We start from the raw sequence: 144,179 nt of genomic DNA on the forward strand, positions 1-144,179 counted from the left end.
TAAGTTATTGACAAACAAGTAGATGAAACAAGAATATCAACAGTTTCGTTTAAAGTCATCATTTCCTAAGTTCTTTGGTCGATACAATGACCTTGTCAACAAATACAATCTATCATTAAGTCATACACTGATTGACGTTTTTCATACTAGGGGAAGCTCACTCCTCCATGGCACCTGATCCCACCTCTGATGTTTTTGGAGGTCCTTGTTTGCTCTGCTCCCGATTTGTATTGTTTTAATGGACTTTAAATACTGTTCTTTATCTCCATAATTTATTATTGATATTTTCACTATATGTGCTTGGTATTTTGTGTTAAATTATAATAAAATTAAAAATTAATCGCCAAAATTCGCAATTTAAAAACAAATCATATTACAATGTATATAAAGCATTTTTGGATGTACATTGAAATACGATTTAAAAAAAAAAAACAAAACTTTTTTCAAGTTTATTATAAGCAGTATATTAAGACAAAGAAAAACATACAATACACAAAATACACCACCCTGAAACCGAGCCCCTACATGATTTTCACACAATTTTTTTTAACAGATTCATTTATTTTGCAATCAACTATAAAGTGTTTGGTCTTAATAGTATAGGTCTAAGTTCTTTGTAGAACAGGTCTCTGACTTCTTTCTGACCCGGGGAAGGGGGAGGGAGGACTTAAATATATGCTTAAATAGAATTCCTCCTGATATTCCAAGGCCTCCTGAAAAATTAATTTTTATCTTCTCAAAGTACATGCATGGGTATATAATTATGCACAAATCTAGCGCGGGGGACGCCAGACCCCCTCGGATTTTCTCAGTTTTCAAATTTGTATAGCAAAGTAAGGAAAATATTACCATGGACCTCCCCTAGAAAAGACGGACCCCCCCCCCCTCCCCACCCGGAAAGGAGATCTCGAGTCATTTATGAGTATATGTGAAGGAAAGTTATTCAGGAGCAGGGAGAGAAAAATTACAGGCAAACACTTACAAAATGGGTGTTCTGTCTTATAACAGCATCTATATAGACTCATACATAAATGATATATGTACATTTATATCTACATGTATGTAACAAAATGGTCAAGAATTCATGCAGTATATAATTGATGAGTTAATTATGGTATCTAGTATTCAGAGAAAGAGAATATATAAGATGGTACTAGTGTGTTCATACAACGTGCAATAACATAGATGAATTTCGTTCAGTATTTGGATGCAATACATACATAAAGTGTATTATTATTATCTTTATGCCCCCGTAATCGAAGATTCGGTGGTATATATAGTTTTGCCCTGTCCGTCCGTCTGTCTGTTTGGTTGTCCGTTTGTCCGTAAAATCTTTAACATTTACCATAACTTTTGATTGGTTGGAGCTATCGCTTTCATATTTCACATGTATATTCCTTGTTACCTTCTTTTGGGTACCAACAAATTTGACCTCTTGACCTTGGAGTTTGCAAAAATTTACCCAACTTTTACCCATATATGTATATTCATGACCATCATGACCTTTCCATGGATGTAAATATTTTTGACCTTTTGACCTTGACCTTAGAGTTTGACCCAATTTAAAAAAAAACTTTAACCTTGGCCATAACTTTTAAACAGTGAGCACTAGGACTTTCAAATTTCACAGATATATTCCTAGTGACAAAACCTTCTTTTGATACCAACAATTTTGGCCTTGACCTTAAAGTTTGACCCACTTTTAGAAAACATTAACCTCGATGATAGCTTTTGAATGGTTGGTGCTTGGGCCTTCATATTTTCCAGGTATATCCATTGACACAAGTCCTTTCTTTGGGTAACAACATTTCTGATCTGTTGACCTTGACCTTGGAGTTTGACTTGCATTTGAGAAACTTTAATCTTCGCCTAAAGCTGCCATAGGGGGCATCAGTGTTTCGCAAACACGTCTTGTTTTTTGCTTTTTGTTACAAAAGTGTTATGTTTAATACATCCAAATGTTAATAAATTCTTTGAGTTTACACCAAGAATTCCATCGTCGCAAACCACAGGATTCATGTGCAGTCTATTTCCATAAGCCTCGCTTGCAACAGTCCAATGATTTATGAAACATACATACAGCATCTCTCAAATAAGCCTCGGAGTGTCACAAAACCCGGATTTGGTGTGATTCTTCAGCGGGATGTGGGAACTGTTCATGGCGGTCATTACCCAACAAACCCTGATATATATTCCGTAATTATAACGGAATGACAAATGTAAGTGATGTCAAATTCCTCCGAGACTTTAGAGGTGGATGTTATAATATTAACTGTACATGTAAACTAACAGCCGGAAAAGGGGGCGGGGCACAAAGACTCATCGGCAAGTTTATCAATGAAGACAATCCTACGTTGTTTATAAGAGCGTATCACAGAACATGTTTTGTTTTTTATTCCAGTTTCTCAGTGCATTTTTCCCTTCAGTTCTTCATCATTAAACAATAACTTACTATACTCGTATCTATCTTGAAGCATATTGTTTAAAAAATGCAGTTAAATGCGTATAATTACCAGTATAGCATCTTTTACATTAGTCTACTGTTTTTATGACCTATGATCAAAATTTCGGGGACATATAGTTTTAGGTCTGTTCGTTCGTTTGTCTGTTAATCTGTCTGTTTGTCCTCAAAACCTTTAACTTTGCCCATAACTTTTGAATGGTTGGTGCTAGGGATATCACATTTCATATGTATATTCCTTGTGACAAGACCTTTCTTTGCGTACAGCATATTTGACATCATATATATATATATATATATATATATATATATATATATATATATATATATATATATATATATATATATATATATATATATATATATATATCATATGTGTATTCTTGTAGCTTAAGACCTTTCTTTGGGTACCAACATTTCTGACCTCATGTCCTTGACCTTTGACCTTAATTAAAAAAAAACAAACTTTAATCTCGCCTTTATCTTTTAAGTGGTAAATTGTTGCTAGGGCTTTCATATTTCGTTATGCATTCCGTGTGACAAGACCTTTCCTTTGGTGCCATTATATTTTGACTCCATGACATCGACCTTGGTGTATGACCTTTCTGAAAAACTTTACCCTTGTCCATATTTTCTGAATGCTTGGGAATAGAGCTATTATATTTCCTACTTGTATTCCTTACGACAATAACTTTCTTCGGGTATCAACATTTTTGAACTCTTGACCTTGGAGTTTAGCTTACATTTAAAAAACTTTCAATTTGGCATTGAGCTGCCATATGGGAGCATCAGTGTTTCACAAACACATCTTTTGTTTGTTGTTTCTTTTTTTTTGGGGGGGGGGGGAGAGTAAATACAGGGTATGAATTAGAATTGTATCAACATTAATATAATACCCCCCCCCCCCCCCATATTTCTCCACTTCGGCTTTATTTCTAGAGCCCATATATAAGCCTTTCCATTGATCACACTCAATTGTAGTACGCTTTTCAGATTTCATCTTTGGGAGGTATTGTACATTGTCTTTGCGAAATACTTGGGAGTGAAAAAAAAATTACCACTCATCTTCTGTCAATTAAGTCAGAGGGAGAGCTTACCAAAGAAATACATCATCAACTGGTCAACTTAGACAAGACAGTGCAATACAAACAAACACAAATACAAAAACTGCAATAAAATGTTAACAAAGGCAATGTAAGAAAACCAACACATACATGTCGTCACTCACTGTAGAAACAGCCAGATAACAATCACCCTGAACACGTGCTTGGGTATACCCCACTGTTCATAATTTTTAGAGATAGGAAAACTACTGCTGAGTATTATAGAGTATTTATGAGTCGTGTTCAGTTTTAATGTAACATCTTTTTTATGGATTATTAATGATGCCGGATATCTTGTATATCTACAATTCATATTTTAAAGGAACTTTTCACCTTTATGTTTGTCACACTATAGCTTTTGCTCGTCATGTTCACCCACCTTCTTTATAATTGAATAACTAATTTTTTTTTTATTTTTTAGAAGTCCAGCTGTATGCCAAAGAAGAAAACTCTTAAAACCAAAATCAAGAGAATATTAGGATTTAGATAAAGAGGAACACAAACATTGTTTAGAACCCAGAAGAATGTATTTTTAGCCATGTGGAATTTTGTATTCATTTACCATGAAAGAAGATATTTCCTAATGATATTTACATCAATATTTTTAATATAATGATTGCCTTGACAACTAGTTATTATGCTTACCATTAATTTAAATAAACAAGTGAAAGACAAAACATTTCTTTTTAATCTTGTACTGTTTATGGATTCTATATGTAATATCCTTATCAGTAGAATTTTGGGTGAGACACAACTTCAGCCATAAGCATATAAAAGTAAGCAGTAATTTAGCAGCTTTTAACTGCTATAAAAGATAACTTTTACCCTTAATTAATGTAGAATAAATTATTAGTTTTAAATTCTAGCAATCTCAAACCTTCTCTTAAAATGCTAAAATCAGATCCTTGCTACAAATTCTGCTTATACAGTAACATATTCACCACCAGTTTCAGCTTTTCTGGTCCTGTGGTTCTTGAGATTTTTTGATGACCCTACCATCTTTTCTTGTCTATCTCCCCTTGGAAGAGGGCTTGGTCCTTAAATTCATTTTAACAATTTAGAATCCCCTTTACCCATGAATGCTTTATACGAACTTTGGTTAAAATTGGCCCAGTGGCTCTTGAGAAGAAGTTGAAAATGTGAAAAGTTTACAGACGGACAGACAGCTAGACAGACTGATGACGGACAACAGGTGATCAGAAAAGCTCACTTGAGCATTCAGCTCAGGTGAGCTACAAAAAAAAATACAAACAAATGTTGAAGTATTGTAATCAACCTTTAATCACGATCCTTAACATGTACACACAAATATTAAACATGTAACATACAAAACAGTACATGTACACACAAATATTAAACATGTGTAACATACACAATGTACATGTATACACAAATATTAAATGTGTAACATACAAAACAGTACATGTACACACAAATATTAAACATGTGTAACATACACAATGTACATGTATGCAGAAATATGAAACATACACATTTATTTCATCCACAATTCAATCACAGAAAATCAACAGTTTTAATCATTGTGGAACAGAGAAAAAAACATACAAAAATAAGCACTTGTAGAGGAGACCATTTAAAATGGCACATTAATGAAATAAAAATGATGTCATAAAACCCTGAATTAAAAAAAAATGAAATAGCAAAATATCAGTTTGGTGAGAGAGAGAGAGAGAGAGAGAGAGAGAGAGAGAGAGGTTAATAAGATAGCCATAATGGATATAATGATGCACAAAACTGGCAGAAATAACTAGCATTCCTAAAATAGATTCCCAATATTACAAGTACACACAGGAATACTTATTAGTAAGCTTAGTACATCATAATTAATGCAAACAAACTTCTCTTCAATATATATTCCTTATTTCATGGCATTCATGCATTGAAAAAATATTATTTCTTTCCACATTTCCATTGTGTTGATACAACTAACTTGCTTATTAAAACTACATGTGTTGTTTACAATTATCAGTTTTCATTATCTGCAACAAACATACAGTAATTGACAAGTACAATAATAGTTTTCCATTTTCATCAATAACATAAATATGTTATTATTATTTTTTTCATAGTACATGTACTTTGGAAGTTCATTGTATGGAATTCGGGGAACTCATACACTGGTACATATAAACAAACTGGATTAAAACATGATTGTAAAAATATGGATTGCATGAAAAATACCCTGAAGTTACATGTGTGTAAAAAAAATAATAGAAACAAATGTTATGAATATTTCAGTGAACAGGAGAAATATACTGTACACAGTGATTAAACGTTAGTACTGTAAAAGAATTACTCGATGAATACCAGTATCCAAATGAAATATTAATGGGAGTACAAAAAAAACAAAAAACATTTCAACTGTGCTCCCAGAAAGTTTGGTTTTTCTGATTTTTCTTTTCTTTAAGAAACCAGTACAAAAATACAACAAAATGGGGGGGGGGGGGGGGGGGGGGGGGGGGGTTGTGAAGATGCTTGATCTCTTTCCAGTTTACACATAATGACACACATAATGATTATAAAACATGACATATTATTAAAGTAACTTTGTATACAGAAAATATATATGTATTGCTTGCATAAGAAATAGTTTTATGAATTGAGATTTTTGAACCAGGTCTTGTCAATATTAAAAATGAACACATGAATGGTTTAAAACTACAAACTACTGGACTAAAATTAAGCACTACATGCAAGCTCTACAGTTATCTGCCCATAGCACTCGTTAAATCACAATATTATCAGTAAAAAATAGCTTTCAAAAATATTACACAAATCATAATAAAAATAAAAGATTACGCTCTCAAAATATTAGCATTTTTTTTCATTTAAAAATAAAAAAATCTATCCAGCGACTCAAAATTCCCTTATTATCTACAGACAAAAATATTCATATCTACATTCTGTATATAGTTTTTTCAGTCATTGAATTATCATTTTCTAATGTGCATACAAGGTATATTTTTCGCAGATAGTGCTTACTAGTATAAATCTTTAACAAATTGTGTCTTTTTTTTTTTTAAATATTTGCAACAATTTTTTCTAGTACACAAAATTTAGTTTCTGCTTCTTGAAAAAAGGGAAAGAATTATGCAGCACAGAATGCCATACAAGAAAAAAAGAACTAATTAAAGCAGCTACTTTCATTATGTCACAAAAGAACTGATGTTTCATTCCAAATGAACATTTGGTTCATCCTAAGCAATACATTAAATTGTAATACAAGAATTTAAAAACATTAAAGCTAAAATACTCTTTGGTGACAATTGCATAATGGTGTAATTAGAACAATGTGATTACAAAATATTCTATAGTCAAAAACTAAACTCAAACATTACTACAAGGCAACACATATAAGACTATATTCAAAGGTTTGTTTAAGGGTCAGCCATTACTACATTAAAAGTGGGAAATGAAGGGGGGGGGGGGGGTAGTGGACTTGGCTACCCTCTGAATGTACTCTAACTAAAATCAAATAAAAAATAATCAGAGGGTGACCATCAGAATCCACACTGTGACCTAGTCACCTGTGACCTTGTCAACTCACAATGACCTTGTAAAGATTAATCATCATTAAGAGATGCAATGTGGGACATGTAATATAGATTAAACGTTCAGGATTTAGTTGATCCAAGTAAAACTACACCACTGTGTTGACTGGCCCCTTATATACAAGTATATTTTCATTTTCTTTTGAAATCTTAAACAGTTAATATAAAGATGAGACCTTTTCCATGTACACCTGGATTAATTAAATTAGGTAGAATATACTTTTATTATATTTAGGATACTACTCCTATTGGATTTCTAGGTATGAGACAGAACTAACCACCCTGACCAGAATTAATTCTATAAATAGTTATCCATTTAGGATGTACTGGAGTTGATCAAAAAATGGACATAAACTTAAATCAAAGTACACTCCAAAAAGCAATTCAGGTATAAAATACTTGTCAAAAAAGGAAGCTTTTACACATACATATTACTGGGTTACCAGAAAACATTAAAGAAACAGTGATAAGTTTTTATAAACAAAAGTCACTTTATACACATTGAAGACATATCTGAATTTTTAACAAATATTAGCCCCCCCCCCCCTTCCAATAAATGAAAAAAAAATTAGCGAAATCATATATCTGCAAAATTAAACTGCTATGCAGTAGTTCATATCAGATCTACATTCACACATTAGACACAATTACACTGTCTATGGTTCAGATCTTTTTGTATGCAGATGAGAGACTTCCTTTGTCACTATGGCAAGAGAAAAATCTTCACTGGTCCCCTAAATCTCCAAGTTCCCAATAGTTACTATGTCTACAGTAGATATTATGATGCTCCTCTTGTTTGGCTGAAGTTTTTCAAGGGCTACCTGAAAAAATAACACAACATGTAAATGTAATGAGAAAGAAAAGGGAGAATTTTTTCAGTCTCTATAGTTATTCAAGCTCAGGCAACATTTACTGAAGCAGATAAAACAATTAACCAAAGCACAATACAACTAACAAAGATACAATGTGCCTGTTTTCTAATCTACGTAATTCACTAAGGACCACAACCCTGTTTTAAGGGATTCACATTTCAACACCAAATTCATTAGTATTTCATAAATACTTCAATGTTTCTTTTCAATGTGCCAAATATCACAAGAATGAATGATATTCCAGACCTTCCTCATTAATTCCTAAACAGTGTCATATTTACCAGTGTTCATGGAATATCATCATCCTCTTCCCATGGTGGAGCTGTAGGAAGCATGTGTTGACTAGGGTTTGTACCAAGCTCAAAGAATGGGAACGGAATCACATCATCTTTGACAATGGACGGGAGGGGGTGGTAAGACGTTTTCTCTTTTTTGGCCTCTAGAAGGGGAACTGATCCAATAATGATGTCCACTGGTATTTTTACTTTCTTACCGAAGCCAGAGGGTTTGATGGCCAACTGTAAACAAAAAGTAAATATTCTTGTATTATATTTCCAATAAAATCATGGAATAATATACTGTATCTTGTACTCTCACAGTACATATTTCACTCAATAAACCAAAAAAAAAAACATTCAGATTACCAGTAGTAATTACTCTAGATAAAAATTTTTTTCCTGACTTTTCATTTTTATGTGAGAAAAAAATTCAAAAATTTTGGTTATTGATATGTATAATTTTTAATAATAATAATGTACACAAGGATGAAATTTCGCAATTAAGCAGTCCTAACAAAGTTATGCGAAAATAAAGTTCTTGCACATGAAGTGATTACTTTTACATTATGTCTCAGAAAGAAATTCTCAGAGTGTTATCTCCCTTTAACTATAGAATTTGTCAATTTTTACCAGAATAACAACAATGACCTATAAAACATACCTCTATACAGTATTGAATGTCTATGATTTTACAGCCATGGAGATGAGAGGGAGGGGTGGTGGGGATACTCAGTAATTCTTTCTGCCATGTCTGTTTACCCCGGGGCCCCACCCCTCCTTTGTGGATTGTCACCAGTTTTGTAGTTTCTGAAAATCGTCCTCTGTATGAATAGTAAGTCACATTCTACAAAACAAATATTTCTGAAATGAGTGCATCTGATTTTTATAGACAAAGTTCTAATCTACAAAATAATCACACTGATTATTATCCTCTGACAAAGAAGTTGGAAAGGATAGACTTGTGAGTGTGTGACTGGGTTAGCAAATCAATATGTAGCAGAATATCAGACTGGATGTCATATAGGCTGGTTTAAAAGTACATAAATTTAGAGAAATTTGCTCTTGTGAGGGGATGCTCCACTTTGCAGTGCCCTTGTTAATAACAGTTTTAATACATGTATCTATATATATGCTTTCATAAATAACCTATTCACACCATTTAGGAATTGTGTACTTGTACATAAATGTAATTTCTGGCACTTTTGAGTACAAAATAAAAAGAAATCACACAATTAGCTGGTTAATTTTAAGCTAACTAAAACACCATTTTATTCCTCTAAATCGAGTCTGATAAAAAAAAATCTGTATGTTAAAAGTAAAGAATAAGCTCTTTTTCCACAGAATACTTTTATGAAGAGTAAATTCAAATACATGTACACAATGTATATTGTAACAATGAATTTTCAACCAGGTTTCGAAAACATTCCATATGAGATACTAACCAAGTTTTAGCCAATTTGAAAGTGTTACAAAATGTATAACCATTGCTTTCAACATACAGAAATGTTTTCAATCTCGATTAATTAGTTTCCCTGTATTTACTAGGTGTTTATACAAATAAATCTCACTTTATGAAGCTCTGCCAAAAATTTCACAAACATCAAAAGTCAAGCACCTCTTCCAAACAATACCAAGGCACATAAAAAAATTCCCCTATTTTTACACAAAAGCCTTTGTGTCTACTATTCCTTTCATTTCTACGTGTTTACGTATTTTATATTACAGTAATTGTTACAGAATTTAGGTCTGTATAGGAGGTACATATATCAGTCAAGTGGTCTCTCTTTTTCTCCTTACATAACTTTAAAGCTCTACCATTCTTACATATGTATATCTTATTACTCAATTTCTCAGTCATATGAATGGTAACAATAGACAGTGTTGTCCTACATGATAAACACTATTTACTTCACATTTAATACATATTAATACCTGACTGTTTATCAAGAGATTGTGTATGTATTTATTATTCTTTTTTTTTGGGGGGGGGGGGACTTTAAGGTTTGGTAATATAGTATAAATATCAATATTTTTAGTACATGTAAAATATTATGTCATAGACATACATGTACATAAATGTTTTGGTGTGTAAGTGTTCTGTGAAAACTTAGTCATGCAAATAAAATTTCCCTTTAAACAAAACCAAACACTTAAACAAAGTGAAGACCTAATTCAGAAAATAACTTTATCTATATAAAAGTTTACTCAACCATTCTTATTTTATTATTTTTTTTTTTTACCTGTATTAATGACACAGAAGTAGAGTTTATTCTCCGACTGCTGAGATTTTTGATTTCTGCATACACAGGTACGGATTCTTTGACGGTGTAACCCTTCTTCTCCAGGTGAAGTTTGGCTGTTACTGTACCAGATATACAACACAAGGACCCCAGGGGCTCAAACGTGTCATTCTCCACCGGAAGCTGAAACAGAGAGGAATGTTCCAAAAATCGATCTCATTGCATGAACTTGATTTTTTAACTAAAGTTTAGTTTGGACCCTTTGGCAATGTGTTAATTCTATCAACCACCAAATCTTCAATGTGTAGCATGCACATATATGTAATAAGAATAAACTCTGATAGTGCATACTGACTAAATTCTGAATACACTAAAAAGTATTGCTACACTTTGTTAACCAGCAATGTTATATCTTTCAAAGAGAGAAAACGATGCTTAAATTTTGATGACTATACAAAAAATGTATCCAAAATTACCATAGGAGCACACACTTAAAATTTACACTTTTTTCATATTTATATTGAGAAGAACTTATAAAAAGTATAGCCCAATTTCCATACATAGCAATCATCTGACAAAAGGGGGGTTACAATATCTCCCTACAGATACCTTGACCTGCATATATCATAGGAGCTCAAACAATGCAGTGAGGGAAAATAAAATAAACTACTTACTGCAGCATTGGGTTCTGCATTAAGGTCAAGTGCCCCCTGAACTCCGAATTTACTGGTGCGTGATGGGTGGGGTCCTCCTGATGTACAGATGGTCATTCTCACAAAGTATCGCAGACGGCCATGTTTACCTTTGAAAGATGATGGAAGATCTACAGGTAGAGTAAACTCGAAAGGGAAGTAATGTGACCCCTCGTGTAACGTAGCACCCTGACTGTTTTTATCTTCTCCTGAAAAAAATACGTAAAATGCAGTGAAATTACTACTTAGAATATTTATCTGGATATTTTGACTGTTGTTTGTAAGTAGACTTTTGACATCTTACTTTTGATAAGCACTTTTACAGCTTACCTTTGATAAGCAGTTTAACAGCTTTGTAGGTTGACCTTTGACACCTTACCTTTTATGGGTAGAACTGTTGTATAGTTGACCTTTGACACCTTAACTTTCATGGGGAGGACTGTTGTGTACTTGACCTTTGACACCTTAACTTTAATGGGAAGGACCGTTGTATAGTTGACCTTTGACACCTTACCTTTTATGGGTAGGACTATTGTATAGTTGACCTTTGACACCTTAACTTTTATGGGAAGGACTATTGTGTACTTAACTTTTGACACCTTACCTTTTATGGGTAGAACTGTTGTATAGTTGACCTTTGACACCTTACCTTTTACGTGTAGAACTGTTTTATAGTTGACCTTTGACACCTTACCTTTTATGGGTAGGACTGTTGTGTAGTTGACCTTTGACCTTACCTTTTATGGGTAGGACTGTTGTGTAGTTGAAAACTTCTTCGTCTGATGCTTGTATGTCACTGGAGGTCATCCACTCCACTTTTGCCTCTCCAATAGCCTCCATACACACAGCTGAAAAAAAAAGGAATCTTCAGAAAATTTCTACCAGAAATATAATCCTGACAATATTGGCTATCCAGACCTTTCACCATCTGGATGAAATCTGTGAAATCTATGAAATCTAATTACTCTAATTATAATTAATCTGGACACTTCATTAATCCAGAGAGATTTTTTTTCAGGAACTCAAGTGTCTGGATTTACAAAGCTCAACTGTAAACTTTAAGCATGTTCAAATCATTATTGTCACACTAATTCCATCTCATTAAAGTTAGTTGATGCACCATACGCTCAATCTGCTTCTTGTAAAACCACTTTAACAGTTGCTTTCAAGCCTAAATATTTTTTTTTTTTCAAATTGAACTGGAGAATTCCACCTGACCCTCTCTCTCTAACACTTACTCTGTACATGTATAGGTTCTTTGAAGACTGCCCAGCCATACCCATAAACAGTGTCCCCAGCATTGTATATGGCAGAAGGGTTGTTAAAGATGATCTGAAACTTATCCAGTTGTTCCATGGCTACAGTTCAGACTGGAAAAAAAGAAAAGCAGAATGTTCATTAAAAGCTGGAATCTAGATTAACTAATTACTGGCAACAGAAGAAAAAAAGTCATGTTATAATAAAAAGAATTTAGAAAGTTAACCTTTTGCTGTGATTTTTTTTAAAATGTCTTTAACCAAAACACAGTCAAGAAATTTCATTCATGCTCCCTTGAGCACTTAATTGGTAGCAGCCTCTTTCCTGTCTTTCTCCAATGCACTTAACTTTCATGTAGAACAATAAAGCAATTTCAGATCACAATAATAACTTCAAATGCCCCAATTTCTTCATCCTAGCCAGAATTTTGAATGGGTGATGCATTCCAAGTTAACGAGACCCCCTTTCTCAATTATTTTTAGTTCCTATGCACTGAAAAAAAAATGCCTGGTTCCTTTCATTGTCAATACAAAGTAAACAGTATAGGAATTACAAGAACAGTTGCTTGCAGCAAGGTATAAACGAACAAGACGTACAGGAAAACAATTGTCTTTATCAGCACACAACAGATATCTAGGAGCGATGAGTTCTTTTTCTGTGTTAAATGTTAATATGAAACAGTTATTAACACTTCCTGTTTTGCTGAACCTAGCATCCCTTTTTATCCTCTTGCCCTACCGAGTTCAAAAATAAAAGTCTTATGGCATATCAGCACCATACTGCTCGACAGATTTGTGCAATAAATCTCGGAGCTTAAAAAACATTATTTTGAAATATTTGAAAATATTATTTCACAAGGTTCCTTGGTGCCAAATGATAAAGTGATATTACATGCATTTACAGCTTTAATACTGATGTTAGACCTCTTGATGTTTTGGATTTAATTCTCTTCAATTCATTTCAAGGTGTCAATACTTCAAATTTAAAATGGCTTTAAAGACGTTAAATGGATCAACATTTTATGTTTTACGTTGTCCAAATGGGCAATGAACTTTAAACATGTTAAAGTAGAGATATGTCAAAATCTTTATTAGTTATCATTTAAAAAAAAAATTAACAACATTTTTCAGTGAACATGGGGTTATGAACATTTGCTCTGCAGACATATTCTATGACACTTGCTATTGATATGTAAAAATATTTCTTCGGCAACATAAAATCATGCATGTACGCCTGCAATTTGATAGAGAGAGAGGGAGAATTATCATTATAACTATGTCAAAATTCATTCTATTTTAAAATGACTCATTATATATATTTTGCCATTGCCTCATCCCCTCTCTCAGTTTGCTCTTTCTTTCAATCTTCCAATACTTATTCTTATAAGAAAGTAAAAAATTCTTATACATGAGGACAACAAACATGACTTTAACACAGGTAATAGTTAAGCTGCTAATTTTTCTTCAAACAAAATTCCCAAGAAAAATATTAACATTTAAAAAAAATATTTTGATAAGATGTATTTTTGACATTAAAATGACATTTATGAATAAACTCTTCAAAAAAATTGACTGTTTTTACTCCAATTAATTATTAAAATCATATAGTCAAGATATTTTCAAATTTTACTGAACAAGCAATCATATTGTGGAGTCCATTATACAGTCAAACCCTGTTATCTCAGACTTGCTGGGACAAATAAAATACTTTGAGATATCCAAGGATTCAAGACATTGAGTTTAAAATACATAAATAAAAAATCAAAGCAGTTGCAATTTCAAACTTACTTTGACAAAACTATAGTATTGTAGATCTCAATGTCCAGACATAAAGGTTCAACTATAAATATTGTTCCTGTTCAGAAACAAAGTTACATTGAAAAAGAGTTATTTTCCTTGTTTCTGTGGACTTACTGTACTGTTTTTTTTTTTAAACAGAAGAGTTCTGGCAAGGGATGTAATTAGAAAATTATGGCACCTGTCCCAGAAAATATTGTCGCTTTGGATATATTGTAGCCAGAAATAATACATGCCTCTAAGCGGTTTCTCAGCACCAATCATTGCCAGTAACAATACATACTGAAATTAATGCTACATGAAATTGACAGAATCAGCAACAAATGCTATGAGCAATATGGCATACATATATTGTCCCTGACAAAAATGATTTGCAACTACTAGTATTTTGTGTAGAGGGAGAGACAATTTTCACATGTGGTCTTTTTGACAATCATTTTTTGTTGTTGTATATGCTTCATTTCTAGATTTCTAATAATCCAAAATCTCTAGATCTACTGTTTATCTCTCCAAGTTCAAACACTAATTCAAACGGTCAAGTAACCACATCTTTCTGAGTTGTCTTAAAATCTCTAATCTAAACATTAATACCAATCAATGAACAAAGCATTTTTTTTTCAAGCAGATTCAATTTAATGCTTTAAGTTCTTCCGTATGATTAACTGACTTTGACTATTAAGAAATATTCAGATATTATCAGGCCTAGTGTTGCATGTTTGTTACGGACTATCGGGAGCAGGAAATCCAATGCTGCAATGATCAATAAAATGATTGATATTTCTTCCCAAACCTCTAGATTCTGTTTTAGGAAACTAAATTCATTACAAAGAGGTCTCCCTGGGATGAATTGGTATGGATTTCAAACAAACCACAAGGTACATTCCATTTTAGGAAACTTAATTCGCTGTAAATTAGGTCTTCCTGGGACCCACGGGTTTCAAAGCAGCCAGAGTACAAAAGGCAACGGTGCAACGATTCCCCACAGGGGGTGAAATTTATATTTTCTCCTGTTCTATATGGCCACTTATTCTGTTTTTGCATTTGAGTACTTTGAAAATTACAAAGTAAGAACATATTACAGGAAACTTTACTTGAAAATTGGAGAAAAAAAGCTCCAAAGATTTTAAAAGTCAAGTCTCTCAATCTGTCAGTGGTAATTGACTTGTCTATACATTAGGAGAAAGTACTGAGGCCAAATAAAAATGAAAAATGCACATAAATACAGTTGAACCTTGGTATCTTGAACACTGATATCTAGAGAACCATTGATATAAGGAGGTGCCTGCAGTCACAGAAAGCCACTAAATTTTCTCTATTTTTTTTAACCTTAATATCTCAAACATCTTAAAGTTTATTTCTGCCCATGTGGATTCAAAATAAAATTGGCTTTACTGCTTAATTCATTAATACACATAGAAATTTTTGTCGTATATGTCATATTATGTGACATATACGACAAAAAGCACCAAGTGGTACCATTATGTAAAAAAAAAAAAAAAATTAGGCACGTGTCGGGACGTGGGAATTTACAAGGATGAATACGGTAGCTAACATCTTTGGCAAACCGTCAGTTTTTAACAACAAAGGCAACTACCAGATAAAGCTGTTAAATGAAACAGATCAGAACAGCTGACCTATGTTAACACGAGTTAAAAAGACACGATCATAGTTTAAGTATATAAATCTTTGTCATGAAACTGTTCTTCATTGATAGCTCAAAAACACTTGATTGATGTGTCTATCTAAGACCTTTTGTTTGTAGGTAATTTAACTTTGTAACTTTTTTTGTCTGTGTTCAGGTTATTCAAAAAACTTTGTCAGACTATTATATAACCCACGTAAAACTTAACACTACACAGATGATGAATTTAAATAGGTTATAAAGCATATATTTGGATCAGAATTTGGCCTTCTTCACCCATGCTTTTTAAAAGCCCTGAATTGCGTGCATGCAAAATTGACGTCATAGGGACATATGAATTTCGGTTTAATTGCGACACTCCTAAAGGAGGCTACTTTGTGTGCACGTTTTGTGGTGGGGTTGAAATATAATATTGCAAGGAAGTTAAGAAATATAAAGACCTATCTGATCTTGTGGTATTTTTATCAAATATTTCTTTTTTAGTTCTATTTTGACAACTGACACATTGCAAATCTGGAACACTCCAGAAACATAATTAGATCATAGAGATGGGGCATGCTTAAAGTACCCCACTGGCCAAGGGTACTGCACTTTGAATTTAGAAGACAAAAACCTCGTCAAGAGCAAAGAATTCCCTATAAAATAAACACATATTTTTTTATACACTTTTATACACATACTGCAATGTATTTTAGAGATGATTGGTTAATGCGAAGAATGGGTTGAATGGCTCATTTTCAGCCCAAAATTTTAACAAAATTCTTCATAATTTGGAGAAAAGTTTGTACATGATTTTACATGTTTGTATAAATTCATAATGGACTCCTAAGTTTCTTGTTGGAAGAGGTGGAATATCCTTATACATGTATATTTGATGCTTGTACATATTGAAATAGGTTCAATAAACTAAACTTAGCAGATCCTTTGATAACAGTTACCCTACACTCAATTGTAGCTGATGAATTATGATCTCTTTCTAAAAATTCAGAAATGGTTTTAGTTAGATCAATTCTACGCAGAAATCATTATGTTCCAAAAAATCCTTCCATTATCATTATTGTTGTACATTCAGCAGCTGTCAGAATTATAGTGTTATATGCCCTGGTAATGATTTCACAATCATTTATCCAAGTACACCAAGAGTTTACTTGGTTAACTCAAAACCTTAACTTTCTACATGTGAAAATTCTATGACAAAAATAGTTGATGCATCTTGGTTCTTTCCTCTAACAATGAATCTTAATTTTTTTTTTATTTTTTTGAAAATATTGATTTCCAATTAATTAAACTTTTAATTAAATTTTCTTTTTGTTACCTTAATTATCTGAAACAGAAATCCACACAAAATTCCCTTCCTGTCAAATATATTCTACCATGGAAATTCTACGCAAGGCTCCAAAAATGTCATTAATTGACACAATTACTCTTCTCTGTATTCGAAATATTCAAAACTTGTTCACAAAGGGCAAAGTCAAATAGACACTGCAGCGGCTCTATTCTTTCGTTAAATAACATCAGAGAGACTGCGAGAGAAAAAAATAACTCTTCCATGTACAGAAGAAAAAAAGAATTGTGTATTGGCACAGAGAGGAAGCCAGACTGGGGTTCTTTGAACACCAGAAGCAGTCAAGGGTGTAAACTCTACAGTTAGACATATTAAACTCTCAGAGACTAAATGATTTTAAATCCTCTTACAACAAAGGCCAGCTGTGTACAGATAATTCATTCATAATTCCCAATAATCAAAGGTCTCTCTCTCTGCAATTACAGCTCTCTCTCTCTCTCTCTCTCATGCAGATTTATCTCTCTCTCTTTCTCTCACAATCACTCATCTCTATTTCTTTCTCTCAATCACTGTTCTCTCTCTCTCTCTGCTCTACCTAATACACATATTAATACACAATTTCTTTTTCAGCCAGATTCAGCAAGCACATATTTTGGGATCTTCCAGTTTTTAGAACAATGAATTCTGGAAACCATTTGTCTTCATTAGTGGGTATAATTAGCAGCAATTCTGTCTAATAGATGGGGTGTTTATTTTCACCTCGTTGCTAACACAGAATAATCACAAAACAATAACACAATTATATTGTTTCTGGCATTCCTTATGCACCTGGTAAAGAGGCTAATTTTTGCATGCTTTCTTCCATTTTTTTTAAATTTAGAAAATATTAGAAACCCCATGTGCCAGCTATGCCCATAGCTGCCTGATTCTTAGTGGAACAGTACTTTAAAGACAAATTCTTTCAGCCAAGTTTCAGGCAAAGAATGAAATGGGGTAAAAAAAAAAATCATCAAATTAAAATTTCACACACTTTTTCAATTCCCAACATATGAATTCTTTTAAAAGTGTCATATACATAATAAATTTTTCAATACATATATAATTTGAATTCAAAACTTTTTTTTAGTAATGTATGAATTTCAAACCACATCATAATGTGCAATAATATTTGCCATTAATATATTACCAACATTATCTATCTCTAGTTCAAAATTGAACTCATAATTTTTTTTTTATAATTATCTAATGTCAATGTTATCTTGCTTGATGAATCATTAGACCATGTCGAGATACCAGATAGTCTTTATATAGTCTCTTAATGGTCAGATTCCTCCTAAAAAGTTTTTCTTACAAGTTTTATTTTAAATGCCCAGAGTGGTTGACCCCCTAGTAACACACATGATTATTGACATAACAGTAGTTCTTGTTTTCATTTACACAACAAAAGGATTTTTACTTAGGGACAATTAATACCCAATACACAAATAGATATCAACCAATCAGAGCTATTGTGTAATCTGATTATCTGTTCAAACATGTTGCTTACTGTCCATTGTACACCATTCAATAAACTTGTTGTGGAAACTCCTAACAAATTTTCAAATGATATTGTTTTTACCAATAGCTGCATTGAAAGAATATAATCAAAGTCTGAAAATCAATTTCTTTGAGGATTTTTTTTTTACCGGTGTTTCTAGCTGACGTTGATATTACATTACAAATTCCATTTACATTGTCCTAATAAATCTGATCCCCAGAATCAATGTTGTCTGCCGCAGACACAATAATGGTGTACATTATGTATCTTTATTGTGACGGACACATTGTATATGTAATTATTACAACATACAGCGAAGGGGAAAAGTCTGTAAGTTAAAGTACAAATGTCTGAAGCTCAGGGTTTTCTTTTGCTCTATTCATTGACAACGTGAAAAATTTATCAATTTATCAGTGTAATTCTACATTACATCAAAAGCACATATTATAGCTTTCCAGTCCTAAGTCTTTGTGTGATCTTAAACTGAAAAAGGAATAATGACTGCACAAAGAATGGGAGACCATGATTAGGGGTCCATGTGCATTTTTAACTGCACATTAAAAGTTTGTAAGAGAATTTTCTCAGATTTCTCAATACATAAATACCTACCTATTTAATTTATGCCATTCTCTTTTAGAAGTTTTCATTATCAATGAAAAGAAAATAATTTTAATAAACATTTGCAGAATATATACATACTATGGTACAGTGTTACCTCCAAACCCCTTCCACTTACTACCTTACCATTACCACCACAATCCCAAAAACATGAATCCAAATTCAAATATTACACATAAAGGCCAAGGTGAAATATCAAGCCTATTTGTAGTTAACTGATCTATAATTAAAAATAAACAACAATAAATTATGCCAACAGATTGTATCAGTTTTGTTTATTAAATGTTATACATGCATGTATCTTGAGGTCTGGAACAAGATACAGATCGGATCTACAAATTGTTGAAAGATCTTTCAGACCGACAGGAGGTCAACATTACCGCTACATTGCGAAAAATTTCAACTCCTTTCCGCTACATTTTCACAAATTTTCGGGCAATCATTACCGCTACATTTTATCAAAGGAGCTAATGCCGACAACAACTCATTACCGCTACATACCGAATCAGCCAGCAATGGCACAATATTCGAGTTCCATTCAATATAATTCACTCACCATGTAGTGAAGTACAATTTGGATCTGAGTTCTAATCAAAATGAGTAAAGGCATATATGAGTCTGTAGTTGATTTAGCGTCACATGAATGTCATGGCTACTATTGAGAAGTTTGTGACAAATCGCGGTAATATTAATGCAGGATTAGTTATCAATTCATGGATATAAATTTCGTATAAATAAGACTTTTAAACACTCCAAAGTGTGGAGATGCAGGGAAACAGGTCTTATGCATGTATATATATGTTGTACTGTACATGCATAAGATGCTGGCTAACAAAAGAGGCAATGTAGCAGTAATGTATACTTTTAAATGTAGCGGTAATGTATCCTTTTTTTGTAGCGGTAATGTGCAAGTAGTGGTAATGAAAATTTTGAAAATGTAGCGGTAATGATACACACCCAGACCAACAACAACATAGCCCAATTCTGATCAAATTATTTTCATAATGATCGATTTTTTTATAACCTTGACCCTCCATTGAATAACAGTTTACTGTGAAATATTAATGTGTCTCCGATTTTTCTGAAAACCCTTAATGAAAACCTTTCAGATGAAGAAAGACATTGTTAATCTGTACATGTATCTTCAGCATCATGAGGACAATATCTTTTACAAATATGATCCTGACAAAGCCTTGCACATTTCACTCAAAGAGTTACATGTACCCCTGATGTTTCTGAAATTCCATGAGTTTTGGCATCTATCTAAGGAATGTTTAGCTAGCTGCATTCAAAATGTATAGGAAAGTATTAATCTTTAATACCCTTGCCATCTTGATACCTTCCCCCTTCCCAGGGAAACATACATGTATTCTAGATTCCCACAGCATATTTGTCAAGTCAGATTTGATTCAACATCAGTCACAAGCATTTAAGGCAGAAGCACATAAATGTAGAAGTGCATCAACCCATACCCCTTCACTGTTACAAGGAGGAGATGAAATTTACTTATTGTCCCCATTATAATAACAAACACCATTTGTCCCTCACTAAATGACAGTCACCGAACATGAACAGACACAGTCAACATCCTAACGGTTGTCCAAGTCAGTGACATTATAATTACTGGCTTAATCTATAAATTTACAATTAAGAATTCCCCTGAAATTATGAATACAGTATACAGTAAAACATGAACACTAATAGCAAAGTTAGGCAGGGGGGGTGGGGGGGGTGGATTCATTATAAACATTATTCGTTATATTCAGTACCGGTAAGTTCAATCATAATACGTTTTAAAACTTCTGGGAATTAAAATCGGTTTGCTGTAAGGCAAGCATTAATTTGTTATAAGTGCATTTGCTGTAACCATCATGTTTTACTGCAGATTTCATTCTTTTCATTATTTTGCAAATATAATAATTCTAAAGTGATCATTAGTTAAAAGTTTTAATTAAATCAATAGTGATCATATTTCTATATGGACATAATTGCATGTAAAATGTGTAAAAAAAAAATTGAATGCAATAGTGTTGTGATACATGTATCAATGTGAGGCTCTAAATTTAGTAATATTTTAATATCGTTATTTCTTATTTTTAATCTATCTTCAAGTAAGATATTTTCAGAAACATTTTGTGACCTATATCGATATGCAATACTCGAACATTCAAGAGCATGCGTATCAGATAATCAAAGCGCCCACATTAACTTTAAAACTGTGGGAGTTAGTGAATTCCTTACAATTAAGACATCATTAATATTTATATAGTTCAATCTACTTTACCTTGTTTCATGTACATGAATGTCATGTTGTACTTTTTTACATATGACTAAGTATACTAATGATACTATATTCCATAGAAGTACTTTTTCCTGCATGGTATTAATTAATTCAATTATTTTTCTAATATATCTCTCAGCAATTAATCTTCAATCTCCACATAAATATAATTTTCATCCTTTATTTTCCCTTCTCAATAACTGTAAAGGACCCATATCCCTGCATGTTTACCCATTTTCCTGCAGTCCTAACCTAGCGATTTAACAACTTCATGTCCAATTATCATTGTAAATATGACAAATATAAATTAACTTTTAGAATTAGTTACTTTTATACATGGATATGATCCATATACTGACCCTGCTAAAGAACCTTTACAAATTTTAGATCTTATATAAATACTATATACATTTTACTTACATACAGTGAAGACTCTTTAGTATATAGGGAATGGATCAATATTGTACTAGTGTCGGTCTGTGGTGACCCAAGAAACAGAAGCAACAAGCTGTTGGCAGATTGCAATTAATTATAGATAATCCTTTTATGAGTTAATCATGGTTCATTTGTTTCGTTATTTATGGCTCCTTGATTACCAGAGAACTGACGCAGTATGCCGAAAATACATCCTTTCTTTTATTCCTGACCAGTAGCCATTTCAGACTGATGTAATATTTTAGCTAATTTGGACTTAGGTAGTTTATCTGTTTTTTTAGCTAAAGACAATAGGTTATTTTTACTCCAAGTCAGGACTTTAATATGATTTTATAACAACCAGGTCATTCCTCTTCTAATATCGGGATACTGGATGTGTTGGGAAATATCCACTAATGGTACTTTTACATCTTTCTATTTACATGCTACTGTAAATCCATGGCAGGTACATGTACAGTCTGTGTACAGATTATCCAATTCAGATTAAAAATGATTACATCCATTTTCTTTTAAATATTCAAGTCATTTAACACACATGTTTATCGGAGTTATCCCCCATTGGTAGTGCAAGATGAACAAACTTGACCAATTTAACAACTACAGAAGAAAAACTTTATTCAGAGACCTTAATTTTTTTTTCTTCAATCAAGAAAGAGAGAGGGGTGGTTTCATCAATTACACATAAATGATATTTTTTTCTAATTAAGTTTCGCAATTATGTTTAAGAATGGGCTATATGGACCATGCACAACAGCATGGGTAGCTCAGTATAGTTTTAGCATCTGCATGACCAGTGATACATGGTTTCTTGGTTAATTCTTGGTCCAGCTCTATTTCTCTATTCATTCCCTCTTTCCTACTACACATGTATACATAATTGAAATTAATTTAATTGAATACTGTCTAATTTATTTTAAAACAGGAAATTTGTTTTCAGAATCTCATTTTTAACCAGTTTTGTAAGCCTCAAAAACTCCATGTGGAAAAAAGAAAAAAAGTTAAAAGGCATACATGTTATTGTATGAGTATGTCAAATATTTATATCATTATATTTGGGGTGCATCACTCAGAAAAAAAAGTATATAATCATCTTCGCTAGCCAAGGGAGATGAGAGTAAACGAATTGGACACTTGGCTAGCGTAGATGATACATAATAAAAACTTGAAATAAAAAACTTGTGTGAAAGTCAACACTGTATATGATAACTATTAATGCATAGATCTGAAGTGTCCTTTTAGTTTATAAACTGTTTCCAATCTTTCAATGAGATATGGAAGGACTAACTATACAATGAAGGAAAGAATTTACATGCAAACATATATATAAGAGACAGATCAATGGTTGTGAATATGAAACATGGGTAGCAATTACTCAAACAAGCGACAAACTTTTCATCCAGAGCATTTTCACATCTCATATTCTTTAAATTGAGATTTTAATGCATTAATAGCAATTTTTACATAATTTGTAGAAACTTATGGGTCCCAATACAAGATTTCATGAATAACTCTTTTTTGAAAAAAAAAAAAAACAACTTGTAGACAAGATCTAATATTGATATGAATACAATTAATATGTTGTGTTTATCTAAAATGCAAGTAGATAAAACGTTCTATCATTAAAATTATATTGTCCTACAGACCGTAATCTAACTGTGGGGAGGGCTTGTCCCGAGACACAGTTAGATTATTCTAACTAGAATACAAGGTGTCCCTTGTACATGTAGTCCCACAGTTCAATATATGAAGAGCAGAAGGTTAACCTTATTAAAATTATTCAAGGATATTTGAACAGTTTAGACAATTCACACTGGCGGATTAACAGGGGACAGGGGGCCCAGGCCCCCCTTTTGCCAAAATATACATAAGATTTTATAAATCAATTCTTTTTGGTGTGGCTATGAGCCCCTACCCCAAACTGGTCGCCCCCCCCCCTTTTTTCAAGATTCCTGGATCCGCCACTGATTCATACACGTGCTTCAGATATTACAAAGACCAATGCTTATGTCATAAACTAATGACAAAACCGTGAAAACGATGCTAACGAAGACAAGTTACTGATGAAAACCATGAATCAGTGTCAACATCAAGAAGATTCATGTCTCTGATTTAACAGTGTTTAAAACAGAGAATGGAAGAAAGATTTTTCCAAATAGATAAATTTGAAATAATGAGCTTTCGACAAATAAACAGGTAAAGGGTATGTTTTCTTTGTTCACAAAACAAAGCATGTGGTAGATCTATCAAAGAAACAATAACACAAACCAGAAGACGATTCCTCAGCCTCTATCAGAAGTTGCACACTCCATCACAGATATTTCACCACCTCTTTCTTTAGTATCTTGGAATTCCTCTCGAAGTTTGCGCCAAAGATTGTGATTGCTCCATTCTTTGTTTACTCTGTCCTGATTTGATAACACAGCGCGGAAACTTTTAATGTTTTCCGTTTTGTTATCTCGCAACTCGACAGGTGTAGGCGTATCCAGATTACCTCGGGTGTTATCATGGGAGGAATAGAAAGTCACGAGAAACACCGATTTACGGAATGATGATAAGTCGTACGTAAAATGGTAGACCGAGTAACGAATAAAATTATCTCAGCATCCAGAAATTTCAGAACTGGATTATATTTCACTTATTCGATATGAACTGATGAAATATATTGACTAATATTTTTTTTGGCCAAAAATTTATATTCATACTGTCAGTTAGCATACCTATCAATTTTACAGAAATCTTTAGTAAATAGAAAGACATGCACCGTATGACTCAGGTGACCAAAGAGTAGTTTTTTGTATTATCACATTGTTATTAGTATTGATAAATAAACAGAAACGTGAATTTTGATATTTGTGACTTTGTTGTAAAAATCAAAAGCTTTTTTATCCTTTGGCAGTTTAACCCCCCCCCCCCCAATTCTTATATCTTTACGCCCTCAATTCCTATCAAGAAATTTATTTATAATTAAGATCAAGGTAATATACCTTTTCTGAAAAGAAATTAAATTAGTAAATAGAGAAATAAACAAATAAATTTAAACAAGAGATCCATGAGCCACAACGCTCATCTGAATAACTGTGACCCCTCTTGTTCGACCACCAGCAGATTCTTTTCATGTATAAACAATATTTCATGTTAAATAGCCTATTCCCAGAGGACATGAACAAAGTTGAATATACACCATCTGAGGATTTTTTTTTTCAAATATAAATATGACTGATCATGGCTTTGCCCTTCTTGAGAAGATTTTTTGTATGCATTACTGTATGTAAAACTTTGATCGCCCATTGTGACCACACCCTACCCACAGGGGTCATGATTTGAACAAACATAAATTAAACACTCATATATATTTATATATATATTTCTATAAAAATCTAAATGATCATAACTTTGCTGTACATCCTCAAAAGATTTTTTAAATTAAGACCTTTTCCTGTATATTCTCTGGAATCCTTTTATTCCCATTGTTGCCAATTCAAACCCCCAGTGATCATGATTTGAACAAACTTGAACCTATACTATCTATGGATGCTTCTATATAAATATGATTAATTAATCGTGACTTTTCCTTCTCTTAAAAAGAATATTTTCTATTTATACCCATGTAAAACTTTGAATGCCAATAGTGGCCACACCCTACCCCTGGTGGTCATAATTTGAACGAATTTAAATCTACTCAATTTTTCTTCTTTTCTGGCCCAGTGGTTTTTGAGAAGAAGATTTTTAAATGACCCCATCCAAGTTTTACTTTTTCTTAATTACCCCCCCCCCCCCCTTCATTTGAACAGACTTGTATCCCCTTTACCCAAGAATACATTGTGCCAAGTTTGGTTGAAATTGGCCCAGTGGATCTGGAAAAGAAGATGAAATAGTAAAAAAAAAGTTAATGACAACGGAAATGAAGTCGACAACGACAGACAACGGACAAATTTTTATTAGAAAAGCTCATTTGAGCCTTTAGCTAAGGTGAGCTAAAACATGCTTTCCTAAAGTCACAAAATTAAAGTATATTATTTGAAGGAGTCTAAAAGAGTTTTCTATTTTCGGCGAGTTTTTGACACATTTCATGTTTTTGCTCCAACACTTTGCCCCAACACTTCGTACTATGAAGCGTAAAGCATAAAAACGACGACAGACCTTCTATAATTAACGGCCTACAACGCTGCTAGCTTCAAATTTTATCTAATTTGCTTATAATTACTTGGTCGAGCAAATTGCGCTATAAATTGAAATGTCGCTAAACAAAAAAAAAAAAAAAACAAAAAAAAAAAACAAAACAAAACAAAAAAAAAAAAAAAAAAAAAAAAAAAAAAAACAAAACTAACAATCTGAGTAGTTATTTGTAGTCTGTTGATAAGACAAGATAGAATTCTCCATTTACCCCTCTCAAAAATGTTTTCATGGCTTTTTAAAAATTCTTTTCAAAAGTATTTAAAGGCAGAGATTTTAAGCATCGCCTTCTAAAATACTTGGTCTCTGTACACCTGTCAATCAAGTGCATTAAGGTACATCATTGGAGACTAGAACTTGATTGACATTTACTTACTAGTCCCTGTGTATACCCTGTACATCTTGTTTGACACTCGTGGTGACCTTCAAATTAACTTTTGATCCTTTGATATTTACCACACATGGTATAAACAATGGAGAAGCTGTATTGCTAAGGAATTTTTAGCTTGATAATCTATCTATCTATCTATCTATCTATCTATCTATCTATCTATCTATATATATATATATATATATATATATATATATATATATATATATATATATATATATATATATATATATATATATATATATATATATATATATATATATATATATATATATACCTTTAGTATTTGAAATAATTATGATATTCTTTATGATAATATATATCAAAATTTGGTATGACTTTTTTCAAAGCTCAACAAATACTTTAAATAATAATATTTTTTAATGGGTGGTGATGCTTTGACACACATTCAATTACAAATTTATAAATTTTAAAAACTATTGAGATTAAACTTTATTTACAACTTTTTATTTCTAAATTAAAATCATCTCAAAATCCCAACATAGGTAAAGTTTGACTTCTTGGGTACTCTACTGTGTAATAAATCACTTCCTGTGTATAGGGATTTGGAGACAAACGACCACAGGTAGACTGCTAGCCCTCAAGGCATTCACACCTGTACAAAATAAGCCCCTCCCTCATCTTGAAGTTACCACCCGGTAAAAAATCTCTGCTTCATACTTCATAAAATTAAGGTAAAAGTTTGGGAGGTATCCCCCATTTGTATGAAAAACCGAGTAAGGAATAAAAAATAAATCGACGAGGAATGCAGTGTAAATGCCGTAAAAATACAGATAATATACTTGTATAGAGAATTAATGCAGTGATGTTTAACTAGATTTAGATACATCTACTATCACAGAGGGAATTGAACAAAGTAAAAGTATTGCGTCGAAGAAATGAAGATCCAAAATTACAACATCTCGGAGCTAACGGCACTTGTATGTTATTTCGCCTGATTAAAAATGATCGCGGGCAGACTTATAAGGAATTCGCACTAAAAAAAAAAAAGAATATTAGTTCGGTATGAATCGGAGGATGGGAGTGTTCCCATAATTTTTTCAATGTATATAAATTACTTTAGAAAATCAAGCTAATTTACAGTTGTTGCCCACCTCAATAATTTTGCCAGTACATGAAAATATGAATTATAGAAAATAGAACTAACTGCTTCGGGGGAGGGGGGGGGGGGCAGGTTCCCCACTTTTTGTTCCTGTAAGGTCGAACACTGGTACATACAGGATTTGGACAGCTAATTAGGTTTGTTTGTTGGGGGGGGGGGGGTTGAGCTAGGTTCCCCCCCCCAAAATGAAACCGTTGCTACGGGCCTAAGCTAGTTTATATCTGATGGGTTGCCCCCCCCCCCAAACTATAAATTGTATCCTTTGTTCCCGTGTATCTTAATATCTTAAAAAAAAATCGCTCATCAAAGACTAAATTCTTTAGAATAGTATAACACCATGTTTTGCAAATACTTTGACAACGGTGTTGAGAATGAAAAGTTGGACGTTCAAAAAATGTACAAAGTTCGATGAAAAATTGTGATCTTTTTAGACAAAACACGGGTGGTTCTTGGCATCTTTTTTTAATTTACCAACAAAATGGGATTAATTTGGAAAAAAGCTGACGACATGTGATGATACGGCAGCTAAAGGAGCAGTCGTATGCTGCGTGTGTACACGTAAAAGCATTGCAAATGTGAAAATTCGATCCGTGTACAAAGAAGGGTTTTGTATATCTTTTTTAAGAATAAGAAATATAATCCATCCATATTTTAAATACAAAAAATCCACCCATATAGGAACTAGCTCCCGGTGTGTAAAAACAAAAACAAACTCTTTTTTAGGTCACCTGAGTCACTCAGGTGACCTATTGCTATCCGTTCTCGTCCGTCGGCGTGCGTCGTGCGTCGTGTGTTAACATTTGAACATTTTTAGCTTCTTCTCTGAAACCGCTTAACCAATTTCAACCAAATTTGGCATATAGCATCTATGGGTGAAGGGGAACAAAAATTGTGAATTTCATGGTCCCTGCCCCCCCCCCACCCCGGGGCCTGAGGGGTGGGGCTAAAACCACCAAAAATAATGCAATCTTTAAAAATCTTCTTCTTTACTCCAGGACATCAAGCAGTCAAACTGTTTGCATCATTGTAACAAGCATTGAGCCCTCTACCAAAATTGTGAAATTCATGGCCCCAGGGTCAGGGGTTCTGGCCCCAGGGTGGGGCTATAAAGATCATATAGTGAAACTGCATTATTTCTTTGAAAATCTTCTTCTCTGCTCCTGGGTATTAAATAAAGTAACTTAGTACATAGTTATGAAGAGCAAGAGTGCCTCTTCCAAAATTGTGAAATTCATGGCCCCAGGGTCAGGGGTTCTGGTGTTAGGGCGGGGCTCTATAGATTATATAGTGAAAAAAGCATAAATTCTTTGAAAATCTTCTGTGCTCCTGGGTATTAGATAAAGTAACTAAGTACATAGTTATAATGAGCAAGAAATCCTCTTCAGAAATTGTGAAATTCATGTCCCCTGGGTCAGGGGTTCTGGCCCCAGGGTGGGGCTATATAGATCATATAGTGAAAGTGCATTATTTCTTTGAAAATCTTCTTCTCTGCTCCTGGGTATTAAATAAAGTAACTAAGTACATAGTTATGAAGAGCAAGAGTGCCTCTTCCAAAATTGTGAAATTCATGGCCCCAGGGTCAGGGGTTCTGGTGTTAGGGCGGGGCTCTATTGATTATATAGTGAAAAAAGCATAAATTCTTTGAAAATCTTCTTCTGTGCTCCTGGGTATTACATTGTAAATAAAGTAACTAAGTACATAGTTATGATGAGCAAGAGAGCCTCTTCCAAAATTGTGGATTTCATGGCCCCAGGGTCAGGGGTTCTGGCCCCAGGGTGGGCTATATACATCATATAGTGAAAGTGCATTATTTCTTTGAAAATCTTCTTCTCTGCTCCTGGGTATTTAATAAAGTAACTAAGTACATAGTTATGAAGAGCAAGAGTGCCTCTTCCAAAAATGTGAAATTCATGGCCCCAGGGTCAGAGGTTCTGGTGTTAGGGCAGGGCTCTATTGATTATATAGTGAAAAAAGCATAAATTCTTTGAAAATCTTCTTCTCTGCTCCTGGGTATTGAATAAAGTAACTAAGTACATAGTTATGATGACCAAGAGAGCCTCTTCGAAAATTGTAAAATTCATGGCCCCAGGGTCAGGGGTTCTGGTGTTAGGGCGGGGCTCTATAGATTATATAGTGAAAAAGCATAAATTCTTTGAAAATCTTCTTCTGTGCTCCTGGGTATTAAATAAAGTAACTAAGTACATAGTTATGATGAGCAAGAGTATCTCTTCCAAAATTATGAATTTCATGGCCCCAGGGTCAGGGCTTCTGGTGTTAGGGCGGGGCTCTATTGACTATATAGTGAAAATGCATTTATTCTTTGAAAATCTTCTCCTCTGCTCCTGGGCATTAAGGTGATAAACTAAGTACATAGTTATGATGAGGAGGTGGGCCTCTTCCAGAACTGTGAAAGCCATCGCCCCTGGGTCAGGGGTTCTGATGTTAGGGCGGGGCTCTATTGATTATATAGTGAAAATGCATTAATTCTTTGAACATCTTCTTCTCTGCTCCTGGGTATTATTTAAACAAACAAAGTACATGGTTATGATGCATAAGGATGCCTTTTAAAAAATTGTGAATTTCATGGCCCCAGGGTCAGGGGTTCTGGTGTTAGGGCGGGGCTCTATTGATTATATAGTGAAAATGCATTGATTCTTTGAAAATCTTCTTCTCTGCTACTGGAGATTATTTAAACAAACTAAGTGCATGATTATGATAGGCAAGGATGCTTCTTCCAAAATTTTTAAATATATGGCCTCAGTTTTTGGGGTTCTTGAGGAAGGGGGAGGGGGCTCTATTGATTATATAGTGAAAAAGCATTAATTCTATTAATTAATCATTAATTAATCCTGTCTGCTCCTTAGCGTTGAGCTGATAAATAAATTGCTTAGCTATAATGAAAATGGGAGCTTCAAACAGAATTTTTAAATCTTGTGGTCCTAGGGTCAGGGGTTCTGGCATAACGAGGGGGGGGGGGGGCTTTTGATAATATAGTGGAAAAGTGTTAATTCTTCAAAGTCCATAGTTATGGTGATGAGGGTAACTCTTCCAAATTTGTAAATTTGTTGACCCTTGGTCTTGGGTTCTGGTGTTGGGTAAGGCTTTGTTGAATCTGTAGTGAAAATGCATTGTACCTGTGAAATTCTTCTCTACTTCTGGGCATATTGGAAGAAAACTGAGTAAAAGTTTAAATGATATAAGTAAGCGTATTTCTACCAGATTTTTGAACATCTGGACCATTTGTCTAAGCATTCTAGTCCTGGGCAGGGCTCTATTAATTTGTATTCTACTGAGAGAAGTTATTCCCCTTTTCCGTTCACCTTTGATAATTAATCACTGTAAATAATGTATTTGAAAGGTAAATAGAATAAGATAATTATGCAAGAATGTTTATCATATAATTCAAAAAGTATTTTCTTAGTTTTAATAATCAGGTAGACTTGTAAGTAATAGATAAATAAAAATGAGACAAAAATAACTTACCTTATTAAAAGTTCTTCAAAGACCATAATAGAGGTCAATGCTAGAAGTCTTAATATGGGTTTAAAAATAGTACAAAAGCACTAATAGTTTGTTAACAGGCTGCCTGGTGATAGTGTTAAGTGGGGCACAGATTAGAACTTAATTTATGAGTTGATAGTGAATACTAGACTAATTATTTTGTTGATCCTGATCTTCCTACTTCTCTTGCTCTCGGGCAAAAAAGCTTCATCTATCAGTGTATTTAACTTCTAAATTGTTGTATTATACTCAGGTGACCGTTAAGGCCCTTGGGCCTCTTGTTCTAATTAAATTCTCTAATTAATATTTCCTCCCCCATTCTTGTAAGAAAAAAGACTGAATTACGCTAGAAGTACTGCACCTGCAATCCCCACCCAAGTCTTCTCTCTCTCTCTCTCTCTCTTAGTTACAGCTTAGAAACAATTTAAACCCGTAAGTGTTTTAGACAAGATACATTGTTACCTAACTCATACATCTGTGCTTGTTTACATTAAATGTATGTAGACATAAATTTCTCTCTTATTTTTTATTATATAATTTTGTTTTTCTGCATTTTATACCCGATTGTATTCACGACGTCAAGCGTGACGTCGCGATAGTTTATAGCGTCATTCTTAAAAGAATTTTAAAAAATGTTACATTTTGCAATGTAAAGGCAACAATTCGCATTTAAATTACGAAAAAACTAACTCGAAGACATATTAATTTTTTTTTACATAGATATGTCTGAAATCATCTCTGTGTGAAATGACCAAAAGGGGAACAATTTCGTCTGCACCATTTAAAAATTACTGAGATTTTTTGAGACGAAATCTTGCCTGAAAACGAGTCAAAAATGACGTTTTTCCTGTAGAATTCAATAGTATAGCGTCGAAAATGTTACGACAACGATGGCATGTTTAGGATTTATTAACACAAAAACGATGCAGACGAATTTCATAAAATTTTCAGAGAATGTACAAAAAAGTACGAGATTCAAATAACTAATTTTCATAATATGTTTTGAGCAATTTTAAAAGGTCACCAACCCCGCAACCCACGTTAAAATAAGGGAGTTATGTATTTAAAAAAAAAAGCATATACTCTTTACAAAATATCATTTTTTTTTTTTTTACTTGAATTGGAGATCTCTATCCCCCTCCTTTTTTTTGGATGAGTTTTAAGTGCATTTCATGTTTTTTGCTCCAAAACACCTCAGCGCTTTTATGTCACCCTGATTTAATAAAGGAGTACCCACGATAAAAAAGAAAAAAAAAATCAGCTGGTTTCAAAATTTCATAATTACATGTAATTGTATATATTTATAGGTATCAAAGAGTATTCTATTATCCGCGACGATTTTATGCAGATTTCATGTCACTTTTTTGACCAAAAACTGTTAAATTCTCTCATGTTTTCTGACAAACAATCTGATTTAAAATTAAAGGGTTCTGTACTTATGTTTGCAAAAGTTCTATACCCCATCTAGTCCAAAGTCTAATAAATCATGGCTTTACCTATAAGTTACAACATGTAAAAAGTAATGCAATTTCCAATGCTAATAAAGAAATTCAGCCAAACCAACAATAGTATATCTTTTATTTTTTTTTTCATGTAAAGTACACATACATGTGCGCCTTCTCAAACATGCGATCACGTGGTGAATCGAGAATGAATTGTAAATACTATACTTAATATTTGTAATATACAATTGTATGCGATTAATGTCAAATAATTTATGTAGTTCTAGCAAAAACACTTGGTTCCCTGGTATTAATTTTTGTTCCGCCCGGACTCTTCTAGCATTCTCCTTAAATTGGTATTAAGCTCATGAATCAATTTCATTTAAACGATTTTGAAAAAAAAATATATTCAAATTAATCGTATAAGCAACTTTAAAGAAAAGAAAAGACGCCACTTTTAGAAAACTTAATATTAATTTCATTCAATTCTTATAAGCGTAAGATATGCGAAAGAAGACAGAGTTTTTATTCCAGCTCTCTGTTATTAAACATGTGTCTTATAATAATTTTCCTTTCCTCGTCTTATCCTACAATATCAATTGGTTCTCCTGCTCTGTAAAAGATAAGAAAAATCCCAAAATTGTAATTACCTGGATGACAACACTGATTTCAGGGTTGGGTTTTGAGCCTGTTAAGTTAAATAGAAAATATTAAAAATCGATTGGCATGATCTAAAGAAAGTGTATTCAACTTACTCCATTTCGCAGATGAATCCAGCCTTGACTGTACAGAAATGGTCGTTCCAATGGAAATTATCCGGCGCAAAGAACATGGCGCAGTCCTGGTGACTCTGGTAGTTGTCCGGCTGGTTCGGTGACCAGTCCCTAAATGATGCCGTATTCTGGGTAGATGTCCATACCCACTCTCCCTCAAAGACAATATCTGATACTCCTATCCAGTACCCTTCTGCAATAGAACAGATAATGTAATTTGTATATGATTTGTGGTGTAAGACAAGGAATGCCCTTCTCCCTCCTCCTTTTTTTATTTAACTATCTCCTTATCCCCTCCATCTCTCACCCCATTTCCTTATGCCTTTTTTCTTTGTTCTCAGTCCACATGCATCTTTACATAGCCCCTTTCCGCATACCATACACAAAACCCTGGACCCTCCACTCCCCTTCTTTCGAAGATATGTTTCAAGGTCAAAGGACAGAATAAAATTATCTTGAAATAGGAAAAACCCAATTTATATTTCTTGAGAAGGATGCTTTTGAGCTACTTTTTCACCATCACATCATTGCTATCAATATAAAAAATTAAATCATTTATATCCTCCTCACTCTTTCCGTTCCCATTCTGATAACTTAATCAAAAAACTCGCCTTGTGGATTTGTTCCAACGATATGTGAGCGGAAAGTTGTTTTCGTCAACCGTCTCGATTTCCATCAGCCTCGACCCACGCCTTTGGCAAAATGACTGAAATTTCATGCTTATATAAGTATATAAAATAAAATAAATAAATGTAAAAATAAATACATTTAAGATTTGTTCCACAAAATCTAACTAGTTAAAATAAATTGAGGAAAAGCAATTAAAAAAAAAAAACGCGGATAAGTAGTATGATATGACACAGAAAATCAGAATTTTTACGCGGAAAAGCAGTATATCGCGATCGAATCACGGAAAAATGGAACTGCGTGTGAAATAAAATACTTCCTCCTGTACATCGAAGTGCATCGAATCTCATTCTATACTCTCTTTTGGATAAACTTTAAAAAATGTGATTATGTTTTGTGTCGTATTACATCAAAAAGTATATCAGAGTAAAATTAAGTATTTTGTTGTATTTTTTTTAATACCTCAAAGGTAAGTTAAAAAATAAAATGCATTACTGTATGGCATGTATACGACCTTTTTTTTCTTATTAAACAATCGAGCTGATTGATTGATACAAGTCTATACCCCGGCTTCGATGAAGTCTTCAGGAACATCTTTTATGAATAGGTAACAAGAAAATCCGTGCTTTATCCAGTGAGGAGGGCAGTCTTCCGACCATGCAACTGAAAAATCCAACCATTCTTATAAATCAGTAGATAAGTCTAAAATATCTTTAATTGCAGAATGTAAAATACAAGTTTCTTTTCATGAATAGCCTTTTGAGTACTACTAAAGACTGCGTTTTGGTGTTGTATTTTAATAATTGAATCAAGTGAACTGTAACATCATATAAATATACAAGTATACCATACAAGCGCGGGTCCAGATTTATTTCCGCGGGGGAGGAGGCACCCCAGTCAAAAAGAAAAAAACAAAAACAAAACAAAAAAAAAACCCAAACAAACAAACAAAAAAAAAAAAAAAACAAAAAAAAACAAAAAACAAAACAAAAAAAAAAACAAAAAAAAAAAAAAACACATAAATTTAATTTGTTGGCAAGCAATAAATAAATAAATAGATATAATGAATTCAAAAAAAAAAAAAAAAACAGAATAAAAAAAATAAACTCCTTTCTCAAACGTAAAAATACTTATTCCGGGGTAAGAGGGAGGAGGGGGAGGGGGTAGAGCCGGTTTCCTTCATTTTTGGAAGGATCATATAGTATGACTCTTTCTACCACCTTAAGAGTCTAAATGTTGTGTGCATGTTTTCCAGGCGGTCAAGGTCATTTTTTGGTTAATTTATGCACATTTAATCAATCCGCAAATTCAAAGAGAGGGGATTTAGAGGACTTGTTCACCTCCCCCTGATCCCCTATAGATCCGCACATACATGAAATAATTTTTGATAAGAACCATACAAAATATATACCTTTTTCCTGCAATACAAACAGTTAGATCATATGTTGCCTATACATTATTTAATACAGTTAGATAAAGGTATATAAGATATTTGAAACTTACCATTTGCAAAACAAACAAAGATGAATGCAAGTAACCAGTTTTCTACCATTTTTTTTCGGTTTTCAGGTTAAGTCCTAAGTTCTTATCAGAGCAAGGTTATATACTCTTGACATTACAGGGCATAACAAATTATTTTATCTATGATTGTATAAAAGAAAGTTTGCAATGAGAGATTATAGTTTATTTATAGCTGTCATATTTGTACAGTGTCTCACAGTACAACGTTTATGAATGGATTACAATAAATTTAATTTTTGAGAATTCATGAGGACATGAACTACAACGCTTCACGCCGGTGCTAACGCGCTTCATGATAAATATGTAGGCGTGAAGAACTGTAGTTCATGTACCTCCTGAGTTCTCAAGAATTAAATTCATCTCTTATATTTACATTATTTTTCTGATGACTTGCCACATATTTTTGTCATTCAATGATCATTTTTGAAAAAAAAGTTTGCACTATTTTTGACTTCAATTACATCACAATGGAAATTTTATATTCTTATTCATCCCACGGTAGTACCGTTCATGAGAACGTAAACTTTTTTGATCATTTTACATTTACCTAATCATCACTAGTATATCTAATATGCTACCTTTTCCAATACAGTGGTATTGTCAAATATCTTGGTGTCATGACAAGACTCTTCAATGACCTTCTTGCCCGAAAACCAATTTCCCAACGTGCTATGCGCACCCTTTTTGCCCAGATATGAAGTAGGTGATTTCCTATTGTGGTCAGCGTGTTTGCACACATAGAAGCGACCTCCAGTAAAAAATCAAATAACTATCAAATGGTCTAGAAATCACTCTGTACCTTGGTGTCCTTAATCGGTGCACTCAACTAATGTCAACCAATTCTTGAAATGGTCGTTTTCTGAGTATTCAATGTCATGGCTATTTATAGAAATTATTCCTACATTTGCCAATCTATTTGGAAACAATATTCACTAGGAAAAAGTATTATTTTGTTTATAATATAAATTTTCTCCAAGGGAACACACCGCAGATATCATAGTGACGGCTTTGTATGTGTCTCGAAGGTCAAACTATAAATAACTCAATTGGGAAAGTACGTGACTAGTGACTCAGGGAGTCTGGGGTTCGAATCATATTCTTGCTTTTGGCATTTTCCTCATTTCCTGTTACACTTGGTGCCGTGACCATGCGCTGACAGTGATAGTTGTTGACCTCATCCTCTTCTCCTTCCTCTGTATATTCTTCACAATCATCATCATGCTGATAACAAAATTCATGCAATACACAACAATTAATCACTACTTTAACAATTTACAATGTCCTGAATGTCTGCAAATTTCAGGCTGCGAAATACATAGTCCTTTTAGTACTTTCAGTGACCATTCTAGTACTGTTTTGGATATAATTATAGGGATACTGGCTTTGTGTAAGGTTCCACGAATCCTGAAGGGAGTCAACATCCACATTTCAAGACCAAAAGTTGTGCATTGTTGGGAAACATCCCCACTGGATCTTTCTGAATTCTCTGGTACAACTCTGAGTTTTTAAAAACTCGGGAGTCATGCACAGATCCTAGCAAATCACAGTTATCATTTGATAAACGATTTTTTGAATCACACACTGCCTTAAGAATAACGGAAGGAAATGACTGTCGATTAATATAATGTTTTCTGGACATGATTTGTAATTTTTAGCTCACCTGAGCCAAAGGTTCTGATCAACATTTGTCCGTTCTCTATTGCCGTCATTGGCGTCGATGTAAACTTTTCACATTATCATATTTTTTTCCAGAACTCTGGGCTAATTTCAACTAAACTTTCCACAAAAGGAATACAATTTTGTTGAAATGAAGGGCTGCATTTTCTTTTAAGGGGATAAAATTAAGAATTAGTGAAAATTAAATGGGTGAATAAAAAAAATGACCAAACATACATTTATCAACCTGCACTAAAAATACAGGCAACGGGAGTTAATGTCTATGTCTCAGTATATGTCTTTAGATAGTGTTTAAATACCTGCCGAATATTTCATAGATATCTCAATTCACAAAAATGTTATGCTCATAATGGTGCTAAAAATGTCAGGAGTGCAACACCTTTTTGTGACATTTAAAAATTCAATATTTTTTGAAGATCTGTGAAATATATAATAATGGTTTCTGTTGGAAATAAAGACTTTCCTGATAGTACTGCGGCATAGGTAACCTATTGTGCACTTTGTGATAAAAGCACCATTTTTGGCACAAATAAAGACATTCACAATATAAAGAATTCTGGATATTGGACCATCGCAGAGTCAGGCCCTGACGGCCATGGCAGCCATTTCACAAAATGGCCTCCAGAAATTACGTTTATGGTTGACATTTCCTGAACACTTTCACAGATATAACCTACTATAATGGTTTAAAATAATAAGAACACTATATGAGTTAAACGTACAAAAAATGTTTAATGGTTTTAATAAAAAAATATGCATATGACATCACTTTCTAACAAACTCTTTCATAATTTGAAAAAAAGATAAAGTCAAAATCACATTTGCCTCTATCTAAATTACTAGTAATATTGATTTAATAAATGATCCCTCTTAGATACAAAAAAAATAAATAAATAAAAAGAGATTATAAAAAACATATCCCGTTATCAACATCATTGATTTCAATGCAACAGTCTAATCTCTCTTGCTATACGCCCCAAGTGGTAACAATTACAATATCCACAATGCTGTGATATTATAGAGTCCATATTGACTTCAAGCAAGATACATTGACACATGCTAGAGCTCTTGAGTTTGGATTTTTTTTTTTACATGCGCTCTTAGTTTTATGCCTTCATCAAATGACAAGAGAAGTATCTGCACAATTTCGTTTAATTGCTATCTATAACATGAACGTCTTAGCAGCAGTCTGCTTTGCTTTGCACTTTTTTCAAGGAAATATAAAATAAAAATATAAATGTATGCCTTTTTAACTAGAATATCTAGATCTAATGTGAAACTCTTTGAACTTGCTAGAAATTTTATCGAAGGAAAATTTTATGATCATTTGGACAATGATATAAACCATCCAAAGTATATAGTTTGTCACTTGATCCTCGGGCTACATATCCTTACTGAAAATCTTACATGCACAAAAGAAAATCACTTCTGATTCTAAGATGTAGATTACGGTCTCAAAAAAATAGACACGAGCTTGATGCTTTTGCTGAAAGAAATCTTTGAGATTTCCTTGTTTCATTTGAGAGACAATTTAGAGAGGAGATTCACATCACATCTAAATGGAATCAAACCCGTCTATCCTGTTACTCATTGCTGGACTTTGTGTATTAGGGTTTTTTGCTATGAAAAGAAACGACCGAACCAAATAAAGACTTCCTTTAACCAAATTCTTCAAAATTATCATTTCCAATTCTCTTCACACTTTTTCCAGAATGTAATGCAGAATGGTCTGCAAGTTCCATAATATCCAGAACTAAGAGGTCATAGCTAAATTTTACTAGGAATTGCTAGTCATTTATCAAACAAGACATCAACTCATGTAACAAGCACGGTATGTGCCTTTCATCAGAGAAAAACTGATTGTTCATTGATAAAGAAAACAAATTCTTTGTCATCCTTGATATCTGCATTCATAGGTGCTTGTATCTGATCAATGCGAAACAGAGAATACTCTCTTGGTATTTCTTTCTTCATGGTTTACTTTAGGGTATTTTGATATGTCGCTAAGATGAACAGGTATCCAACAACAAATTGCAAGCTCTGTAAGAGCTTGCAATGATCGAAGCTGTGGACTTAGAATGACGATCAATTGAAATAAGAGTCGAACAGTACTAAAAATGGGAATAGGGTTGATCCCTTTCTTTGCAAGGCATTTTGACCTCAAGAATTTTATTTTCAGTTTCTGTGCAAATCATTCAATAACAGTCATTAGCGCGTTGCTGAAGTATGAAAGATGAAGATTTTAAATAGTAATCAAGCTCAAATGTTACAAATTCGGAGCACTTAGCAAACAAGGACCTCTAAAAACATAAGAGTTGAGATAAAATGCCATGGAAAAGTAAGCATTCCAGACAATCTGTCATATTTGCTACGTGCTCCTTGTCTTGACGGGTAAACGAAAATATCCATAGACAATTCAGTGTGAAATAATGCCTTTACAACTTGATATGCACAAAACAGAGATAGTAAATGTAACCTCATGAGCTCATCTTGTAATGTTTGTTTGTTTGTATGTTGTTTAACGTCCCTCTCGAGAATTTTTCACTCATATGGAGACGCCACCACTTGCCGGCGGAGAGCTGCAAATTTTGTCCTACGCTCGACACTTACGGCCATTGAGCAGTGAGGGATCTTTATCGTGCCAGCACCTACTGCGACACGGGACCTCGGTTTATACGGTCTCATCCGAAGGACCGGTCTCCACGTCCTACAGTGGGATTCGAACCCGCGACGTAAGGATCAACTCCTTACTTCGCGACTCTAGAGCAGACGCTCTAACCACTGCGCCACGCGGGCGACCGTTGTAATGAACAAGAATCATACGACACATGTCTCAGCAGTCGTAATATCTGTTTTTGGTGACTTGGTGAACTTGCTGCATGTTCTAGAGAAGTGCTCTTGAAAGATTTATTTCTGTGTAATATTACATACATATGAAATTTGATTTTTAAGGTGTCAACAATTTGTTGTTCTACATAGTTTGTGGACAATTCTGCAATTTGTTACTTAAAAACTTGAACTTACACAAGTTGGAAATGTTTGCATTTAAGCATAAAATAGCTATTGTAGAAATTTTTCTATTGATTTGTAATGTATTCCTATGTAAAACTTTGATCCTTTCTTGTGGTCCAAACCTGGGGCCATGATTTTCATTAAGTTGAATCTGCACTATCAAAGGATGCTACAGTGTAGCCTATCTTTTCTTTTTTTATGTTTTTCCCTTGATATTCATACTGCAAAACTTCCCCAGTTGTTGTCCACGAAAGCACCAGGGGCCAAGATTAGAACAAACTCAAACCAATCACTGCTTTTTAAGAATCTTTTCATTGCTCAATTATCTCCCCTTGAACAGAGGAGGTGTCACTGGAATAAAACAATCTTTGCTCAAGGATGGCATCATGCTTTAAGTTTATAGTTAGACCAGAAATTTGGCAGATCATAAAAACGGAAAATTTAAAGAGAACAACAAGAAAGACAGTTAACATACAAATTATCTTGCTTGTGCCTTATCCTCAGAGTCGCCCGCGTGGCGCAGTGGTTACATGTAGATAGTCTGCTCTAGAGTCGCGAAGTAAGGAGTTGATCCTTACGTCGCGGGTTCGAATCCAACTGTTGGACGTGGAGACCGATCCTTTGCATGAGACCGTATAAACCGAGGTCCCGTGTCGCAGTAGGTGCTGGGACGAAAAAGATCCCTCACTGCTCAATGGCCGTAAGTGCCGAGTATAGGACAAAATTTGCAGCTCTCCACCGGCAAGTGGTGGCGTCTCCATTTGAGTGAAAAATTCTCGAGAGGGACGTTAAACAACAAACAAACAAACAAACAAACAAGAAACCTTAAGGTCAGTTGAGCTTCAAAATTATCTGCTCATATATTTATAAACCTTAAAATCCAGTAGCTTCTACAGTTTTACAAAAATATGCTCGTAAATGTGGCATATGACGACCATTTTGAAAAATGGCCGCCAAAATTGTTTATACATGTAATTGTCCGATGAAGTGACCCAATAACAAGAAATGTTTGTAATATATTTCTCTACCGATACACTTAGTCTCACACTTTTATCACAAAATACACAATTATTTGAAAATTTTCAGCTATGCCTCATGACTATGATAATATTCAAAGTATTGAGCTTTAAATGTAGACTATAGTTTTTTGATTGACCAAGTTGTGGTCATTGCTGATGTTGAAAAAATTTTTATTCCATGTCAGGAGTGCTAGAGAAAAAAATGTAGTGTTGTCAAAAAAAAAAAAAAAAAAAAAAAAAAAAAAAAAAAAAAAAAAAAAAAAAACATCGATTTTAAAAAATTGAAAGACAATTAAGTCGAAAAAATTTTTAAAGTGTAAAACAGTAACTGATATACAATTTAAAAATTGAAAATGTTAGATAAATTACAAGCAGCATTAATGAGAGTCAAGTATCTGTGCATACCCAATACTGTCAGGAGTGCAACATTTGATGTTTTGTTCCCCAACATGAAAAATGAACAACTTATCAGTATATGATTCTCTGATGTTTAATTTGGAAAATAAAGACATAAAGAACATTTTTATCACATAGATATATTAATTACAGGGTCTATCTGTGTTTCAGGTCTATATTTCTATGGTCAGAAGTGCAACACAATTTTTTAAGATTCAAGTTATATAATGAAAAGATTTCTATTCATGCTAAGAAATATTCTTCAATTAATAATAGGGATGTCAACGAATATTCGAGTACTCCACTATCGTTCGATCATATCGACTATCGACTAAAACTTTTTAAATCGGTTATTCGTTAAAAATTTGCTACTTAATAATGAACTTAAATTCAAGGTGAAAAAATTGGATCTGTTTAGTTCATTTATTAACGTATCAGTGTTCAGTGTTCTCGTGAGTAAAACTTAGGGAAATGTAAGCATGCATTGGCATACTTTAAAAGATGTCAGATCCAAATTGTAAAGTTTCAACCTGCAAGATCTCGTATAATACATATTAATCAGTGAAGAATAATTAAACAGCTACTACATTTTTGTAAATACATGTAAATTGGGGGTACAGTTATGAGCGTAATTTAATGGTGTTTCTTTAATATTAATATCAATCATTTTAAAATTGTATTGATTGTTTGCAAAACATCTCATAATTAAAATTAATCACAAGCTCCCTTTGCTTTTTTTAAGGAGTTACGCTTTAATTGTCTAACAATCACGGGTCACTGACAAGACACATTCAAATGGCTTCAGGTAAGAAATCAATAACGGGTACATGTACTAGCAGCATGAAAAGAAAGGAAAATGCAAGAAATTGATATTCTGTATAAAAATAAAATATACAGTAAATATTATATTTGAAGTCAAATACATTGGATACATATATTTATTACTACGTAAATGTTAACGATTCAATAATTTGTTGTATATAAATGGTGATAGCGCAGATTAAATATTGTACAGGTTAGCAGTCGGTTAAAGACAAATAGGAAAAATGACATGAAAATTAATTTAAATTTCAACGAGTACTCGATATCGTACGACTTAACCCTCCGACTATTCGACTAAGCTGTTAAATTTATAATGATCTATTTGAATAATTTTGTACTAATTTATTGACAGTTTTATTATTAAAATCTTTCCCTTTTTCAATTTCATCAATTCAAATGTGTTTTTATCTTTTCTTTGATTTATGAATTGTAAAAAATAAAGACACTAAAAATTGTTATAAAATTCAAGTAATTTCACCTCAACTTCACTGAAACAACAAAACAAGTTCTAATTTAACGTAATGTTCGCTTTACAATTTTACTTTAAAGATTTCCATGCCCTTGGTCAGGAGTGCAACAAATATTTTAGAATTATTGCTGATGAAATATGAATAAATATAAAGAAAAAAAATTATGAGTAGAATGTTTCTGGTTGACCTCAGTTGCTTATAGTGTTTGTCCTGTGAAGGAAAATATACTATAAAATATATTTTATCTTCTTATCATATATTTTAGGTAGTATTTTGACATAAATAGGGTATAATCCAAGATAGGTTAAAATACTGTCATATGTTTTAATTACGAAGTGTTGGGCTATACTATTGCAAAATTTTGTTATCACTTGATGTTGCCAACACTTTATGAGTTTTTTTTGTTCCATGATTTTAATTTTTAATTTTACTGCAGTACAACAAACTGTTTTATAATTATCAATTATCTTCATCTATCTTTACTAAATATAAATTGAAAACATGTTTGATACTATTTGATGTTCAAATATTATGTTATTAACTAATTACAGACAGTTTACAGTCAATTTCGAGGATAGTTTTCATCACTTAACATATATTTTCAAATACAATATATATATATATATATATATATATATATATATATATATATATATATATATATATATATATATATATATATATATATATATATATATATATATATATATATATATATTACACATTGCAAATAATCATGTTTAGAAGTCTTGAAAATATGAAAAAATTGCCTAAATGATAAAAAAATATTAAATGACGAACTGATTTATAAAACAAGAATGGGTTATTGTGTGTTATAATTTTTAAACAGTGTTAAATAAAATACAAATCAGATGTCAGGAGTGCAACACAATAATGTAAAATAGGGTCACTTCAAAATCTAGTGTTTTTGTAAGAAAACTTGTATATCAAAATTCTTTTTTTGGCGAAGATTTGAAGAAATGACTTAAATTGACAAAAGGTAATTTTGGGGGAATTTCATTGTTTCATATTTCTTTCATATTAAACCTTTTCAAACCAGAATTGAAAAAAATAATGTAAAATAATAATCAAAAAGCCAATTTTCTTCCATATTTACAAGAGGAGAAAAAAAATCAATCAAGGTTTAGTTCTATTCATTTATATCCCTTATACAATTTTTAAACATACAAAACTGATTTCTTTTGATTATGTATTTTAGGATGTAGTGATATTTTTTTTTTTCAAATAAAGTTTTACTAATAAAAATTCTGAAACTTTTTTATTCAATCGCCTATTCTATTGCAACTTCAGGAATTTTAACTAGAATGCATCTACAATATGATGATATAAGTGAAAATGGGTTATGGGTAGTTGAATTTTTTCAAAAAAATTTAATTTGGTGGTCATTATTTTTGAATTCACCCAAATGGCATCTTTCAAAAATCTTCTTTTCAAGATCAAAAGGATAAGAAAAAATAAAACTTCTGTAAAAGCTTTATAACATAATGTATGTGTTGTTGGAATTTTGTTCAATTCGTGTTCCCGGGGAGAGCTAGGGTGGAGCCACAATGGGCAGTCAGAGTTTTACAATGGAATATATAGGAAAAATCTTTAAAAATCTTCTCATGATCAACTGGGCCAGAAGAGTTGAAACTTATGTGACATCTTCAATACATAGTGTAGATTCAGGTGTATTCAAAACATGACCTCCTGGATAGGGTCAGGCCAAAATTGACGATCAAAGTTTTACGTAGGAATATATAGGGAGCAGTCTTAAAAAAATCTTCTCAAGAACAGCAAAGGCATGATGTTATAATGATATGGAAGCACCCTCAAGTAGTGTAGATTAAAGTTTGTTCAAACCATGATCCCCCGGGGTAGGCCATAATGGGCAATTAAAGTTTTACAGAGGGATATATAGGAAAACATCTTTAAAAGACTGCTTCTCAAGAATAGTAAAAGGCATGATAAGACATATAAATAAGGAATAATCCTCAAGTTGAGTAGATTTAAATTCGTTAAAAACTATGACCCCCGAGGGGTACGATGGGACCACACTGAACTATCAATATTTTATATATGAAATATAGGGATCAATCTTTAAAGTCTTCTTTCAAAACCACCAAAGGCATGATTAGACATAATGAAATTGAAGCACCCTCTGGTAGTGTAAATTAAGGTTTGTTCAAAGCATGACCCCGGGGTAAAGTTAGGCCACAGCTGGTGATCAAAGAGAATTCAAAATCTTCTAATAAGGAATAGCTGGGCCATATTATGACTCAGGTGAGGGTTGTTTGCCCATGGGCTTTTTTATAGGTATATGATTGCCGTCAATGGCACCAATTACACCAGGGAATTTTTTTTAAATCTATATACCCTTGTTTTCTCTTCAAATTCTAAGAATTTTGCTAAAAAAGATGTAAGTGTGTCTGGGCTTCGAATCTTCCTCTAAAATCTTTCTCAGTATCGTTGGGAATGGTCTCTCACATATATTAGGCGTTCGAGTTATTCTAATTCGACGTTGCCGAATCAGGGTCATGAGAGCAGAACACATTGAAGTTTGCATTTAATTTGGAGTTGAGTTAACAGCCAGACTCATTTCATGAGCAAATAAGTTGTTATCCCTTTCTAAAAATGCAGTGTCAATGATCAGGGATACACCTGCACGTTTTACCTTTTAGACGCCATCTTTGTGTAAAACTGTTCATTTGTCAGGTAAATTAGGTTGAAATTATAAACCAGTTAAAAAAAATAGTTTCAACCTGAGCGAGTTTAAGCCTATCAAATTCGCCCTGCATATTCTTTCATAAAATGCTTAGGGAAAATCAAAATGTCTGAAATATACAAATTAGAATATCGGACCTATTTCTCCATATCTGATCAACTTAAAAAAAATGAGTAGTTTCTTTAAGGAATGTATTTAATAGCTACCCATCATTAAGAAAAGCACATAAGACAATTTTTTCTTCAAAAAATGCCTTCAAATTGTACGTGTTTTAAAAGTAACGTCAAGCGGATTGATACTTTTTAGAGGTAATTAATTGTGACGTAGGCAGCACAGGTTATACGATATAAAATATTTTTTAAACCAACTAATTGATGCGTTACAACAAAAATTAAAATATAATTAAATAAACTAATATTATGTGACACCTATTATGGTTTTCATTTACATTCACTTGTAAGAAACGCATATTGACTCAGGGAGGCCTCCTGATAGGCAGACAGAAAAAAAACATGGATCAAAGTAAAACCCTCCAAAGGATATCCTTATGGGAACAATAGGATGACCTAAAGTCATATCTGAAATTCAGAAAGAAAGAAAAAGAAACAAAGTACAAAATACTTTATTTCAATATATTTTTCTAAAGTATAAACTTCAAAATAGTTTTCGTACAATTTTCCAATGCTAAATGTCAATGTTTTAGTTGTAATTGACAACAAAATATAGAGGACAAGACTTTTTTGGTGTAAATTTTGGCTTTGTTTTCAATGGTGCTTTGATACAGTCGTCTTTAAGGGCCCTAGAGCCGAAAATTAAGCCTTTATTGGCATACTTACACTAATCATGAGAATATATTTTTTTCTTGCAGACAAAATTTGAATTAAAATGGTTTTCTTATATCTTATGAGTTGTATTGGTAACATTATACAGACTGTATACTTTTAAATAAATAATTCCAAAGTACATGCAGTGTTAGTTAATTGTATGAAATATATGAGCTGTAAGGTAACCGAACCATTACACAAATAAGTAATATCGCATGGCTATTTCATTAAAAATGTGCGTATATGTAATTAAATTTAATAAAAGATGAAATCTTGCGTATTTTTTTCCCATGGTGATGGAACAATTCCTTAGTAGTTTCTATTGACAATTAATGATTGCATGTATAAAAGCAAGAAAAAGGTCCTCAAATGTGATCCTTTGTTTAATGTCCCGTAGTTATTGTAGAAGCAGAAGTAGATGTTCACCCGTCCTTTATTGTTTTTTTTTTCTATTTAAGAAAACTGTTTCTGAATTTTTTTTTTTACAATCTTTATTTCACCTTTGTCTGTTATTGTAAAATTGTAAAATATTCGTGCCAAAACACTTTTGAAATTTCCATCAATGCTAAGATCGGAGACTGACAAAATTGAGATGCACTCTTTTGTTTTAGATCACTGATCTTTCATGAAAGAGAAAGTAGACTTTTAATTTAACTTTTGATAATGACTATGAGAATGAAATAAAAATATACATCACGGACATCACCTTATTATATGTACCTGGTGTATTATTAGAGGAGTGAGCATCATTGGTGCAGACGTTTCGAAGTTTGATTGTAAAATTTATTTATTTTTATTATACTCTACTGTTATTACTCTATATAAAATGAATATACCATAAAACTGTTTTTTTCCCTGAGAAGGTACTACTCCTCAAAATGCTCAGTGGGCGTATCTTTCAAGGAATCCAGAGTCTGTGACGTAATTTTATTAGCAATGTAATTATGACGACAAAAATACTATATAAAAATCATACCGGAATTGTCGCAAAAAGACGAGCACGGAAATTCTTTATAATATCTGCGATATTATTCTATTTTATAAATGAATTTTTTTTCTCAATATTGATGCTTCACCACCTCGAAAAATAGTTTCCTCCCTCGGGGAACAATAAATTTGCTATTTCCCTCATACCATTTCCATAACTGTAAAATAAGAATACTATTTTTTCAGTTCTGAGTTCACACATTATATACATATGTAGATTATAGTATAATGAAAACACTTTCTGCTTAATAAAAAATAAGATGATTTGATAAATCATGCATATAAGAGTAAACAAATTTGGCTAATCTAGAAGATTTGAAAATTATATAAGCACATTGTATGCACAGATTCTTAGTGATAAGTAATATGACCTTTGCTTGCTCATGAAATACCTCCTGGCAAGTACACTGTATATCACACCAATATCTAATTATTATGTAACTATAGATATACATCCTAAGCATGTTTTCATTTGTCTCTCATTGTAAGACATTAAAATACAAAAGCTTTCGAAATGTTTTTCAAACCTTAGAGAAAATGGAGAAAACAATTGAAATTTTCAACTAAATATACAAAGTGTATTTCCAAACGATTAAACAGTTGACAATTATGTAACTGTTGTAATTCTGTAAAGTATTTTCAATCGGTTGATGTCTTTTTTCTCTCTCTACAATTTCCAATATCTAATTAAATCAGCGGTATCAATAATATGTCGATCATTAATCGAATGCAAAGGACACATCATTTTAAGGTCTTTTTTGGGAATGTTTTTTCCTGGTAAGAAATGCTCCTTTATATCGATAGCAATCGTTTCTTCCTTGTTCATTCGACATCTAAAGCCTCTGACAAACTGTATTTTTCTATGAAATGTTCCTGCTAAATCATTTAACATCTCTTCTATTCTTCCTTGAATCCTGTATGTTTTTACCGTTTCCAAAAAACTTCCTGGTATCGGACAAAATACTTGAAGTTGTATAGATTCTTCTGTAACTGATAAAACAAAGTTGTATTCCATACATGAAAACAAAGCAGCATTTTTGTAGAGGCAAGATGTACCCTGATTTCGTAGGACATTCCAGCCATCTTCTTGCATACAAGCAACAACAAGACGGAAAAACAAGAAAAATGGCAGAAATTCAAATTGATAAACAAGGACAGATGATTTACTTTTAGATTCTTTGATGAGATTTAGAAGTTCTTTTTCTATTTCTTTACGATTCATGCACGGGACATAGTGGGATTCTCCACCAACAGCCAGTAAACCAAGTCTTTGCATAAAGTTAAGAAGTGATTCCTTGTGATATTGTAGATATCGTTGGTCTTGTTCAAAAGACTCGCCTCCAATAAGGTAGATATTTTCTTCTTTCTTTAGGTTGTCATACAACTCCCCATCTTTGTGTTTCCAGATCTCTACAAGAAGTCGGTCTCGCAGATTTCCTGTTTTGTAATATTCATCCCAGTCCCCTTGAATTACAGGAATACCTTTGAAATGTAGCTCGTCAGTGATGATATGCTTGAAAGCGTCTATAAACCATTGCACGTCAATAATTACTTCTTCTTTCAAACCATTTTCATGAAAATATAGAGCTTTTCCAGCATCATGATAATAACGCAGCATGTCATGTTTTCCCATTTCAGCTCCATCGGAACCTTTCTGTCCTTTAGCAGTCTCTGGAACTTTCGTATTTATTTCCGAGATTTTCATGATTCGCTCTGAGATTTTTTTCTGATTGATTTCTATTCCAAAATGAGACCATACTATTGGAATGTTTTTGTTCCATCTTTGATCGGAAGCTATGTTGAAGAGACGTTTTTCCAAATCATGGAGAGGTGTAGCAAACTTTGTACAATAAACTTCATCGTCTCTGATGTAATGTGATAAATTAGATGACTTTGGAAATTGATGTTGCATGCTCTCCATCAATTCCTTTTTATCCTGCATTGATAAAACATTTTCTTTCTATTAGTTTTTAAGTGATTATTTTATTTTGACTGTTTCTGCTTTCTTTTACATCTTTTGGAATTAATTATGAGTATCCGTTGTTAAGAACAATTCCTCTCCCCCTGAAAAAGCTTCTGAATTATTACAATCAAAAAGCCTTGCAAAAATGCACTTAGTGACATTGATCTTCATGTTTACTAGTGATCAACATGGATTGATTATTAATTGATTGTGTGTTGTTTTATGTCCCATTCGAGAATTTTTTTCTCATATAGAGATTTCACCATAAACCGGTTAAAGGCTTCAAATTTAGACCTTTACTCGACACTCAGGGCCATTGAGCAGTGAGGGTTCTTTATCGAGCCAACGCCTACCGTTACACGGGGTCTCGGTTTTTAACGTCTCATCCTAAAGACCTGCAACTTCACTTCAATGTTCCTAGCGCTTGGCGAAGGAACAGTTGCTACCTATTTTTATCGACTTAGGTCACAAGACCTTCCGATCACAAATATGGAGGGAAATTGATTCTGTTAACATGATAGTATAAAAAAGTGGCCTTCAAATGCCTGTAATAATAATATACAAATATCTCAAAGATACCTGTTTTATAACATAGATTTAATAAGTGCTATAGAAAAATTAATTTTATCTTTTGCATTAAAGATCACTTAATGATTCTTTTGCAACATGTAATTAAAAGAAAAAAAGTTTACTTAAATTAAAAAAAATCCATATGATGCTGTCTTTTGAATGATAGTTTCATTATAGGAAATATGCCCACCTTAAACTGCCTGTTTCTTTCTTCCCAATGGGTCGCTACAATCAGAACTATGGGCTTTGGATCGTTGATATTGTCAGAACCACAGTAGGTGTGTATAGACTTTATCCAGAATACGAAGTAGTCTAAAATAAACAAATACTAATAGTCCTTCTCAAAATGCTTCAAATATATTTAAAAAAACTTTAAGAAAAACACTTATATTACTAATACTATAACATTTAGTGATTACAAGATTTGTTCCTGCGTAAATACAAAACCAAATCGCACGCTAGGGTGTAATTTAAGGTCGGGATGGGCGTTCCAATCTAGTTGAGAGAAATAAAAACAAGAAGCGAATGGGCCACATCGCTAGGAAAATGCAGAAATTAGTTCAGTCTCGAAAAGTTTACGGGGGGGGGGGGGGGGGGCAAACGTAAATTTACTCTACCACAGGATGCTTCAATATTACTAATCGTGGCTTTGCTGATCTTGAGCAGAAGAATTTAAACATTTTCCCTATGTATTCTTATGTAAAATTTTGATCGTGCATTGTGCCTCCACCCTACCCGCCCTAAATTTGAATCTACACTACCTGAGGATGCTTCTGTAATAATATGACAAATCATGACTTTGCTGTTCTTGAGCAGAAGATGATTTTGCTGTTAGAAGAAGCACAAGATGATTCCTGTATATTCTTAAGGACGACGGACCTAATTCGAAATTTCGCGCCACTGCGCAGAAAACCGCGCATATGCATTGAATCAGTTTGACTTAATTACGTATTGCAAAAGATAAAAAAATATACATTCTTAATTCTTTTAGAGATATTCAAACAATTCCTCTTAATTCAAAAATATTATAAATATATCGATTTATATTCATTTGTTGATTTTATAAATAATGATTTACTGGCCAAGGTATTTTCAGTGAAAAATTTCCCCAAAATGTGCTCTTTACCTGAGTTTGACATGCCCTCTTGAGAAATCTAAGCCGATGACCCATTTATTTTTTGGCATAATTTGCTAGTAAATTGTCTTGTTTACATTGTCCTTTAATATGAATAAAAATTTTATTGCAGAATTTTTTGAATGATCACTCTTATACCCTACACTGGCGATTTTCCATTACTTCTTATAGTAATTATCGATTTCCATCGCTAACTTTTGGAACGCTCCCCATTAAAAATCTACGTCGATGACCATATGTTTTTTTTTTTATTGATTTTAACTCAACATAATTCACTTTACCTCATTTTAAAATTTGAATTAAAAAAAATTATTGCAGAAATGATTAGGTCCGTCGTCGTTAAGTGAAACTTTGACCTTCTGTTATGCCCCTCCTAACCCCTAGGGGTTCATAATTTGAACAAACTTGATTCTACAAAACCAAAAGTTGCTTCTGTATAAATATGACCAATGGTGGCTAAGTTGTTCTTGAGAAGAAGATCTGCAGAGCAGAGCGGCACTTAGGGATTACTTTATCCGGCGTCTGTCTGTCTGTCTTGCTGTCTGTCTGTCACAGCCTATTTCTCGAGAATTGTAAAAGGAATGGATTTGATATTTTGCACATATACTGCCTGTCACTATGACTTTTGTAAATAACCTTGGTTACGGATCTCGTGACCCTTGACCTTTGACCTCCTTTACAAAAAAATTCATAGTTCGGGTATACAGCACATTTTGACATTTAAGAATTAAAGCCTTTGTTATATAGCATGTGCATTGTTTGCCATAAGACATCATGAAAAATACCAGCATTACAATCTACTTGACCTTGACCTTTGAACTACTTTCCAAAACAAACCCTTTACAGTTTAAGGGGAGACAGGACACATGTCACATAACTCAATTAACTACGCCATAGTCACCGTTAATGTTGGTGTTAAACATTACTATAATCACCTGTATTTGTATAATTTTTGTTCAACTTGTTGTAAAATCTTTAAGAATTTTAAACGATGATGTAAATATTTAAAAATGGTGAAATCGATTGATCCACCCCTCCCCTTCTTTACGCTGCAGTCTAATATGTCCTTGACGTCATATATATGATCTCTCAGTGCAGTGAAAACAAGTACACGTTGATTACCTGGTCAGTTTAAAACATTAAAACAGATTACAGTCAATGCATCGTGATAATATTTTTAAGAACGCTTCAATAAAAAAACCTTTAGTCCCGTCCGGGAAAAAAAACCCTGTAGATTCGAACACTAAAACGGCTGTCTAATATTCTATCTAGTAAGTAACATATAAAGTATATATGATACATTTTTAAAAGGAAAGAGCATTACAATTATTAACAGACATATGTAATCTTTTCCGAATTAGAAGAAAAGGGGGGTTAATTGTGACCAATTCCACTTCCGTTCTAATTTTCAATACATGTATATTATTTGGACATTTGGAGTGTTTGACCATAATGTACATCAAAAACTGAAAAAAAAAAATCAATTAAAATTTACAGCAATAGACTCTTCTTGAAAAAAGCCGATAGAGAGCAGGTCCCCCTTTCTACATGCTCTATGAATATATTTGGAGAAGGACCGTATTAAAGAAACATTTTACCCTATTATGAGCAAGTTTGAACTAACAATGCGCATGTTATTGGTTTAATTATCAATGTCGTACGGCAAAACCTTACCCCTTTCTCCCTTAGTACTAGTATTTCAATTAAGATTTTTTATCTAGAATTTTTAGTGCTATTTTGTATTGTTCATGAAAAGAAAGCTGCTTAAAGATAATTCACTAAAATAAATAGTACAGATATTTAAATTAATCTTAATTATTTTCAAATTTCGAGTACGGAATGACAACGTAAGGTAAATCAGTGTTAATATGTATAGAGTAGTAAATTTGTAGTCCATATCTGAAAAAAAGTAAGATCTTTAATGTCAACTGCATTTAATTCAGTATAAAGAAAAAAATGTTAAATTTTTCAAGTGAGGATCTAATTACGGCATATAAATACACATAACTCCGAATAAACTTCCGTTTTCGTGATATTCTCCGAGCGTTTTTGTTTCAGATCTAAAAGCTTTACATGGTTAAAACATTCTTAGTCGCAATACCGAAAATACGTTTTTGTCTTTAAGTTAAATTTTGTTATGTTTGTATGAGATGTTATAAACGTACAAAATAAATTTGTGTACATGTTACGGAAATGACTGTTACGGAGATGAAAAAGGTAACATTGATTTTTATTTGTATATTTATTTATTTATTGTTTTTAAATGATTTGTTTGTACAGCATTATTCTCTATATTTTTACTTGATACGTCTATATGAAAAGAAATTGGTATAAAGACTCCAGTACAATAAAAATTCCTTTCAAAGCAGCAGGCTTGTTAGGAATCTACAGGAGGTCGTGTAATTCAGGCTGTTAATATGATGCAACACACGTGTTAAATGACCATCAATATTTTATTACTGAATGTTGAACATTGTAATAAAATAAAACTCTTTTACGCCAACTAATGGCTGCGGTGGTAATTAAGAAAAATTAATAAGCATATTTTAATTTTATGAAGTAAAATATGTTATGATCTTGAGTATGGCACGAATTTGGCATTTAGTTTAAATTTCTGTATAGATCTAAACTTTCAACAATATAGAACTTGAAATTCTTGTCTAAGGATTTATATTAATGTTTATAAACGTCCCAAAGTTGAAAAGATTTTTTTAATGCAAATACATTCCCAGACTATAGTAAAGAGAGTTATTTGTTTGAGTGAGACAATTTTGTTGGTACCGTATGGTGTCTGTAAATAAATTGTCAATTATGGGCTGTGATTATATACTGAGTATTTCAAAAAGGACATTTGCTAAAATTATCTACGTGAAAAACAATTTTATGTCTTCCCTGGTCAAAAATAAGGCGGCCCCATACCCCCTGCCACTATGGTTTTGCCTCACTAGAATTTTAAGTCAACCTACACCCCTGCTGGTGCCGAATTCACTTATTCGTTACGTGTCCAATTCACCAGGAGCCGAAATCACTTGTACCCATTCCCGGGGAGGGGGGGGGGTTATGATATGAACAAACTTGAATCTAAAGTATGGAATCATGCTTTCACGTAAAATTCCACCATATTTTCACGAATTCTTAATAATCTTCCCTTGAAAAAGGGCGTGGCACCTCCTGTAAACAACCTTAAATCTTCTTTACCCAAGAATGCTTTGTGGCAAAATTGGTTGAAATTGGCCCAGTGGTTCTTGAGAATGTGAAAAGTTTACAGACGACAGACGGACGCCGGTGACATCCTAATATGATCAAAAAAGCTCACTTTAACCTTCAACTCAGGTGAGTTAAAAAGAGGGCAGAATGTATAAGCTACAATAAAAAAAATCCTGCTGACAAGTTGAGCTTAATATTGACAATGTATCTCATGGTACATCTGGTGCAGCAAAACACATCAAGGAATGACGTCACATATTTTATACTGAGGAATTTAGGAATGTATACACTCTACTTTTTCAGATAACGATGTTATAATTCATAGAGAATATGTATAGGCATTCTTAATTTTGTTGCATATGTACCACACCTCCTAACCTTATTAGTATAAATCGGAACATTTCGGAGATTCACATCCTGAAAAATTAAAATTCCGTAAAGGTTCGAACAGCTTTCATCACGAGATTTCAATGAGACCAGTATACAGGACGTGAAAATCGAGAGAAATGATCAACTTGAAGAAAGAGGTTAAACTTTATGTTTTTTCAATCTTCAAGGTTTTTAAATTCCAAAAAGTTGAAAAATAAATGTTTATTTACATGAAAACTGAAAATTTGAAACAGGTTTTTCATTTTGTGATGTGGTATAATTGTACATGAAAGATTTTGTAAACATTTTTGCACGTGCAAGGGTGTGCTTGTGTCGGTGATTAACCCACTTATATTGATATAGCAATTAAAACGCTTGTAAGTAGACGCCAATGTATTTTCTTCGGCTACCTGTTGCACAAAATGGTTAGTTATTTAAGGGCAAGTTTGCAAAATGCTGTTTTTGCACGCTTTCAATTGAAGAGTATATGCCAAGGTGTGCTTTAGTCCGTTTCTACACACACACACACAAATCATTTATGTAGGTATATGTTTTCACAGTCAAAGTTTTTTACTTTTCCTTAGAAAAACTCAGTGTAAACTTCTAAGTTTAAAGTGCGATAAGTCTCCGAAAAAAAAAATGAATCGAATTTCCTTCAAATATGCAACATTTTACACATCATGACCTTACTAACTATAAAGTTTTACAAAACTCTGTTGAGCGGTTTCAGATGAGTTGCGATGACAAAATCGGGTCTGACGGACGGACGGATCGTGAACGATGCAGGATAACCTCTGAAGTCGAGAAATGTTTCTCGATTTTCTCGACCTCGGAGGTTATCCTGCATCATTCACAAAAATATTCTATACTGAAACGCAAAAGAAACGCAACATCATATTTTAGGGGAAAATATTACATATAAGATATAATTTTGTATCTAAAAAGTAAGGACATCTTCAACTTCGTAAATATCGGTAATTTAACTGTTAAATGATTTTCATACCATTACCAGAAGTAAAGTTTGAGTCAGCTTAACAGAAATCAAAATTAAATTGCATGTTTAACAAAACATTTGGCAATAATATCGGGTGTTAAGGATTTGTATAGATCTGTTTATTATAAGTAATGCAGCAATGCTCCGAAAAATAAATTCCCCTTTCTTTTCCGTAAGCGATGCCAAGGCTTCCTGAAAATGACTTAAGTACGCATTTCCATTGTTCTAGCTGGAAATTCTCAAAATAAAGGTGATGGAGAGTTGCAGATGCAAATATGACCCACATCGCGCCTCAACAGGCTCTTACATATCATTAGCATGAATGACAGTCCTTGGGTTACCACACTGCGCTTGGCTAGAGAAAATTCGACTTCATCATCTGAAAAACGGGCATTCAAAAATAGCAAAGAATATTTCTTTCGCTCAGATCTCGAGATTGATGAACCTATTGTATCTTAGAAATCAAGCTGCAACTGTTGTGCATGCTGTAATTGAATGGCCGGGGTGGGTGGGGGTGTTTTAACAGTCATGTGCTACTTTCTAAAATTTAATGATAATCATTTCACATTTTTATCAAATCTCTGATGTTTTTAAATCGAGTTTTTACGATGGCCGATAGCGGCCGCCACTTTCTGATTAAGAATATTGTCATTTTGTACAGCGTTTTTGTCAATTTTCGTTGACATATTACAACTAAACTGGTAATGCTATATGTACATGTACACTTTTTACACTGACAATTTACACCAGCGAAAAACATTAAAATTCTTTCGTGTGATATGAAATTAAGATACATAAAACAGGTGGCTTGAAAGAGATATGGAGCATTTTAATGATTTTCACCCTCAATTAGTCTGAGATATCGTAACCCAGTTAATCCTAGATTAGACGTAAATCGTCATTCTGTCACCTTGTTGTATCATTAAAAAGATATTCTTGGGATTGTAATTAAAAAGGCGAATAAAAATAGTGCGTTTGTTGTAATGGATATACATGAATATAATGGATATATCTCGATCCTCAAAGTGTATGAGACAACTCGATTCCACCTATTATGCAGAGGTAGAAAAACAGGATTTAGTAGCTCTACATGTGAGCATCCAATCAAAAGTTTATGGAATGTATCAAAAACAAAACTTTAGATACGGAAATATACCCGTTTTTAAGCAAGAATAAAATGACAACCTTAAATGTGGGAGTCTGTATTTGCTCTCTAAACACATAAATTAATAACTAATGCTTGAAACACTTTTAAAGACCAACGCAACCTCTCAAGACTTCCACCTGGTCGGCCAATTATTTTTCAATGTGGCACGGGAATGAAAATATAGGTACATGTAACTAAAGTGATCATTTCCTCGTGCGCATTGTTTAAAAAAAAATTCATACATCAAAGACACGTCCGATTATGAACAAAATCAAATTTCTGATAGACCTGGAAAATTTCATCCTGGTTACCTATGATGTGACCAGCAGGTACACCAACATGGAATTTTATGAATTAACTACTACAATCTGTCGAGAAAGCATATCTAGAAGACAATACTAATCTGTAATCACCCCGACCTTGCTGTTCAGCTAGAACCTTAAGCTTATCACCTTCAAGTAACCTGTTTTATGTATCTTCATTTCACATCACAAGAAAGAATTTTAATGATTCTCTCCAGTGTAAATTGTCAGTGTAAAAACTGTATATGGACATATAGCATTACCAGTTTAGTTGTAATTTGTCAACGAAAATTGACAAAAAAGCTGTACAAAATGACAATATTCAGAATCAAAAGTGGCGGCCGCTGTCGGCCATCGTAAGTTTTACCACAGTGTATTCATTTTTGAATATCATTAGATAAAAAATTCAAGTATTTGTATATTACTGCTTGTTGCGTTTCTTTTGCGTTTCAGCATACTAACACCTCTTAAATACGGCTGATCGTTTCCTCTGTAAAGAAACGAACTTGGTCACCATGTCTCGATTAAGCTGTTCCATTTAACACCAGAGGGTCAATTTGTTTGTTTACTTGTGTATCGATCGCAATAGAATGCTTACGATTTGAACTTTCGTTGGGTTAAAAATATCCCTTAATTATTTATAAATTTGTTTGCAACATATATTTATAAATTTTTATGAATGTAAAATAACAAAATAAGTTGTCTATTCTGTTGCTTTATTTCTAGTAAATTTACGGATTGTAAATGTTTTGGGGAGGTCCGTGGAACAGGACCATGTAGCTATAAAAAAACGACATTTGTCAGTTGTTTCGGCAACACACAGTACTTAGACAGCGGAAGACGAAACATCGATATGATCTCAATAAGTATCAGATTCTACAGTGAAATATCTTATTCTTTTCAACTGTACAGGTCTGATGTGTGTTTCTGATATGATGATTGTTAAATGACGTTCGTGATTTATTGAAGAACAATGTCCGCGGTATATCTTTGATATTGGGCACTAACTGTAGTAGAATTAAAAATACATGTAGATGTCAATTTAGAAAGAGCTGTCAATAAGAAAATTTAAGGAATGATACGAACTTGGGTTTCTCTACCCAGGCATATGTGAGAAGTTAAAGTTTACATTCTTATTAACGTTAACAGATTAAAAACACTTTAAAATCAACCATTGAAAATAAAACTACTACAAAAGTACTGCATTTCAAAAACTGAATCTTTGCTGTTTAAGAAACACAACGCGCAAGTAGAAGAGAAAAAGAGACGTGACAACAAATTGAAATGCTTTTGCCTCCTAAATGCACATGCATCTTTCTGGATCTGTTGTAGAAAGGATTAACGTTTTAAATACTTATTATGAAGACATTTTAAGAATTTGATGCAAGACATACATACATTTATAAATAGGTATAAAACAAATGTAAAAAAAAAAAGATCTGCAAAATTTATACCTCCATATGTCCATTCAGAGAAAACGCTTCCATCTTGATCACATACACTTTTATCCACCTTCTGGTCAAGACGTTTAGAGGCGTCCACCACCACAACATAGAAAGCTCTCCTGGTCAGGTAAATCTGGTGACAGGCGTAGTAGGCAGACTGTCCTCCAAAGTCAAAGAATGTCAGAGTCTTTGATTCAACATTTGTTGCATTTGCTTCTTTATTTCTGTGATCCATATATCTTGTTTTCACTGTAAACGTATTCAGGCATTCAATAAATTGTTGTCAAGTATTATCTGTTATTTCAATCATTGTTATCTTACCTAATGAACTGCAGATATATTGTATAGTATATGGTATAAATTGTTGTCAAGTATTATCTGTTATTTCAATCATTGTTATCTTACCTAATGAACTGCAGATATATATATATTGTATAGTATATGGTATAAATTGTTGTCAAGTATTATCTATTTTAATCATTGTTATCTTACTCAATAAACAGCATTAAAATTACTTGCAATATCATTAGTTGGGAATCAATCAGCATTGTTCGAAAGCACACTACAACTAAAATTAGAAATAAATCACCAGCAGTACCAACATTTAAACCAAAAATCCATTCCAAGCTTTATGTATTTTGTTCATAAAAACTAGAAGTATAGATCAACCGGATTTTTAATTACAGTGCCGAAAATCAAAATCAATATTATCTCTACTACCTTTAATATTACCAGCATCAACAGAATTTTTGGTTACCTTGATTTTAATAAATAAGTATCCGACAAAGTAATCATTTTAGTCAGCCAGCTAACTAAACTAGAGATACTAAGAGCAATGAGCTAACAAAATTATACCCCCGGCTCCCATATGTATAAAATGGCAAAGTCCATGTTTTGCTATGGGAGACCCGAAATATGTGTCCGATCGAAAAGTAAAATAGGAGATGCACAATGACACTTTGTAACAAAGATTCTTTGAAAGTATAATTTTATTTTATTAAGTGGTATAAGAGGAGTTGTGGATAAGAGATGGGTATCCCTCAATATTAAAGAAAGAACGTCAGTGTCTTTGTTTTGCTGTGGGAAACTCTAAATATGTGTCCGATCAAAAAATGAAATATATTTTAAAAGTGGTGCACAATGACAATATGTACTAAAGATTCTGTGAAATTAAAACATTTTTGTGACGTCATTCTTTTGTTTCTATCTCATATTTCAAAGAATGTACTAGCTATAGTCAAATATTATTTTCAGGAGTACATTATATCTATTTCTGTGTGAAACAAAGGATGACGTCACTTAGCTTTTACACAACGAATGAATAAGGCAACAAATAGACGAAAAATATGTATTTTATCAACATCAACATTAGAAATTACTTAAATATTTTACTCATATATAAAGCGATTATACTAATCAATTTAAGTGACTTCACGAAATTGTTAATAGTCGTTTACAATGCGTTTAAAATTGTTTTTAATTGATGCAAAAGCGATTTTCATTGAATTTTTACAGTACAGTTTTAAATTTTATAGAGGACCCCCTCCTTTTTTTTTTTTTTTTTTTTTTTTTTACCAATTTTTGGAAATCAATGCTTTTTAGAAGTGAAAATTAACTTTTCCTTTTCAACATAAACATTACAGTTGTTTTTCCTCTTGGCATAATCTTAAAATTGAAAAAAAAGACTGTTTACCACAATGACCGATCAATGAGTGTCTTTAATTTTTAAGCCCCCGTAATCGAAGATTCGGGGGCATATAGTATTTGCTCTGTCGGTCCGTCTGTCTGTCTATTTATCCGCATAAACTTTAAAACCTTGTACATGGCTTTTGAATAGTTGGAGCTATGGCTTTCATATTTCAAACGGGTATTCCTTGCGACAAAATTTTTTTTTTAGTACCAAAATATTTTATCTCTTGACCATAAAGTTTGACCCACTTTTGCAAAATTTTACCAAACTTTTACCTTGGCCATGACTTCTGAACGGATAGTGCTAAGGCATTCTGAATCTTGACCTTTGATTTTGACTTGCATTTGAAAAACTTTAACCTTAGCCATGATCTGTCATGCGGGGGCATCAGTGTTTCCCAAACACATCTTATTTAAAAATATTTCCTGTCAATATTTCCTGTCGGATCTCACTTTTTTCAATTTCTTCCCCTCATGTTTACATTTAAATGGGAAGAAAGAAAAGGGTCATATTATTTCATATTTGCCAAAGTTCTAAAGCAGATTACATTTAAATTACTAACATCCTACCTTTTAATGATTTTGTTTTATCATCTACATCAAATATTTCCTCATGCACCTCCAATCCTTCAGTAGATTTTACTTCCTTAATCTTTCTTTCACTATAACCGAGAAGACGGTTAAGTAGCGTGGTCTTTCCTGCCCCGGCACATCCTACAATCATCCCCCGGGCGTGATGTTCAGTCTTTGTTCCTCTCTTAGCGTGTTCGACATACCGCTCTCTGGCCACCTGCTCCCATACAAGTATTTCTTCTGGGACTCCCACTGAAAATAACTATCAATGATTACATTTTTTTCAAGATCACGTATTTTGATAAATTTGATAATTTAAGCTATTCAAAAACAGTCCTTTTTATCAAAACGGTCAGTATTGCATCCATTTTTAAAATATCTTATTTGAACAACGAGAAAAGATTCTTCTGGCTATGTTATTATTTATTATCGTATCATTATCTTTACCTTTTACTCATTTGACCTTTCTTTTTGTGTTCTGTTCAATTGTTGTTTTTAATAGTGCAACCTTGTTCGAAATAATTTTTCTGTAGTATTCAAAGGGTACTAATGAGTTTAAAGGAGTGTTTTCCAAGTAGCACAGATTTAAATATATTCATACAATGAACCTGGTTGTTTACATCAATCGTGTTATAAATGCCTTGCTAACCAATAAATAAAAGAATGAAACGTTTGGAAGAATTTTTAAGACAAAGGATATTTTTAGCATATATCAATATCGGGTTTACAATGAAAGGAGAGGAAGGGATTGTGTATGTCTCCTATTTTAATATCTTCAATAAGGTAGAAGTACATGGAATACAAAGTAAATTTATATCAGCAATTGGATATTATAGTTTTATAATTTTATCAAAGCAATTTTTTAGGGTTTAGACTATTGCAAAAATTATATTTCTTTTAATTTCAAATGACTTCGAAATTATATTTGTTCAATAAGTATGTTTTTTCCCCTTTTGATTAAGAGGGCTGGGTGGTTGTGGCCATTTTCAGACTATATTGATCTCCTTTAGAAGAAGAGCTCTATATAAAGATATACAAAAATGATCAAATTTTAAAACTAAAATGTATGAAATTTTTGTTTTCTAAATGGTAGTTGACAGCTTAAGATATCATATCTAAAAAATTAAGTTATATCTGATGGTTAATTTGTTGACCCCCCAGCCTCCTTAAGGTCTTCCGTTTCCAATGAAAGACCTTATTGTTTACGTTTGGTTTTGTTTTCCATATTATAATCATTTTTCTGCCAACCGATTTTGTGCACGCAATATCTCAAAAAGCCTGGGCCGATTTACATTAAACTTTCAGATGTAAAAGACATTCAATTGATCTTGATTGGTTATTTTGTTTTCTGATGAAATCACTTCCGGTTGTGAGATATGTACGATTTTCTGATTTCAGAGGGTCGGATTGTCGTAGAAACTCCTCCTAAACGACTTAAGATATTGAGTTAGGATTTTCAGAGTGGGTAGAAGAATGATTGTAGATGTGCAATTTTGCGTCTTTTTGCGCCTTAGCTCACCTGGGCTCAGAATCAAAATAGGCTCACAATATCGTGCAAAATTTAACGAATTTTCTGTATCTTCTTATCTGTAGACATTTTGTTAAAAGATACAGTAGAATTTTTTTTCAAGAACTTAAGATACTTCATTTGATATGAAGAAAGATGGCCTGCCTCCTCAAATTAGGGGCTTAGAGGGGCAAAAGTCTATTATCTATAACTCTTTAACAATCAATATTTTGTTATAACTTACTGAAACAAAAATGTTTGTATTTACAATCTGCAACAATATATTCTAAAAATTTGATCATATGTAAGGTATATGTAATTAGGGGCCATAAGGGGACAGGATGCCAAATGTTTGACACTTCATATCCCCAAAAGGGTAAATTAAGCAATATTGAACAAAAGATATTTCGAATAATATTTTAAACAATATTCAACTTTCAATTTTTGCACAACGGCCACATTAAGGACTTAGAGGGCTGGTCCCTAATTTTTTCTATTCTATATAGCTCGGAAACGAAAAGAAATTTCTGAATAAAACTTCAGAATTAAAGAAATTTTCATTTGATATGAAGAAAAAGGGGCTGACCCCTCAAATTAGGGGCTTAGAAGGGCCAACAGACTTCATCTATAACTCTTTAACATTAATATTTTGTAATAAATTACTGAAGCAATCTGAAACAATATATTCTAAAATTCTGATCATGTATTACGTAATTAGGGGTTATAAGGGGGGGGGGGCAGAATGCTAAATCTTTGACACTCTATATATAAAAAAGGGGGAAATATTGTGATAAGCAATATTGAACAAAAGATTGTCAGAATATTTTAAACAAAATACAACCTTTCAATTTTCGCAAAAGGGCCCCATTATGGACTTGAAGGGCTGGTTCCTAAATATTTCTATTCTGCATATCTCCAAAACGAAAAAAAAGCTTCTGAATAATTGTTGAACAAAAAGATGTCAATTTCTTACAAAGAAAAAGTGGCTGACCAAGCAAATTAGGGGCTCAGAGGGGCCAAATTCCTTCATCTTTAAGTCTTGAACGATCTATATTTTGTAATGCATTTCTGAAGCAAAAAATGTTCATATTAACGATTTGCAACTATAAAGAATAGAATTTTGATGATTATTTTTTGATATTATGTACTGGTAATAAAGGGCCAAAAGGAGCAAGAATGCTAAATCTTTGACGCTTTATAACCCGAAAATGGGAAGTATTCTTATAATGAATTCAGTATTAAACAAAAGATGTTCAGATTTATGGTCTTAACAATATGCAGACTTTCAATTTGTGCAAAACAGACCATTAAGGACTTGAAGGAATGTTCCCTAAATATTTCTATTCTGTATAGCTCGAAAAGAAAAAAAAACACCTCTGAATAATGGTTGATCATGAACAAAAAGTTTCGCATTATTTTCCAAATGAGTATAATGTGTAAAGAACAATCCTATTAAAAGGTTTCTGTGAAGATATAACCTTGGTAACCAGTGAAACTTTTCTCTTTTTTTGGCACGCATGGAAAACGAATTTAAGGAAACTTTATCCATTATTAAAGCTAGACTATTATTAACACTAGATATATATACAAAATAAAATTTAGTATCTTTGGATTTATTATTATGTCCCCCGAACGAAGTCGGGCGACATATTGCTATTGTACGCCTAAAAACCTTGTCCGGGAATTTTCTCGCAGATGGCTGGGAAAATCTTCCTGAAACTTTCCACAAAAGACGATCACTAGTTTTACTTGTGCAGTGGAGACTTTCAGTTTCAAAATGGCTACCGTTGCCATGGAAACGTGCGAAAAGTGACGAATTTTGTCCGGGAGTGTTCTCTCTGGTCCCTTGAACATTCATCATGAAACTTTACAGAAATGATGACCAGTAATTGTAGTTGTGCGATTTGCATTTAAAATTTTCAAATTGTCAGTTGTTGCCAAGGAAACAGAGGAAAAGTGAAAATTCTTTAACTTCGATTTTCTCACTAACTACTCAAGCAATCAGTTTGAAACTTAAATGGATGATTCCTTGCATTGTGTCAAAGTGATTTCTATTAAAAAAAAAAAAAAAAAACTGGAATTGGCCGCACACAGTTACCATAGAAACAAAACAGAAAAAAGGTATTATGCTCACATATGTTCTCAGAGGTGGCTTGGACAATCTTGATGAAACTTTACAAAAATTATAATTAGATACTCTAAGTGTGCAGTCAACATTCATTTTTTTTTCTAAATTCCTACCGTTGCCATGGAAACGGACGAAAAGTGAAAATTCTTTAATTTTTATTTTTCTCAGTAACTACGCAAGCAATCTTTTCAAAACTTTAGAGGTTTATTCCTTCTACTGGATCAAATTGTTTTCCTAAAAAAAAATTTGGAGCAGGTCCATCGCTTCAGCCATCGGAACGAAGTCGTATTTTGGTTCACCTTAGTTTTCTACTCGAGCGTTCTCGTACATGGCTTTCAAAATCATCATGAAACTTTACAGAAATAAAAATCACCAACCCTTGTTGTGCACGGGATATTTTATTTTTGCAAAGTTTGTCGCTGACGCCAGGTAAGGAAAAAGTTGCGGTCACGTGACCATTGTATGCTATCAGAAATTTCATTTAATCAAAGTACTGAAAGGACTGATACGAGTTGATGGTTGTCCAAGCTTAGCTAATAGGTATTGCTTTAGTGATGAAAAAATGAAATGTCTATTTAGAAACAGAAATTTAAATTTCCATTTGATTTTTGATGTCAATTTCATGACATGATGCAATGTATTTTAAAATCAGATAATACTTTATGAAATTATAAGTAAATTATAAGTAAACGATATTTCTTTCTTTTTACAGTATAATTATACAGGTTATACATTTATTGAGCATTGCTACCTTATTTTAAGAAATGAAATGAACTTGCACAACTATCATAAAAAAGTTCGGGGCGACATACGCTATTGCTTGCAATAGCAGACTTTCTAGTTTTGCCATCATTATTGCATGTTAGGTGATGTGTCAAGCAGGGATGGGGTAGTTGATAAAAGTAATTGTAATTGATCGAGTGTAATCAATTACATTTTTCAAAGTAATTGAAAGTAATTTGAAATTGACCATTTTTTTCAATTACTCGTAATTGAATATAATTAATTACAATGAAAAAAGAATAACTGTAATTTCAATTAATTACTTTTCGATTACATTTCAATTACTTTACATAATACACATTATGTGTATTTAATAGGAAAATATTTTCAACACAGTCACATTTTACAGTTATTTTAATTTATTCAAAGAGGCCCTTCTATTTTTCAAAATCTTATTTTTTTTTTATATCTCAGTAAATGAATTTGATATATTGGCTTGTTTATAAAAATATTGGTTTGTTTTATAATTATAATGCACATAAAGAATTAATACTAATTTAATGTTTGTCAAAAATTTTGTTCTACCTCTCATTGGTATAGGCATGAAACATTTCAAATTTTTGTTGCTTGATTATTAAAAAAGAATAGAAAATAATTTAATGTGTCATTAACACCTGCCTTGTTGCCCTTCAACTCGAGCTGTAAATTGCTATCAAAACAACTCTCCAAAATTTCATATAATTTTACACCATGCCTTGTTTAAATTCAAACATATGACCATTAGTGGTGGTTTATTAGATATTATGAAGAATGCTCTCCTATTTATATTTATTCAGAAAAGAGATAAATATTGATCACTATTTTAACATTTAAAGAGATCCTTATATACATGTATGCATTTAGTACCTGAAATAGTTATTACATAAAACAAGCATTATTTGTCAACATTTGCAATTTAAGGTGTTTAAGGTGTTTGCCTACCTGTAGCTGAAATAATTTGAGGGTATTTTATGGTTGATTCATAAACTCTTGAAAAATTTCATAAAGGCAGTCAATTAATTGATAAATGTACATGTAGGACAAGGCCTTTTGTTGATCAAACACACAAACATGACAGGCACCTGGCATTATTCATTTTTAATAATCCCCTATTTGTTCAAGATTTTTGAAAGTGAAACAAAAGTAATTGAAATGTATTTAATTACATTCTTCAAAGTAATTGAGAGTAATTAATTACATTTGTAAAAATCAATGTAACTTTAATTGCAAGTATTTGACAAAATTTTCAATGTATTTGAAAGTATTTAATTATTTCAAAGTAATTGACCCAAACCCTGGTGTCAAGCGCATTGTCATTTGTGTATGATCATAACGATATAATTCAAAATAAATTCACCTAAACTAAAATCGACGAGATATGAAACTTCTTTGCATGTGTAAATATGCTTAAAGTCTACTTTGCTATGACTTGACAGAACAGAATATGTCGCACTTTCTGAATTTGATGCAACGTGAATATTTTTGTTGATTTGCGCAACACCAATGAACGAATAAACATTTGGGAAGTGTAGTTCCGAATGAAATTCTCAAGCATATAAAGAAAAATGTATTTTTTATGCAACATGAAACTGATAAAGTTTTGCATCTCAATGTAAATTCATCAAAAAAAATGCCCCTTAATTCTTAAAACCTGTTATGAAACTTTACATGAAGCTGTCACTGTACAGTCAACAAAGTAGTACAGTGCGTTATGTGTACGCAAATATTTACATTAACAGAGGCCTCAACTGTGATCGTCCGAAGCCGATCACAAATGTGCCGATTCCAGTTTCTGTGGGAAGGAGCCATAGTTAAATATAACAAATAATTTGATACTTTGATTTACGATGAAACTTTACACTAGAACATTTTTTTGAGATTTCGAAACTTTAAATCTTATAAAGTCTATACCAATGCCGTAAAATTTGCCATTGGATATAAGAATTTGAATATAAAAATAATATTTCCATTTAATATCAAACATTTGCAAGTATATATTGAGAAAAAATAAAATATAACAATCTGAAATCCATAGTAACAAGATGTGTTTGTGAAACACTCTACCCCCGATGGTAACACAATTCTGGAGTGGGACGTAGCCTACAGTGCAATAGTTATGGCCTATGTTAAAGTTTTTCAGATGTAGGTCATAGGTCACAGTTGAGGTCACATGATCAAAAATTTCTGTACCAATGGAAAGGTTTTGTCAGAATGAACACTCATGTCAAATATTAAAGCCTTACCCTTGACAGCGCAATAGTTATGGGCTAGGTTAAAGTTGACAACAGACAGACAAACAAACAAACAGAATGAACATACTAGACAAAGAGCTGTCATACACATTTGGAGAAATGAAAAAAAAAGAAGAAAACTAAAGAAATACTTACAACGTTTACTGATACTGCCATGAATTCCCCTGTCAGGCACGGTACAGTGTGAAATGATGTCTAGCTGTAGTTTGTCTATGAAGAGATCGTACATCTTCTCTGGTCTGCGCGGTACATACAGACATCTCTCTCCATCACTCCTCTTATAATTCCAGGACCTGCAGTATTCTGATATCACGTCACGTGACGCCGTGGTCAGGAAAAACTCCAGATCACTATCCTCCACCAAACACTCCGTAACAAAGGCGTACATGACGTCATGACGGATATCGTCTGATTTTAGGGTTATCACACCATTATGTGTTTCTGTGATTCCAGCAGGAAGATCTACCCAGCCGTCATCAGTGATATCAGTGAAATATCTGTCTCTGATTTTGTCCCTTATGATTCTCTGTGATTGTTCATTGAGATTTAACTGATATTTCTCATTTAACAGTAAGGAGTACAGTAAACACCTTACATCCGGCGGATATGTATGGTATGTACCTGATAGAAAAAAAAATTAAAAATAAATTAAAAAAAAACGAAAGTTAACAACATTAAATTTATATATTTATCATATGTTTATTTACGAATTTAACCAAAAGTGTTTTTTTTTTTTTTTTTTTTTTTTTTTTTTTTTTTTTTACACAATAAGTGATCAACAGACTGGAACTTAATGATGCAAAAATGCCATTGGTTACGAATTGTTTTCGGATTATTACACTTCCACTAAAATTAGTACAAAAAATGCTACAGATGCAAATGACACAACGAAATGTTTCTTTCGCTATCAACGCACCATGCATCATCTGTAGAAGTCATCGGCATGATTTAAGGAGGCCGAGTCTAACTCGAGTGCGCATGACTTTGCGCAGTTTATTAATTTCGTAAGTATGGCATTACACATTTCCTAGTTTTTGTGACTTTAAAACAAAATTAACAGTATTTATAACGTCTATGGGTCTGAAAATGTGTTTTCAAGACAATGATTAGGAATAAACGCTGAAATGGCTATAACGACATCACAGTTATCCGGTTTTGTAAGCAATGCATGACGCTGAAGCATGACTCGCTTGAGTATTCAAGACGTATATGCACATTTTACTTAAAACTGTTGACAGAACATTAAAAGAAACATATCAGCAATCTAAATATATATATATATATATATATTTAAATCAAAATAATTCATCTGCGCCGATATATACACATGTGTATCGCAATATGGCATATTTAGAAGGTATTGGGCATTGAAAAAAACCCAAAAAACTTAAGTTTGTAATAATTCCTAGACCAACCTAGACGGTCAACTTTTTTGAAATTTCACAATTTGGTGACTTTTACCAATAACTTTCATGAAAAAGAAATCCCTAGAGCAGAACTACAAAAAATATGGGGAAAATGTGATAATTTTGACGCTTTTCCATCAAATTCCCATAGGGTCCAATAGTAAAATTTTACAACTTTTGAGATGGCCCCCTAAGAAATCGGGATGGTAAACATTCGATTATTTTATCTTAAAACAATTAATATAATAATAAAAATTCATACAAGAAAATTTATCAAAATATCTAGGATAGAAATAATTAGACTCGGCCTCGTAAAGGAATCATGATCAGCACGTGGATAGTTGCTGCCAATTTAATGCTTAGTATGATTATATATATTACGGTTAATTTTTTAAAAATCTTTTTAGAATTTGATATAAATATTTTCAAACTGTCTGCTATTTATAGGACGTGTGTATGTTTATGGAGTGCTGACTTAATTTAAACGAGGTTGTTTAAATCCTTTAACACCAACTTTTTAGTGAGTAGCATGCCTCGCTTTAAAAATTGACTGCACTCAGAGCAAGCTCTTGAGTAGCGAATAATTTGTGAGACATAAACATGATAAGCAGGTGACAGTGGAATATTACTACATAAGGAAAGTTGACGATGGAAAAGCTGAAGTCATCTCGTTTCTCATACAATATAGTTTGCCCTTATCGTTTATAATCAGTAAACCACCCAAATATAAATCTGTGGTGTCCTTTATTTCAAGTTCACTAGAATATATCGAGTCGACATATGAATGAAAATAACTACATGTATTGTTAACTGTAAAAAAAATAGTCGAAATATCTGAATGTTCAATTGAAGGCCACAGAGTGTGTTTTCCTCTTCTCATGTAGAATTTTTTTCATTGGAATATAAAAACAGGTCAGCTAATAAAGGATCACAATTAGTTCCCTTTGGGATTCCAACAGTTTGTTTGAAACTAGTATCTACACTTGTTGTGAATGCTTCGTGATTATTATGAATAATCATGGCTTTGTTATTCTTGAGGTTTTAAAAGATTTTCTCTTTCTATATTTTCGTATGTAAAACTTTGATTACCTAATGTGGGCCTATCCTATCCATGGGGTTCATGTTTCCAACATACTTGAATTTACACTACCTTGGGATGCTTACAGAGTAATAAGACTATAATCATTTCTTTGATGCTTTCGAGATTTTCAAAGATTTTTTCCTTCGTAAGTTTGATCTCCCGTTAAGTCCATATCATATCTCGGCGTTTATTTAAAGAATTTTGATTCTACGCTAAGAATATTCCAAATTAGTAAGACTTATCACGGCTTTGCTGTTCTTGATGAGAAAATTTCAAATATATTCGCCCATATATATTAATGTAATACTTTGACTTCTTCATTTGGCTCCACCCTTTTCCCCGGGATCATGATTTGAACATACTTAAATCTACACAATCTGAGGTTAATTGTTTTTTTTAATATGTCAAATCATGGTTTCGCTGTTCTTCCGATTTTTTAAGATAAAGTTCTCCCATAATTTCCCATGTAAATATCTGATTGCCTAATTTTGCCCTGTCCCATCCTCGGGGATCATAATTTTAACAAACTTGAATATGTACACTACGCAATGAAGCTTTCACATAAATTTGATCTTTGAAAGCTTAGTGGCTCTTGCGAAGTTTTTTTTAACGCCATTTCATTTTCCTCATTCCTTATAGAGGATGTGACCCTTCATTGGAAGAATTTAAGTTTCCTTTATACAGTGATGCCGTTTACGAAGGTTAGTTATATTTGGTAGAAGGTAAAGACGACAACGACATAAAACAGACATATTTTGATCGGATTTTGTTTGTTTGTTATTTAACGTCCCTCTTGAGAATTTTTCACTCATATGGAGACGCCACCACTTGCCGCTGGAGAGCAGCAAATTTAGAACTATACTCGGCACTCTGGGTCATTGAGCAGTGAGGGATCTTTTTCGGGCCAGCACCTACTGTGACACGGGACCTCGGTTTATACAGTCGCATCCGAAGGACGGGTCTCCACGTCCCACAGTGGGATTTGAGCCTTTGGCTCCAGTGAACTACCTAGAGGCCCATGAGCCAAAATGCTCACCTAGGCCTGAGTCATTTTGGCCTTGCTATTTCTCATTAACAGATATTTTTTGTAAAATAAATATTTCTTTGTTAAACTTTATGGCTTTGATTTAAGCAAACTTACTGGTAAATCGAAACTACCTGAGGATGCTTCCATATTGATCGATTAAATATTCCTATGCTGTGATTGCAGTTTCTTAAGCTAGAGGTTTTGTTTTCTATATACTCCTATTTAAAATTGAAATCGCCCTTTGTGGCCCTTGGGAGGTAGGGTATAAGTCATAAAACCACGCCAAACACCAACTGATCAGCAAAATTCGTTTATTTTTCATGGAAAATCAGTAAACGTTGATTAAATTTTTTCCCATGCATTTACCACTTTTATATTTTGCGTATTAAATTATTAGCTAAAAATCTTTGTCCATAATTAAATCCGTGTTGGTTATTGAATGAGAACAGTATTCAATTTTTTTTGAAATAGTAAGTGCGGAAATAAAAATGCAACGTTAGCATAGTACATGATTTCACACAGTATTTACGTAGGTACATGTAACAAATAAACAGCTGTTGTATTTCTTTTAAATGTGAACAAAAACAAATTCATACACGATAAAATCCAAATCTGTTCATAATTTAAAATAAAAAGTTTTTTTATATGTTTGTGCCCTTTTGGGACCCGTTCCGTGTCCGGGATTTCATCGGTTGCATGGTTCAGAATGTGCTACGTACAAAGTTACAATTTCTCAGTATTGTGCATTTGATGGTGACCTGATAAATGGTAAATACATCTTTCAATAATCTCTTATGTTAGCATGCATTTTAAAGTAAAAAGGCCTTTATATTACAAGTAACTATTACTATTTTAATTTGTGATGGTAGTAGTCCGAATGATTGTTGAAAAAATGCCATTTACGATTTCGGTTTACTTTACCATTTTTTTGAGAATCATCGTGTCCCTTTATGACTTTTGTTCTTTACGGAGTGTCGAATCACCGTGCGTGTCCAAATTTACCCTAACGCCGTACTGTGCACAACTCACCCTTAAAAAAAAACTCAACAGTCATTAGCAACTATTACAGACAGAAAGAAAAACTAGATGAGATCTCGTTGCGAGCAACGAATAGGTCTTCCGTTAGAATTCTAATAAGATCTTGATTGGAAAATTTTGATTGATAAAACAAAGTAAAACAACTCTAAAGTCAAAGAAATATTCATATCAATTCTTCAAAATATGTTTAGCAACACATAAAAGAGCAAAATCTATCAATTTCAACAACTTCCGGTCTTTTCATCCACTTCCGGTATGACCGGAAGTACTTAAAATGACCTTTAATTAACTCCTCACTGAGTGTGAAGGAATCAACCCTCAAAATGAGCATTTTTTCGACTACTTCCGGTTTGATAGAGATAACTTCCGGTGGAAATAATATGACTCGAAACTGTCTATTTTCCTTTATTATGAACATTTCAAAAAGAAAAAAAAAAAAAGAAAAAATGGCATATTTTTAAACTACTTTCGGTGGACAACGGACGTCACGGCGCAAAAAAAAAAAAAAAAAAAAAAAAACAAAAACAAAAAAACAGAAAATTCAAATCTACAAGTCACAATCTATCATCCCTGAAAGTTTCAATACTCAATCTCAAAGCGTTTTTGAGAACATTGGAGGAAAAAATTGGTCGTATCTTGCGACCAGAAGTGACGAGTAGGTCTTCCGTTCGATTTCTGATGTATGAGGGTCTTTGATAGGTGAAAAAGCAAATATAATTCTTGAGGGAAATGTCACCTCTTATCTTGGAGTCCCCCCAACGTTGAATTTTCAGTGTAACAAAGTTTCTATGTAAAGTGACGAAAAATTAACCTTTTAACCCCCCCCCCCCCCGGGGGAACACGGACTCCTTGTAACATGGTAATGTGTATTTGGGGGTGTTTTTATTTTATAATTTAGATTGGGCTCAGGTGCCCATTTATCTCTCTCTCTCTCTTCCCGTGTTTCGCCAAGATGGGTGCAGGCCATGATGTGAGAGCTGCGTAATATTGTAATATGTCTAATCAATTGTTTCTAATAATTTCGCTCACCCTTGGGAGTGATGATAGGCCTGTAATAAATACAACCACTGATATTCGGACAACTAGGGTGTACAACATCAGAGCTCTGGGGCTATACCGAGCAATGACCAGGTCCTGACCTGGATAAAGGAAGTACAGACCCAATTGACTCAGATACTTGTAGGGAAGTCAGAGGGAAGGCACTACCTGGAATCAAGGTCTAGGGAGGATTGCCAAAGTACTTTAGTGAGCAGGCACAATACAACCCCCTTGTGTATTCCCACAGGGAATTCTGCGTCAGGTGTTCCCACTTATGCGACTAGTGTACCCAGCAACACTCAGGTTACATGTACCAGAAGCAGTGTAGTTTTCTCACTTGGGGTCAATCTGAGCAGAGTAATAAAAAGGGACAGTGTGGGGATTCCTTTTCAAGTGGGTATGGCGGTAACCCAGTGGTAGTTTCTTCCAGTCAAAGTGTCTGTCAGGGGAGTGGGGTTAACCATGCCTTGGGCATTAAGAAGGTTAAGACACAGTTACACAACAGTAAGGGGTCAGTGCCCGGGGCGGGGTCTCTGTATAGTATTGAAGGTTTACCTCTTCCGTGTATGTCAGATTACTCTATGCCTCAAGAGGCATATGCACATACAAGTAGGAAATCCCCCGGGACTCAGAGTTACTCATGTTCTGCCTCGGGACAGATGTATCTTAGGGGTCAGACAGGAATTAAGGCTCTGCCAGTTGTCAGTTTGGGGAGTCCAGTTGTGGAGCTTGGGCCAAAAGAGAGAAATGTTTTAGGTGCTTCTCTATGTGGTAGGGAAAATTCTACTCTAGGGGTCATCTCCTAGTGACTCATTAAGGTTTGGGCGTAATATTCCAGCAAAAGCTAAGAGTCTAAAGTACACTGGTAGCTTAGAGTGGGGTTTGTTTTATGCTAAATTTAGGACTTTGGCTAGATATTATAGATGGAACGATGATGACAGTCTGTTAGCTCGTAGCATTTCGGTAGAGGGACCTAAACTCAGATATTTTCACCTTCTCTCCTGGCGTGGTGAGTATATGACTTTTGGCGAAATAATGTCCCGGTTTGAACAGCGGTTTGGGAAAGGCACACTGGAAGTTGCCTCACAGGTTGAGTTTCACTCTATGACTCAGCAGGCGGAGGAGAGTTTAGAGCAGTGGAGTGATCGTGTCATGGACACCGCGCAACGTGGTCTAGGGGCGAGAGTCCCCGGACAAGTGCCACAAGAGCAGGCAGTCCTGCAGTTCGCGATGGGCTGTCAGGATGCACGAGCCGGTAGGAGACTGATAGACAGTCCTCCTGTAAATTTAGATGAAGCTGTGCAGCGTGTTAAGACATATTAGCTAAGCCGCCAAGCCCTTGTCCCTTAGCATACAGGAGTGCGCTCTGTCTCCTTTAGCAGTCGTTTTTAGAGGTGGACCAGTCAAAGTCTCCCCCTCGAGCTCCACATAAGGCGTCTTTTAAAACCAGTAGTCACCAGAACTCGCCGAAGTTAGGGCAAAGTTCTAGTGATAAGTTGGAGCGTAGTTACAAGAAAAAAGCCTCTCAAGGCAGGCCAAGGGATTCTTTTCACAGGCCACGCAAGCAACAACGATGGTCTGGTTTTTGCTTCAAATGCCATCAGCCTGGGCATTTCCGCCGTGAATGCCTAGAACGATTTAAGTCTGAGTCCTCTACTTCTTCAAATCAGAGTGGTCAGGCAGGGAGTATTAAGAACAAGTCGGAGTCGCCGAACATACCCCAGGCCTCCGCAGGCCAGGACCGGAGCAAAAGAGGCGAAAAACCACAAGGTGTCGCTGTGCAGGGCTGGGAAAACTGATTCCACCAGACTAAGTAGAATGATCTTGCCCCTTGCTCTTTGAGCGGGGTCAACCAGGACTAGTATCTGTTGTCTTTATTTTCAAGTTGACGTTTAGTGTCCTGTTAGTCCAGATTTCAGAAAGTGTGCTGTGTTTCGAAGTCAAGGGAGGATCCATGCTGGCGTGTTTGCTAATACCGCCTGTAGCAGCTATTCTGGAGGAACCAGAGCCTGTGTAGAACTGTTTAGTTTGATAAACAAACCACAATTTGGACAGTTATTGTTAAAGAAATTTATTGTGGATATTATATATGCAATCAATTTGCATTGTAAATCACAGGAGTACTTTCTTTTGGATAATGTTTTGCATACTTTTGTAATGTAAATGGCCTCCACCTTGTGGAAATGGGGACATTCCTCCACAAAATGGGGGGATGTAGTGTATTTAGGGGGTGTTTTATATTATAATTAAGATCGGGCTCAGGTGCCCATTTATCTCTCTCCCTTCCCGCGTTTCCACCAAGACGGGTGCAGGACATGATGTGAGAGCTGCGTAATATTGTAATATATCTAATCAATTGTTTCTAATTAATAGACTATTTTTACTGAAAGTGATTTGACTGTCTTCATTCTTTCGGAAAATCACTTTAGTAATAAGAGTCATGCGTCTGAAGAAAATTGAATTAGGAAAGTACCTTGTCATAATCACCCCCTCCCCCATGAAATAAGGGGAAATAAGGTTTAAAGATAACATTAACGTTTAAATCAATGTCTGATTTTGTAAATAAATTTTTACCTTACTGTATTCATTTTTGGATGTTATCTTTAAACTTTAGAAAGTAACACATAACTCTTAAAACACCCCCCCTCCTTCCGACCATTCAATTTCAGCGTGCTAGTCCGCCATGTACAACAACTGCAGCTCGATTTCTACGATGCATTAGGTTTATCAATCTCTTGATCTGAGCGAAATAAATATTCTGAGGCATTTTTAAGTTTCTGTTTTTCAGATACTGAGGTCGAATATTCTCTAACGTGGCGTAGTGTAGTAACCCTTGGACTTCCGGTCAAAGATCTGACATTCATACTTACGAAACACATGAGCCTGATGAGTCGTTATGTAGTGCATATTTGCATATGCAACTCTCCTTTACTTTTATTTTGAGAATTTCCATCAAGATCAATGGAAATGCGTGCTTTTAGTCATTTTGAGGAAATATTGGGAAAAGAAAGAAGGATTTTTTTGGAATATTAGTGCAATACTTTTGATTAACAGCTACATACCCTTGAAAACCGAAATTATTGTCAAATTATCTCTGTACAATAATAAAATGGATTGTTTCTGCGCATGCGCATAAATATGCAATGATCAACATATGACGTGACCCTATCCCCCCCCCCCCCCCCTTTCCGATTCTCCTAACCAGACACACATACACACACACATGCACTTCTAATTGGCTAACCAATGTACACATGCACATCGTACATACATATCAAGAGCTTTTAATGGACCCATGGCCAATCTTTGGTAATCATGAATGTCAGTGATGGATATATAATACAGACTGATAAACAGATATGTCGATCAAATTTAAGTTAATGTTTTATATTACCGTATATACTCGCCTATAAGTCGGTCCGTCTATAAGTCAGTTGTATTTTTTTAACTTATATTAGAGGGCTTGAAACTCTAAAAAACCCAATCTTTTTATAACTCGCCTATAAGTCGGACATAGAGTTTTGGACCAAAATTTAACTCCCAAAAAGCCGACTTATAGGCGAGTATATACGGTAAGTATTCCATAAAAATGTTAGAAACAGAGTTTAAAATATATACAATTAGATTTAGTAATGTCCGTTAAAGCCGTAACATTTGACTAATAGTCATAGGTCTGTCTGTTTAGTAAATCGAGTTTCCCCACTGTTATATGTTTAAATCAATTATGCTTTTCTGTCTCTTTCAGTGTTCTTACGATGTGATTTTGACATGAATTTAATTTGTTAAAGTTTAAATAAGGATTAATATGGACCAAGAAGTCTCCCTAGATTTTAAAACTTCTCCCTAAACTTCTCTGAAGGAGGTGATGTCTTCCTAAATTTTTGGGTCTAGATTGGTCCCTGAGTTTAAAAAAAAATGTTTTTTTCTGTATTTACCAATTTAAAAAAAAACTTATTTAAAAAAAAAAAAAATTAATCTTCGGTCGCGCATGGGTTTTTGGCGGAAGCCTTTATTTCAATAAAGGTGTCATACGCGAAATCTTCCTAAAAAGAGGATTAACAGAACGATGCGTTTCAAATGTAGTGGGTGTCATTTCCAGGTAATTTTTAAAATTGTTATTATATTAGTTTTTTGTTCCCTTCTTACATTTATGCAAAGTATTTTGATAGTTGTATTAAAAACTTTCCTTCGATCTTGAAACCATACAGATATAAATTTTAAAATTGCTGGATTAAATTCATCGCTAAAATCTTGGATCCCCTAATCCAATGTCTATTTGATAAGTCAAATTCTTTAAATACAACAATACAACAATTTCCTAAATGGCTGCTTTAGACAGGCGTGAACTGACGGACTCATAAAGAGATGATTGAAGTGGTTATGATGTACTTGGCATTGGAGTAATTTAACGTGAAAGATTTAAAATCAGTTTGGAAATTCATTTTTTGCTTTAAAAAAATAATAAATTACAATGAAAACATAGTTGAGTTCCATATTTGCCACTGCATTGGTATTTCACATTTCTACAAACATGCATTAATGTATTTTGAGAAAATGACATCGGAAATAGTTTCAAGCTAAAGCACAAAAGAGCTGTTTTCAAGTATAGTGTGATTGTTTTGGTTTTCATAGTATATACATGTAGAAAAGCAAAATTTTAGGAACAAAGGGTAAACTACATTTTGATATTTTGATATGACTGTCTTGAAATACGGAGAATTAACTCTCATATTTTGTACATTTTTGTGCTTAATAAGAATGCATGGGACTTATGTTATCTTTCTTTCTTCGACTCATATACTACAGATCTGAAAGTATTTTGATACTATAATGATTCAAATGATTAAATAAAATATCAATTTAGTTGAAAAAAAAAAAATCTAAATGGGTCTGCTTTTGGCAAAAAAGAAAATTAAGAGGGAGAGGGATTATTTTTTTTTTAATTGTATTGAATGTATGTCTCCTAACACCATACAATTATAACTAGTTCCTATTGTGATTCATAACCAGAAAGTTTTATTTCATGCAAAATATCGACGTGTGTGTAAAGGTTGACTTTTGAGTTGTGTGTGCATGGAGCTAGTTTATTCAACAACAACAACAACAAAAAGAAAAAAAGGAAAAAAAGATTTAAAAAAGATTATAAAAATAAAACAAAAATAATTGACGTACCATGGGTAAACTTTGTTAGTGTTACTAAAGAACTGCGAACGATAATATTATTCTGCCGCCTACCTCAAAGTCAATTTTCAAAAGTGCATATTTGAATGACTTTTAATATTGATATAGATATTTATATGAATTTTCGCAAAACATAACTTATTTGGGAAAACAAAGAGAGATAATTCTATAATTTTGTTAAAAATTTGTGCTTTTCGCTATAGAAATCAATGGAAAACAGAAATTAAAAAAAAAAATTACCCCCCCTCCCTGTGAAACAAAAATTCATTTAACAGGTATTAAAAAATTGTTAATTAACAAATTCATATACTAAAAAAGATTTTGTTGTTTCAGGGGGACATATGTTTACAGACAAAAAAAAAAAAAAACAAAAACAAAAACAAAACAAAACAAACAAACAAACAAACAAACAAATATTGTATGTTATCAATCATATATGTTTAACATTACATAACTTAAACATATAAAAGATTTAAGAGACATTTATCCATATCTAAGAATGTCTAAAAATCGGATGCCTGATTTCAATGGAAAACATCGTCTACCCCCTTTATAAAAAAGAGTTGAAATTAATAGTAAGTAACTATTTGACACTCTTATTAAAATTATTAATCAATTACCATTGAACTCTTATTAAGACTTTGCATTCAAAAAAGATTTTGTAGCCAAATTGCATTTAGTATTGAATTAAATGGGTGTAAAATGTAGGTGGGAATCGAGAGTTACCGTGCAAAGTTCTTAAATACTGGTTAGAGTTGAGTACCAAGTCCCATTGTATCTTTTCAATATTTATCAAAGTAATTATACATTGAAAACGACGGACAATTTCGACGTAACTCCACGTGTTGTGTATGAATCGGATTCAAACGGAGGAATGAATGTTGTCTGTTTCTGAAATTTCTGTTATTTGTATTATCGGTGTTAAAATTGTCTTTATGATATGCCTAAATTGTTTTCCAAAATGCAGCTTATATTGCTTTAAGCATCATATACATTCTTTTATAGGCTAATTAATTTCTATGAACAAATACTACGAAATCAACAATTTGGCTGAAAATCTGTCCGAAGTTATTATCTTATACCTCTAAGATAAAAATATGGTACATTCGACATAATTTTAAGAAATTATAACCCAACTTGGTTGGGTGTTTTCCAACACCCCTACCCCACCCCTTTTTGGGGTAAGAACCATAACCACAATATACATGAAGCTTGTTGATTCCAAAATGACAAGGAACCAGACATCGGACACATTTCGTTTATAATCACTGGTAAACAGTGCTACTAGCGACCTGAAAAATCACCAATCTGTCCTCTATCAATTATCAAACTTATGTTTAAAATGACTGTCATGTAATACTGAAACAGTTGAAGGGAGTGTCTATGTAAAGTGTACGTCTAAACTTGTAAAGAGTTTGAAAAAGCATATTAATATTTATGTATATTAGATAATTATATTTGTCTTCTTACTTGGTTTTCTGTAAGCTTTGTTGTCGATGATGTAAATGTCCCAGTGTGGATGGAGGCCTATACAGGATCTCACGATGTTAGGTCTCACTAAGTTCCTGTATCTCCATAGCCATGTCACGTGATCTACACTGTCCTGTGATCTTCCTCTGTAGTGTACAGCCTCCCCTTCTCTTCTTAGATCCATTAGAAATTCTTCTCTTTTATCTTCGCTGTATTTTAGTTTTTGCTTTGAAACATTCACTGCAGAGGAAGATTTGTAATGCATTATAAACTTATAAACATTATATTTCATTATAAATGAAAGTAATTGTTATCATGAACAAGTTCGAAAATAAACCTATATAAATATTAAAAAAAATATATTTAGTTTACAAATCTTAACTTAAGTGTGAATGAATCAATATCTACACTGTAAAAAATGTGCTTAGGAAAAAGACACTTCCATTTCGTGTTTAGATCTAAACGTGTTTGATATTGTGTTTAACAACAAAACATTTTTGTCTAAATATGTTTAAAATCTATACGCGTTTAGATATTAAACATGTTTTTTGTTTTATATTCGGTCATGTGCAGAGTTATCTTCCCGGAAATGATACATATTTGAACGTTAATAAGCGCGGTTGTCGAAACAAAGAAAATCACAACAAAATAGTAAACGATGTTTTCAAGAAAGCTGATGAGAACTTGAGTACCAACCACCGCAGGAATAGTGAAAAACATGTGAAAGGCTCATTGTTATTGCTATAGGGTATGTATGCTTTTGTTTCTATATAAAACAAGAAAACATTGATGTAACCATCAATTGTCGCCCGGGAAATAAATAAAGTAAACAATGGAAATGAGTCTTTATCATCAAACCGCTTCGATATGTGTGAAAAAGGCATGCGTCTAAATGACGGAGACGATAGTCGAGAATAAATCGAACAAAAACGATACCCTTTTAAACTTTATCAATTCCTCAAGTAAATGTTGGCTGCATAAAATATAATTTGAAACCAGACACATGCATCACCTATTTTCAAAAATATCTTTCACTTTAAGAATATAAAACACGAACTGTGTAAAGTACATTTTTTACGTTTTTATGCGACAAGTAAAATTCGATGTTCTAAAAAAAAAAAGGACCTGTTTTTTTTTCGATAGTAAATGATAAGCAACTTTATATATTAAATATGAAAAACATATATATGTTTACAGATTAACTTTATGGAAGTAAATATATTGTGTATCTCGTAATTTATAAAGGGAAAGAACATTCTGATTAACAATCTTTTTAATGTTTAGAAAACCTTTAATTCTGAATAACTTCTCCCACCTCAATCCCCATATACCAACACTTAAACTTATATGTATAGAGCAGCTCTGTCCTCCGGGCTGCAATAAACATGTGATGAGTAAAGTAAATTAACATTGCACTTTATATCAAGGATGTCTTTCGGTGTCATATCATGTATTCATTAATGAGAGTAAATATTGAATCTATAGTTGCAACAATATTTATTTAAACATTTTTATTATATGTTTAGTAATTAATGTTAAACTTCAGCATGTTCAGTGAGGAGCGCATACTGTTACTTAAATGCAACGTACGTCCTTTCTTACAGGTTAACTTAATTGGATAGCCGAGAGAAAGAACAAAATTCATTTCTGATAATGAATGTGAATTAATACCTTCAAGATTATCCAGATACTCTGCTGCTTTGTTTACATCACGACGGATTTGAAATAGTGATCCGTATTGCATCACACTGCAAGAAACACACCATAGCTGGAGTCCTTTACATATATATTTACTTTGTATTGTGCTACTGGTACAAAATGCAGACAATTCAACAACTTGGATGTTACTAACTCTTTAGATGCCAGATAATTTTATATGTCAAAACTTCTAAAAGACTTTGTAACAAACAATGGAAACCATTCACAAGTAAAAGGAATTCTACCGAACAAAGATTCAGTGACTGCGTGAGAACACTTTACTGTGTGTTAGGCCTTTTTTTATCATTTTAATATAATGTTTAGAAGTTAATAAAACTTAAAACGGACAAACCTGTTATATTTTTGGTTTTCTTGCAGATCCTAATGTTTAAAACATTGAAGTGTTTAGCTTCTAAACGCGAATCTAAGTGTTTAGAATTGTGTTTAAACTCTAAACATGTAAGCATTTAGGTTTAAAACACTTTCCATTACGCGTATTGAAATTCAACATGTTTAAAATTTAAACGCATTAAAAAAAAGTGTGACAAGAATGTGTTTAGAAATGTGTCTATCATCTAAACACATTTTTTACAGTGTATATAATAGCTAAAAAAAAAACATAATCATTCTGTGTAATTAATAACTATATCACTCTTTTAAATTTAATAAATTCATTCATTTGAAACATTTTCCGAATTGGAAAATAATAACATTACTTTACACTGACTTACATATCTGGTATATCTCATCATATATAGTCGTGTCCTCCATGGTGACGTGAGTCAGTAAGTTCATCTGTAGACGGTGTATCATTAAGTAATCACAGTAATCACTACAGACACACTTCTCTCCAGGTTTTCTGATGTATCCAGATGATCTCAGGTACACACTGGCTGTGTCATAACTACTGTAATACAACGGTATATCAGGGCGTTTTAATGCTATCCTATACATTGTCTCATCCTTCGTGTCCTCCGTTATCTTGTCCTGATCTTCCCAAAGGTAATCACGTGACTTCAGTCTGTCCAGAGTCTGCTGTGCTTCCTCACTTGTTACAGGTTTCTCTTTACCGTGTGCTATCTGTCGTATGTCATTAAGCATGTCCAGCCACTCTGTGTCAGTGAAGTCAGGAGGACCGGAGTCAGAACACAGAAAACAGAATAACACGGACACCTCGTCATCAGTCAGTGTGGAGAATTGATCTATAATATTTAATTAATTATCGACAGTTTTTCATAAACTAATCTTCACATATTAAAAGTGTTTTTGATATCCTTTTTTTTTTCTAATTCACCTTGTGTTGTAGGTGTAGTACTGCTTGTATAGTATGAATAATCAGAAATAATGATCTTCCTTTATTGACAAAGTGGCACTACATGTACATACTACCAGAAATAGATCAGATTAGATTGTTTTCAGTACACAGCCAATTGTGCCTCACGTTAATTTAACATTGATATAACATTAATTTAACGTTAAATATCTAACGTTAAATTAACGTCAATTGAGCTTATACATGAATTCAACGTTAAATATTTAACGTTAAATTAATGTTATTTTAATGTTAAATTAACGTTAATTAGTTTACACCTATTTAATATTAAAACACATAAAATTATTTTAGGAATGACTCTAATTCTTGGCCAAATTATTCGAGTATAACCTGGTTTACGCGTAAACTGACCCAAACCAGGTTATACTCGAATAATTTGGCCAAGAATTAGAGTCATTCCTTATAATTTAATTTTAAAATCATTAAACAACTGTGGTTGTAAAATTTCGTTGCTTTTTATTAATTCAAATTTGCCGCTCAATAATACAACCGTAGTAACGGAAGTTATGGGAAGCGAGGGGAGGTAAAAACTGATACATAGTCCTAGCAGCCATGTTGTTTGATTACATGTGGTAAGATCCGAGTTACTGTTCGAAGTAAAAGGTACAATTATTAAATCTGGAATTTTCCATGAATCCCGAGGACTAGAAATGAGATGATTGCATGGATACAGACGATTCAGCTGGTTGTCAGGGGGGTGTGTCCCCATACCAAACCAGGTTATACAGAAATAATTTGTGTTCCTTTTTGGATATTAACCAATCAGAGGCTAGAATACAAACAAAATTAAATTATATGCATGTATTTGGAGTTTTCCTGACTATTCTTCCAGAAAAGTACATGTAATTGCTCCATAGCAGTAGCTTAAATGATTAAGTACGTGTACTCATCATTGTTCCTCTAAAGCTACCTCAAAAGCTCACTTAACAATTTTGCACTTTTCCTTTAAGCACTGTAGCAAGCTAAGCTTGCATGTTGACTTTATCCCAGGTGTCAAACTTTTTTCTCAATTTGAATATATCCAAATGGATGACTTTGGGCACCATCAGCTCTTTCAACAAAATCTCCAGATTTATTACCCTAATTCTGACATTGTCTCCAATTTCAAACTGTCTGAATAAAAAAGAAAACATAATTTAAAATATGAATGCTTTTAATCAGGAATCTAAATATAATGCTAAAAATCTTCTTTCTTTTCCCAACCTGAAAAAGAAAAAGGCAAATACATGTATTACCACAATTAATTGAAAACAAAACACTTTAAAACTTAGGCAACACATTATTATCTAAAGTATCTAAAATATACTGAAAAAAAAATCTTTTTGTTAGGGTTAAAGAACACAAAGATTGATCTGTATATAATCTCAGGATCATAAATGGCTAAGTTCCTTTTCAGGGGGTACAAGTAAACAAAGTTTGATGTCTCAAGAAAATGGCTCAAGATATTAAGTAGACAGTAAATGCCTATGTTCAGTTGAATTTGACCTTTAACCTTGATAATCATTTAATCATTAGAGGGTTTCAGTATTTCAAAATAGAAGTTTGTCAAACAAAGGGGTTCTTTGAGCTTCTTTCTCAAGATATGGTTGAATTTATTTTATGTCTGAAATGGTTTGATCCTTAACCTTTTGACATCAAAATCCATATGAATCATCTCCTCTTTGGGTACCAGTGTATAATTACCAGTGTATAAATTTTCTATCGTGCTAATGATTTCCAAGAAATTGAACAGACCATATTTTCCTATGTTTAGAATAAATTGACCTTGACCTTTAATCTTGACCTAAAAAACAATGAGTTTCTTTAAAACAGGTAGAGACCATCTTCCCCGTAAGTTTGGTAATTCTCTGTTATATATATACAATTTGCTAAAAATTTTATTGCATTTTTTTTTGTTTATATGTTTGTTTTGTACTTTAATCTCATTCAATTCAAGTTCTACTTGGGTATTTCAAAATGAAGTTTCATCAATCGAAATATTAGATGATTGTTTGTTGTCAGAGTCCTTAAAAATTACCAGTTACATATATCTACCAACCGAACTCACCACCGTACTCTCTTTTTGAGAATCCCCAACTCTTAAAGTAAACCTTTAATTTAACTCTCTAAGCAATGTGACGGGCAAACAGACATTGTGATTCCAGTATACCCCAAAACATTTTGGGGGCAGTATTTAATGGTTTATTTGATATCAAAGTTCAGAACAATTGGTAATTATAATGCACTTTACCTGGTATTTTGAAGATAGCCTAAGATGATGAAATTCACTTTTTGTGTTTATCATGTTCATGTCAGCAAGACTTTTAAACTGAACCTAACAAAATTAAAAAAAAAAAATGTTATTTATATGAAAATCAAACATCTTCATCAAATTTATGTACATGTAGAAACAATTTTCTGTGCAATATTGCATACAAGTCCAATTAAAACCAAACTTTTGTAAAAAATAAAAACAAAGCTTTAAATTTTGTCTCTCTAGTTTTGAAATAGAATTCAATAAACTCTATCATTAGTAACCTTAATGCCTGGTAATGCTGAAAAACACTATGCGAAGGAATGGTGCATAGTGATTTTATAATGCTAATAAAATGTTTCTATACAACATCAATGAAAACATTGGCAAGTAATATTGGGGGGGGGGGGGGGCATGATAAACTCATTACATTTACTGTGAGTATTGTTTACATTTTGTTTGTTTTTTTAATACCTGTTTGTGTTCCACTTCCACTGTCATTTTGATTTAGGCAGCTGGGTTCCCGAGGACCAAGTCCGACTTTCAAAGTTCCAAATATTTCAGCGCTGTGAGTCTGTGACACCGCATTCCAGCTGCTTAATATACAATAAAAATAGGGGCCTAAAACAAATCGGAAAACAGCTTAGACGAACTGATAGAATTTGTTAACTCCTAGTTAACTCGTACAAGATTTCTACTTTCACTTTCGAATTTCTTCCATGTCGTACGTTAGTGTTTAAACAAATTTATTCAACAACAAATAGATCTGAAAAAATAGCAATGCTGATATTGATATAAACATCCACAGATCTGACACATCAAAGCTTACGACATAGTTACAAAAATATAATAGTAATTGCATGAGTAACTGAGTAATGCGTTATGTGACTGTACAGAAAGCTCATAAATTTATGAAATAAATTGAAATAATAATTGAAATAAACTTAACAACAGATACTACCGTAACCAAAAACACTTACTCTATTTCTCTGTGTTTTACAACTTCTAAATTATACTTCTGTTACAGTTGATGACGTCAAACATGACGTACAATTTCGTCCGATAAAAAACAAAACCGATCCAGAGATAAAATTCGAAGTATTTTTTTTTACCGAAATAAATCCAAAATATTGACTTTTTAAAACATACACTGAATTTATTCATTCTAGAAAAATTTTATTTTGTAAGTGTGCGTGAAAATACATTCAGAAATTAGGGGGACGAGGTGCCCGAGACGATATAAAAGTTAGAGCACACACCACTACTCTTTTATAAACATATTTTAAACTGAAATTTGGGAACTTTTTATGTTTTTATAAAATGAAATCATTATGTTTCTGTAAGATTAAATGTATACATTTACCAATGTGTACTACTGAAAAAAAGGAAATTATTTTCTTAAAGTTAACATTAATCATGTTTATTTATTGTTGAAAAATTAACATTAATCTCATGTTATTCATATTAACCCTTTCGACGCCGAATACTGTTACGTCTGTAACGTCATTAATGCCATACTATGACGTCAATCTAGACGTAAAGTAATTGCTTCAGAAAAAAAAAAAAACGTCAAATTGATCATGAAACGAGCACCTGTATAACAAAGGTAATAGGATGTTCATTGTTTTCGTGGAAAATGCATGTTATATAGTTATGCTATATTCATTCCAATAATTTTTTAATCGGCGTAAAGTAAATTTGGCAAATATTTGGCGTAGGAAGCAAATTGAAAAGGGGGGGGGGGGCTAATTGAAAGAGAAAGAAATTTCAAATCTGAAAATAAACTTGACAAGCAAAAAAAAAAAAAAAATAATAATAAAATAAATAAATAAATAAATCAAATAAATAAATTGGAAAATTGTCCATTGTTCAAACCCAAAAATCCTATCGGGGGGGGGGGGGGGGTAAGATCGAACTTCAGTACCAATTTATTTTTCAAACAGTACCAGTTAGCCTTCGATCTTTGACTGCACTGAAACGTTCCTGTTAAAAGTGGTGGGGGGGGGGGGGGGGGCTAAATCCACGCCTCAATGTTCAATGCCTGTATTATGGCTATCTTTGAAAAAAAGGGGGGAGGGCTAAGCTGCCATCCCCCGGGTCCGCCTATGTATTCCTGTAGCTAGCATACACAAGGAAAGTCTTTAGAAACTTTTTAATATTTTCAAATAATATATTGATATTCTGATAAATGTATATTACACATATTTGTAATAAATTTGAATTAAGTAATTAATTGATCATTTGATTGATTTTAAAAGATAAACGATTACGATATATGTAGTGTTTAAGTTGTTAAAAACATTTATAAAATATGACGAACTGATATTTACCGAACATAACAGATATCCTCTCTGTTAACTAAATAAGTGCGTAACTTTTGATTGACAGAGATTGTTTAATAATTAACTTAACTAATATATTTGATTTAACCACAGTCAGCAAAGTTACTCAATGTGTTCAGGTGAATTGCTATAATACTGTCTATTTTTAAAGAACATAAGAAAATGTAGTTCCAAATTCCATTCATTTAAGTAACATTTCAGTTAGGACAGCTTTATGACAGACGCCAGCCCTGCTATAAGTAGGTTTAATTCATCCGTAATAAGAATATAAATATAGGTAATAAATAACAGCAGAAAGAGGCTGGATACAGAGATATATGTAAGAAAATTCTGTTCACATTAATTTATAACTTCAATTTACTTATTCTCCTCGTGATAAAAAAAAGATTTATGCTATATACATGTACATGTAGTTTAATGAAAACATACTTGTAATTTCGGCGGAAGTTTTCGTTCAAAATTTCAATAATTGGTGAAATTTTGTGTAGAGGGTCATAACCAATATCACCAGGTTCTGCTGCAATAGCATTGTCATTGCAATGAAGAAACTGCAGTATGGCTTGAAAACGATTTCTAGCCATAATTTTGGAAAAATTAGGAGTTTCCATTGACCACGCACGTGTGTTACTTTCCCAGTAGGATTCATAAGTTGGTTTTTTCACTACTCCCATGCTCAACACGATGCCCAAAAAAGCCAGCATCTCATTTTGAGTTACAGGACACCAATCACGGAGCCTGGAATGTGGTCCTAAAATCATGGGGGGCCTGCTTCTCCTTGATAGCTCCTGATCTGCGTATCGATTAGTTTCCCTCACAAGAATATCTACAATGTCGTGTTGTTCATACTGGAGAAATTTTGTGAAATACTCCAAAGCTGACATCCCAGGATAAAAACTGACGGGTCCTGTTTCCTCCCTGAAATCAGGGTCAGGCATGATAAAAGAGTTAGGATCCACTACATTAAACCACGGACCTCGAAATGTAGTAAATTCTTCATTATCTTCATCATCATCGGAATCAACTATGTCCGAATCTAGGTCAGAAGTTATGTCGGAATGGTGCGCCATACTTTACTCTGTTTATTACAACATTAGCGTACTCACTCATAAACTGACGTCATAATTCAACGTCAACGTAAGTAAATATGACGTCATATTAAGACCAGTACATATACAAAAATAAAGTCCTATACTTGTGTTAAAATATAGATATTAATGTGTTTAATTACACGTAAGATAAATGGTTAATAAAAGAAAAAGTAAAACATTTATTGAAAAGCGACATTTTTGTCGGTTTGGCGTTGACACAGTAAACGACATTTATGTTAAACAAACATGAAATTAACATTAACTGATTAACGTTAAATTAATGTTAAAATTTTGGTCATAGTTTTTTTAGACAGTTCACAATCCACTTAAAATTTTAATGTTACTTAACGTTAAAAATTTAACATAAAGTTAATGTGAAGTGAAATTAACATTAAAAATACGTAATCATGCTTTCAAGTTTTTGTTTGACTCAGAGACTAAAATGGTCCATTCGGTCATATAAGCTTCAATTAGGAATACTTCATATAAAGTCACGGTAAGTACCAAGCTTATTTTGTACGTTTCCATAACATCTCTGACAATCAGACAATACTGTAAAATATATTGTTATCTGTCAAACTTTAAGAATTAAGACAGTGTTGGTAACCAACCAACCCCCGGACACCCCTCACGATGACTGTATATATATGTAGATGCATGCCGTAGATATTTGGATATCTAGAGTGGAGGTCATATTATATGTTACATGTAAGGTAATGTTCTTTGTTTCGGAAATATTCATATTTAAGATTTACAGATAAAAAAAAAAGGCATTTGATACATCTGCAAATGTATTAATGAACAGAGTATGATTGTATAGTAGACAGCAGTATAGTTTTGTACGAGGGTTGTCCAAATAAGTCGTAGACAGGGAAAACAATTTATTTTCTCTTTGCTAAATTAAAATCATTTTCTTGTCATAGTATAAAGCAGATATTTTGATCATTAATTTAAAGTTTCATGATGAAAACATACTTAATAAGAAAATAATGTGAAAATGAATGAAGCATGTAAGTGTCAAGAGGAATTTACGTCTCATAACGTCATGATCATTTTATAAGTACTTAACACGCGTTTCTTAAGCATCCAGTTAATTTTTAAAAGGGAAAAACACTCTTGACTGAGCGACTCATTAAAATTTAATGCGCACTATGAAGAAACCAACGGTATATGAAAGTGTAGGAAAAATACCTCTTTAAACCGATTTTTTTAAAAATCAGATTTAGTCGAAAAGTTGTCCTACATTGTAAGTAGCAGAGAAAACACAAGGTTTGTCGTCGTTACTGGCCCATAACGTTCTTCATCGTCTTTTAACAAACAGTAATCTACTTCTTATAGGCGTTACTATTTTCGGTACGAATGGGAAAACTGTCCTTGACTCTTATACAACATCTCTACTAGCGTTCTAGTGTAAATGTCACTTCTGCATTCTTTTTTCCGTCTCTGAAGTGGTCAAACCACATTTGAACCATTTATTTTACATCTTGGTTCGCCGCCAAAAATCAGTAATATATTGAAAAGATAAGATATAAGTGATCACAAATACCTCCACAGTGCGACTTCTATGGGAACGGGGGACACAATTTGTTCTTATGTATATCTTTGTATAATTTTAATCGCCAATTGTGGCCCCTCCCAAGCCCCAAGGGGGTCATGATTTGAACAATCTTGATTCTAAACTAGCAAAAGATGCCACAGTGTAAATGATTTGCTGAACATGAGAAGAAGATGTTTAAAGATTTTTCTTTATTCCCTATATATTCCAATGAAAAACTTTGTTTGCCCATTGTGACCTAACCCTTGTCCCGGGGGTCATGATTTGAATCTACACTACCTAAGGACCTTCCAAACAAATATGACCAATCAGCGCTATCCTTTTCTTTAGAAGAAGATTTTAAAGAATTTTTCCAATGTCTTCTTATGTAAAACTTTCATCAACCATTGTGGCCCCACTCTACCCCCAGGTGTCACGATTTGAACAACCTTGGATCAACATTATGTTAGAAAGCTTTCACATTAGTTTCGTTTTTCCTGATGATTTAAACAAAAACTCAATTTTTCCTTTTTCTTAATTATCCCCCCTTGGAAAAGGGCGTGGCACTTCATTTAAACAAATTTAGTTCCCCTTTACTTAACAATACGCTGTATCAAGTTTGGTTGAAATTAGCCAAGTGGTTCTGCAAAAAAGGTGAAATTATTAAAAAAAAAAAAATGTTTACGACAACAACAATGACATCGACAGCAACTATAATAGACAACGGACACATTTCAATAAAACAAACAAACAAACAAACTAGATATGTCGTGTAGATATGCCCCTGCTGGCAGCCAAAATTTCAAATGCCATGCACAGAATGTTCATTTATAACTTAGATAATAAATAGAAACTGCAAATTGTAAATTGCACAAATTTGTAAATAGCAAAAATAAAAAAATAAATTTGTAGCCGAAGTAATGATTAGAAATCTTTTCAACGTTCAAGGGGGATAACTGTCAAAAATCATTGGACCAGGATCAAATTCGATATTGACCTGTATCTTCTGGTAAAATACCTGCATATGCAATTCCAACCTTATACATACATCCCTACAAAAGTCAGAGAGTGGAAACTGAAAATTTCTAAATTTTTTCCAAGTTCAAGAGAGATTCTGTCAAAATTCATTGGACCATGACCAAATTCGAACCTGACCTGTATTTTCTGATTAAAAAAAACTGCATATGCAATTTCAACCTTAAACATACATCCCTACAAAAGTTTGAGAATAGAATCTGAAAATTTCTCTTCTTTTTTTCCCTAAGTTCAAGAGGGATTACTTTGTCAAAAATCATCGGAAAATGACCAAGTTCGAACTTGACCTGTATCTTCTGGTAAAATACGATCATATGCAATTTCAACTTAATACATACATTTCTACAAAAGCTAGAGAACAGAAACTAATTTCTAATTTTATTCTAAGTTCAAGATCCGTGATCGGAAGGCCGTGAGTTCGAATTTCGGCCGCCACTGACCTAAGTCGATTAAAAAAAGGTAGCAACTGTTCCTTCGCCAGGCGCTCGGCACTTTGAAATGAAAGTTGCGAGTCCTTCGGATGAGACCTTAAAAACCGAGTTAAAAACCCCTATCACGACAGGCGTTGGCACGAGAAAGATCCCTCACTGCTCAATGGCCCTGATTCCCGAGTAAAGGTCTAAATTTGAAGCCTTTCACCGATGTATGGTGACGTCTCAATATGAGTGAAAAATTCTCGAATACGACTTAAACTACATTCAATCAATCAATCAATCTAAGTTTAAGAGGGATAACTCTGCCAAAAAGCATCGGACCATGACCAACTTGACCTGTATTTTCTGGTAAAATACCTGCATATGCAATTTCAACCTTATACATACATCCCTACAAAAGTTATAGGGCGGAAACTGAAATTTTCTTTTTTTCTCCTAAGTTCAAGAGGAATAACTTTGTCAAAAAGCATCGGCAAATGACCAAAACCGAACTTGACCTGTATCTTCTGGTAAAATACCAGCATATGCAGTTTCAACCTTATACATACATTTCTACAAAAGTTAGAGAGCAGAAACTGAAATTCATTTTTTTTCTAAGTTTAAGAGGGATAACTCTATCAAAAATTAATGAACCATGACCAAATTCGAACTCGACCTGTATCTTTTGGTAAAATACCAGCATATGCAGTTTCAACCTCATACACACATTTCTACAAAAATTAAAGAGCGAAAACTGAAAAGAACTGCGAACGATAGTATTGTTCTTCCGCCTACCTCCAAGTCAATTTTCAAAAGTTTACACATTTGAATGATTTTTCATATCTATATAGATATTTATATGAATTTTCATAAAACATTGTTTCTTTGGGAAAACAAAGAGAGATAACTCTATAAGAAGATGAGCGTGCTTGGCATGTGATCTGTAGGAATCATGTGTACGAAACATTTATAGTTTATTTTGTTTGTTTGTTGTTTAACGTTCCTCTCGAGAATCTTTCACTCATATGGAGACGCCACCACTTGCCAGTGGAGGGCTACAAATTTTGACCTATACTCGGCACTTGAGCAGTGAGGGATCTTTTTCATGCCAGCACCTACTGCGACACGGGACCTCGGTTTATACGGTCTCATCCGAAGGACAGGTCTCCACGTCCCACAGTGGGATTCGAACCAGCGACGTAAGGATCAACTCCTAACTCCGCGATTCTAGAGCAGACGCTCTAACCACTGCGCCACGCGGGCGACCATTTATAGTTTAAATGTCCATGATTTGGTTGGTTGACAACATCTGGACAGGCTTTTCAAAGCTATGCACATAGGAAAATGTTATATTTAGTTTGATAAAACAAGACAAATTGTAATATTTAGGTCAGCTTATCTTAATAATCATACTTTAACATAGTAATGCTTCATATTAAATAATAAACACCTGCAAGATAATAAGGGTATAGTTAAATGCAATTACAAGTACAGGTGTATATTGAAGTATTAATAGGCTGGAATAATTGTTTTCGCTCTCGATGCAATAGAACCAGAATTTATCCATTTTAAAATAAATCAGTACAAAAAAATTAAACTGATAAAAGAATTGATTGCTTGCATTAAAAAAAAACTAACGCTCCGTGCGAGGATCTAACCAAAAATTTTTCGACTCCATTGCACTGGAAGGGTAAGGCATATATCTGAGCTCTCATCGCTACACATTCAATTTGGTTTTTAAAACGACAATGAAGCACCGCATTTACACATTGGAATTGTTTTGGAAAAAGTTCATTGTTTATGGTCTCTGGGTCTTCTCTCCATTTTTTACAAATGATTGTTTGTTTCTTTGAATTAGAATACATACAAATAACCTTTGAAAATCATGGAGAGGTGACCCAGAGATAGCAAATTTTTAGAAAAAAGTGTTTAAAAATGTGACCAAATGAATCATCTAGCCTATTTTCAAATTATTTTTTAGCAAATCAAAATACAATTTCGGGAAAATATTTCCCTTTCCTATTTACAGGAACCCAAATGATCAAAAGAATGCTAAAATTTCGTGTGATAGATCAATGAAAATTTCACTTTTCAAGTGCGCCCAGATTCCTGCCGAATGCCAATCAAAAGCGCCCTCGTTCTTTTGGTAAAACTTGTGTTTTTTTTACTATAGAAATCAACGGAAAAAGGAAAATATTTTTAAAACATCCCCCCCCCCGTGAAACAAAAATTCGTTTTTACAGGTAATATAGACTGTTATTTCACAAATTCATGTCAAAGATTTCTGTGTTTCAGGGGAACATATGTTTACAGACAAAAAACTACAAAAATGGTTATTTTTTCACCACTTTCAAAGAGGTTAACAACTAAAACATTGTATTTTATTAATAATATATGTTTAATTTTATAGAAGTAAAACATAAGAAAAGATTTAAGGAACATTTATTCATATCCAAGAATATTTTAAAATGTGGTGATACTTTAAAGCGCGATTTCATTGAAAAATATTGTCTACCCCCTTATCTAAAGAGCTGGAATTAGGGGTAATTATTTATTTAACACTGGAATTAAAATTAATAGTCAATTACCATTGAACTGTTCTTTGCAATCAACAAAGATTTTACGGCCAAATTGCCATTAGTATTGATTTAATTGGGTGTAAAATATAGGCGTGAATCGAGAGTTAGCGTGCATAGTTCTTTCTTATTTTTTCTAAGTTCAAGAGAGATAACTCTGTCAAAATTCATAAATCCATGACCAAATTAGAACATGACCGGTATTTTCAGCTCACTTGAGCTGAAATTTCAAGTCAGCTTTTCTGATCACATTTTGTCTGTAGTCCGTCCGTCTGTCCGTCTGTCTGTAAACTTTTCACATTTTCGACTTCTTCTCAAGAACAAATAGGCAAATTTTAATCAAACTTGCCACAAAGCATCCTTGGTGAAGGGGATTTAGGCTTGTTCAAATGAAGGACCATGCCCTCATTCAAGCGAAGATAATTCAGAAATAGTGAAAATTTGGTGGCATATTTTAAAATTCTTCTCAAGACCCACCGGAACAAAAAAAAATGTAACTTATAGGAAACTTTCATTATATAATGTTGATTCAAGTTTGTTAAAATCATGGCCCCTTGGGGTAGGGTGGGGCCACAATGAGGGATCGAAGTTTTACATAGAAATATATTGGGAAAAAACTTTAAAAATCTTCCAGTAAAGAACAGCAAGGCCATGATTAGTCATATTGATATGGAAGCATTCTCAGGTTGTGTAGATTCAAGTTTGTTCAAATGAATACCCCCTGGGGTAGGGTGGGGCCACATTGAGGGATCAAAGATTTACATAGGAATAATATACATGATATATAGGAAAAAACTTACTTGAAAAATCTTCTTCTCAAGATCAGCAAAGCCTTGTTTAGTCACATTGATATTTAAGCATCCTTATGTAGTGTAGATTCAAGTTTGTTCAAAACATGATCCCTGGGGGTAGGGTTGGGCCACAATGGGGGATCAAATTTTTACATAGGAATATATAGGGGAAAAAATTAAAAAATCCCTTCACCAGATCAGCAAAGCCTTGTTTAGTCATGGAAGCATCCTTTGGATGTTTAGATTCAAGTACATGTATATTCAAATGATGACCCCAGGGAGAAGGGGTGGGGTCACAATGGGGGATCGAAGTTTTACATAGAAATATATAGGGAAAAAACTTTAAAAAATCTTCTAAAGAACAGCAAGGCCATGATTAGTCATATTGTAATGGAAGCATTCCCAGGTATTTTAGATTGAAGTTTGTTCAAATGATGCCCTCGGGGTTAGCTAGGGAGGGGCCACAATGAGGGATCAAAGTTATACAGAGAAATATATAGGATTTTTTTCTCAAAAAACAGCAAAGTCATACTTAGTCATATTGATTTGGAAGCATCCTTAGGTTGTGTAGATTTAAATTTGTTCAAATGATGACCTAGGGATTAGGGAGAGACCACACTGGGGTTTCAAATTTTTACAAAGGAATATATAGAAAAAAATCTTTAAAAAACCTTCTGCTTAAGAACAACAAAGCTATTTGCTATATTGATATAGAAGCATCCTCAGGTAGTTTAAAATTCAAGCCCCCCCCCCTTTAAACTTTTCAATATTGAACTGATTTGTGCTTTTATCTAGCCAATGTGCTCAGGTGTGCTATGTGGCCCGAGGGCCTCTTGTTTAGTAGTATACATGTACCTGCATAAGCAATTTTAACCTTATACATACATCCCTACAAAAGTTAAAGAGCGAAAATTGAAAAATTCTTATTTTTTCTAAGTTCAAGAGGGATACCTCTGTCAAAAATCATTGAACCATGACCAAATTCGAACTTGATCTGTAGTTATTGGTAAAATACCTGCATAAGCAATTTCAACCTTAAACATACATCCCTACAAAAGTTAGAGAGCAGAAATTGAAAATTTCTTTTTTTTTTCTAAGATCAAGAGGGATAACTCTGTCAAAATCATTTTTGGCGAGGGCATAAAAAACACTTGAGCCTTCGGTTCATGTAAGCTAAAAAGACAATAAACAATAGAAGAATTGTTTCCTCCTGTACACCAAGATAACTGGTAATTATTTTTTAAATTTGTTTGAAAATTTCAATTCCAGTCAGGTTTCTGTATTATTTTTTTAAACATAGTCAATCATAAACTTGCATTTATTTACAAATGGAATTTTTATTAAGAAATCAATTATTTAAAAAATCAATCATTAAAAGAAAATGCTTCATATCTGAAAAGCTTTACGCCGACCTTTTAATGACAGTGACCGGTGTTTTGTTCTTGTTTTTTTGTTTTGTTCTGTTTTTTTAACGTAGGTCGCGGGTTTGCTGACGTCGTTAAAACTGGGTACGCAATTTATATGATTTGGACGACTTTCTTGTGCACATTTGATTATGACGTCACAATGAAAAAGAAATCTGCGATAATTTTTGTTTTATCAAATTCTTCAGTATATCATTATTTAGCTATAATTTTTCTTGGAATTGGTAGTTTAGTGTTATATATATTATTTAAGCAACAACTTATCACAAATTATGAAGACTTTTACGATTTGTATAGTCGATACAATACTTTACAAATAACTTTTGTTGGAATTGGTAATTTAGTGAAGAAGGCTTATTACGATTCGAAGGATCGACACTGGAAGTATTAAAAAAAACGTTTAATTATTTGTTATTTTCTTGAACCTTCCATGTAAGCTTGGAAAAACAAGTGGTTGTTTTTCGGCTTGTCGGAAAGGCCCGAGAAATTGCGATTGATTTGTTTTCACTTGGTATCGCGAAACAATATGGACACAAGATTCATCTGACCTTTTTCTTTTGATCGTATTTGAATTAACAGTTTGTTTTATTAATAAAGAAACCAATAATTAAAAAAAAATACACCTGTTACATCAAAAGATTAAACTTTATTTTTAAAAAAAGGATATTTTTCAAATATATAGATCTATAAGTTTATCATAAATTAAATACTGCTAAGGTACGATGAAACATAAAGACAATTTTTTAGCGACACTGACCTCCTGTTAGGGGACAACTATTTGATTTTGAGGGAAAGGGAGCTGGCAAATTTTACCGAGTAAGATTGTTTATTTTTATGTCGGTGAAGGACAGATTATTTATTTCTTTTTCACTGAAAAAAGTCTGACAAGCAAAAAAGAAAAAAAAAGTCAAAGTTGAAAACTCCGATTGGAGGGGGGGGGGGGAGTGCTAGAACTAGTCATGGTCAGATTATTTATTTTCAACATTTTTGAGGACGGATTATTTATTTACAAAATCTGTAAGCGCCCCCCTCCCCCTTGAATGAAATGATCGTCCCCTAAGCAACAGCTTGCAATGCTGTTTGATACCCACAGATTTTATTTCCTACTTTGCTTTCCATGTCCAACAAGTAGAATTAATGTTCTAAAAAAATGGCTGTTGATTACGTTGGATAAAATTAATTTTTAAATTCTCGTCCCATTTACCCCTCTGAAAATGTGGTATGTAAAAATAAATATTTTCTTGGGGGCTTGAATTAGAGGATACCGTTTCTGCCAGCACGCTAGTCTGGTTGGCGCCCCCGCCACTCAGTTTTTCACTTCGTTTCCAAAACGGAGTGGCGGGGGGGGGGGGGGACCAGACTACCAGTACGCTGGAAAAGAAAAATACACAGTCAAATGTAAGGAAAAGTCTAATCTACGAAAAAAGCCAAACAAACAAACAAACAAACAAAAAAAAAAAAAAAAAAAAAAAAAAAAAAAAAAAAAAACAGAAGAGAAACGGTAAGAAAACAACACATAAAGAAAGTAATTTGGAAGAAAGAAACTAAAGGATTCATTATTGTTTTAATTTTTAAATTTTTACGAGAATTTTCACTAATATAAGACGTACAAAAAACCTAATATGAAGAGAAACATGTCTAATAATCATTTCATTGATATTGAATCATCATTCATGATACGATTCACGGGTCACTTGAGAGCAGATAGACGTAAATTTCTTTTTTACAAAAATTATTTTATCTTATTTTTCTGCACTGAATACCGGATAGATATTCACGACGACAAGCATGACATCGCGATATTTTATGACGTCGTTCTTAAAAATGTTACATTTTGCGATATAAAAGCAATTATCTACATTTAAATCACGCGAAAACTAACTCGAAGACATATTAATTTTTTCACATTGATTTATTTCAAATCAATTCTTTGTTAAAATACCAAAAGGGAAACAATTTCTGCACCATTTAAAATTTATTGATATTTTTTGAAACAAAATCTTATCTCAAAACGAACCGAAAAACGACGTTTTTCTTATATAGTTCAATAGAATAACGTCGAAAATGTAACGACAACAATGGCATGTTTGGGATTTAATTACACAAAAACGATGCAGACGAATTTTATAAAATTTTCAGAGAATATAAAACGAAGATAGAGATTCATATAACTAATTTTCATGGTATGTTTTCGGACACTTTTAAATGGGCTGCAAACCCGCGACCTACGTTAATGTATTTATTTTTTTAATTTTTTTTTCTTTTTTTTTTTTTAAGTAGCATTTTGTTTTTAAAATTGCATTTTGTTCGCCAGTGTTCTCAAAAACGGTTTGAGATTGAGTCCTGAAACTTTCAGAAATGATAGATTGTAACTCATAAATGTGCATTTCCTGCTAACTTTTTTGTTGCCGTGACGTCCGTTGCCTACCGGAAGTACTTTAAATCAAATGCAATTTTATTTTTTTTTGTCATTTTTGAAATGTTTATAAAAGAGGCAAATAGACTGTTTCGAATCATATTATTTACACCGGATGTTATTTCTTCCAAACTACCGTTCACGGTAGCTCAGTCGGTAGAGCGCTTGCTCCGAGATCGGAAGGCCATGAGTTCGAATCTCGGCCGCCACTGACCTAAGTCGATAAAAAATGGGTAGCAACTGTTACTTCGCCATGCACTCGGCACTTTGAAGTGAAAGTTGCGAGACCTTAAAAACCGAGGTCCAGTGTCACGGCAGGCGTTGGCAAGATAAAGATCCCTCACTGCTCAATGGCCCTGAGTGCCGGGTAAAGGTCAATATTTGAAGCCCTTCACCGGTATATGGTGACGTCTCTATATGAGTGAAAAGTTCTCGAATGGGACGTAAAACAACACACAATCAATCAATCAATCTTCCAAACTTGAAATGGTCGAAAAAATAAGCATTTTTCCTCGAAACTTTGAAGGATGATTTCTTAACACTCAGTGAGGAGCTAAAAGTCATTTTTAGTACTTCCAGTCATATCGAAAGTGAAAGTAAAAGACCGGACGTTGTTGAAATTGATAGATTTCACTCTTTTTTGTGTTGCTAAGCCTATTTTGAAGAATTTATATGAATACTTTTTTCAATGAAAGTTGTTTTACTTGCTTTTATCAATCAAGCTTCTCCAATCAAGATCTTATCAGAAATCTAACGGAAGACGTACTCGTTGCTCGTAACGAGGTGTCATCTAGTTAAGGTCTTCCGACTTTCTTCGAAGACCTATTTGTTTTTCTTCTGTTTCCTATTATTATCATTATTCCCTTTTCATAGTACAAGCGATTTCTCAGAAACTAGACGACTGATTTCGAAGTTTTTTCAGGAATGATGCATCATTTCCATATCTCAAGACCGTGTTTTTTTTCATTTTTTTGAAAAATCACTTCCGGTCGCATCTTTTGTCCGATTTTCATTTTTCAAGTTGTCATTTTGTCCACGCATTTTCTAATAAATGACTTAAGACAGATTCTTGATATTTTTAAAAAAGAAAGAACATCTCTTTGAGTTTTGTATTACGTCTTTTGTTTTTCCTTCCGTCACTTCCGATTGACACCGGAATCGATTTTTAATTAAGCGATTTTTCAAAAATTGAACAGTGTTGAATAAAATCATATAAAACTGATATTCATAAAGGTGGAAGACAACAAAAAACATCGATTGGAAGCACTTCCGGTTTAAACCGGAAATCGTCAAAAAAAAAATTTTGTTAGAACATGTTGAACAAATGTTGTGCAGAATTACACACTTTTCCATTTGATGTAAAAAAAAAAAAAATGGGGCTGGCCCCTATAATTAGGTATCTTGAGTGGCTGAAAGAATTTTTTATCTCAATATCTCACAATCTTTTGAAATTTTTTGATACATTAAAAAAGAAAAGTTGTTCAAAATAACAAATAGTAGCTAGTGAGATTGTCAAAAGTCGTCAAATGACGTCTCTCCCGGCCAAACAGGAAGTAGTCGAAAATGGCATATTTTTTAAGATATAGGCATGGATTTGAATTTTAAATGTCACATAGGACTTCTGGCCTTACTTTCAATCGAGTACCCTTGCTTAAGACTACTTCCGGTCAAACCGGAAGTAGCCAAAAATGAATTGTTTCTGCAGATATTGGCATTAAAGGAAATGATTACCATTCTGGAAGACTTCAGACCTTATTTTCCATGGTTTTGAGTCAATTCCGGTCAAACAGGAAGTATTCATAAATTTCTCCTTTTCCCCTTATATCATCTTAGATTTCAATGATAAAATTTTACTAGACAGACCCACAGCATTTATTGTGTAATGGCCTTCTTCAGAATGACTAATTTTTTATCATAAGCCTACCTTACAAGCAGTGATAGTCGCCTGCGTGACGCAGTAGTAAAGCGTTAGCTCTAAAGTAGCGGAGTAAGGAATTGATCCTTACATCGCAGGTTCGAATCCCACTGTGGGACGTGGACACCCGTCCTTTGGGTGTTACCATACAAACCGAGATCCCGTCTCGCACTATGTGCTGGCACAAATGTTCTCACTGCTCAAAGGCCCTGAAGATAGGTCAAAATTTTGCAGCTCTCCACCAGCAAGTGATGGCGTCTCCATATGAATGAAATATTCTCGAGAGGGAGGTTGAACAACAAATAAACAAACAAACAAACATGCAATGTTACTGAAAACAATGCGGAAGACCTACTCGTTGCTTTGCAATGAGCTTTGCTCTAGTTTTTAGGGAGGTTGAACAACAAATAAACAAACAAACAAACATGCAATGTTACTGAAAACAATGCGGAAGACCTACTCGTTGCTTTGCAATGAGCTTTGCTCTAGTTTTTATAATTATTCTCTTTTTTTTTGTTATTTGTTCTCCGAGACCTTTTTGTTCTCAGAAGCTGCTCATCCAATTCAGTTGAAACCTTTTTTAGGGTTAACATAAGCATATTTTGTAGCAAATCCTCTTCCAATTGTATAGTAAAATATACACATACAGCACATATTATTGTCATGAATTTATGTTAAGAAAGGAATTTTCATTCTCTTTACTATTAAACAGTCGCCTGCGTGGTACGGTGGTTAGAGCGTCTACTCTAGAGTCGCGGAGTAAGGAGTTGATTCTTACATCGCAGGTTCGAATCCACTAAGGGGCTTGGAGACCGGCCATTCGGGTAAGACCGCATAGTGTCGCAGTAGGTCTTGGCAGAAAAAGATCCCTCACTGCTCAATGGCCCTAAGTGCCGAGTGTCACTGTAAGTTTAAATTTGCAGCTCTCCACCGGCAAGTGGTGGCGTCTCCATATGAGTGAAAATTCTCGAGAGGGAGATTAAACAACAAACAGACAAAAACAAGCTATTAAAACATAGGATGGACGAAATAGATATAGCCATTGGCACTGGTAACATGCAAATCAAAATTGCCCATCCCTAGCACTTTTTTATGAACACTTTTACTGTAGTGATGTAGAATGTATCGAACTGACAAACACTAATATAGATTTATAATAAGCAATACTTAAAGCAAATTCTTTCAGAGGCGGAGCTTGAAAGTTTTTTTGCGTCACGAACAGAGTTTAAATATTTTTGTTAAGATGGGTCTGTAAGTAGCTGGGATGTAAGGAAGAATCTCATAGTTCTTTATCCTTTCGTTTGCTTGTTCCACTTGATTGCATATTTTAGCAATCTTGTAACACAATGCTGCTTCTTGTTTGGTAAAGTCGCCTCGTGTCGATAAGAAAGCTAGTAGATTTAAACAGACAGACACCTTGAGCAACTGTTCATGCTTGACGAATCCTTTGTCGGCCAAAATAAGGTCTCCTGCCTTAAACTTTTTTAGAACTTGGCTGTGACGTACATTAGCTACATTTGAAGCGGACTCTGGATACAACTTGGAACAGAATGTAAGTGCACCGTTTGGAGCCAGGTAAGTCACTGCTTTAACAAAAGTGGCGACTTTTGGATGTACTTTAAACATGACCTGATTGTCCATATGTGTAGTTTCCTTGCACCCATGGGTGCTCTAGCATAGGAGATATCTTCAAAAGATTTTGGCCGAACCCTGAAAAAAGATTGACAAAAAATCAATCTTATGATATGCAATTGCAAAAGAAGTGTGTTAAAGTCAAATTTCCATGCATATATGAATTTTGAATGCATTAAAGTTTTGGAAGTCATTATGATAATTTTTAAAACAAACCTCTGCATTTGAGTTGACTTCAAAACATTCATTCACTACGCCATCAAACAGCAGCTTGTGTAGTGCATGAACAAGCGTTTGAAAGATGTTTGAAATTGTTGGTCGACTTGCATAGAATCAATGGGCCAAGTCAGTTTCCCGAAGATTGAGTTTCAACTTCATCAGTACAGTAAGTATTTGAATCCCAGTTTCCATTGAAGGAATCCAGTCATTATAGTAATCGAGTTCAAACCGTTGTAACAATCTGATTATGATTTTGAATATGTCACATGGTATGGATGTATACAACATGAATAGAGAAGATAAATCAAACCATAGGTTCAAGTAATAACAATATTTGTCTTAGTCAGGTTAACTATCATCCTCATGATGAATTCATTTAAAACTGGTACAAGTAATATGAGACACTGAGATTGGAATTATCCCCAATGAAACAATGATCCTGTAGGATGATTACACAATTCTTAATTACGGGTATACAAATGCCTTCAACTACCAGATAAACTTAAAGATTATGAACCCAAATTTATGAGTTCTGATCATACAGCAAACATGCTTTTAATGAATTGAACTTACAGCGAAATGAATTTTATTTTCTGTCATTTAAAAATACATCTATATTAAACACAATGGTAGTAATGAAATATGTTCCAAATCAATCAAAGTTTGTCCCTCCATGGAACTTTACTGTAATTGTCAGGACCCATAACTGGAATCACTTTTTGCATGTACCTTTGACTTTATTGTCTTTAATATCATTAATTGACTTCCTTTTACTACACTCATTGTTTTTCTTTTTTATATTCTTTTTTCAAGTTGTTGTATTTCTGTTGAGAGGTGCGGCATTTCTTGGGTAGAGTTAAATGTGCAGGATGCTGAGTAGTTGTGCTCCGATATCAACTGAATAAAATATAATTGGAAATATAATTGGAGTAATTCAATCTACAGTTTAAGACCTGTTAAATTCTTTAAAATTACTGAGTTTTTTTTTTTTTTTTTTTTTTTCATTTGTCATTAATGTTTTAAATGACCCTTTTGCCCTTTCATGATCTTCACATTCTGTAATCTGTAATCTGCAGCTGTAATCTGTGAAGATGACAGAGACACCTCACTTTTGAGTTTTTTCTCCTTTAAAGAACAATTCAAATGAGATTTTTTTTTCACTACATTTTAAGCTATTCTGATAATACCCTATTTAGTATTTTTAGTAATATTTTCAAGATTAATTAAAATACTCCCTCATCTTTCATTAAAATGTCATACGTTTAAAAATAATTTCATCTTTTTGTACCAGGATCAAAGAAATTCATTACCTTACCTTCGTCCCACGCAAAGTATGCAGGATCGCCTCCTTCACACTATTCTTAAAATGACAGGAGCAGATACGATCATTCTGATCTTCTGGCGTCTATAAATATTTACAAGTAAGCATGGTAATAGTTAAAAAAGATGGAAAACAAAACTTCGCATCTGCTGCATGTACAATAAACAGATGCATAAAGATTTAAGCCTGAATTGCATGATTGTTGCACTCTGTGCGCAAATTATATTAAACTGTAAAGATCGACATCAGGAATCGATGCTGCAGTATGTGTACATTAATTCTGAAAACTGCGTAGTATATCAGAATTCTCTTTCTTATTTTTTCTGCTGAATTGTTTACAATATATTTAACATTTAAGAATGTATGTATAAATATTTGACAATGAAGCATCGTAACATATCTTTACATTTCTAAAAATATTGGTCAATAAAGGTTTTTTTTTTTTTTTTTTTTTTTTTAGCTTTTTACCAAAGTAGGTCGAAATATCTCGACCATGTCAAATTTAAACTCGCACATTTTCTGGTTAATCGTAGAATACACTTATATACAATATTGTTCTCACCTGCATAGTGTTTCCCCATAACAATCTTTTTTTTTTCATATTTCATCTGTGGTAAAGCGATAAAATTTGCATCCGTTAGCACCGCTCCAGTGGTTTCAATTAAGCGAATATAAAAAATCTCTTTTTTTTTGTCACCGGAAGTATTAAAATCTCCGGCACTTATGCTTACGAGCTTACAGTCCCTATGAAAAGCTTATATCTGCGCCCGTGATCTTTTTTTTAGATTGTTAGCATACATATGTGCAGGGAATTCCAGCTCTTGTCTAACAGGCTCAGATGATCCAGATTTATTTTCCCCCAATTAGGGTTCTCATCAACTCTCAAATATATATGTAACACTCGTTTATTTATTTAAAAAAAAAAAAAAAACACCACTAAAAAATCAATCAATTTCCTTTAACAAGTTTCCTAAATGTGAGGGGGGATTCCAAGGTATAATTTTTTCGCAAGCCAAATGTTCCTGATCTGCTACACTGTTCTTACGAACCCCTGGCCGATGGATCAGTCAAAAGTCGGGATTGTTTACCTCACGTGATCTCAAATTTTACCACATACGCGTAGTTTCCGTCATCGACAGTAATAAAGAGCACACTCAGAAATAAAATTATTTAAAGAATTATCGCTGAATGTTTATTTGTTATGTAAGTTAAAAATCTTTATCTGCAATATAGATTCCTGATCAGATTATGTACACATCTGCTGAAAGTTGGAAACCATAGCTATTTTTAGAATAGCTCGTTATCTTATTTTGCCAGGGTTTTTTTTTTATTCCCCTGATATAAGAGCCAAGTTATGTCCCGAAAGGACATATTGTCATGTATAAAAACCATTCGCTAATTGGTAGCACTCCAATCACAACTCGAAAAAATCCCGACTTTTAATAGCATCATAGGTCAAGGGCTTGAGGAGAGTAGCGGATCAGAAACCATTGGTTAGCGAAGATATTCTACGTTACTTTCACAAAGATATCTTTTAACTCTGAAAATCCCAAAGTCCGAGTCCAACCTACCTCCCCTTCCCCATTTGTAGAGCATGTATTTGTCTGTTTTGGAGTTAAAATTAAAGCTCTAAAGTATCTCGGCTTATAGTCAATACATTTTGGTGATATTTTTTTTTAACTCATTTATGATATCATGAAATTGCTACATATTGATATTAACACTAATCTTTTTCTCATCACTATAAGATATTGATGATTAAACTAGCTAAACTACAATGCACTTTTCATGGAGTGTTTCTAAAACGCGGAACAAAAAACGGAACAGAAAACGAAAAAAAATGATATCCGACTATTAGTTTGGGTATGGATCAGACATAAAAAGCCGTATTCCTGATTTAAAAATTCATATCTAATTAAACATTTATCGTAAAATGGGTTACATTTATGAATACCGCCCCCTTCAGAATAAGGACATGCATACATGTACATGCGATGGCTAATAAAATACATACTAACTAGACTCAAAGCCTGATTATTTATCTGAGTTTTACTTATTTATTACTTGTACAAATCCAATTTTTTAAAAAAAAAATATCAAAATCAAAACCGGCAAATTTTTTTTTCCAATAGGCAGAAAGAAAAATGATTATGTACATATTTGTGTTAAAAACAATAATCACTTGTTTCGGCGTTCAAATTAAAATGCATATTGAGAAATTCAAATTATGAAGAGCTGAAACTTAAAAAAAAATAATACTTTTCTTGCAAGGAATTTTAATAGTGTGTAAACTTTACCTTCAATCGCAAATTGTCGGGCATTTCCGACAAGCAGAAGAACAACCTCGAATGTGTTATGTAATTATGCATCCTTACCCCCCCCCCCCCCCCCCCACACACACACACAGAGACACTTTTCAGAAACTTTGAAATTAATTGATAAGAAGACCTATTATCTTGGAAGTATGGAGTTTAACTTCATTGAATTTAGAGATACTACATTACAAGGACTTACAATTCTATATATCCAGTAATTAAATAAATAGGAAGTGACTCTATTTAGTATAACTTTGTAACATGTAAATATGTTCAAGATGTTTTTTTCTGATCTTTTTCCGAAAAGGATTGCTGTAATCTAATCTTAAGAATTTATTACATTTTTCTCTTACCATGGTCATCTAGATATCGAATACTAACCATTCATAATATTATAGTCTTTAATAAGAATGAAAAGGGTGAAGCTAAGGCCATCTTTAAAATAATGTTTGTTTGCCCCATCCCCACTCAGGATAAAAAGATTGGGTCGGAAGGTAACAGGGAAACTTTTTTCTAAAAAAATTTCATTTATACATGTTGACATGATCAGGAAATTCATGAATAAAAAAAAACATCGTTTCCTGGAGATTAAAAAAGTTTCGCAACGGGCCTTTTTTAGCCAATCGGTCGGGGGATGGCAAACAAACTTTTTTAAAGATGGCCTAACCAACAGTGATCTATCTAAAAAAAAATCTTAAAACAATATAAAACTGTGAAGAGGCCATAAAATACGGACCCCTGGAAATTCCAGTGGTGGCATCAGGTGCCTAAGAGGAGTAGGCATCCCCTGTTGACCGGTTACACCCAAGTTATTGCACTATTCTATATTTTACCACAACGACACGTTTCATGTACATGCATATGTACTGTAGGAGCATATATTTTCTGTTTCGTTTTCTGCTCCAAATTCTTTGCCTATAGGTCAGGGATCTTCGTGAATGAACATTACTAAACCAACCTGTATTTAATAATGAAGGATTAAACATGAAAAATTTGTATAATTTTATTAATGAATGTTGTTTCTGATATAATCAGTGTATCTTAAGTGATTTAATCTGAAATCATAATTTCCGACTTCCGTTTCGTTCCACTTTCCGTTCCGTTTTCCGTTCCCCGTTTTAGCGACATTCCTGTTCATTTAACCACTAGAAAAAAATTAAAGATTTTCTCTCACTGTGTATGGATGCTCACCTGATATCTTTGTCCTCCACACTTTGTAATCGTCTACCCATTCTACAAGAGAGAAAGGCATCAATATAAGTGATGGTCTATTGAAATTTACAATAGGACTGGACCTTTTTCTAAAAGTTTACTTAACATACGACGATACCTTTCCTGTAGAGTAGCCTATCCCCTAGCCACCATCCCCACGACAACCTGGCTATATAGAAGTCTCCCAGCTTCCGAAATGTAGCTTTATACACTGTAATAGTTTTTCCCCACGGAAAGATTGGTATATATTCAGATCTCCTTTGTAGATAGATAACCACTGGGAAAAACTATAATTGGGTAAATTTTTCACGGTTTAGCCATTCTGGGTAAATTTATGGCGGACCCTCTGTGCAAAAATGTGGTGTTTTAAAACACATGCATCCTCTTAATACATGCACTATTTACCTATTCTTTATGTAATTAAAACTATGTGTTACTTAGGTATTCTTAATTCTATTGAATATTTTATTAAGAACTTCAAATAATTAGTTTTCGTATGATGCATTTTCTTTCTAAGTATTTCCCCTTTATCGATATCATAGAGGTTAGGCTAATGAATATTCTTCTTTGTGACACCAATTTCAAATATTAATGGAAAAATATACGGAAAATTAGAGCAAAGCTCTCGTTGCAAAGCAACGAGAGGTTTTCCCTGAGAGCTGCATGATAGAAAAAACCTTGAATTCATCCCAATGACCTTGGTCAAGGTCCTAACGTAGCCTCAAACAACATGAAATATTTAAGTTTCAAGTATGTACTCTAAATGTTTCTCCATTACAAGATATGGCCATGAAAAGATTTCTATTTTCTAAAGTGAACTTGAACTTAGGTCAAGATTTTTTACACGTTTTCGACTCATATGCATTTTTTGCCTGAAGTATTAGTTTCTAATGTCTTTCCATTAGAAGGAAATAGACTATAATAAAAGATTCTTACACCTTCTCTACCAGTAACCGTTAACTTGTCCACAGAACCTTTTATCAATGTCACACCACACTATCTGGCCAAAGACAATCTTTACAATGTCATGTATTAGAAAAACGAGCCCCAATGTTTCTTTTGAAAAGTTATGGCCCGGGCACTATTGCACAGATAGACGCACAAAGTGATATCCCAAAAGATAATTTGCTGGGATTCGGATACGGTACAATAACTGTCTATTATTTCAGCTTTCGTTTGTCAGATATCAAAAGATAGATCATAAAAAGTGTTGTTTTGTAGTTTGATTGATATATAAATGCATTGTTTTTTCCCCTAAGAGACTATTGGCACTAACGTGACCCTAGCTAGATACGCTCGTTTTTATTGAGTTGCAATCCCACCTGTTTGGACGGATAAAATGCTGAACATTGAAACCGTAATTTCAAATGCTCACATAAAAGCACATATATACCCCCCCCCCCCGCCCCCATCTTCCTCCTTACAAAAAGGCGACCAATCATTCAGAATCTTAGAGCATTCACAGATACAGATCAGGAAAGAATTGTAAGAAAGAGAACCATTATGGGTCAGACCATAGTTCTAGTCAAAGCATCTAATCCTCCACAGTCATTGTCATCGAGAGAGAGAGAGAGAGAGAGAGAGAGAGGTGACACATTAGGTTTGAAACCCATATATGAAGTCCCAGTGTCAGCTGCAATTGATAAGCTGATGATCTGGCAAATGACGCGATTTCTTAATATAGAGATGAAACAAAACTTCTCAAAGTATGAGCGATCTGACTAATATAAAAAAATAGGCCATCTTTAAGAAAAACTACACAGGAATCATAAAGAGTGATAGAAAAAGCTTGGCTTGGGTGGTGATGGATTAAAATATGTGAAGTTATCTAGGATACTGCGTAAATGATGGTCAGAACTTGTATGTATTTAATTACACTAAACATGGCATCGAATAGATCAGCAAGGCGTTGATCAAAGAATTTACAGAAAATTGAATTCAAATGAATTCATTTACATAAATACTCGCATTAATTGCTGAAATACAACAGGTATGAATTGATGGCAAAAACGCTACTTTTATCTGTACTTCAGTTAATCAGTAATTTGCAGTCATTTTTAAATAAAACAAATCTTATTCAGCGAATGGATTTCGAAAAGAAAAAATAGAAATTAAAAGTACAAGTTCAGCAGCGACATTTGTCTCTGATTAAAAAACTACATGCATTGGAGAAAGATCTGGGGATTAGAATCATTGTGAGTATTTTCACGCATGTCTGAACTATTCTTTTTGATCTTTTAAAGATTTATGGGCTTTTCATTCTTTATTTTCAAAAAAAAAAAAAAAAAAAAAAAAAAAACAATAGGATTTGGGATGAAATATTCTAGGATATTCCTCCCTATGATGCCAGGTGCTCATTGGATTGGATTATAGATGTGTCATATACATATAAACATAAACATGTATCACTAATATTTGTTTTTTTAAATCTGAATACTATCATTTTCTTTATATACAGAAAAAAATATACAAATATTTGTTAGAATTAATAATTGATTTCGAGAGAATTCAGCCTCGTTGCGAGTGGGGCACATCCTTCATGTTACAAAGTCCATAAGTACCCCAAAATGGTAGCACTACTGAAGGACACACCCTTCAGATAATCAGACTATATTTTTATTACAAAGCTATAGAAATATCATAAAAACATTTATATGTAAAGTTAACAACCAATCTTTTATGGATCTCATATTGATACATTAAGTTTGTATTTACATTGTATATAACATCATACATATTTTCTTTGTTTTCATATCTTAACTTCATTTTTATCTTATATATAAAAATGTTATGTAAGATAATAAATAATTGAGTGAAACAGTTGTTTTGTTTCCTTCATAGAAAAATCCCAATACAATATTTTTCCATTTTATATTCAAATTCAGACAAATTTCTAGATTAGCCCAAATCTCTTGTACATTTCTACATAAGAAAATTTGATGTTTTGTATCTTCTAGTGTTTCACAATACGGACATTTGTTTGATATATTCTTATTCCATTTGTGAACAGATTTGTTATTAGTCCCCTACCGGTGAAACCGGAGGGGACTATAGGTTTCCTCTGAGTCTGTCCGTCCGTCTGTCCGTCCGTCGGTCTGTCTGTCTGTCCGTCTGTCCGTCTGTCTGTCTGTCCCTCTGTCTGTCTGTCAGTCTGTCCCACTTGGTTTTCCGCACTTTTTTCCTAAACGCTTGCAGATATTGAGCTGATTTTTGGTATGTGAGTGTAACTTGATGAGTTACAGATCAAGTTTGTATTTCGTTCCGCTTCATTGATTTTTGACGGAATTACGGCCTTTTCAATTTTTAGGGGTTTTCCGCAATTTTCTTCTAAACGCTTGTAGATATTGAGCTGATTTTTGGTATGTGGCTTTACCTTGATTAGTTATAGATCAAGTTTGCATTTCGTCCCGTTTCATTAATTTTTGACGGAATTATGGCATTTTCAATTCTTACGGGAACCAGATTACACTTGCCGGTAGGGGACTAGTATTGCTAATGCAATACTCTCAGAATGCTTGTTATAAAGTAGATTTTGCAAGATCTTATAATTAAATTCTGCTAACTGTTTTTCTCTGATTTAGGTAATTTTTGATTACTAGATGTGTGTTTTATTTTCAAAGTTGAAATTAAAACTTTTCGACCAAAATTTCTCAAGGTAGGGTTTTTGGAAAGATTTTTTTTTTTTTGATGATAATATCATATATTATCTTACTCATCAAATTTATCGGTAATTTTTGTTTAATTTCTAGCAAAATCATTTTGTGATGTTAGTGTGTTTATAAAAGCTCCTTTTGAAACAGAGGATATAATGAAAATGAGATTAACAGTTCAATGAACAATGTTCTAGAAAATTACAAAAGAGACCATTTAAATCAAAAAAAGAAAGTTAACAGTAATTCTGATATACCTTTGGTCATGGTTACAAAATACAACCCAGCCATTAGCAATTTCAAAAAGAAATTGCTAAAATACTGGCACACTCTATCAAGAGAGCCCGAACTCAAAGATATATTCAAAGACAAACCAATTATAGCATATAAAAAACACAGGAGTTTAGGAGATCTCCTAACAAGTTCAAAACTTTAATAAAAGTTAGTAAAGCCTCACTTACTGGTCAATTACAATGTAATCAACCATATCATTTACTGACATATCTCAGTCAGAGACAGTTAACAAATTATCGCTTTCTTGCATATTTATTTACACAAACAACTTTCATCTGTGTTTATTATTTAAACATTACGTGGCCTTGGGAAATTCCCTTACCGGTTCTACTATTTAAAAAGAACATACCGGTATATAATAAAACAAAGAAAATGAATATACAATATTGATATATATATATAAGTGGACTCCTGATGATGGCGGACTTATATAACTAATTATAATTAGTATAGAATATCTATTTATTGCTTGGCCTGTTATCACACCGCCGAAACACTAAATTAGTGTCGCATCTAAGTGAAAACGGGGTTCGTGGCTTGATGGTAGTCACTTTTTTACTACATTTTCTCGCTATACAATATGATTGTTTTTCATTGAAAATTCGTGTTACCCATGCGGCCGTGAGCACTTTCAATTTACAGTCAATGTCAACAATTCCTACCCCACCTTCATTCTGTTTTCCGATCAAAGTATTTCTTTTTATTCGTTCTCTCTCCCCCCCCCCCCCCCAAAAAAAAAAAAAATGAAGATTGTTTTCTATATTTTTTTAATGGTTTCGTTTCTTTTCTAGGATATTGCAATATAGTTGCGCTATAGTATGTTTGTGGTAATGCTAAAGTATTAATTATTGTACATTTTCTGTATATAGCTAAATTTCTATTGTTCCACATTGTCAGTCTCTTTTCTAATTATACCCGCACTTTCTAAAGAAAGTTATGAGAAGAGTAAATAATGATGACAAGTCAGAAGTGGGGTTAACATTCATTTTAGGAGTAAGTTTCAACAATTAAGATGTGCAGAGATAACCCCCTTCCAAGAAATCAGTTGGTTAATGTATGCAAACCAGTATTTTGTTTTCACAAAAAAGTGAATATATACAAATAGTTTAATGGTGCATCTCTCTGAATTATTTTCATTCCGAATTCTAGGAGGGTGGGTTGACCCAAAACATGAATGGAATTTCAGGCAAACATGTCATTGATGCACTTTTGAATACCATTAGACATAACATAACAACACAAGAAACAAAATTATGTATAGTAAAATGGAAAAGTTTCAATTACATGATCATTTGTCATATGAGGAAGAGGGAGATTTGAAGGGGGGGGGGGGGGGTCATGTCCCATATACCATTTAGTCTGTCATAATACAAAGACGACTTTGAGGTTTCCAATTTTATTTAAAGCTATCTGATTCAGATTGTTTCAATATCAATGGAATGGGAATGCAGACCCCCTAGACGACGACTTTCACATTTACAAAAGTTATTTCCCCTTGCAGGGTCAATCTGGGGTCAACTGGCGTAAGGCACTGTTTTCCCTCTAGGCCTATAACGTTACCAACTCTTAGAAATGAAATTTTTACATGTTATACGAATATGTTCATTATGTTTTTCATGTTGCCCCGTACTCTGGAAATACAGTAACGGATCAAAATTGCTCGATAGCATTTGAAGTTTGGAAATATTTACAGGCTAACTTATGCAGTGCTGCTATCCCACAAGTTGACATGGGATGGGTTTGGATAGGATTCAGGATTGAGGATTCACGATAGAAACATATAGTAGTTAATCCAATCCTATCCTATCCTATCCTATCCTGTATCCTACAGCCAATCAGATTCGAGTAAAGGTTGATTCATATTTCAGAATTAATTACAAAAACGGAATATGTTTTAAAACGTTTACAAAAAAAATATTTATAAAATTACGATAGAAAATAAACATATTTTGTTTATTTTAACACAAAGTAATAATTAACTTCGAGTGACATTGCGTACGATTTAACCGTGAGCGATCACCGGAAGAATCTTCGCATGTAAACAACGATGAGTTCAGACATCAAGAGATCTTATTTTCTTCAGCATGTTTGGATGATTAAGCCAATTCCTAGTTGTTTTAAAGTTCAATAACAAGTAACTGTGTTATATGTGCTCTGTTTTTCTGGATAATTCTACACAAACTGCCAACGGCGGACTTGAACAGATCGATATCGCAGTTGTTTGGAGCAAGAACATGTAAGTATACTACACAATGTACATGTGTGCATTTTTACACATTTTCCCGTTTGAACAATGTTATAATGACTTGAACTATTAAAATTTTATTTTATTATAATATAGACAAAAATCGGGTGTGGAAAAAAAGGTAGTGTAGGAAGGGGAGGGGGTTAAAAATTTACAAATACTCTGTCATGATTCAATGTGTTCTAAACAATAAGATGTGTTATGCCTTTTTCAGTTTGTTTTTACTATATTATTTCCCTACTGTGGTTTATTTTTTTTTTATTTGAGTTCAATTATAACAAAATAAAGACAGAATCATTTCTTATGCTACTGTTTAAATTGTATTATAAGCCAACTCAGCACTTACATGTACATTGTATGTATGACCTATTCTGGGTTAAGAATTATAAATTAATCATTCATTATTCTTCATTGCAGAGAATGATACTTGGTATTGCCTGCCCTCATCAAAATATTTTGTGAGGAAAAAAGGATTTTACATTTAAAAAGTAGGTATAATTATTAACATGTGCTTATGCATGGGTATCAGTATAATACATACATATCATTATCTGAGTTGAGATGAAGTTTCTGTAGATTCTCTGAATAAGTGATCTTTCTTCTTTTTTAAAAAAAGAGTAAAACTGAAAACAATGTGTTATTGTTCTGGTCATCATGTCATCATCAAGTTATATGTATTTTCATAATTTTTTCTTAATATTCAAATTTTAAGCAAAGAAGAAAACAAAAAAAAAAAAATAAATTGATTAATACAAGCAGAAAAATTCAAAATAGAAAAAAAAAAAAACAAACAAATATATTCATACTAGTTAACAAGTTGACGAGATGAAATGAATTACAATTTACAAGTAAATTATGATTGTTTAATTAAGATATGACTATGAAGTTGCAGTATAAGATTTGAGTTTGCTTGATTTCTTTAAATGCATTACTCTGGGAGAGAAAAAAGGTAAAATTCAGCCAGTCGTACATGAAATGAGAAAGATAATCACAATAAAGTACAGTTTTAATGTATATGACAAAATTGCACAATCTACATGCATATATTGTTATAATCATGATAATAATTTTTTTAAGGACTATCCTGCATATTTGCTGCTGTACATATTGCACTTCATCTCATCTGCTGCTGGAATAAATATGAAAGATGTTCAAACCACTGTACAAGAGCCCCCTAGAGTCTGAAATCATGATGTTTTTCATTAAGGAGAACGGTGTGTGAAGTATTTGTTTTCTGTGCATTGTTGACAAATTTGAAACTGTTCAGTTACTTATGACTAGCTCTTTGACACAAACTTTGACATTTGAAATTCAATTTGAGCGACGGACAAGCAGTCGAAATCATATGCACCTAAAACATCATACAATTGGAAAAAGACATTGATAAACTTTAATTTAAACAGATTTCATGTACATATATCTGTGAGCTTGGCATTAATTGAAATACATGTGTACTTCTGATGAATCTGTCTCATAATGAAACATTCAATTGTTATACATTGTAGATAAAAAAAAATAAAATTGTAGATTGTAGATAAGATTTATTTGGCCCAAAATATATATATTTAACACTGAAGAGGCAATTACCCTGAATAAATATTGTCAACTTGGTCAAGCATTTTTGTTCCTCATTTAGACCATGAATAACATTCAAGATCAAATGTCAAGGTGAAAAACACAATTTACTTAAATATGGCTTATAAATACTGAAACTACTGTGAATTCATATACATGTTTTATAAGAAAGAATTCGAAGGAATGTGTGTGTGTTCACTGCAATAATTATTGCTGTCAATCTATCTGAAGATTTATGAAAATGTTTTCTGTGAAACATAAATTAAATTCTCACTCATAAAAATATGGTTATTGAAATACATTTGTATGACACTGAACTTACCATAAACTAAAAACAAAATGAAGTGAAATAATAAAATTTAACATCTTGAATATCTTGATTTTTATTTAGCAAACATGATAAAGTTTTGGCATGTTTGTAAAATATCCAAATTCAAACAATGAGGAACTGAACATCTCAAACAAGAATACATTTAAATAATTTTTTACATGTTTAATACATAAAAGTCAAAATATTCTAAATATCTGTTCTCGGTTTATGGTCTTGTCATACATGTATCTTCTTTCTGGATTTACATGAGTATGAATAAAATCTAAGTTAGGTATATATACATGTACTATTTTTCATGGTGCTCAGTTTACATTTTAGGGAAAAACAGAGTTTTGCATAAATTTTACATGAAACATATAATTGTTGAAACATCCAACATATCCTCCTTTTTATTATTCAGTATGTGTAGAGAAATTGTATTTTCAACGGGTACGGTTATTATACAGTGTTTTACCTTCCCCGCATGAAGGTATAGACATTAATAGTCTGATTCTCATTATTAAAGAGCTTAAATTTTGTTCGTTTAGTCTACTTATTAATAATCATAACATTAGAAAAGTATCTGAAGTCTTAGTTGTTGCCCCCCCCCCCCCCCCTTTTCCACGATTTCCCCTCTCTAACTTTAACCCCATTTATTTATCAAAGTGTATAAATTCGAAAAGAAATCGCAAATACCGTGACGTCTCTCGATCATCGTTAGTATGTGAAATTAAATCAAAATAAAGTCGGATTATAATTTTTTCCTATCATTATTTTGAAACCTTACTTTCTTGACACGTTCGCTAGATCAGTACTTGCTTATGTTTTATTACAGTCCCTTTGTTTACATTTTAACTGGGTACTCGAAAATTAATTCGTGCGGGGTGTCGGGAATTAATGGATGTCGATCTCGATTATTTTTTATCATTAAAACATATTAAATAAAATCCATAATTATAACTGATTTTTATATTATGGTCATTTTATTATTTTTTTTTTTTTCGTTTTGTCAAATTAACTCCTAAATATTAAAAAATTGAAAGTAGCAGGATAGGATAGGATAGGATTAGACTGAAATCACAGGATAGGATTGTGGATGCAGGATTCACGATAGGATAGGATAGGATTGTCAACTTATAGGATAGCAGCACTGTACTCACTGAATAATCGAAGCTACTCCCTAGGATTACTCCCTCATGAATATTTATTAATAATATTAAAATGAACAGTGGGCGAAGCGTTCAAGGATCCTCAAGTCTGTGACGTAATGTTATAAGCAATGTAACTTTGACGTCAAAACATTTCGACATGTGATGTCAATATCATACTGGAATTCTAGCAAAATGAAGACAACGTAATCCTTCGAAGTGTCAGTGAAATTATTTTATATTTTTAATAATACTATTTTCCTCATCCTAGGACTACTCACTGAAAAATCGAAGCTAAATCACAGTTTTAAAACTATCACCAAAGTTAATGAAAGTTTACATAGTGATCATAATAGTGTTTCAATGTTTTCAAAGTTGTCACTATAGTATATCAAAGTGTCAAAGTTATCGCTATAGTTAACTATAATTTACTATACTATTTTTTATTGTAAGGCACAATACATATTCCTTGGTGTATTCCGGCATTAAATGTTGCAGTGATGACTCTATTTCAGTAATTGTCAACGTTTTCAAGCAAAAATAAGTGGAAAAGTCTGGATGTTTCTTACTAAGAAGTGCAATATAACAAACGTTCATCAAATCTACTTTCCACAAGCGTAAATTCTGAAATTACAATCATATCTGAAAAGGGTATGATTTAACTAAGCGAAAAGATTACTCAAAGTCATCTTAAAGATTCTTTAAACACTCTTTAGATGTTGCAAAAAATAAACTAAAAGTGGAATGAAGATTGTTCAGAGAAGGCAGTAAGACCTCTGAAACATAAAGACATATATGCTGCAGGTAACATTTCACTAAAATATTGATTAAATTAACTTTTTAACCATTTTTAAACTTCGAAGACATTGTCAATATTGATTTCTGTTTGAAATATTTTACTAGGGATCTTTATATATATATATATATATATATATATATATATATATATATATATATATATATATATATATATATATATATATATATATATATATATATATATATATTAATTATAATTATTATAAATTATCAATCTTAATTTTCTTAAAAAAGTCTTAATTCCCCGAGAAATGATTTGTATGCTTCCTAAACATACCCGCATATATATATATATATATACATATATATATATATATATATATATATATATATATATATATATATATATATATATATATATATATATATATATAGGATATTCAATATTTTGTAGATGTATATGGAATTTATTTCATGAGTGGGAGAGGTTTTCTTTTATATATTTTCATGAGCAAGATTGAAAATATAAAAAATAATCCTGTCTCACGCGTGAAATAAATTCCATATTCGTCTACAAACCATTGATTTTTTTTTCTGTTTATTACATTTTCTAAGATTTTCCCTTTGTCTTTGTCTTTCGTAACACAGTGTCATTAGTTGTGACGTCATAGTTAAGCGGTTGAGAGTCATAGCTAAGCGAATTTTTGATTGATTATGCGAAGCAATTTGCAGCTTTTTCTTCGTCACAATATTAATTTGTCTTTTTTTTAAATAGACTAATAGTTTTTTTTGTCCAATGATTATTTGGATAAAAACATTGGAGGAAAAACGTCGAAGATGTGATTTTTTATTAAAACACAAATTTCAGTGCAAAAAGGTCATATTAAATGTACTGTAGTGCCAAAAGAAGCATATTGACCCCCATTTTTTGTTTTGATTTTAAATTAAGCTATGTATGCAGAAACTAAAAATATACTTGACAAAAAAAGTTTAAGACTTTAAATATCAGGATCCAACCTCGTTAAAGTGAATTTATGTTCTGATTTTCTGATTATCAAAGATCTTACTGTGTCGCAATTTTTTTTTTTAAATTTGAATCGTTACTGTGTCGGGGCCGACACAGTAAAACAGCTCATGGAGAACGCTGAATGTCATCAAAAAGTTATGCATGTTTGAAATAAAATTCAACCCATCCTACCAAAGACGAATTTATGATTTACTATTGATTACTTTTTTCTTAAAACATACATGTCCATAAATATGTGATAAAGGACTCTTTCATAATTTCCTAATTAAATTTATGCAATCAATGTTTAACTATCTACTCTCCATTATTTTCCATTTTGTTATCATTTTCAGGGGGAGAGGGGCAAATCATACGAAAGTGTTATTCCTAGTGATTTGAAAGAGCTTGATGTGTGGTCAAGTAATTGTTATAAACATCAATCTCGGAACACCAGCTTGCTTGTCAATCAAAAGAGTAGATTTCGTTTTTAGTATGATTGAAAAGCGGTAAAGTATTGAACTTGAATTAGATACAACGTAAGAGTGGATTTTTAACTACTAAGCGCACAAAAGTAAACTCTCATCAGTTTCAATAATTTCTTTTTTCTGCAGTACGTATACGTACCGGGATTTCAATCTGATTGAACTCATTAAACTCTTATGAAATAAGTGAAGATAATGAACAGTGATAATTCATGATAAATTTTGATTTTTTATGTAACATAATTGCTTTAAGAGTTTCTTCACATATCTAAGGTATTCTAGGTACTCTTTTTTAAGTGGTATGCGTTTATGCTACTGGATTGCAGTTATGGAAGTCTATGTCTGCGAAAAATGTAGTTTTGCTAAAATTATAATCATACGGTGTCATCTGCTTTGTTTTAAAATATATCAAGCTTTAAAGCATATTCTTAGACTCATGATAGAAATTATCAGTAAAAGTGCACATATTTAAATGCGCCGACTTGGGTTTTCATTGAGCAATACTTCGCGCATCATAAAGATTAAAAAAATCTTCAGTTTTGGAGCAACTATTTCCATAGTTTTGATCAAACTCAACAAAATAAAAAAAAAAAATTACAAGTTGAAAAATTAACTAACAATGTTAAGAAATGATTATTAAACGATATTTCAACTGACAGGTAGATTCACTGTGATAGAGAATTTGTGACGTTGTGACAAACAGATGTTTTTGTTTTTTTTTTTTTATAGGAAGAGTATGATATATATGCTCTTGAAATTTTAAGCGCAGGAATTCGAAAATCTTTCAAGTATTTTTTGATATACGTTTATGTACATATACCAATAAAATTGTGATTGCTGTCGAAACTATTTTAAATGCTTTCCCATAAATATGCTAAATGAAGATATATGAAATTGGTTTAAACTGTAAGTGCACTGGATATCGGTGTATTTTCAAAGAGATCACATAATGCAAGGAGGCACTTAATTTCATTATTTCAAAATAAAGAAAGATATCTGTACATGTATGCACAATTTGTCAGCAACCTAGCCTCTTTCACTTTCCTGAACATCATCATCATCATTATCATCTTTATCAGTATTTAAATATTCGGGACGAAAATATGTGCAGTGTGGGTATGTACATAATGTCGCCGGCGACGATATGTACAATTGTAACTTTTCAGCCGGTGACAATATGTACCGATGGACGATAAAATGCGGAGTGAGGGTTGGTACATATTCTTGCCGACGACAATATGCACAGAACGACAATATGTACCATCACCATTCCTGCTTGAAACATTTTCTTCTTTCAAAATCGATAACAATTAAAACTTGAGATAGTTTATGTACCATTTCATTAGGACATTTATCATCTGTTTGGGTCTGAAAATTTATAGAAAGTTCTCACCCTTTGTAAGGAAATGTGTTTGTTCGTCTCTGTGTTCTGAAATTAAAAAAAAACAAAAAAACATTGAAGTGAAAGCAATTGATAACTCATCAATGTAAACTAAATTGAGCATATCAAAAATAAGGTAATCTGTAATTGATTTGATGATTTAGTTGTCATAATAAAACTTATTTATGTAAAATTGAAGACGGATATTCAATATCTAAAATCAATGGACTACTTTCATAAACTGCCCTCAATATAACCAACATTGACTGTCGTCATTTTAATCTAAAAACATAAGAATTAATGTTGAATGATAATGAACCTGGCTTTCACATTTAATATGAATTTGTTGTCTTTCAAAAGTTTCAGAGCTTGAAATGATAGAAATTCATATCAAATGTATACCGGGTACGTGATTCCAAAAACAGAATTAAAAAAAATCCTTAAGAAAAAAATACTATTGTAAACTATAGTTACCTCTAGTTTACCGAAGTTTACTATTGTAAATCAAAGTTTCAAAGTGATCACTATAGTAAATCAACGTTTTCAATGTGGTCACTATAGTGTCATAGTTATCACTATAGTAAATCAACGTTTTTCATAGTGGTCGCTATAGTGCCATAGTACCCAATATTATACCTCTACTGTTATTACTCTATATAAAATTAATACCATAAAACTGTCTATTTCCCCGATAAGATACTATTTCCCTCATCTTAGGACTACAGTGCTGCTATCCCACAAGTTGACATGGGATGGGTTTGGATAGGATTCAGGATTGAGGATTCACGATAGAAACATATAGTAGTTAATCCAATCCTATCCTATCCTATCCTGTATCCTACAGCCAATCAGATTCGAGTAAAGGTTGATTCATATTTCAGAATTAATTACAAAAACGGAATATGTTTTAAAACGTTTACAAAAAAAATATTTATAAAATTACGATAGAAAATAAACATATTTTGTTTATTTTAACACAAAGTAATAATTAACTTCGAGTGACATTGCGTACGATTTAACCGTGAGCGATCACCGGAAGAATCTTCGCATGTAAACAACGATGAGTTCGGACATCAAGAGATCTTATTTTCTTCAGCATGTTTGGATGATTAAGCCAATTCCTAGTTGTTTTAAAGTTCAATAACAAGTAACTGTGTTATATGTGCTCTGTTTTTCTGGATAATTCTACACAAACTGCCAACGGCGGACTTGAACAGATCGATATCGCAGTTGTTTGGAGCAAGAACATGTAAGTATACTACACACTGTACATGTGTGCATTTTTACACATTTTCCCGTTTGAACAATGTTATAATGACTTGAACTATTAAAATTTTATTCTATTATAATATAGACAAAAATCGGGTGTGGAAAAAAAGGTAGTGTAGGAAGGGGAGGGGGTTAAAAATTTACAAATACTCTGTCATGATTCAATGGGTTCTAAACAATAAGATGTGTTATGCCTTTTTCAGTTTGTTTTTACTATATTATTTCCCTACTGTGGTTTAAATTTTTTTTTATTTGAGTTCAATTATAACAAAATAAAGACAGAATCATTTCTTATGCTACTGTTTAAATTGTATTATAAGCCAACTCAGCACTTACATGTACATTGTATGTATGACCTATTCTGGGTTAAGAATTATAAATTAATCATTCATTATTCTTCATTGCAGAGAATGATACTTGGTATTGCCTGCCCTCATCAAAATATTTTGTGAGGAAAAAAGGATTTTACATTTAAAAAGTAGGTATAATTATTAACATGTGCTTATGCATGGGTATCAGTATAATACATACATATCATTATCTGAGTTGAGATGAAGTTTCTGTAGATTCTCTGAATAAGTGATCTTTCTTCTTTTTTAAAAAAAGAGTAAAACTGAAAACAATGTGTTATTGTTCTGGTCATCATGTCATCATCAAGTTATATGTATTTTCATAATTTTTTCTTAATATTCAAATTTTAAGCAAAGAAGAAAACAAAAAAAAAAAAAAAAAAAAAAAATAAATTGATTAATACAAGCAGAAAAATTCAAAATAGAGGAAAAAAAACCAAACAAATATATTCATACTAGTTAACAAGTTGACGAGATGAAATGAATTACAATTTACAAGTAAATTATGATTGTTTAATTAAGATATGACTATGAAGTTGCAGTATAAGATTTGAGTTTGCTTGATTTCTTTAAATGCATTACTCTGGGAGAGAAAAAAGGTAAAATTCAGCCAGTCGTACATGAAATGAGAAAGATAATCACAATAAAATACAGTTTTAATGTATATGACAAAATTGCACAATCTACATGCATATATTGTTATAATCATGATAATAATTTTTTTAAGGACTATCCTGCATATTTGCTGCTGTACATATTGCACTTCATCTCATCTGCTGCTGGAATAAATATGAAAGATGTTCAAACCACTGTACAAGAGCCCCCTAGAGTCTGAAATCATGATGTTTTTCATTAAGGAGAACGGTGTGTGAAGTATTTGTTTTCTGTGCATTGTTGACAAATTTGAAACTGTTCAGTTACTTATGACTAGCTCTTTGACACAAACTTTGACATTTGAAATTCAATTTGAGCGACGGACAAGCAGTCGAAATCATATGCACCTAAAACATCATACAATTGGAAAAAGACATTGATAAACTTTAATTTAAACAGATTTCATGTACATATATCTGTGAGCTTGGCATTAATTGAAATACATGTGTACTTCTGATGAATCTGTCTCATAATGAAACATTCAATTGTTATACATTGTAGATAAAAAAAAATAAGATTGTAGATTGTAGATAAGATTTATTTGGCCCAAAAATATATATTTAACACTGAAGAGGCAATTACCCTGAATAAATATTGTCAACTTGGTCAAGCATTTTTGTTCCTCATTTAGACCATGAATAACATTCAAGATCAAATGTCAAGGTGAAAAACACAATTTACTTAAATATGGCTTATAAATACTGAAACTACTGTGAATTCATATACATGTTTTATAAGAAAGAATTCGAAGGAATATGTGTGTGTTCACTGCAATAATTATTGCTGTCAATCTATCTGAAGATTTATGAAAATGTTTTCTGTGAAACATAAATTAAATTCTCACTCATAAAAATATGGTTATTGAAATACATTTGTATGACACTGAACTTACCATAAACTAAAAACAAAATGAAGTGAAATAATAAAATTTAACATCTTGAATATCTTGATTTTTATTTAGCAAACATGATAAAGTTTTTGCATGTTTGTAAAATATCCAAATTCAAACAATGAGGAACTGAACATCTCAAACAAGAATACATTTAAATAATTTTTTACATGTTTAATACATAAAAGTCAAAATATTCTAAATATCTGTTCTCGGTTTATGGTCTTGTCATACATGTATCTTCTTTCTGGATTTACATGAGTATGAATAAAATCTAAGTTAGGTATATATACATGTACTATTTTTCATGGTGCTCAGTTTACATTTTAGGGAAAAACAGAGTTTTGCATAAATTTTACATGAAACATATAATTGTTGAAACATCCAACATTTCCTCCTTTTTATTATTCAGTATGTGTAGAGAAATTGTATTTTCAACGGGTACGGTTATTATACAGTGTTTTACCTTCCCCGCATGAAGGTATAGACATTAATAGTCTGATTCTCATTATTAAAGAGCTTAAATTTTGTTCGTTTAGTCTACTTATTAATAATCATAACATTAGAAAAGTATCTGAAGTCTTAGTTGTTGCCCCCCCCCCCTTTTCCACGATTTCCCCTCTCTAACTTTAACCCCATTTATTTATCAAAGTGTATAAATTCGAAAAGAAATCGCAAATACCGTGACGTCTCTCGATCATCGTTAGTATGTGAAATTAAATCAAAATAAAGTCGGATTATAATTTTTTCCTATCATTATTTTGAAACCTTACTTTCTTGACACGTTCGCTAGATCAGTACTTGCTTATGTTTTATTACAGTCCCTTTGTTTACATTTTAACTGGGTACTCGAAAATTAATTCGTGCGGGGTGTCGGGAATTAATGGATGTCGATCTCGATTATTTTTTATCATTAAAACATATTAAATAAAATCCATAATTATAACTGATTTTTATATTATGGTCATTTTATTATTTTTTTTTTCGTTTTGTCAAATTAACTCCTAAATATTAAAAAACTGAAAGTAGTAGGATAGGATAGGATAGGATTAGACTGAAATCACAGGATAGGATTGTGGATGCAGGATTCACGATAGGATAGGATAGGATTGTCAACTTATAGGATAGCAGCACTGTACTCACTGAATAATCGAAGCTACTCCCTAGGATTACTCCCTCATGAATATTTATTAATAATATTAAAATGAACAGTGGGCGAAGCGTTCAAGGATCCTCAAGTCTGTGACGTAATGTTATAAGCAATGTAACTTTGACGTCAAAACATTTCGACATGTGATGTCAATATCATACTGGAATTCTAGCAAAATGAAGACAACGTAATCCTTCGAAGTGTCAGTGAAATTATTTTATATTTTTAATAATACTATTTTCCTCATCCTAGGACTACTCACTGAAAAATCGAAGCTAAATCACAGTTTTAAAACTATCACCAAAGTTAATGAAAGTTTACATAGTGATCATAATAGTGTTTCAATGTTTTCAAAGTTGTCACTATAGTATATCAAAATGTCAAAGTTATCGCTATAGTTAACTATAATTTACTATACTATTTTTTATTGTAAGGCACAATACATATTCCTTGGTGTATTCCGGCATTAAATGTTGCAGTGATGACTCTATTTCAGTAATTGTCAACGTTTTCAAGCAAAAATAAGTGGAAAAGTCTGGATGTTTCTTACTAAGAAGTGCAATATAACAAACGTTCATCAAATCTACTTTCCACAAGCGTAAATTCTGAAATTACAATCATATCTGAAAAGGGTATGATTTAACTAAGCGAAAAGATTACTCAAAGTCATCTTAAAGATTCTTTAAACACTCTTTAGATGTTGCAAAAAATAAACTAAAAGTGGAATGAAGATTGTTCAGAGAAGGCAGTAAGACCTCTGAAACATAAAGACATATATGCTGCAGGTAACATTTCACTAAAATATTGATTAAATTAACTTTTTAACCATTTTTAAACTTCGAAGACATTGTCAATATTGATTTCTGTTTGAAATATTTTACTAGGGATCTTTATATATATATATATATATATATATATATATATATATATATATATATATATATATATATATATATATATATATATATATATATATATATATATGATATAGATATATATATATATATATATATAGATATATATATATACGCAGGTGTGTGTTAAGTGTAAAGGAAGCACTAAGATTATCTGACTTTACTAAATCAGTGATTACAATATGACGTCATAGTAGGCGAGATGACATCAATTTAGAACAAAAGTTTTCTTAATATTGTTATTTAGAGACATAATTTAACTCCTGAAAATGAATAGAAACTTGCACATTATTAATAAATATAAAATGTTTTTATTTTGTTATGCTGTATCTGTCACTTGAATTAAAATATCCGACCGATGACATAATAACTGTTCAACAAGTAACGTGAGAATTGATCATGTTGTGTAACGAGAATTAGGCTAAGATAGCATGTAAAAAGATACGTAAAACGGAGTTTAGAAGCAAATGTCGTGAATATTGTGTGTTATTCATGTGAAGTTAAAGTTTGTTAAACAGGTATGCTAAATTATTTTCATCGATTATATCTTCTATGAAGACAGTCAGCTATTTACCTATCCTGGTCGGCCTTTCTTCTGTCATTCGTGACAGCAATATTGGAAAAGAACAACACTAAGTTGGATAATTAAATACATAAGATTTGTACATATCGAAAGCTTGTGTTCTATAATACTTGGAAAGTGCAGTTAGAATCGTGAGGTAAACATGGTTTGAAGAAATATCTCGGGTAATATGAATATAATGGAAAACATCGGGTAAGGTTTCGTGCAAATATGTGGAATAATTATTATCCCGAATGGACAGTGGGATTCTAGCAGCACTTGTTTTTCAACTATCTTAATAACTCAAAGAAATTATTAAAACCCCGGGGTAGTGTTGTTCTGTTAACTTTTTTTCATTAAGGAATATTCTGTTATTAAAAGCAATCAGGTGGTGGTGCACTACTTGGCCTTCGACACTCCGTGTCTTTATGTAATAGTTAATAATAGTTTAGGTTTTATCAGTGACTTTGATAAATTATCAATCTTAATTTTCTTAAAAAAGTCTTAATTCCCCGAGAAATGATTTGTATGCTTCCTAAACATACCCGCATATATATATATATATATATATATATATATATATATATATATATATATATATATATATATATATATATATATATAGGATATTCAATATTTTGTAGATGTATATGGAATTTATTTCATGAGTGGGAGAGGTTTTCTTTTATATATTTTCATGAGCAAGATTGAAAATATAAAAAATAATCCTGTCTCACGAGTGAAATAAATTCCATATTCGTCTACAAACCATTGATTTTTTTTTTGTTTATTACATTTTCTAAGATTTTCCCTTTGTCTTTGTCTTTTCGTAACACAGTGTCATAAGCTGTGACGTCATAGTTGAGCGGTTGAGAGTCATAGCTAAGCGAATTTTAGAGATTGAAAAAACGTTGTAAACAAGGATTTTTTACAATATAATTGGAAAAAAAATTGTGAAGTATAAGAATTAGTCTCTGTCAGCATGGCTCCTTAACTCTATCTTATAACAGGCTGGGCATTTAAAAAAAAAAAAAAAAAACACTCTTTGTGAAGGGAAGGAAAATCGTAAGTTTTGCCGCACTTCTGATATTCTCAAACTGTGAGAATATCATTTTGGTATCCTTTCCTATATATATATATATATATATATATATATATATATATATATATATATATATATATATATATATATATATATATATATATATATATATATATATATATGAATGACTCTTAATTTTGTTTTCTTATAAATGTACAGTTAGACATAGCAGTTATTGACGATATTTCAAGTCATGCATATGATTGAACGATACAGTTTTAAAAATTGCACAATATAAAACAATATATTATTTCTGTAGAAAGTTTCGTTTCTGAACTATTCATCGGCTCACTTAAAATTTTAAAGGTTTTAGCAAGCCCAATAATTCGTTCAATGTGAACACGTTTGCTGGATATTTTCCTGTCGTTGATGACTGTAGCACAGAACATCCTATTTTTCTTGATGAAAAAAGGTTGGTGTTTTAATCTGAATATTTTTATATATAAATATATCTTGAACATTAAAACCTTTATCTGCCATGATGGAATCACCAGAATTCCAGATGTCTAAAAGACTACTTCGTTCTACAATCTTGCGATCACTAGTTGATCCCCCAAATGATGTAAAAATATATGAAGTTAGCCCTCCAGGAGTTGCTCCAACTAAAACCTTCACAATATTACATTTTTATATGTTGAAATGTAGCCTGCTGTGATTTTGGTAATTTTGGTCTTTTAGTAGGAATTTCAGTACCATCTATAATTACTCTTGTGTTTGAAAATTTAGATCTGAAGTCTAATGGACAAAAATACTTTACAAGGTGTTTTGAAGGACACATATCAATTTTTTACTATCGCTTACTCATAAAAAAATCCAGGTAAAGAAAACATTTGAAACTGTTTTTTCAGAGACACCAAAAAGTTTTGAGAGTTCAAAATTGGTAGTATGACGTCTCAACTTTCAAAGAACCATAAGAAACTGGTCTGGGACACTTATATTTGACACTTTGTGATAAACATAATTTAAACAATATGTAACAGGCCCCAAGGTTCTCAAAACAAAATAAAACTTAACCAATGTTAAAGTCAAGTGTAAAAGTATACTCCAGCGTCATCATCAATAAAATTGTCTACACTTATTTGAGGATACTGTGGGGTCTGTGTCTGGACATTATGAAAATAGATGTTTGAATCTTGTACAACTTCAACGGATTCCTCAGGTATCACACTTGAGTAAGAAACAATTTTCTCCACGGTTTGTAGATCATCAGGCTTGATGCAATATACAAGTTCAGTATCGTCTGATGCTGAAAACTCCTCTTCCAGATTTCGTTTGACGCTCCGAGACTTTGCTCTATTTGCTCTGGCTGCTGAATGGGGACTAGGTTCAAACCACGGGAATATGCTTGGAATGGCATTTTTCTTCAATCTTTTATTCAGTGGTGTTGTTCCTTTATTAAATATAAGTTCATGCTTATTAGAAATGTAAAATATTTCTTTACCTTTATTATACATTTTTTTTCTTTTTGGTTAAAATAATAAAAACAATGGATTCAACTCGTTATTTTATCAAAACAATAATTTTACCAGCAGTCTTAAAACACAGTCATGTTACCCTAAATCATCAGTTTATTGAGAAATCTGCTACATATTTTCACAGTGTGATTAGAAATAGTATCTGCTTTTAGTAGAGTAAACAAAGACAAAATCTTCTTAGATATGCATCGAGCAATTTACAAAAGCAGCATGATGCTTCATGACATGTTTCGTGCATATTTCATTCTTGGTTTTAGCACGATAATCCAAATCAGTCAGCGGGGGTCACGCCATGTGGCTGTACATCTCTTTGTACAACTATTGTATTTACTAATTGACACGTTGAATAATTTGTTGAATTATCTTATTGCATGTTTTTAATTTAAAAGGAAGAATAAAATACACATTCAACAAGTAAAATTATTAAATAAAAACAGAAATAAATAAATACCGTGCGAGGCTTCAGTTACAAAGTCGTCTGCTTTGGAATGTGCATGACATACAACCGTATGAGTAGACGGTTCCCAGCTCTGAAAACGAGTTTCTCCCCGTTTAATTGCATGTATCCAAGATTTTCTTCTTAATGGGTCTGTAGGAAATACGTGACCTTCCCGGTTATTACATTCCGGCACACAACAAGTTTCAGGCATGATTCACAACGTGTTTGACAGCGGTTTGTTTACGTTTTATAGATTACTGACTATAGATAAAGTGCAAGGTTATTCCGATTCAGGACCGAGTTTTCCTGTGGCGCCCCCTAAAGGAAAGATAACAGGAGACGGTTCGCCATTGTAACTGCAAGTAATTGATAAATTATCAAATGAATGTATTTGGAAGTATTTAATTACATTTTTAAGGGCTTGAAATGTAGACCTTTACTCGGCACTCGGGGCCATTAAGCAGAGAGGGTTCTTTATCGTGGCAACATGGGTTACATGCATCAAAATAATGAATAATAAATTTCTGCATATGTCTTGAATAGTTTGACCATTGACCTTTCATCTTGTGACCTCTATTTCAAAACGGATCATCTACTTATTAGGGATTACCAGTGTACTAAGTTTCCTGTCTGTCAAGCAAAAGATTTTCATGATATTGAGCGGACAAAACTTTGTCTATAACCGACAGACAGCTGCTAAGCAATATGGCTGCTTTCCAAGAGGGAGCATAAAAATGTCGAAATCCTGTATATACCCCTAAAATGCTTTAAATTGGATAAAAGCTTTAAATGTACAACATGCTGATATGTTTAAGATCAAAATTTATATTTAATAAATATGAAAAGACAACATAGACCTTATTGTTGATTAAACGGAAATTTCTAAATGATTTTGGTGTATTTCGTGCCATGGCATTATATTTTTAAAATCATTTTCAGGAAATATAGAACCCATGCTTTCAGAATATATATAATAGTATACTCAAAAATGACAAGTAGCCGGAAAGATTAATTAACAACATGATATCAATTTCTCTAGAAATGCTTAAAATCTTTGTCATGAAGGAGTTAAATGAGTGTTGGCTCTTTCAGTTTGGTTTAAAGCTGATGCACGTGTAAACGGTTTGACTCTCCATAATGATCAGTTATACTTTGAATCGAAATTTACTTAAAAGAAATATATTGAACCCAATACGTGGTTTATTATCATAAATTTCACAAAACAAAATGATTCAACATGCAACACGTACATAAATATGTTTTTTTTTTTTTTCAAATCAGAAGATTTTTGTCTCAATAGAATGTCTTTGTCCCATTGCTACTGACGCAAATCATCAAAAGACGGAAAGTTAATCTAACGATCGCAATGAGCTACAGACAGATAAAAAAGGGATCTATAAGTTTAGATGGATACTAAGAACTCAATGTCAACAAATTTCTAGCACCCAATTTCAGACCTTAATTTGCTTGATGGAAGGAAGTCCTTCACGAAAGCCCAGAATGCTCATTCGATATTTGAAAATCTAGATAACCAATCAAAAGGCGGTTTATGATTTGATTACCCCCCTTTGATAAGTTTTGATCATCAAGGAATCGTTGAATATTTTTTTAACGAACAGTTCTTTTGATTTAATAACAATGCAAGAAAGAGTGTTATATATATCAACACGAAATTAAAAACAAAATGTTGCGTTTTGTTGAGTTAAACATGCTTAAATTTTCAAAATAACTTCTTAAACAAAATAATAGATTAATATGAAGAATATCTATATCGCAGGATAGCCACATCCAGTCTGGTATGTTTAAAGTGCATTGTTAGTTGGAAGAGACGAGTAGGGTCGTATGTATTTTAAGTGTTAATTATAAGCTTAAAATATATCATGTAACTAGCGACTAATAAAAATAAGGGTTACAAAGTAGCTAGTGCTTGTAACAAGGTATATATTTTACAAAATGGCCAGCGACCAAATTTGTGAAGCCAAGAGGAAATCCCTTTATTATAGGTGGCTGAAACATACACCGTTTAATACAGATAATGATTTCTCTTTGTTAAGTCCGTAGGAAGCAATTTCAGCTTGGGTGTTGAGGTGGGGGTACAGTGGCTGCAACGTTATTGTTGACAAACCAATCGTGTAGAATCGTTCGTGTAACGTGCGAGATCGTGCGTGTATCAGACTCAATCGTTTGCAGTTTTAATCGTGCGTGATCGTGCGTTAAGAAACGTGTTAATTTCGTTTTGTAAGTTTTTATCGGAATGTTATTTATTATACAAGCATTTCGCTTGTCTAAATTTTTTTCAATCCAAATAAAATGAATGAAACGCGATTTACATAATTGAAAGCAGAACGAACTAATTATCGCTTGGAAATAAGCAATATAGTAAGTCGTACAATATTGTGTTCTCGTCAAATCGCGTGATTTTTTGTGATAAAACGTACTTAGATGTTTAAGGATTTTTTTTTTCTCTGATGTTAATTATGTTTACTGCTAATTATGGTCAAGATATTTTTAAAATCAATAGATCAAAAATTGATATTTTTACAAATAAATAAATATACAATTCTCTACGCTTACATAACTATTTAGTCCGCGAATGTACATGTACACGACATGATTGTCGGGGTTTCGTTTATCAGCGTTTATCTCTGGAGCTTACTTTTAACTATTTTTATAATTTCTGCAAATAAATGATTTGTAAAATAATTGTTGATTTTAGAGATTCACAAATGGAAACTTGGATTAAACTTATAATTTAATTCATTTTCATGCCAATTTTCTTCAGACTTATCCCTTCCTGCATATTATGAAATCTAATTCAATCAAAACTCACGGTCCATCTACATGTACATGTACATCTGATAGAAGGAAAAAAACAACAGTTTTCAAAATTCGGAGAATTACGTAAATAATTATTTGTTATCTAATGTATTCAGTTTCAGAAATATCCATTTCTATTTTTTCTATTATTTTTCAAAGTCGATGAAATAATATCAATAATTCTTCGAAATCTAAAATAAATATTAAGGCTTATTTCGTTTTGAAAATATCCATTCCTAAAGAATTTGAACTATTTTGCGTGAAGAATCGTGCGTTTGCGTTAGCAATCGTGTAAGATCGTGTAACGTGTAGAATCGTGTGCGTGAGGGATCGTTCGTGTAACAGGTTTTATCGTGCGTTAATCGTGCGGTATCGTTCGTGTAACGTGATCGTTCGTGTAAGTTGTCAACAATAACGTTGCAGCCACTGTAGTTATAGAGCCAAACATAAGCCAAAAGCAAAGACGTTCATCTGACGTTATTATTTAGGGGACACAAGCGTAGAGTAGTTATGTTTTCTATAGTAGCAAAGTATTTAGGTACTAGCTTGAAAATACGGATATATACCGTAAATCTGGACATTTTTACTGTAGATAAATTTTTAGCAAATTTGCGCGTGCATTGCATTTGCAAAAATCAATTTCTTAAAAATAAATCCACAACAAAAAATACAAATAAAACTTTTGCTGACAGCTGATATCTTTTTTTTTAACCCGGTGAACAAGTGTTCGTAAGTATTGGTCATTTTGAGAAATCTGTTTACAGTACAAGCCAATTGTCCTTAACTACATTCAATATCGTCCGATGATTTGACAGGCAGTATGTCTCTTTTAAATTATTTCTCTAAGAAAGAAAGGCCATGCAGTTGTTTTATCTATCAACGAATCCCTAGCATGACAGAATCTTACCGGAGAACTTAATCTCGTGTATAATGAAACCCGACGAGAGAAAGGAGATTGCATGTACATGGGAAATTCATTGCACATACGTAACTTATAAACTGTTATGGATATTTTAAGCGCTTTTTATTTTTAGGGCCAATGACAATTCGCAAATTTTAAAACGTAAAAATTAATCAACATCCTTTTGATCCAGATTCACAAAAATAAATCGACGTAAAAATTTCCAGATTTACGGTATTTAATTGATGTGGTGAAATGTAGAAATTTATTTCAAAATTAAGAATTATCTCCCTCATGCATAGCTCTGATCTCTCGACGTATTTTGCTCCAGTCTTTGGCACCTTTTTCAGCTCTTCAAAGTCTTTTTGAAATAATTTGGATTTCCAACCTTTCGGCATGAGCTTCACTGAAGAGACATAATTTGTCGAAATGCACATCTGGTGTATTTGTACCGTATGTGATTTACATAGTACTATAATAAAATAGTATACTACATTTTGGCAAATTATTGGGAGGAGGGGACATGCCCCCCCCCCCTCCCGTTCTCTACGTTCGTGTTGTTTATTTTATTACAGCTCTAGACAAGTGTTCAGTAATTTGTATTTTTAACACTCATTATCAGTCTTGTAAGGCATGAGCAAATCAATTAAATACAATTATAGCTCTATAAATAAAGAGCCTGCTCGCAGTTAGCACGACAGATAATTAACCAATACAAATTCCAATACATGATTTAAGACCATTGAGAGAAAAGATATACAAATATTTGATAATAATTATAGATATTGTACCAATATCGTGGACCCTCTATACACCATTTTCACTTTGAATAACGCAAAAATGAGTATGTAATAAAATTATCTAGTTTATTTTTAAATAGATTGTGTGCCTTTTTACCCATAAAGAAATTCTTCAAGGACAGCGAAGTACTGGTGAAAAAAATCCGCTTTTATTTATTCAAAAGGAGCAATTTAAACAAATAAATATTTCAATTACTCCGACTTGGTCGAATGGAATGTTTTGAGAACTTGAATTACAAATTATGTTATACAATGCAGATTTCAAATTATCTTATTCCAAATCAAATAGCGGATGAGTCTAAATGCACAATAGTATATCTTTAAATTAGTGTGTAGAAAATGTACATGTACCTCTAATTTCATATTATTATTTTTTTTCCTCTAATCAAGGGGTATTAAATAATCTATCGTAATAAAAATTTCATTCAGTATCAGGCTATTTAAGATTCTTTATTTCATTATTCAATCAAATGACGTGATTTATGAATATATACTAGGCTTTCCTGATCGTCAAAACATAACAAAGGGGAGCAAACAACTATTGAATACGCCTTCTGATTGTTTAATTTAGATCTTGAATTTCAAATATCGAATTTTGAATCGATATCTAAATTCGGATTTCGGAACTCAAATTTTGAATGAGCCTTCTTGGCTTTTGTAGTCCCTTAATCAGGTAGATGAGAAGGAGGTGCTGATTTTTGTTCTGCCTTTATAATCGATGAACTTGTAAACTGTTTAGACACTCTATACTAATAAATTATATTTTGAATAGAAATTTAAATGAAAGATATTTTAATCATGATTAATTTTCATGAATTACTTTATAAGAAAAATGAATTTGCATACTATATCTACTTAAATATTTTCCCCAGCAATTTTTTTTTTTGTATCGGTACAGTGTATTTGTCGCATTGCTGTTTGCACTCATCATCAAACTAAAAGACCAAATGTTAGTTTCATGATCACCATGAACCTCGGACAAGGTAAACACGGAGGCTAGGAACTCAGTGTCAATCAATTTTTAGCACCAAGTCCTGGACCTTAATTCACTTGACTGACGAAGGTCCCTAGATCAGATAAATAAGGAGCTGCTCATACATTGTATTCTCTGTCCTTGGGAAATCGCACTGAATCTACATTTACTATAAGTTCTGAGGAAAGATACTCCATATTTGTAATCAAAGGTATACTTGTGTATATTGCCCCCAGTATATTGACCATTGAGAGCTGACAATGTATATTGACAATAATAAAATTAATCGTCTTCAAAAAAATAATGAAACCTGTTAATAAATGATGAATTTAAATATTGGATTAGATTGTTACATGATTTATAAAATTGTGGTCTGTCATGAATGATAGTTGATTATTTCAGATCCTTAACTTATATGAATTCATATTAACATACAAAAATACAATTACAGTGGCGCTGCGTTAATGAGGACGCCATTTATCCGGACGCTGCACCTTCCGGACGAAATTTTTGGGAACCAAATTTTTCCACGTTATTCTCTCACATTAATCCCAAAATATGCGTGCTTCATCCGAATGGTCGATTTCTACTACAACACGAAATATTTTATTGAAAAATGGCCCGTTTATCGTGACGGTAACTTTTCAAGGAACGACTTTTTCACACCTATCTTGCAGAAATGTTAAATGTTGTAAAACATTGTCCATGATGTCAGTTTAATTGATTGATTGACTGATTGTATGTTGTGTAACGTAACATTTGAGAATTTGGTGAATATTTCACTCATATACAGAAGGGATTCAAATTTAGACCTATTGATTATTTCTAATATTACCAACAACCAAAATGAATTTGAATTACCATATTTGGATTCCGAAACTTCATAAAAATCCTTACAAACAAAGATACATAGAGGGTTCCAGTAAATGGTCTATCAAGCATCTTTCTTTACTCCTCACTAAAATATTAACAGCAGTGAAGGAGAATTTTCAGGTGTACTGTGCAGCAATATATTCTAGAAGTTGTGTAGATCAGTTATGGATACTAAGGAACTTTTGGAGAATTTGAAATCACAAAATTTTACCAAAATCAACATAAAAACTTACGATTTTTCAAATTTATATACAACCATTCTCCACGATGAATTAAAGTCTAGGCTTTTTGCTTCATTGACAGCTGCTTTTTTTTCAATAAAAATGGAAATGCACTTATCTTGTCATTGGTCACTTGCAACCTTATTTTCTTAAAAAAGATTCTGATTGTACACACAAGTACTCTGAAGTTGATATTAAAAAGATGCTTGAGTTTCTGATTGACAATATCTAAGTGGTTTTTGGAGACCAGGTATTCCAACAATCTTTTGGTATTCCTATGGGTACCAATTGCGCCCAGTTGGTAGCAGACCTATATTTGTATTCATATAAAGATCTTCCGTCCCAACAGAAGGCCTTTTACTGATTCTGATGGTTAAGAATATTTTTCTTTTTTCTTTTCTACTTTCTAGACGTCATCTTTGAGACCTCATATCTCGCTCATTTCTCAACGGAATTTGCTAAAATTTGCAGAATTTTTGGACGTTACAAAACTCTATCAGAATGCTGTCAAACAGATCATAAATTAAAGTCAATTCCGCTTTTGAGTTATTCCCCTTTAAATGAAAATTTAGGACTTTTATTTCCAGACAAAGGCTCCGAGACTACAAAAGCTGGAGCAAAAATTATACCGAATTTAAATAATAGAAGGATTGAATTTGTGCACATCAGTTTTTTTTTTCTTTTTCGATTTCTGTATTCAAAATGGCGCTATATAGGGGTCAAAAATTAAAACGCCTAAAAGAGCGAAAATTTACACATATTTTCCTTTTTATCTTCTTAACTAAAAAAAAATTTATAAGAAATGTAAAATAAAATTTGTGCACAATTTTAAGGCCTTTCATTTGACACCCCTAAAATTAGGGATCTGGAGCCCTTTAAAGTTTGTTTTTTTTGTTAACTCAAAACGGTAAATATTTCGAAATGGTTGTCATTAAAAAAGTCGTTATTTAACATCTTATTGATATCATGAAAATGTTATTTTGTTCGAATCTTGTGTTTTAAATGAGCTAGAAGCATAACCCATATACAGGTAACTGTTTTCCTTCAGCAAGTAAACGAGAGCTCTTCATGCGTGTAACTTAAATAAACTTACTATAAATAATAAACCTGCCTACATTAGATGCTAATATTCTTTAGAATATGGTTTTAGAAGTGTTCTGTGCTTTATTTCCAGGTTATTTACTGACGATTTTCCCTTTTATTTCATTTTTTTTTCAAATTCGAATAAACCAGTCTACTAGAAATGGAAAAAAAGATAAACTTTTCTTCTTATCATATGAAAACAAACAATATAGTGAGAAAATAAAACATAACTTTGAAGCATAGACTATTCACAGCCATTAAGACACAAACAAACCATAGAATGGCAATTCCAACCTCATTTTGTAAACTGAGTCATGAGTGGAAAATATGTTGAATTTTTCAGATTATTTCATAATATCTTAGATTAAGTCGCTAGTGCATATCATATAATATTTTATTCCCTGAATTACAAGAAATTTGCATAATTATTTTTATAAACATTTTATTTCTCGATATCGATGTAATTGTCTGTTTTATTTCAAATAAAATTCAAAATATGTTACCTTAATTAATTCCTACTAGTGATGGAACTTTTGAAACTTAAATGTACATGTATGTAATCTAATATACGTTCTTTTGTACATCTATATATATACATAAGCAAGAGCGCTCCAAGTATATGTATATCGAGCGTTTTATACGTATACATACGCGCCTCCAAAATATGTAGAATGAGACATGGCTGCGTAACTGTATTTGAATATTACAGATTTATTAGACACCTTACCTTGAACAAATTATTATTTTCTACTAAACTTGTAATTGTATGCTAACAGAGTGATAAACATGTTATTATTTATAGGTACCCATTGTGTTCTCTGAAAATCAGAACACATTAATCAGCTCTCTTAAGGTTTTACGGACACATACAATGTACGTTCATGTAAGTAAAGAACATGCATGTTTTATTAGTGCATATGCAAGAGCACCCCAAATATATGCATACTGATCGTTCGAAATACAGAAAAAAAATCTAATTCCCATTTTTTCCCCATTATCTTTGCAATAAAATATCGGTTAAACTGAAATGGTTTTATTGATTAACAGCATATATTAAAGTGAATTATAGGTCCGCTGATTTGATAGTGAGTTACTTTTATAACGGTTAGTCCTCCTTTCCTTCTGGCCAGCCATCGTCACGGTTTGTAACATCGTGATTACACAGGTAAATACTAAAGTGTCAATCTATATATTTTCACCTAATTTTTCCCATAAGAAATGAATTAGCGGGAGATGACTCGTTTTCTCTGATCATATATTAATTGACAGTGTTTATGAACAGTTGTTACAACACGGGCCTGTGTAAACCGGTAAATCACAAGAAAGAAAAATCTGAGATATAAAAACATAGAAAATATATACGAGGGGTAATCAAAAAGTTCATGGAGTGATGCGATAAAATCAATACTATGTAGTCTAAGCTTACAAAATTTATAAGGCACATAAAACAACAAAAGTTGAAGAAGTGTTGAAAATTTTATCTTGATACGTTGATAATTTGCCAAATAATCGTTAAATTAAAAAGACATTATATGATCAGCCAGGGCTGTCGCCGTTTAGTTTGTTGACGTCCGACAACGGCAATGTTTCTCAATGTCTGCTCCCACTATTTCATATACATTACTTGATGAGATTCCCTGATTCCCTCTAGTTAAATAACGATTTGAACTGGTCTTGTTTGTATGATTTTACAATTTCACGAACAGCTGATCTCAATGCATATAATATAGTAAACTGGTCTATATTTCCTCACTTGATTATGCCAGCATCATTTTCTGGTCGGATTTTAATATCTACCACACATGATCAACGTCATATTTCGACGTGGCTGACTTTGGACGACCTGACTACAAATGGACATAAACTGCGCATCTCTCCTTTCTCTAAATCCTTTCCGGCATGGAAAAAGTATTCTGGGTGCATTTTATGTCTCTGTAGCCCGTTTAAACGTTTTTTTAGGTCTATGCTAGTTATTCAAGGGGTAAAACTTCATAAAATGCTGAAAAAAGAAACACTTCCCCCTTTTGACGTCATTTTCAACCTTTTAATTGTTTGTGTATTCCATATAAATTTTACAATAAAATTTCATAGACCTGACAGAATGAGGTTAAAAATTGCAAAATTTACGAAACAAGTGTGTCCTACCATATGAATGGATTAACAGGATTTTGGGATTACAAATACCCATATCTAAAGAGTTTTTCTCAGTAACAGTCAGGTAGAAAATTCGTCATCTTCGAAGTTGCGCCACCTGGACATACCATTGCTTACAAAAACCATTAACTATTTATTAAAAAATAAAAGTTATGATATATAGTTTATTATATACATAGAAACGATTATGCTAATTAATTGTTCAAAAATCCATTGATGTACCTTAAGCGGTTTTAATTTTATGGCGCTAGTCCACGAACTTTTTGATAACCCCATATATATGTCTATGGAAATAATATTGTCTTTAGATAACTAAGATAAATTAATGTTTCGGTTTTTGAATGAATCCGAACATTCATTGATGTGTACCAATACACGTAGGGTGTCACTTTTTTTTAAGCCTTCATTCAAACGAACAATATAATAAATCTTGAATGAATTTACTAACCCCTTCAGTACACACACATTCGTCTATACCTGAAATCAAATCAAAATCATATCTTTGGTACGGCCCGAAATTCTGATAGTCGCTGTATTTCTAATCTTATTGACTATACCTATACCAAATATTCTTTAATTTTCTTTGTTTTATTAACTAATATTTTACTTTCTTTTCTTTAATTTTTTTTAAAATAAATTTTTGACATAATTATAAGAAATCCATGCAGGTGCTCCACGTGCCAATTACTATAATTTGATAGAAGTACTTACCACGTGACCTGATCATAATACATTTATATCACAGGTACCTGTGGACAGGACCCCCCCCCCCCCCCCCCCCATTCAACCCATACAACATTCTTAAGCAAAGAGTGTGCTAAAATTTCAAGCATCTGTGATGAGTAGTTGATGAGAAAACTACAACCAAAATTTGTTATTCATGGAATATATATGGGCAGACACATGGATAAACAGAAATATGACATCAGATTCGTACAAAAATGAATCCCAACATCTGGCATACCTAAACAAAAAGTGTGCTAAAATTTCAAGCATCTGCGATGAGTAGTTGCTGGGAAAACTGCGACCAAAATTTGTTATGTATGGTACGGACATATGCACGGATAAACAGGAATTTGACATCGGATTCAAAAAAAAGAATGAATCTCAAAATATGACATGCCTAAATGAAGAGTGTGCTAAAATTTCAAGCATCTGCAATGAGTAGTTGCTGAGAAAACTGCGACCAGAATTTGATATGTATGGTATGGACAGACACACGGATAAACAGGAAGTTGACATTGGATTCGTACACAAATGAATACCACCATATACATGTAGCATACCTAAACAAAGAATGTGCTAAAATTTCAAGCATCTGCAACGAATAGTTACTGAGAAAACTGCGACCTAATTTTTTTACGTACAGACACACAGCTAGACAGACAGATAGACGGACAGACAGACAGACACACAAGGGTAAAACAGTATACACCCTCTCCTTCGGAGCGGTGGTATAATAAATGATGTCCATAAGTACCTGTGATTCATGTTAGTCAACTCTCTGAAGCATGTTCTGTTTTTATCAATCCTTTCAAAATCTTTCCTCTTGACCATATCTTTTTATTTGTATTAAAAAGTCAAACAACTTCCTTTCAATTTTGAATATCGCCACCGCACGTGTATTTGGGACTTTGATTACCAATTTCATTATTTTCATCAATAATACATAGTACATCCTTTAAGCCCTTTAAGCTGTCATATTCGGATTTTTAAAGATATTATACTTCACACAAGAAATCACGGACTTCTTGTTAAGTTATAATGAAAACAAACGACTGAAGCACCTTGAACACAAGAAGGTGGGTGGGGTGCATAACTAACATGTATGAAATAAAGAAAGGACGTGATAAGCAAGAATAAAATAGCTAAGAAAGGATGGGTTCTTCGGTACTAGTACTTTAACCTATGGTATTATATACACAATGACCTCTAGATCTACACGACAGGAATAAAGCTTGAGAGACAGCTCCGCTTTAAATCATGTATCTACTTTTCGGTACAGACATAGAAAATTATAAGTATTTAGCAAATCTTTTATACAAAGCACAAACACCATAATATTAAACTTGACATGTAATAAAATTATTCCATCAATAATCCACGAACATACATTAAAAGTAATATAAAAATCAGAAGAAATTAAAAAGCAATTTGGAATTGAAAAAAAGACTGTCGATGAGTTTCTTACTGCTGCAATTGCGTCAAACATGTCTTTTCATTGGCAATCGCTCTATGCCAGGACAGACATCTATACATATTACTTTTCAGGAACGTAGCATCATTTTTGAAAAGGGGGGGGAGGGGGCAGCCAGAGGAAAAAAAATTAACTTACTTGAAAAGACTTCACAACCAAAACAAAAAAGAAGAAAAATTGCCCCAAATCCTATTTCCTTGTAGGGGGGGGGGGGGCAACGGGACTATACTGCACAAAATGTGGGGACCAACGGCACTTTCAATGAACATTACAATAGCAAAAAGTTAGGTCTGAAAAAAAAATAGGGGGAGCCACCATCCCCCCCCCTTGATGCTACGTGCCTGCTCTTATAGCTCATACTTGATCTGCAATATCATAAGTTTACTAGATTGAATACCTCGGAGCCTCTTACATGTATCTTTTTGACAGCATTTTAGTTTGACCAACTTTGCAAAATTTAACCTTTTGAACAGTTGGCGTTAGGGCTTTTATACTTCACATCCGAAATTCTTTGGGAGAAGACCTTTCCTTGGGAATAAAAATTTTTGACCTTGTGACCTTCACCTTGGGGTTTGACTCACTTTTTACAAATTTTAACCTTGGCAATACCTTTTGAATGGTTGGGACTAGTGTTTTCACATTCACACATTCACAGGTGTATTCCTTGTGACAACGCCGTTCAACATTTCTTTTACTATTTGACCTTGACCTTTGAGTTTGACGTACTTTTAAAAACTTTAAAAGTTTTGACTTATTACCTTTGAACTTAGAGTTTGACCTATCTTTGAAATATTTTAATCTTGTCCATAACTTTTCAAAGGTTAGTGTTAGGGTTATAATACTTTTACATGTGTGTGATATTTTTGTGACAAGACCCCTTGAGTACCGACAGTTTTGACTTTTGTTCTTGACCTTGGGGTGTGACCTACTTTTGAAAAAAAAGTTGACCTTTTCCATAACTTTTGATTAAGGAGGAACAGGACCGTGAGCTGAAAAAATCTAGTCAATCAATTTTTTTTTCATATTTTATATATTTTTAATTTAGCATTTCCTACATATCTTAAGTAACTCTGTATCAGATTTCTTGATTATTTAAGAGATATCGCCATACAAATATCGCTCCGTACAGTCTCTGTATTAAGTTTTGGTTCTTCGTGTTTACGGGTCCTTTACTGAGTCTATAATGGAAATTTTTAAGCACAAACAAAACATATGTGTAAGGACATGCAGCTCTTCAAATATTCAGAATAAAAATTGTGTTTAGAATTCTTACGGTATTTTTTTTTCATACTTCACAATGTATATGGATTGGATAAATTACGCACTTTTCAAGAGAGCTTCAGCTACAAAAACGTATTTGGGGAAAAAATTCGGTCCATAAATATTTTAAAATTTACGAAATTTTGAACTGAAGTCCTTCTTCGTTGTAACTAATTGTAGCAATATCGTAAGGTGAATTCTACCTCTTTATCACACAGGACATTCTTAAAAAAGACATAAGCGTAGTAAAAAACGCTTCATGTTTATATTTTCTGAGTACGGGAAAACAACTGTGACGTCACACAAAAACTTACACAGACAAAATGGGATATTAATTCCGATAATCTTTGCTACCAAACACGTAAAAATTATTCTTGTAATTCCTGCTTCAAAAAATCCATCACGATACATTGGCTGTAATCTGTTTTAGTGTAATAAAAATGATCAGGTAATCAACGTGTACTTGATCTCACTGCAGCGAGAGATCATATATGACGTCACTGACTTGTTAGACCGCAGCGTAAAGAAACAGAGGAGTGGATCAGTCGACTTCACAATTTTAAAATATTTACACAATCAGTTAAAGCTCTTAAATATTTTACATAAAATGTTTAAGCTTAACAAGTTGAACAAAAAATACACAAATACAGGTGATTATGACAACGTTTAGCACCTACATAAACAGTGATTTTGACACCGTTAATCTGTCCTTGACCTTAACTTCTGACTTGAGTACCATCCCCCCCCCCCCCCAAAAAAAAAAAAAAAAAAAAAAAACCTTTGCCATACTTTTCAACAGTTAGTCCTAGCGATTTCATTTTTCACAGTTATTTTCCCTGAGACGAGATCTTTCTTTAGATAACAAAATTTTATCTCTTGACTTTGTTCTTGGAGTTGGATTCGGAATTTGAGAAACTTAAACCTTTGCCATAAGCTGCAATACCGGGCAGTCAGTGTTTCACAAACACGTCGTGTTCAATATTCGAACTGGACAAAAACATTCATAATGAATCTTTAATTCATTGTGTTGAACCTAATAAATTATTTTGACATGATCTATGGTCTGAAAGAACATGGCTGAACTTATCCAGTCAATAACTCAGAGACTGGGGTTTTTCTTAACCAGTGTGTGTTATGGCCTTGATGGAAGGTTATTTGGATCAGTTTAGATTTGAAACTCTAAATTCGTTACCATCTTTTTTTCTAGTGAAACATTTCTGGTATCATGCAGAGATTGACATGGCCTTAACTTAAGTCCAAGGTCATTAAGGATAAGATGTTTTACTGGAAGTATGGACTGTGTAAAAACATGTGTGAATTTGAGCAGTCAGTAATACACAAATGGGATTTGCTCATAACCAGTGTGTCATGACTGCTTATAACCTTAGAATATGGCATGATTTTGACTCAAGGTAACTTTTTTCTGCCTGCCCGCAGCTCCAACGGAAGACCTACTCGTTGCATTGCAACGAGCACGGCTCTAGTTCAAAATATTATACATGAGAAAAAGAAATCCCTTGCTGTGGCCTTCAACTCAACATTTAGATATATCGACGACGTATTGTCAATTAACAATAGTTATTTCCATTCATATGTCGACACGATATATCCTAGTGAGTTTGAAACAAAAGACACCACTGAGGCGGACATATTTGTTTCATATTTTGATATTTTACTAGAAAAAGACGTTAATGGTAATCTTACAACAAAGGTTTATCATAAATGTGATGACTTTAATTTTTCAATCGTCAATTTCCCTTACTTATGCAGCAATATACCCTCAACACCTGCATATGGTCTGTATATCTTTAAGTTGAACCGATACGCAAGAGCATGCTCTACGTAGGAACAATATCTAAAACGAGGTAAGTTATTGACAAACAAGTTTATGAAACAAGACTATCAACAGTTTC

The 144,179-nt window shown here is 32.8% G+C and overlaps 3 protein-coding genes across 6 annotated transcripts; all 3 read right to left on the minus strand.

Annotated features, from left to right (window-relative positions):
- Positions 1 to 7,681: 7,681 nt before the first annotated feature.
- On the minus strand, positions 7,682 to 24,568 carry LOC133201536 (arrestin domain-containing protein 17-like). Of its 4 annotated transcripts, none has more exons than XM_061337339.1 (8): positions 24,335 to 24,568; positions 12,457 to 12,588; positions 11,956 to 12,066; positions 11,201 to 11,427; positions 10,527 to 10,709; positions 8,948 to 9,130; positions 8,290 to 8,526; positions 7,682 to 7,957 (listed from the first exon to the last, which is right to left on the minus strand). In XM_061337339.1, the coding sequence occupies exons 2-7, from the start codon at positions 12,572 to 12,574 to the stop codon at positions 8,296 to 8,298; spliced, it is 1,053 nt and encodes a 350-aa protein (XP_061193323.1). In that variant the 5' UTR covers positions 12,575 to 12,588; positions 24,335 to 24,568; the 3' UTR covers positions 7,682 to 7,957; positions 8,290 to 8,295. The 4 variants fall into 4 exon arrangements, with proteins under 4 accessions (XP_061193323.1, XP_061193324.1, XP_061193325.1 ...); XM_061337340.1 differs by having other exon boundaries at positions 8,255 to 8,526; XM_061337341.1 differs by lacking the exon at positions 24,335 to 24,568 and adding an exon at positions 17,229 to 17,463.
- An 8,687-nt stretch (positions 24,569 to 33,255) lies between these two features.
- LOC133201471 (perlucin-like protein) lies at positions 33,256 to 33,852 on the minus strand. The gene is made up of 3 exons (XM_061337273.1): positions 33,780 to 33,852; positions 33,455 to 33,665; positions 33,256 to 33,312 (listed from the first exon to the last, which is right to left on the minus strand). The coding sequence occupies exons 1-3, from the start codon at positions 33,850 to 33,852 to the stop codon at positions 33,282 to 33,284; spliced, it is 315 nt and encodes a 104-aa protein (XP_061193257.1). The 3' UTR covers positions 33,256 to 33,281.
- A 14,366-nt stretch (positions 33,853 to 48,218) lies between these two features.
- On the minus strand, positions 48,219 to 107,354 carry LOC133201472 (uncharacterized). The gene is made up of 8 exons (XM_061337274.1): positions 107,313 to 107,354; positions 82,266 to 82,736; positions 79,837 to 80,076; positions 67,731 to 68,216; positions 60,944 to 61,198; positions 58,694 to 58,933; positions 50,276 to 50,397; positions 48,219 to 49,488 (listed from the first exon to the last, which is right to left on the minus strand). The coding sequence occupies exons 2-8, from the start codon at positions 82,633 to 82,635 to the stop codon at positions 48,220 to 48,222; spliced, it is 2,982 nt and encodes a 993-aa protein (XP_061193258.1). The 5' UTR covers positions 82,636 to 82,736; positions 107,313 to 107,354; the 3' UTR covers position 48,219.
- Between the last annotated feature and the right edge of the window lie 36,825 nt (positions 107,355 to 144,179).

This window comes from Saccostrea echinata, unplaced genomic scaffold (assembly GCF_033153115.1).
Source record: "Saccostrea echinata isolate AGI-Se365-2 ecotype Australia unplaced genomic scaffold, CSIRO_AGI_Sech_v1 ptg000044l, whole genome shotgun sequence".
Taxonomy (NCBI): domain Eukaryota; kingdom Metazoa; phylum Mollusca; class Bivalvia; order Ostreida; family Ostreidae; genus Saccostrea; species Saccostrea echinata.

What these genes read in the sequence shown, in the direction of transcription:
- LOC133201536 (XM_061337339.1), bottom strand. Translation starts at nt 12,574, where the DNA reads ATGGAACAACTGGATAAGTTTCAGATCATCTTTAACAACCCTTCTGCC. An exon ending in AGAACCTATACATGTACAGA is followed by an intron (nt 12,067 to 12,456) that starts GTAAGTGTTAGA and finishes TTTTTTTTTCAG; the next exon opens with CTGTGTGTATGGAGGCTATT. An exon ending in CTTCTGTGTCATTAATACAG is followed by an intron (nt 9,131 to 10,526) that starts GTAAAAAAAAAA and finishes TTTGTTTTGTAG; the next exon opens with AATGTGACTTACTATTCATA.
- LOC133201471 (XM_061337273.1), bottom strand. Translation starts at nt 33,852, where the DNA reads ATGGTATGCGGAAAGGGGCTATGTAAAGATGCATGTGGACTGAGAACA. An exon ending in AAAAGGCATAAGGAAATGGG is followed by an intron (nt 33,666 to 33,779) that starts GTGAGAGATGGA and finishes GTTCTATTGCAG; the next exon opens with AAGGGTACTGGATAGGAGTA. An exon ending in GGATTCATCTGCGAAATGGA is followed by an intron (nt 33,313 to 33,454) that starts GTAAGTTGAATA and finishes TATCTTTTACAG; the next exon opens with AGCAGGAGAACCAATTGATA.
- LOC133201472 (XM_061337274.1), bottom strand. Translation starts at nt 82,635, where the DNA reads ATGCTTAATGACATACGACAGATAGCACACGGTAAAGAGAAACCTGTA. An exon ending in CTCTGAATGGACATATGGAG is followed by an intron (nt 50,398 to 58,693) that starts GTATAAATTTTG and finishes TGTTTATTTTAG; the next exon opens with ACTACTTCGTATTCTGGATA. An exon ending in AAAGAAACAGGCAGTTTAAG is followed by an intron (nt 49,489 to 50,275) that starts GTGGGCATATTT and finishes TTATCAATGCAG; the next exon opens with GATAAAAAGGAATTGATGGA.